At 38.0% G+C, this 141,818-nt stretch overlaps 1 protein-coding gene and 2 pseudogenes across 4 annotated transcripts; 2 read left to right on the top strand and 1 right to left on the bottom strand.

Moving 5' to 3' along the window:
* Positions 1 to 51,769: 51,769 nt before the first annotated feature.
* Positions 51,770 to 123,266, bottom strand: ENPP3 (ectonucleotide pyrophosphatase/phosphodiesterase 3). Of its 4 annotated transcripts, none has more exons than XM_069489149.1 (25): positions 123,105 to 123,266; positions 119,061 to 119,136; positions 109,509 to 109,631; positions 107,623 to 107,748; positions 102,777 to 102,837; positions 99,053 to 99,150; positions 93,667 to 93,746; positions 91,123 to 91,242; positions 90,496 to 90,605; positions 88,889 to 88,954; positions 88,097 to 88,169; positions 85,564 to 85,672; positions 83,705 to 83,833; positions 83,297 to 83,328; positions 79,142 to 79,269; positions 73,682 to 73,748; positions 71,945 to 72,032; positions 70,320 to 70,498; positions 68,132 to 68,183; positions 66,472 to 66,626; positions 59,508 to 59,643; positions 56,915 to 56,992; positions 56,172 to 56,304; positions 54,426 to 54,582; positions 51,770 to 52,393 (listed from the first exon to the last, which is right to left on the bottom strand). In XM_069489149.1, the coding sequence occupies exons 1-25, from the start codon at positions 123,180 to 123,182 to the stop codon at positions 52,223 to 52,225; spliced, it is 2,625 nt and encodes an 874-aa protein (XP_069345250.1). In that variant the 5' UTR covers positions 123,183 to 123,266; the 3' UTR covers positions 51,770 to 52,222. The 4 variants fall into 4 exon arrangements, 3 of the variants coding, with proteins under 3 accessions (XP_069345250.1, XP_069345251.1, XP_069345252.1); XM_069489150.1 differs by having other exon boundaries at positions 52,145 to 52,393; positions 88,889 to 88,951; XR_011235563.1 differs by lacking the exon at positions 59,508 to 59,643.
* Positions 100,190 to 101,190, top strand: LOC138395644 (eukaryotic translation initiation factor 4E-like; annotated as a pseudogene).
* LOC138395309 (phosphatidylinositol N-acetylglucosaminyltransferase subunit Y-like) lies at positions 115,124 to 115,321 on the top strand (annotated as a pseudogene).
* Positions 123,267 to 141,818: the final 18,552 nt, after the last annotated feature.

Raw genomic sequence — 141,818 nt, 5'->3', positions numbered from 1 at the left:
TATATGCATAATAGAGTCACACATAGGATATTATGAGAACTTAGTACAATAGAAAGAGCAGTTGACATCTGGAAGAAGTAAAAGCCTTTCCTCAAAGCATTATTGAACTTTTGTTTTTAAAGTTACCTTTGAGTCAGCTTATAAGCCACCCAAGAGAAACAGGTTTTCAATGTTTCATAGTCACATATTTTTTACCCCAAACTTGGCTCCAAACTTTCCTTTGACTGTTTCCAAAAATCAGATTCAAGGGCAAAGATTTGCACCACTGCGACTGGTCAAATGAGTGTCAAAACTTCTGAAAACAACTCAGCAGAGACATTCCAAAGTGGCTTTGAACCTGACAAAACAAGTGGAAGAAGTATACTCCCTGCATCTCAAGGCAAGGAGCCACTTTAAGACTTCACCATCTGGAAAAGTCAATGTAGTCTTCAGAGTCACAAACATCTCAAACATTAAGGGACTGTCAGGAACCCAAAATGAGGGAGGCAGCCCCCTGTAGACATGGCCAAAGACAAACCATGTGCCTGCCCTGTTAAAGGGTGCAGCATTTACTTGACAGGATTGTGTGCCTCATGTGGATAGATGGTCAGATTTTTCAAAAGAAGCAGGAAATTTAGATGTTTATGTGACTTCTCCAGATTGCAAAATGTTGTCTACAAAATTCAGAAAAACAATTTCTTTAAACACTTTAAAAGCCAAACAAAATGTAACACATCTGCAGGGTGGACCTGGCACACAGGCCACCAGGATGTGGCCTCTGCCTTAAGTTCAGGCCTCACCTGTGCCAGCTGGGACTTTTATGGGTAATTACAAAACCCTAGTTGGAAGTCTAAAATCAGAGGAATAAAAATGGGGTCAAGTATGCCACTCATATGGTTTAGCTACGGACATTGCAATGCTTGTAATGAAGTCTTGCCTCAGTCTTCTTTATTCTAAAATGTCCTAGGGACAGCTTCACACTCCAAAGTACAATAAGGTCATGAGACTTAAAATTGCAACACAACTTCTCCAGTTAGTGCAAAGGTGAACAATGGATATTTTATCCTTAGTTCTAAATCACTCTGCTTTAGTGATTGAGAACTTTAATCTAGTACAGCAGTAAAGATGATAGTTTAAGACTTTGTAAGATTCCTTGAGTTTTACTAGAACACATAAATATTTAAACGTTTCTCCCTTGGTGCCTGAAACTTTAGATGTAGATAAGGCCAAAACATAAAACAAAACCAATTGATCTATGTTTAAACTGTGACTTCTCCAAGTTGAGAAACAAATCTTCTTAGCTTGTAAAAAAATGAAGTCTGCTGTAGGGTAATTATTTTAGCAGCTGCTCCAGGGCTTCTCCGGCTCTATTCAATTTGCCAGTAAAACATGAAAGACATCTAGCCAAGTCTAAAAAGAAAAAGAACCACAGTCTCTTTAATCTTTATGAGGCCTAGAAAAAACATTTTTTCATGGCATTAATTTATTTTGAAGATTTTGTATGACATCCTGATTTTTCTTTGTTTTATATGAAAGCACAAAAATATGCCCTCTGGAGCAAGAAGCTTGGATAACTATGTGACCTTGAACAAATTATAAGACGTCTCTGAGCCTTAGTTTCCTCATTTATAAAATGGCCTTACAAATGATATCATAAAATCGCACTATCTCTAAATGCCAACAAAATGTTTTCTATTTACCAACTTTACATAAAAATTCAAATCTATCCTTTCCATTTTTGTATCACTCAATCACTACCCCTAAGAAAGAATGACTATTTAATTTTTACATGAATTATGCATGATGTATTTATAATCTCTGGGAAAGTATTAGAGTTACTGTTGAACATGCATCTACAAAAAGGTTCAAGAAGGGGAAAGGGTACTTGCTGCTCTGGGACAGAAGAGAGATGTCTGCAGGAATCGGGTAACAAAATGAATGAAGTGATCCCAGAAGCATAAGATACAATAAAGAGTAACAGAAACTGGAAACTGGAAAATGCACGCCCCATCTAAAGGGAGGAGCCATCCAGTTCTTCACTTCTTGGTTGCCCACGTTCTCTGCCACTCCTACACTATTTCTTACACTTCTATTTCAAACAAAATGTAGGGTTGCCAGGTAATCTGAATTTTAACATCTTTATTAAAGTATAATTTACATATTATAAAATGTATTCATTGTAAGCATACAATTCAATGGTTTTTAGTAATTTATGCAGTTGTGCAACTGTTAACACAATCCAGTTTTAGAATAATTGCACCACCTCAAAAAGTTTGCTTCTGCACATTTGCAGTCAAAAACTGCTCTCACTCCAGTCCTGAGCAAAGACGGCTCTGCTTTCTGTCTATAGCTTTGCCTTTTCCAGGAAATTCATATAAATAGTATGGTACTAAGTTGCCTTTTGTGTCTAGCTTCTTTCATGTAGCATAATGTTTTGAAGTTCATTCATGCTGATGCATGTATCAGTAGTTCCTTTTTATACACAGTAATAATCCATTGTGTAGATGTACCACATTTTATTTATCTTTTCACTGATTGCTGGACATTTGGATTGTTTCTAGCTTGAGCTATTATGAATAGTGCTACTATGAACATTCATGTGCATGTCTTTGTGTGAGCCTATATTTTCATTTCTCTTGGGTAGATAACTGGGAATGGAACTGCTAGGTTGTATGAAAATTGTTTATTTAACTTTGTGAGAAATTGGGAAACTGTTTACCAAAGAGACTGGTACCGTTGTACACTCCTACAACAAAGTGTAATGAGTCCATACTGTTATGCTTTCCAGCACTTGCTATTCTCAGCATTACCAGTGACTTGCCAACACTTGCTATTCTCAGTCTCTTTGACTGAGCTGGAGGTGTTTCAAAGTGGTTTTTCTTTGCATTTTCCTAATGACTAATTATGGTGAGCATTTTTTCATGTGACTATCTGCCACCTATATGTCCTCTTTGGTGAAATGTCTACTCAAATCTCCTACCCATTTTTATTGGATTTGTTTGTCATCTAATTATTAAGTTATAAGAGATCTTTATATATTCTAGATACAAGTCTTTTATCATATTTATTATTTTCACATATTTAATGTTAACAATCTTTCAATAAAAGAGCAAAATTTTTTATTTTGACAAAATTCAATTTATCAATATTTTCTCTTATGGAACATGATTTTGGAATCATATCTAGGAAATCTCTGACTCACCCAAAGCTACAAAAGCTTCTCTTATGTTTTCTTCTAGAATTTTGTAATTTTACCCCTTATATTTAGGTCTAGGATCTATTCTGAGTTAATTTTTGTGTATTGTGAGATAAGAGTCTAAATCTATTCTTTTACACATGGATATACAATTGTTCCAGCACCAGTTGTTGAAGACCACAGACACCTCTGAGTATAATCACATCCTCCATCCAACCATGGTCTAAGCTCTTCATATTTGGCTCTCGGAGCTAAGGTCACCTCATTTAACTATGAGGTCCACGGTGTTACTCCACTGGTTCTCAACTCAGGTACCTTTCACAGCCCCAAAAGATATGTGGAAGCTTCTGGACTGCCCTCTTCCTACAGGAGAGTCAATAGAACTTCAGAGGGCTACCTCAAATTCTGCCTAGCCACACTGTGCAGCTATTTTTTCTTGGCAGTAGCACTCCCATATTGATGAGGGGAACATTCGGCCAGTAGTCTCCTGCAGGAGGCCCAATCAGGAAGCAGGATAAAGACATCTCTGTTTCAGGCTTTCTATTCACCTCACCTAACACTTACCCCACACCCAGGATTTCAGCTCAGAACAGGGAAAGCCATGATAACAGAGTGCAACTGAGGGCTTCCCCAAATTCTTCTCACTCTTCCTTTCCATACTCCACAGAGTCAACTTTTTCTTACTCCAGGATGGCACAACATCTCCTGACTTCTATATTCCTATGGTTTACAGTAAACTTAAATATTGAAGGCTTTCAGGCCTCATTCTTAATATGTTTGCAGGAACTTAAGATATTTAGAAATCATCTTCTGGCCGGGCGCGGTGGCTCACGCCTGTAATCCTAGCACCCTGGGAGGCCGAGGCAGGATGATCACTTGAGGTCAGGAGTTTGAGACCAGCATGAGCAAGAGCAAGAGCCTGTCTCTACTAAAATTAGAAAGAAATTAGCTGGACAACTATAAATATATAGAAAAAGTTAGCCGGGCATGGTGGCGCATGCCTGTAGTCCCAGCTACTCGGGAGGCTGAGGCAGAAGGATTGCTTAAGCCCAGGAGTGTGAGGTTGCTGTGAGCTAGGCTGATGCCATGGCACTCTAGCCCGGGCAACAGAGCAAGACTCTATCTCAAAAAAAATAAGACAAAGAAATCATCTTCTCTCTTAACACCTGGCTTTGAAGATTATTGCTTTGCTAGGTAATTAAAAATTCTGTTTTTGTAGCTAAAAGCTAACAATAACATTTTCTTTGTCTTTGTCTATTGGTCATAATAAAACCAAGCCTCCCTACTTTATCTTCCTCCCCCTGCTCTGAGGCAGGCAGATAATTCTGGTTGGTCAGGTACCAGATTACTAAAAGTCATTATTCTTTTCAAAAATTATTACCCACTTATGTCCCTGCAATGATATAATTACATACAATATGTATTTATAAAAGATTCTAACATTTTTAAATTCACTAATATGGGACATCTATTTTTTTCTACTGATGGAGTCATCAAAGCTGGGTAGGTATGACCATGGGAAGCAGAGGGCCCAGTCATGGGTAAGCACATAGCCTTTCTTCTCACCCATCCAAGAGAACATTTGCTACAAAGATGCCGTAGTTGTAGAATACGCTGAAACCTTGGGAGTTACGGAAGAACATTCTAGCTACGGGCCCCAAGGAATGTGTTCTTACTCACAGTGCTGGTGACATCATCCAGGGCATCACACCTTGAGCCCTGGCCCAGTGTAGGACAGATTTGTTATTTCTCATAAAATGAGTATGGGGGAAAAAAGCTCTCTACATGTCTGTACCGAACCCACCAAAAACAAAAATACTGGCAAAATAGAATTTAAAAAAAGATAGCTCTCTCACATTTTATTCTAAAATAAACTTCTAGCAGACAAAAATGTAAACACATACACGAAAAAAATGTATTAAGAAAATATGAGTGATTATCAAAAATTACCTTGTAGCTCCTAATCCATTCAAACTAATATTTGTTGACAAAAGGAATGAACATAAGACATAAAGTACTATCTTTCTTAATATCTAAAGAACATTATAATCATTTAAAGTTAATGACTTTTTTTTAAAACTTAAACTTTTACTGGATGTGGTGGTACATTCCTATAATCCCAGCTTTTCGGGAAGCTCAGGCAAGATGATCACATGAACCCAGGAGTTCAAGACCCGCCTGAGTGACGCAGTGAGAGCTCATCTCAAAAAAAAGAAAAAACAAAACAAAAAAAGAAAAAAGTTTCAATTTTCTAAATTGCCTCTTAGCAGAAATAGAAAAGCACATAGCCAAAAAACATAAAGAAATTCCCTCATGAATAATGAAAGAATTGACAATCTAAGAAAACAGTCCCAGAAATGACAGGGATGGTGGAACTGCAGATAAGGTTTTAAAATAGATATTATAAATATTCTCCAAGTATTAAGGAAGTTAGAGGAAAACATCAGCATAATGAAGAGAGAAATAGAAGATGCAAGATAGACCCAAATGTACTTTCTAGAGATAAAAAATACAATATCTGAAAAGAAAAACTCACTGGGTAGGTTTAATACCATATTAGAAATAGCAGATGAAAATAGCAGTAAAATTGAAGACACAGCAATAGAAATAAAATTCAAAACAAGCACACAGAGAAAATTACTGAAAAGCAATTAGCAAAACATTAGGTAGCTGAGGGACATGTAATTAGCATACACATATTCAAATCTCAGGAAAAGGGGGAGAAAGAAAAATATTTGAAGAAATAGTGGAACCAAATTTCCCAATTTTGAAGAAAACTTTAAACCCACAGATTCCAGAATTTTAACAAATGCCAAGCAGGATACCAGAAAACATCAAGGCACTTCATAATCAAATTACTGAAAATTAGTATTTAAAAAAAATCTTAAAAATAGCCAGAGAAAAAAGATACATTGCATTCAGAGGGGAAAAAACATAATACTACAGACTTCTTGTCAGAATGCATATGAGCCAGAAGACAACAGAGAGATATCTTTAAAGTACAGAGAGAGAGAAAACATTTGTTAATCTAAAATTCTTTACCCAGTGAAAATGTCTTTGAAAAATAAAGGCAAAACAAAGGCATATCCGGACAAACAAAGCTGAGAGAATAAACCCCTAGCAGAATTGCACTACAAAAAATATTAAAAGAGGTTCTTTGTGCAGAAAGAAAATGATATCAGGCCGAAATTTAGATCTACAGAAAAGAATAATGAGTAAGGAAATTGTGAATGTTTGCATAAATATAATTTTTCTCATTTTTTTCTCTTTAAAATGTAATTCAGTTGAGAAAAACGAATGACAATTTATCACGGGGTTTATAGCATATGTAGGAGTTAAAAACATGACAGTAGCACACAGGATGAGAGGGTGAAATGGAAATGTACCGTTTTGAGGCTCAAACCCTATATGTGAAGTGGTATAAAACTATTGGAAGATAGGCTTTGACATGTTAAAAGATGTATGGTGTAAATCTTAGATCAACCACTATGAAAATAAAACCAAGAGCTAATATGACAATAATGGAGATAAAATGGAATCATAATTAACTATCCAAATTAATCCAAATGAAGGAGAAAAACAGGAGAAAAGAAACAAACAAACAAACCCCCCCAAAAACAAAAACCACCAGATGGGGCAAATAAGACAAAATAGCAACATCATAGATTTAGTCCAATTATATTGATAATCACCTTTAAAACAAATGGATTAAAATCACCCTAATTAAAAGGAGAGATTTTTCTGATTGTATAAACACGTAAGACCCAACTATATGCTGTAAACAAGATACTGCTTTAAATGTAAAGACAGGTAGGATAAAACAAAAGAAGGAAAAAGTTATACCATGAAAACACTAATCAAAGGAAATCTAATGTGGCTGTAATAACATCAGACAAAATAATTTTTAGAACAAAACAATTTGCTAATGGTAAAGGACATTTTATTATAATAAAGGGACCAGTTCATCAAGAAAATGTAATTCTAAATGGGAATGCACCTAATAACAGAGTACTTGAAGCAAAACTTCATAGAACTGAAAGGAGAAATAAACAAATCTATAGTAATACTTGGAGATTTCAATATTTTTCTTTCAGTAACTGATAGAACAAATAGATGGAAAATCAGCAAGGATATAGAAGAATTAAATGGCAATATCAACCAAACTGACATATTTGGCATGTATTGAAAACTCCACCACCCAATAACAACATGCACATGGCACATAAACAAACATAGATGCTAAAATAAGGCTTAATAAATTTAAGAGTATTGAAATCATACAAAGTGTGCTCTCAGAATATAACAGATTTAAGCTAAGAATGAAAACAAATCCTACATATTTAGAAATTAAATAGCATACTTCTAAATAACCTTGGGTCGAAGAAAGTCTCTCAAGAAAAAATGGAAAATATTTTTAACCTAATAAAAATGAAAACACACATATCAAAATTTGTACTATGAGCTAAACCAATTTTACAGGAAAATTTATAGCATTAACACATTAGTAAAGAAAGAAGTCTCAAATGAACCATATAGAAACAGATGAACAAATTAAATTCAGATAAACAGAGGGAAGAAAATAATAAAGAGGAGAAACTAACAAAATTAAAAACAGAAAAAAGTGTAGAAATCAATAATAGCAAAAGATGTTTCTTTGAAAACTTAATAAAATTGATAAAGCTCTAATCACATTTAGGAAAAAAAAGAAAGAAGCCGCAGATTCCCAATATTGTGAATGAAATCAGTGACACAAACACTACAGATCCTACAAATAGTGCAAAGATAAGGAAATATTACAAACAATTTTATGTGAAATTCTAGAAAGGTGAAACTATAGTTATAGAAAGCAGGTAAGTGTTGGCCAGATCATCGTGGGAGAAGGGGATTGACTATAAATGGGCACAAGGGGACTTTTTGGAGTAGTGGAAATGCTCTTCGTCTGGTGAATCTTAGCAATCCTTGGTGTTCCTTAGTTTGCAGCTGCATAACCCCAACCTCCATGTTTACATGGCATTTTCCCTCTGTGTCTTCACATTGCCTTCACTTGTGTGTCCAAATTTTCATCTTTTCTAAGGACATAAGTCTTTGCATTAGAGCCCATCCTAATACAGCATGCCTTAATTAATTTTAATCATTTCTGCAAAAACCCAATTTCCAAATAAAGTCACATTCAAATGTGCCTAAGGTTGGGACTTCAACATATCTTTTTAGGGGACACAATTCAAACCACAACTACTACATAGGTCATGAAGTTGAGACATGATGTGACTGGGAAAAAAGAAAAGGACTCATGATAATGTCAGATAACAGTGGAAATGAAGGTAGTTGAAAGAATAATTTGAATAGTATACGTAAAATTTAAAAAAAAACTTATTGTATATAGAACATGCCTCACTAAAGGTGACTTTTAAAAATAAAAATGAAATAATGCAAACAGGAACTTCTGGAGAAAAAATCATGGACCAACATATACATTTACTTTCACTTTCTTGCAAAACCACATTAAAACAGCAGAATGACTTTTTAAAAGGCACAAATTCACAAAGACAGAGAATCAAAGAAGTAATTACTGTAATATTAGATGGACAAACAAATGAACACTTGGTAATTGTGGTAGATCCAAGAAAACTTAACCCTAAAACAGAAGTGAAGAAAGGATGCAACCAGATTTATAGGCAGAATGGGCTGCACGAGGTACTTCTCTTAGAGGAGGGTGAAAGTAGGCTAAAAAAAGGAAAATTGATTGAAAGTCTGTTTAAGAAGTTTATTCTATGGAGAAAATAAGGCAGAACCTTTGAACTCTAGGACTCCACAACAGAGGTGAGAGATTACCATATTAATATAATTAATTACCATATAATTACCATAACAATATGGAAGAAAGATAGCAAGTGTTCACACTGAATGTTAATATATTTGCCCTTTGAACACACAATTCTTGATTACTTACTGTATATTAGAAACACTAGGGATAAAGAAAAAAAATTAAAACGGCCTACCCTCACAGGAAACTTCTAGCCCAGTGGGAAGACAGATACATATATTAAGAGTTAATTGCAATACAGTGTGTTAAGAGTTATCAAAGGGAAGTACAATGTGGTGGGAGCCCATAGGAAAGGTACCAATCCCAAATTGAGAGTCATTGTTTCACCTCCTGTCGTCCAATTTGGAAAACCTATTCCCCTGGCAGCCACTAGAAGGGGCAGCCCACAGACTCTGGGACACAGCTCTGCCCCTGTGGTCATGATTGATTGGGACAGAGAGGGAGGCCTCAGAAATCCGGCAACTCAGCTGTGACTGAGGTTTTCTTGGCTTGGCTTGAGGTTTTCTGTCACTTGAGAATTTTGCACCAGACACATAGCAGGAAGGTCATGATGTAGACAAGGGGCCGAGAGAGATCATGCTGGGTTGTGTGCAAGGTGAGTCAGCGAAGGAATCTGGTATTAGTATAAACAGAAAGGGAAGCATGCCGCAGGCACTTGGAGAGAAGCGGAGACAGGAGGGAATATGAAGTGACCTGCTTTTCAGTGCCCGAGCCCAGGACCTGTGTGGCTGAACTCTACCTTGCTTACTGTCTTGGGGTTTTACCTGTTACTTTATTCTTTACCTGTTACTTTATTCTAAAAAAAAAAAAAAAAAAAGTCCCTTCTTTTTGCCAGGGACCAATTGTAGTCGGTTTCTTTCCTTACGTACGAAAAATCTTGACTAGGATAAGGGGCATGGAAGACTTCCGGAAGAAAATGATGCCTGAGCGAATCTTGAAGGACCAGCAAGAGTGAGGCAAAGCATGAGAGGACGGACAGTACTCCGGACGGAAGGAACCGTACCCACAGACCCACAGGCATGAGACGCTGTCGCTCCCCCGGAACCTGCGAAGCACGAGGCTGGGAGCAGCGGAAGCTCATTACAGCGGGACAGAGCGAGGCCAGGGCTGGGCAGCCGGCCTCCAGGCACTGAATGAAAGAGGTGATTCTGTGAGCTCTCGGCCCATCCGTATCTTGAAAAATTCCCTTCTACAGCTGGAAGAAAATATAAGTAAGATTACTGATAAGTTTGAAAAGCCAATCAAAAGACAAGTTGTGATATTCTGGTTCCAAGAGAAAGATTTACCGGAGTATTGCTATGTGTAAATATTCTATTTACAAAATTATTCCAGTGGGTGAAAAAAAGCTCTCAAAATATCATCATTGTTCATGAACTGTACATGAATTCATTTTAAGAAATTAAATGCAAGATGAATGGAATGGTAATTATTCACAAGTCACAAACTTTCTGTGGGGATCTATAATCGAGCAATTCTTAGTCCTTGTGATGGACAAAATTAAAATTAACAAAGGATCAAAATTAAAATTAACTTTATCATAACAGAAAATCATGAAGTATCCAGAAATCTCCCATATTATTTGGATTATCATAGTTTTCCTAAAGAAAGCGTCTTAAAACTATAAAAATTGTATTAAAATATTCAAATTAAAATAAAAGTTGAAGAAGTATGAATAATTAACTTTGTTTCCTCTAGCAATATATTAATATTTTATACATGATTACTAGAGAAAATTTATGAAAATTATTTCATATATTTTTCAAATCTAAATTCTCCTGCCATATGCTTTATTAATACACATTCCCACATACATACAACATATGTTGTCTTTCTTTCTTTGTGTGTATATCTTTCATACAACCATAGGAAACAATTCAACTATTAGAAACAATATATTTGAAGGAATACATAACTTTCAGTTTCTGCAGTCATAATCAGGTCTTCAGCAAACTGAAATACTCAGCAAATTGATCTGGAGTCGGAACTGACAATCATGTTAGCTATCACTTTACTGAGTGCCAGCATGCGCTGGAGACTTAGCCATTTATTCATTTTTCACTTCATTGTTCATTGATTTTTAAATTCAGTTATTCACCAAATATTTATTGAGCTCTTATTATGAGCCAAGCATTATTCTAGGATCAGAATACAAGAGTAAGAGAACATTAGCCTCCTCATGGAGTTTAGTCTAGTGAAGACAGATAAATATTAATCAAATTAAGTGCAGAGAAATATAATTTTAAAAATTGTAATAAACACTCTGGTGAAAAAGTATAAGGGTCTAGGGGAATATATAAGTGAAGTCTCTGCACCGGTCTGTGGCTGGGCTAGGATGTGGTCAAAGAAGGATTCCCTGAGGAAGTGATGCTTGAACCAAGATTTGAGGTATAAGTAGAGCTTCCAACTAGAGGAAGTGGAAATAAGACCACAGACCCAGATGATTTTGAAACATGGTTTTTGTTGGTTGTGTAAGATCTGTATATAGGAAGAAATGAGACAGATTGACCATGAGTCATGAACTGAGACCATTCACACATCGGTTCTTAAACCACCAATTTTATGGGTTCCCTTTTATAGATGAGAACAAGTCAAGATACCCCCCAACATTGCCAGATATAGTTTTAGAAATCAGAGGGAAGGGAGACATTTGAACTCATAAGGAAACAAACTCCAAAGGGCTGATAATGATAATGTACATTTGAAATATGATTTGGGTACATGCATTTGGAAAATAGGGAGAGAAATAGTAAAGGGAGTCACAGTAAATACAAAATGTTATACATTTGAAAGGAGATTGGAAAAGAAAGCAAGTCACAGAATGATATACAGGAAGGAAATCTGTAAAGATTTTTTTTTGTAACTAGCAAGTGTTCTATCATAGGTTATAATGGGGAATTGAATGTCTTGTGTTTTCTCTTCCCAATCCTAAAAAGTTGGACTTTTAAAGACATTTTATAAGAATGAGTGTTTAACAAACTGACAAATGCAACATAAAGATTCATTTTGGTAATTTTTTTACTTTCTTCAGAATGGAGACATTTGAATCTTAGAGATCACAAATTGAAAAAGGCAGCAAAATTTTATTTTGGTAAATTATTAAAACGGGGATGTGGACTCTGTAGGTCACAATGACAGGACATTTTCAGTCTGTCCCCAAGCAAGCAGTTGGCTCCCCAAGTTAGAGCCGAGGCTGCCACAAGAGATGAATGGGCAGCTCCACTCTCTAGCAGTTGCTGTATTATAAACACAGAGAAGTAATGATAAGCAGAGACAAAAAGGACTTTAAGGATTTAAGTGAATCCTCAAAGTATGCTCTTCGGCAGTAAGCCATGACTGGGGCCGGCTGGGAAACAGCTGCTGGTAACAGACCATTCTAGCCAGCAGCTGGGAGAGATGGAGTTGCTTTTTTTTTTTTTTTTTTTTTTTTGAGACACAGTCTCGCTCTGTTGCCCAGGTTAGAGTGCCGTGGCATCAGCCTAGCTCACAGCAACCTCAAACTCCTGGGCTCAAGCAATCCTTCTTCTTCAACCTCCCAAGTAGCTGGGACTACAGGCATGTGCTACCATGCCTGGCTAATTTTTTCTATATATATTTTTAGTTTCCAGATAATTTCTTTCTATTTTTAGTAGAGACAGGGGTCTCGCTCTTGCTTAGACTGGTCTCGAACTCCTGACCTCGAGCGATCCTCCCGCCTCGGCCTCTCAGAGTGCTAGGATTACAGGCATGAGCCACCGTGCCCAGCCGGAGTTGCTTTTTTGAAGCAAAGGCTTTAAGCCAATGATGACTTGAATAGGCACTGATACAAACAACTCAGAGAGCCTTGTTGTGATATGAATCCATTATATTGAGAAAATAAATGATGATAAATAATAAAATCATAACAGCTACCACTTATTGAGCATTTACAATAGGCTGACACTGAGCTATGTGACTGCAGATTGTCTCTACTTGGGACTTCTTCACTTGTGTTTACAAAACAGAAACAGCTAGAGAGCTGTGCCTCTGTCATCCCTCTGTACGAAGCAGTGATCATCATCTCTACTCATGAGCAGCCTTAATATTTTCAATAGTTTCACAATATTCCATTGCACTGATGAACCACATTTCAAACCAACCTCCTTTAGATGGAGCCAGATATTAGGTTGCTTCTAATCTTGCTAGGACAATGGTACAAAGAATACCTTTGCACATGCTGTATTTCCCACATGTGTGACCACATTTGTAGGGTCCATACTTACAAATGAAAATGCTAGATCATCACTTTTTTAGTTTCTGAAGATCCTTGCAAATAGTCCTCTATTTAGGGTAAGCAGATTTACTCTTCCACAAGTGATGCATTTGAGTTCCTATCCCAGCCCCAACTTCTCAATATACAGTAATAATAATACCAGCAATCACATGTTGATGTCTGCTACATTCTAGGTGATATTGTAAATGGCTTACGTGAATAACGTCATTTAATCTTCATAAAACTCTAAGAGATAAGTACTATTATTACATTACCATTTTGTAGATGAGGAAGCTGAGGGAAAATAGAGGTTAACAAATTTGCCAACAGTGACACAACTAGTCACACAGGCAAGTTTTGGATTCAGGGTCCATGCTTTTAAATTCCTCAGATCAAGTTTTATTTTTGCAATCTGATGGCTGAAAAAGGGTGTACTCATTGCAGTGCTTATGTATATTTCTCACATAATACAATTGACATTCTTTTCGTAAGAATTTGCTTTGTTTTCATTCTGTGAATTGGCTATTCCTTTTTTTTTTTTTTTCCTACTGGGCTGCTGTTCTTTTTATTATTGACTCATCATACAGTCAATATCTTTTGACTTTGCTTATGACTTTTCTTATAAGTGTTTTCTTGTATGCAATATATTAGTATTTTTATGTAGCCATATGTATTGGTTGTGTATGGTTTCAGGATTTTATATTACACTTAAAAAATCTTCCAAGTTGCTTTTCTTTTTTAATTATCCAATCTTATCCTAGTAACTTTTTTGTTTAAGCTTTAACATTTCACTTTTTGACCCATTGGGAATTTATTTTGGTATAAGATACAGGTTTTACCTTTCAAATGGCTACCTATTTTTTTCTAAAACCATTTATTGAATACTCTACCTTTTCCCCCCCATTCCAGTTATTGCTGCATACCAAACCACCACGAAATTAGTGGCATGATTGCAAAACCATTATATAGTCATGTGCTGCATAACAACATTTCAGTTGGTGGTGGACCACATAAACAACAGTGGTCCCAGAAGATTATAACACCATATTTTTACTGTACCTTTTCTATATTTAGATATGTTTAGACACGCAAATATCTACCATTATGTTATAATTGCTTACAGTAACATGCGGTACAGGCTTGTAGCCTAGGAGCATACCATGTAGCCTTGGTGTGTAGCAGGCTGTACCAGCTCTGTTTGTGCAAGTACATGCTATAATGTGTGCACAATGATGAAATCACCTAATGACATGTTTCTCAGAACGTATTCTGGTTGTAAGTGATGCATGATTATATTAGGCTAACAGGTTCTGTGGGTCAGGAATTTAGAAATGTCATATCAACAAAGGCTGCCTCTACTCCACAATGTCTAGGGCCTCGGCTGGGAAGATTTGAGGGCTGAGGTGATAGACTGATGGGAATTGGAATCATATGAAAACTAAAGACTTTCTCACTCATTAGTTGCTACTGGCTATTAGCTGGGATCTCATGGGGGCTATCAGCCAAAATGCCTATTTGTGGTCCCTCCATGTGTCTGCTTGGGCTTCCTCAGAACATGGTGGATGGGTTCACTTCCCACAAGAGCCAAGTGGTAGTTATTAATATTGCATTTTATGATCTAGCTTCTAAAGTCACGTAGCGTCACTTCCACATTAATTACAAAACCCATACAGATTCAAGAAGAGAAAAACACAAATCAGACCCATAGAAATGAGAAGTGTCAAAATCACATTGCAAGAGAGAATTTCAGACATCTTTGAAAAATACCATGTATTTCTTTTATAATAACCAAATTTTTAAATGTATTTAAGACTATTATTTACTGAGTGACATATTCACATAACTATACCATGTTCTTTAATTATTAAAGCTTTATAATATATTTAATGTATGTTATAGTTAGTCTTCCTTTATTATAATTCTTTTCCAGAAGTTTTCCTGCCAAGCTTTGTTTTTTCATTTTTCCATACAAACTTAGAATAGACTGATGTAATTAAAATATGAGGTCAGTATTTTAATTTGCCGGCATCCATTCTCTGAGTTTTAAGGCTCAGCAGCCTAGATAAAGGGTCTAGGCTGTTGTACCAGTTTCCTAGGGCTGCCGTAACAAAGTGCCACAGACTGGGTAGCTTAAACTGACAGAAGTCTATTCTCTCACAGTTTTGGGATGTTGGAAGTCCAAAATCAAGCTGTCAGCAGGGCCATGCTCTGAAGGCTCTAGGGGAGGATCCTCCCTTGCCAGTTTCTAGCTCCCGGCAATCCTTGGCGTCCTTGGCTTGCAGCTGTGTAGTCCCAACATCTGTCTTCACATGGAGTTCTTCCCTCTGTGTCTTCACATCACTTCCCCTCTTTCCATGTTCCACCTGTGTGCATCCAAATTTCCCCTCCTTTATAAGGACACCAGTCATTGTGTTAGAGCCCGATCTAATATAGCAAGACCTCATTAACTTAACTAATCACATCTACAAAGACTCAATTTTCAAATGTATCTGGAGTTATGATTTCAACATATCTTTTTGGGGGACACATTTCAAACCACAACTACTGCATAGGTCATGGAGTTAAGACATGATGGAGCTGGGCACAGTGGCCCATGCCTGTAGTCGCAGCTCCTTGGGAGGCTGAAGTAGAAGGATTGCTTGAGCACAGGAGTTCAAAGTCAGCCTGGTCAACATAGTGAGATCCATCTCAAAAAAAAAAAAAAAAAAAAAAAAGTCATGATGGATGTGATATGATAGACTGGGAGAAAAGAAAACAGGTCACAATAAATTCAATGAACAAGAGTAGTGGAAGTGAGGGTGTTTAAAGAATAAAAGGCTCTGGTCAGAAACTAGAATATTGAAGTTTACATTTGCAGAGGGTTGGCTGTTCCGGTTGGATATTAGATCCAGAGTACAGCTATGACCTGCTGAGTAGGGTGAGGATAAAGATTGTCAGATTTAAGAGGTAAAGACACATCACCCCTGTGAACATTGGCATTGCCTGTGATCATGGCAAGAGTGGGAAGAAATCTGTGACCAAGATACCGGTGATATCTGTGAATGATGGGGAGTGACCAGGACACAAGAGAATAATCATGAACAAGGATAAAGTATGGTGTAGCCAGGGAGTTTGCATGATTATGAAAAAGTGGTAATCAACAAAGGTCTTAATGACTTGATACACATCCATTTTAAAGTCACATATCAGGTTTTTACCTAATGATTGTAACAGCCACGGATGATCAGTGCCTAGATATGTTATTCCATTAGGGGTTGCAAACAGATAATATTCTATCAGTCCTCCTTTATTTATTAGCTGGCATTTTTCTACAAAGAATATTCTCTCATCAAGTACTTGGTTATCCTGAGGTACTATTCAAATAAGAATAGGATAAATAGGCCGGGCGTGGTGGCTCACGCCTGTAATCCTAGCACTCTGGGAGGCCGAGGCGGGTGGGTTGTTTGAGCTCAGGAGTTCGAGACCAGCCTGAGCAAGAGCAAGACCCTGTCTCTACTAAAAATAGAACGAAATTAGCTGGACAACTAAAAATATATAGAAAAAATTAGCCAGGCATGGTGGCACATGCCTGTAGTCCCAGCTACTTGGGAGTTGGGAGGCTGAGGCAGAAGTATTGCTTGAGCCCAGGAGTTTGAGGTTGCTGTGAGCTAGGCTGACACCACGGCACTCTAGCCAGGGTGACAGAGCAAAACCCTGTTTCAGAAAAAAAAAAAAAAAAGTAGAGAATGGATGCCACCATAAACTCATGGTCTTCAACTTTGGCTGGATCCTTAATATAATCAATTGTATCTGAAGATACCTCTGGTCTCTTCAGTCTCCGTTTTTCAATAATAGCTGTGCTGATCTTTCTCAACTCTCTGCAAGGCACCTAAAGAAGCTACCACCACACACTCCCACATAAAAATAGCTGCTGGGCCGGGCGCGGTGGCTCACGCCTGTAATCCTAGCACTCTGGGAGGCCGAGGCGGGTGGATCACTCAAGGTCAGGAGTTCGAGACCAGCCTGAGCAAGAGTGAGACCCCGTCTCTACTAAAAAAATAGAAAGAAATTATCTGGCCAACTAAAATATATATAGAAAAAATTAGCCGGGCATGGTGGCGCATGCCTGTAGTCCCAGCTACTCGGGAGGCTGAGGCAGTAGGATCGCTGAAGCCCAGGAGTTTGAGGTTGCTGTGAGCTAGGCTGACGCCACGGCACTCACTCTAGCCTGGGCAACAAAGCGAGACTCTGTCTCAAAAAAAAAAAAAAAAAAAAAAAAAATAGCTGCTGTAATTGGGTCTATCCTCTGCCAGGGTCTGTCTGTACATTCCACTTGCCGGTAAATGAAAGGACCTGAAAGGGACCACCACCCAGGCATCCTTTGGGTCTTTAAGGGTGGCACTAACTTCTGCAGTTTCCCTTAGTGTGTGAAATTGTTTCAGGTGTACTGTAATGTATTGCTGGGGGAAGGCGTTTTAGAGGCTTCCACTTGGCCCTTCCACTATGTGATGACTTTAATTGCACAGACCAACGAACCCAAATGAGTGCTCTGACAACTACCAAGTGTGTCCACTCCAATCATACATTCAGGGCCTGGGGCACCGAACACTTCGGTGATCCATGGATCCCATGTCAGCTGGACATGAGCCACGACTCCATTTAGTGCATGGCACTCACATGCCCCCACTCTGCTAGAGAGGTCGTGATGAGGTGATGAGGCTTCAGGTCTCTGGCTGTGAATAACAAGTCAGACCTTAGGTTCAGCAGTTCTCAAGATGTCTGAGTCTATCCCTTTCCCCAGGGTATGGTTACCTGAGTAAATGGCTGTAGATCCCTTTGGAAAAGAACGAGGAAGAATCATTAATTTATCTACTTGCTGTGGTGTTGTGGACCCAGCCACTCCACAAGCCAATGGAAATTGGCTTAGGTCTGAATACTACACTAGGGACTGTGACTTTATATTTTTTTTAATCTCTGCATTCACCCTCCTGATTAGCTATCCTTGATTTCTTTTGTAGTTTAGCTTGAACAATACCCTTGTTGTCTGCCCAGCTATCTTGCCCTAGGAACAGCATGTTCCATTAACCATGCACATTAGCTCTTGGTGGCTCAGGCTTTTATGGTTGCCACTCCTATAATGCTGTTCATTATGATAATTGCACCCACCTTGCTTCTGAAGGTTAAATGCCACCACCTGCCTTACATTATCTAGGAGACCATTTCTGTAAAGCTGCTCCTGTCCTCAGCCCTGTCCTCCAAAGAGAACATCGCTGGGCTCCACAACAGCACTGGCATCCCCTCACCAGTACATTCCTTATGGGTTTGGTAAACTGTGTTCTGAACTTCTCTGTGGATTATAGCCAGTTAATGAGCTTTCAGGCCTTACGAAATATATCCATCCACTCCAGCATGCCCACATCTTGATCCCTTGCTCAACTGTTGACCATGGAGTTCTGGAATTTCGTCTGAAGTGAGTGTGACTCATCGTTTCCCCAAAGTTTTCGAAGCCAGCCTAGCAATGCATTAGCATCATCTTCAGTGGACCCTGCCAATGGTAAATCTGCTGTCAAGGGAGAGGGGCTCCCATATCGAAAAACACTTTATTATGATATTATAATATATAGAATATTGTATATTATATTCCATCCCCTTTGATTTGGTACACTCACAATCCTGCCCCATAATTTCCCTCCTAGAGACTCTGGTATATGAGCTAGATCCTGCATCTCATTTGGTGTAAGTCCTTTTCTTCTGCTAACAGGCCCAGCACTTCCCCAACCGGGCTACGCTGTGACTTGTCCCTAGTTATTGGTCTAACAGGCAGGTGACAGGGGAGCTACATCCTGAGATGGGCATGTGTTTCCTTGCAATGCCTCAGCTCATCTGCAGGGTACTGGCCTTCAAAAAGGAAGAATGGGTCCATTCTGCAGGTTTGGAAGCCCCATCTTCCAGCAGGGAACAGGTAGCTTTTAAGGAGTAGTGTGATCAGTTCTTCTAAGATACAGGGCATGGACCCAAGGCAGAATGAGACATTGTGTGGTACATGATATTAAAAATTGTTGCGTGATTCTTCTGGTCATTTCTGGGAAGGCCGTGCAACTATATTTTTGACCTTTTGAAGCAACAGCAGGGAAGGTTATCACTTATATTACTGCTTCAATATTTCACATCATTTTTCATTGTTCTCATTATATCATTTCCTATGATGTGCCAAAGATATCCTAAGTACTTACGTGTCCATCTGTTTATGTGAAATCCCAGAGTAGTCATAAGATGTATTTAAAAATAGTTGTTTTTCAAACTCCAGCATATTTAGAGATCTGCTTCTTAAGGATATTTACTAACACAACTTCCTCTAGGGTGGCAGATATTTTATTAGGAGATTTGTGTTTGAGGAGTGAGTGAAAAGAAGGGGAGTGGGTGGCAGGAAGGAAGGGAAGTACATGGGTGGGTTGTGCCCAGCATCCATGAATGCTAACTGGGCTGCACCCAAAAAGAATTATTTCTTGGGCTTCTGCAGCTGTTTGTAAATACAGGTAAAGAAATGTCATGATGTGGTAAGAAAAGTCCTTGGAATCAGAACACCTTTCTTGAAGTCCTAGTTTCTCTATTTAATAGTGGGATGACATGAGCCAAGTCATTTGACTTCTTTCTGCCTTTGGTTTCCATATTTTAAAAAATGAGCATAATGATACTACCTGCCTTGCCAACCTCAAAAAGGGCTCTTTGAAATATTAATTAACATTCTGGACATGAAAGAACTTGTAAGTTTTAAGGAACCATTTGGGTTGGTGATGATGTTCCTGTTGCAATTACTATTGAATAGTTGCAAATTAAAGGCAAACTATTGCTAAAGGGTGGACTGGCCACTTTGGGGTGGTGGTTTGTTTCCTCTAAAATTTCTAGGATTTTATTTTGTAATGTTTCAAACTAAATAAATAGTGGCAAATGAAATGTGTAAGTATTTCATGTTTTACGTTAATATTCATTTCTAATTTCATACCCTGATATTGGGGGAAAAAAAGGTTCCTTAAAAAAAATTACAGGTTATAACCACAGAGAAGGCAAACTGGTTTTTCTTGGGTGTTCCAAAGCACGTTCTACCCTGAGGTGATAGTTGTTGTAAATTTGTACACATGCCTGAGGATCCACAGTAAATTTCTAAATATACAGAACTCTATGCAAGAAAATGATCCTTTATTTTAAAGTAAAATTTGGGATTAAAAATAAAAGTCACTGTGTTTTTTGGTAAGATCTGTGCTGAGATAAACAGACCTGCCCTCTCTCCCCACTCTCTCCACCATAATTATCTTCATTCCTAAAGAAATCACATAAGATTTGTTTGCTGCTTAACATTACTTTTTTCTGTCCCCATCCTTGTCTCTTCTCACTTCCTTTGAGTCTGTCGTTCCAAGGTGACGTGCAGAACTTTCAAAAAATAAGCAACATTCAGATATCCTTTCCTAAGATTCTGGATATTCCTTGAGTTTCCTTCCATGCCATCAATATCTCCTGTATCTCCTTTTTCTTTCTTTCCAAAGATGTAATATTATTATATAATATACACAATATAATTAGACATAATAATGCAAAGATTTATTATTATTATGAATAACTAAAGATGTTGCTGATTTTAAAATTACTCTTTGACTAATAATGGAAAGAAGTCCTTGAAAAATATCCTGCCAAGGAAACAGCACTTTGAAATGATTCTCTTGCATAGATAAGCTTGCAATGAAAAATAAGCTCATAAGAAAATAATCCCTTGGCTTGCATAGCATCCTCTGTTTCTAAAATTTCCACCATTATTAGAACCAATCAATGCACAAGTTTTAGATTCAAGAATCATCTGCTTTATGCAATACACAGGAGGCAAACTAGAAGGAAAGAAAAAAATATGTTTATCAAATCACATTGTTCCAATTGGTTGTTCCCCTTAATCTAATCACTAATATAACTTTCAGATACATTTCCTTGGGGGGCATGCCACACACTCCTAATAGAACCAAAATACCAGGAGTGATAATAAAGGTAGTAAAGATAAACCAACCCGAGGCAGAGTAGGGAACTGGACAAGTCCAGTGTTCCTCACCCCCCCTGCAAGCCCAGGGTGGCCAGGGATCCCGCTGAGATCACCCACATTCCAGATCAACGATCCTCTGTGGGGCATGTTAGACTTTCAGGGAGGCATGTGTGATTTGAAAATAAAACATATTCAATACTAAAATACAAATTTACACTCTTGTACCAAGAGTCTGGATACAAGGAGAGTCGCCAGCCCAGGACTAAGCGAGTTTCTTCTACACCAACCTCCCTAGAGGAAGAAGGAAAGAGAGGGAAGATGGGGAAGGGAAACTTGGCAACATTTATCAGTATGGGCTTACTTAAGACTTTTGCTAAGTAACCATAAAAAAAAAATACATTGAAACCAGACTTCATTACTCTATCCAGAAAGTATCCTGCAGGATTAACTGCTCTTTAGTCTCCAAATCCTGGAAGCTCTGCAGAATGCACTAACAGTTCTCAGAAAACCCATAGGAAAGTTACAATCACGTATGCCAGTAGTAACAGAAACATTAATGTATACATGTTGTAATGTTGTCCTCACAGTGAAATAAAGAGGGAAGTCTTCACTACCTTTATCAAACAAAGTAAGCAATTGAAATTGACAAAAAGGGTAATGAATCAGCTAGCTTTCTAGACCTAAGATTTGCTGAATATTTAAATTCATTCTTGATCAATAGTGATTCCACAAGAGTGAAGTCTAAGTATTTTGTGTCTGTACATTCTCTAATAAAAAATGAAGCACCACGTATGGAAGTAAAAGTCAACGAAATCAGATAGATGGGAGGGAAATGGAGGGGATGGGTAAACTCACACCTGACGGTCCAATGCACCCTCTCTGGGTGAAGGGCACACTTACAACTTTGACTCAAACTGCACAAAAGCAAATTTTGTAACCAAAATGCATGTACTCCCATAATATTCTTAAATTTAAAAAATGGAACACCTACTGTACATAGATTAGTCTTCCAAGGACCCCAAGTATCCCCAACTCAGAAAGTACAGATCTGAGGGTGGCCGGCTCCCTAGCCAAGGCCAGCCTCATCTCACCTACTCACACACTGGCCTAGACTCTGATTTCAGAAACAAGTTTCCAGGTTCTGCTATCCCACCATTAACCAGCAGATGCTGAAATTACATTCTTGCTATATTAGGGATGCCTTTGATTAGCTTAACTCTATAAAATGCAAATATTCTTTTTTTTTCTTTCTTTTTATTTTGGAGACAGAGTCTCACTCTGTTGCCTGGGCTAGAGTGCTGTGGCGTCAGCCTAGCTCACAGCAACCTCAAACTCCTGGGCTCAAGCAATCCTACTGCCTCAGCCTCCCAAGCAGCTGGGACTGCAGGCATGCTGCGCCACTATGCCCGGCTAAATTTTTCTATATATTTTTAGTTGTCCAGTTAATTTCTTTCTATTTTTTAGTACAGACAGGGGTCTCGCTCTTGCTCAGGCTGGTTTCGAACTCCTGACCTTGAGCGATCCTCCTGCCTTGGCCTCCCAGAGTGCTAGGATTACAGGCGTGAGCCATTGCACTGGCCAAAATGCAAATATTCTTAAAGGGATAACAGAACATATTTTATTATTTAGAATTTGTATCTTAATGGAGAAAAGTTCATGACAACTCTGGATCTAGTTCTGATAAGTGAAGGAGGAGAGAGAGGATGAGGGCCCCGAGCATCTGAAGTGACGGTGACAAATGAGGGCACACACAGAAGGCACTGTGGACTCTGATGTCAGTCTGTTTGTTTATTTCCCTGCCTTGTTTTATTGAACCTGACTCCTGGCAGCACTCCCCCTGCAGGATAGCGTAGGTTATCTGGATATCCCCATCTGATGATGCAAGTGGAACAAGGTGAAACACCCCTTGCTCAACAGGGGATGAAGGAAGCCCACAGTGAGTGGCCGGGTAACCCTGGAGAAAGGGGATGCAGAAAGCACGCGTGGAACAGCTCTGAGAACACACATGGCCTCTGTAGGCAATGATGTTCCACATTCCCAATGTATTCAGGTAGCCCTGGTTCCTGCTGCATCCTGGCATTCTCTGCCCCCTACCATCCTAAGGCTGCCTCGCTCTGACAACCCAGAGTGTCCTCTACCCCAATGGTCCTTGAGTTCTTGTGCTGTCCCCCTCACAGCACTGTTTTCAGAAACCTATTCTCTGATTCAGTATCAGTGACAGGGTTACCCAGAAGGCCTCATGAGAGCTCCAGTCTACTTCCAATTTAGAGCTGGTGGGTCAGAGAGAGACATAATCTCATTAGGCCCCTCAAGTCTTTTCATCCTTCAATCTTCCCACCCTGTGTCCATTTCTCGTGGTCATCCATCTATGTATCAGGCAGATATTGGGAACCTACCACATGGCTGGCACTGGGATTGTAACGGGGACCAAAAGAGACATAAACCCCTGCCTTCCTGGCATTGGGGTTTAGTGGGAGGGTTTAGACAGTAAGTAAAATAAATAAATAAAATGTGTTATATTAGCAAGTAGTAAGTTCTATGGAGGAAAATTAAGCAGGGAAGGGTAGAAGGCATGTTAGAAAAAGATGGTTGCAATCTTAATACTGTGGTCAGGGGAGGCCTCACTGAGAAGGTGACGTGCTAGTAAAGACCTGCCCGAGGTGAGGGAAGGTATCTGAGGGAGAGTTTTGCAGATAAACGGATTCAGCGAGTGCACAGCTCTGAGGCCAGAGCCTGTCTGGCCTGAGGAATGCCGGGAGACCCATATGGCTGGAGTGAAGTTGGGAGGCGGAGATGAAGTGGGTCCCTGTGAGTGAAGTGAGCAACAATTCTGACCATCCCCTCTCCACTGTCCAAATCCCACCAAGGCTGAGGCTCCCTAGAGTGTCCCACTCCCCTAGGGAGCCACTAGGACTTCATGTCCTTTACTTCTGAGAGCAGTCACGGGATTCAGTATCTGCATCTAGACTTCTGCCCTGTTTGGAGTCTGCCAATTTAAAGCAAGACCCTATGTATTTCTTGATCTCCTCAATGGCAGTTACACTGATAGGTTTTTTAATCAGGAATTGTGTTTGCTCTCAGTTGCTACAGAGATACGAGTTTATAGGAATTTGTTTGCTGTTGACTTTTTGGCCAATTATTAATAATCCAAGGGTAGAGGAAGTATATGGGAAAATTGTCAATCGGAGATATAGGCATTTTTCTACCATGTCATTAAGAATGTGAAGATAAGCTAATGACCTGTGGGAGGAGGGAGATGTGGTTATGAATTGGAAGGGATTACAATTTGCCTGCACCTGTTACAGAGTTTCCTGGTGGCTGGATCAGCTGTGTTCATCCCCACGCTGAGGAAATGTGGGCTTCTCCACATGGTAGTAATGCTTTGATAGTTGAGACTTACTACCTTTCAAACTATTTTAATCTGTTATATTATATATTTCTATTATATTTCACAGTATCTAGATGTTATTATAATATTTTAATGAGGAGAATCCTTTTAGGAATAGTTCCAGGTCACACAGATTGAATCCAAGAGTAGGAAACATTCAGCAGAGAATGATGACTCAACTCCAGATTCTAACCACACCCTATTCATTTCATAATCACAACGATGTTTCTTATAATTCCTCTGCATTAAACGTTTCTATTTAGCATATCTATTCAGGGCCAGATACTGTACTAAATATGCATTAACTCTTTACAGGTATTAACCCACTAAAACTATCTCTGAAGTTTTCTATTATTACATCATTTTATAAATGAAAATAAATTGATGCTTAGAGAGTTTAAGATATTTGCCCAGTGCTCCCAACCACTGCACTGTGCTGCTATGTGCAGAAGTCGAAGGCACATATTTTCACCTACTTTGCAGGGAAAGCCATGGAGAACACTTAAAAAAAAAAAAAAAGTTCAAATCTTAAGAAGCAATAAGCAGATGAATATCATTAGATCTGTCTTGTGCTTTGTAATCTGTCTTATTCCCAGAATGATTTCTCTGAAGGATGGGAAATATGCTCTATTCAGAGAGGCGGGGGTAGGTCAGGCAAGCTGCAGGAAATCTTGGCTTGTTCAGATTTTACAGGCCTGCCCATTGGCCTGACAGCCTTGTAAAAATAGATATAGACACATGATTTCACTTTTTCCGTATCTGAGTCCAGTTTCTACCAAGGAGTTCAGAATTGTGTGCTTAGGCAAAAATCATGGAAATAAGCTAAGGAACTGAATTACTCCCAGGTTACCCTTTCGGTCCTACTGGAGTTTGTGCAGCACTGCTCCTCTGAGATTTAGTTGTCTTCCTTATCTCAGGATGGGAAATACAGAAAAATCTCCATAGGAATGAAGTAAGTAGGATATACAATAAAGATCTTGGCCATTCCTTTCATTTGATACAAATCAAATAATAACACCAATAAACACAATTATAAGCTAAAAAACACAATGATGGAAAGATATCCAAGGCTCACCGATAATTCAAACCATTTAAATGTAAATAATTAGTATCAATAATCTCTATTAGGATGCATATAATTGGTTGGAGAGAATCCAACCTGTTACTCAACAACTTCATTTAGATGTCCAATCAACATCTAAACTTCATGTCAGAACTAAGCTCTTTATAGCCTTTTCTATTTTACTTAATGTAAACTTTATCCTTTCGGTTGCTTAGGACAAAACCTTGGTGTCATCTTGACTTCAGTTTTTCTCCTTCAATCCTTTTAGCCAATCTTTCAGCAAATCTGTGGCTCTCCCTTCAAAATACATGCAGTATCTGACCCTTTCTCACTCTCCACTGACCCTTTCTTCTCCGTCTCCACTGATACTATTGAGGTCTGGATTATCAGAACAGTATATGCTATTAAATCCTGCCTGGATTCTTGTATGAAACCTCCTAAATGGTCTACCTTCTTCTACATTTCCCTGTTAACCATCCATTCTTGACATGGTTGATGTAATGAGCCTGCTAAAAGCCAAGTTAAGAGTGTGTCATTCTTCTGCGCTGAATGTTCCAGATTACCCCCTCTGTGAAATTCAGTGACCTGTACATCCCTACCCGGGGCCCTATTTGCCCTCTGACTTCACCTCCTGCTGCTCTGCCCCTCACTCCCTCTATGCTACCATCCCAGCCTCCTTGATGGTCTTGGACTTGCCAGGCTCATTCTGGCTTCAGAGTCTTTCCTCCCACTGTTCTGCCTACCTGGAATATCCAGAGATTTGCTTGGCTTTCTCCCTCCCTCACCTCTTCAAGTCTTTGCTCAAATGACACCTTTCTAATGATGCTCACCCTCCCCCTAGTAGGATGACCTGTTCCCACCCTCACTGCCCAGCATCCTGATTCTTCCTATTCTGCTCTCTGTTTTCTTTTTCCCTTGGCACTTGGCACCTGTGAACATGCACATAATTTTATGTAAAATTATGTTTTTTCTTTGTCTCTCTCTCTCCCACTAGAATCTAAACTTTATAAGGCAGGAAGCTTTGTCTATATTCACTGATATATCCTAGACACTTAGAACAGTGTTTGGCATATATTATGTACTCGTAAATACTTTTCAAATAGATAAATGAAAGTCAGTAGGCAGGGTAATAGAGTGGGAGAGTGCAGGCTTTGAGTAGGCAAATCTGAGTTCAAATATTATACATGCTCTGTACTCTCCAGTTGGAGGAGTTTGGGTGAGTCACTACATACTCTGAAGTCTCAGTTTCCTCAATTGTAAAAATGGGAACATTAGTGTCACTGTGAGAATTATAGGTGATGCACCCAGTGTGGCACACGTTTCACAGGTGTAGTTATTACAGATATCATAATATTTCATATGAAATAGTTAAAAAATAATGCTCTACTTTTTCAAACAACATTCTATAAACCATATATAGTTTCAATACTTAAAAATTATTGCTCACTTTGGCACCCTAGGTACTACGCAAAATGTTAAAGCTTATCAACAGCATAAGTTCTTCTGATTCCTCCATGAGAACTTCAGCAGGTCAGTTAGTTACTAGAAGGCATCACAGCTGAAAAATGTAATTCTCTAATTATAGGGTTCCTTAAATCATGAATGCCTAAGGACAACAAAATGGCCTTATTAATAATATTCAAAGTTATAATAGAAGAATAGAAAAGACTGGCCCATTTCTTGGAACAAATAGTATACTACAGGCAGATGACAGAGAAAACAGGAATAAAAACTTATTCCATTTGCTTTTCAGTTTTCTTTCAAGAAGAGTGGCCTTTAGACCAAGAGTGGTAGAACAAACATCAGTGAGAGCATATAGAAGCGTAAGATATGCGAAACTGTAGAGAGAAAGGGATGCTGCTCTGAATCAGGTCACCCCCACAAATTAAAGTGGCAGCTGCCCAGGGAAACTTAGAAATCTTGAGATTTCTAAGCCACCTCCAATGACTTTTGAGAAGTGGGCTGCAATATATTTGCCGAGGGACAGATGGTAGTGGAGCTGCTGCCATTATAATTTCCTAAAATAAATGGCACGAGCCATAGCTTGGCTGTAAAACACATGTTAAAATGACTCAAGAGGGAGTAACAAGGGCCCAAGTAATTCATGAAGTACAAATTCATTCATTCATTCAAAGGTCACTTACTGTCTACCATGTGCCAGGCACTCACTAGATGTCTTTTGAATGAAAATGAAAAAAATCCCATCTTCATGGGAAATAACTGTACTCTTTTTTTGGTAGCCAGTAAACAGAGGCTTTGCCATAACCAGAACACGGTTGGGTCTCCCTAAGCATTTGACAAAGCCTCTCGTGGGATAGTAATAAAGTAGGAATCTTCACAACCGACTGAATGGCAGGTCCCTGACTAAGGCATGGTGAAACTTGTAGGAGACTCTTCTGGCTTAATGTGGATCAACAGTACATGGAGTGAGGTAAGAAGTTCACTTTAATCTGACACTCCATTCTGCAGAGGTCTCCTGACCTGGAGTATTCAATTCAGTTCCACAAGCCACGACTGAGATGAAAACGAGTGTCGTTAAATTGAGGACAGTAACAAAGATGCTGAGGGGGTACAGAGACTGTCCTATGAAGAGCAACTGCAAAGAAAACCCTAAGCGCTTGCCCTGAGAGAAAAGAAGCTCCGGGGAGTGCGCGCTAGCTGCCTCCATTACAGACAGTGTCCCGCAGGGTGGGGCGCAGTGGGAGGAAGGGGCTGGGCATTTACTGAACATCCCTAAGTCAGGAACTCCTTGGGTGCATTCTCTCATTTCATCCTTACATTTAGCTTTAAGTGTGTGGTCACTGAGGCTTGACATGGGTCACACGACATCTCTCCTCAAGGCACGCCAAGAACACTGACTGACAGCTCTTCCGTGCGGCCAGTCTCATCTTCCCAGGGCTCAGATTACCACTCTTGTGTTAATTGATTCTCCTTGCTTGAAAAGTTGTGAGCAGTTAAGGTCAGTGATGATTCAAAAGAGAAAAAAAATAAGTATCCTAAGTATCCTTAAGGGCAAAAGTTTAAGAGGTGGAGGTAGAGAAAACGCTCTTGGACATCACAAGTGACTTTGTCATCTGAAAGGACACATAGAGTGTGGCCTAAAATGTCACTTGGAGCAGCCCAATCTCATATAAAAGCACACTGCCCACATAGCACAGGCCTGGGCAAAGGATGCAGGAGCCGGTCACTGCTTTCATAAATGGGACTTTAGGGCTTTAAAACATTTTGTTCACTTTAGAAATGAAAAACTCGGTATGCCTGTATGGGAAAGTCAGTTCAATTACTCCACTTCAATAAACATTTCTGAATCGGACTTCTATTCCTTTAAAAATCAAATTAGTCTTGTGTTAGTCAGGCCCTTCACTTAATAGCAATGTTCCAGAAGAAAGGAATCCTTTCAGAGAAACCTCAGAAAATATATTAAAAGATTCTTTGAAAGTTATCACATTTTGAAGCTGACTTTTAATGAGCTGCTGCCAGCTGCAGGGATCAGTTTAAGTAGATTCAGTGACTTTTCTCTAATTTTAGTATTTAAGAATTCACGTTTTCTTACTATTCTCAAATAAGTCGAACATTCTAGCTTTCTGGTGTTCTCTTTACAAAGAAACTGTCAGTGTAAGAGGCAGCCTGCTTTTTCCCAGCAGATTCTACACATCTGAAATTGTGTGGTTAAAAAGACCCATAGGCATAAATTTAAAAACTATTCAAGAAAACAGACATCTAAAGCATCACCTTCATTAAATAGAAGAGCTGTTTTAAATACTGTGGTTTGGGGTTATGGAATAAAAAGGCATTGTGTTTACTGACGAAATAACTGCTTAGATTAATGGCTTGGGTGGGGCTGGAGTCGGGGAGAAGTGGTCGGGGTGGGAAATCACTTTCCCCAACGCCATGGATTGCAGTTGTAGACTCCATCCAAACAGTCCTTCCACCAGCTCCCAACCCGGAATCAGATCAATCCTCAACTCTCCCAAGGCTGTTCTTCACTAATGTTGACTTTTATTAAATGTACATTATATGCCAGGCATTGTACTAAACATCTTACGTTCAGGATCGAATTTAATCTTTACAGTAACTTTTTCAAGTGGGTACTATTTTTATTCCCATTTTACAAAGGCAGAGACTAAGGCTTAGAAATTCTGCTTAAACAATTGCCAAGATGTGGAAACAACCCAAGTGTCCATCAATACATGAGTGGATTAATAAAATGTGGTATATGTATACCATGGAGTACCATGGAGCCATTAAAAAACATAGTGAACCACCTCTCATATTATCCTGGATGGAGCTGATGTCCATTCTTCTAAGTGAAATATCGCAAGAATGGAAAAACAAACACCACATGTACTCACCACTAAATTGGTACTAATCTATCAAAACTTATGCGCACATATGGGAAGTAACATTCATCCGGTGTCTGGCAGGTTGCGGAAGAGGGAATAGGTAAACTCACACCTAATGGGTGCGGTGCGCACTGTCTGGGGGATGGGCAGGCTTGCAGCTCTGACTCAGGTGGTGCAAAGGCAATATATGTAATCAAAGCATCTGTACCCCTATAATACTCTCAATTTAAAAAAAAATTGGATGGTAAGTGGTGACTCAAATCCAAAGCCCTAGCATTGCCCTGTTACACTGACATGCTTCTCTTGGCGGAGGTCCCTCCAACGAGGATAGATACCTGAGCTCAATCAGTCGTATTCTAACAAAAAGAAAAACAGCAGGTAGGAAATGAGTTAATGGGACCTAGAATGTCTGGCCTCTAGAAACCAAAGGAAACCCCTGCCAGGGGTACTATTAAACTGCAGGTGTGAGATCAGGTCTTCAGGCTGATCTGCCCACAGCGCTGGCCACAGCCTCAGCCTGGAGGAAGCACTGGGAGAAGAATCTCATTTTCTGCTGTTAGTTTTTTTGGTTTTTTTGTTCGTTTGTTTTTCTCCCCCACTCCTTCCCCAGCCCGATTTCTGGGCTTTGGAAATCTGCTGGAAGAGCCTGAGAACAGCCTTAGATGACCTTTTGGCAGCACCCGGAGGAGTTGTTAGCCAAAAGCTCCAAACTCCAATCCTGATCATTGAGACTCGTCTGTTGGGAGTAGCTCAAAGATATTCTTTCAATCAAGATAATTAGTTTAGCAAAAGAGAGCCATTGTGGTTTAGGGAGCTCAGCATTGATTACTAGGTCAAGATAAGGATTGTTCTCTCCTTTTTCCCCTCTTGAGACCTTAGATTGTAGAGTACTTTCGACCTTGTGCAATAGATATCCTCTTTCCCATTGAGAATAATGTGGGCAGGGAGGGGAGGGAGACAGGAAGAAGGTCATTTCCATTGCGCCACTTTGCAGCACTCACATTTACACCATCAGCCATCACTTAAGCCACAGGCATTTGCCCTTCACTATAGAGTCAGGAGAAAACTGTGATGTTCCCGAGGCAAGCCATGGCCCTCTCGGAATGGAATACGTGGACACTTGCTTCCTCAAATAATTTCATGACAAAAATTAGCCAAACAGATGCAATTCCTCTTTCAAATATTTTTACTCCTTGCTTGCCCTTATACATTCCATTCATGATGACTGCAGAAAATTTAGAAAATACAGATAAATAAAAAGAATATAGGTAAATTAAAACTACTCAATATACCACTACCCAGGGATAATTATCATCACTAATTCTGTGCAGATTCTTTCAAACCTTTTCTATTCAAAATAAATATATTAAAGCTACATCTTGAAAAAAACTGTACCAAATTCTACACATGGCTTTGTAAGTTGCTTTTTACCTAACAATGTATCATAAACAATTTTGCATATAAAAAAATAGAAATTTCTCTTGTTTCACTGCTCTATAGACTGTCACATATGAGCACACCCTCATGCATTAGTCAGCTTCATATTGTTGCACATTTAGGTAGGGCCTCACTTTTCACTAGAACTTTAAGCAACTTTTCAAGAAGCATCATTCATGCATTTTTGAGCACTTGCCAATTATTACCACAAGATAAATTGCTAAAGCTCAAACCGACTCTTTTATTAAGGCTTCTGAAACACTGTCCCCAAGAAAGATGATAGATATCCAATAACAATTTCACTAGCAATGCTGCAAATGCCATCAAGCTCTTCTAGAAGAGCAGAGCAAACCAGTGAGCCTGAAAACAATGCCAGGAGAAGGAAGAGGCAATCTCACTGCTTTTCCTGGAGTTCCCTCCACTGGGACTCTTACACTTTGCCTAAGATAATATAAACGATTATTACTCTGTTGCCTTCATCCCAAACTTGTAAAATGAGATGGTGGCAGAGTTAGATTACTATCCCAGAACAACGGAGAGTCCTGGAGGGGCGGGAGCCTTCTGAGAAGTCATTGCTGCAGTGTGAGATGATGTTAAGAAAGCAGAACAAAAGCCTGTGTTTGCTGCAGAAGCTCATCTTCAGGAGCTGGTAAACCTGGTGCTTCAGAGGTACAGAATTTACTTATTAATCTAACACATATAGCTTTTATTATGTGCCGCCCAATCTCCTAAGTACCTTATAAATCTCAAATTACTTAATTCTCATCATAATTCTATGATAAGGCAGAAAGCATTTTAATCCTCATTTTTACAAGAAGAGGTTAAATATAATTACTTGTTAGAGTTAGGTCCAGAGTCCATTATCTAACCACAAAGCAGCACTGCCCATCAGAGGATGTCCCTGATCCATCTAAGAGCACCCTCAACTACTCCTATTATATAAAGATGGGGTAGCAAATACTCAATTTTCCAATTAAGGAGGAAGCATCAACTACTGGTATTACCACAGTAAACACAATAAAAACAAAATTTTGCATATAAAAAGCTACTTAACACCTAAAATAACTAGAATAATTCTAGATAACAAGAGGTTCCCTCTACCTGGTTTAGCCTGAGTTTCACTTGTCATTTATTAATTTTAACTATTTCTTTTCCTAAATCCAATTTTTTTCTTCAGTAAATCATAATTGGACTATTTAAGACTTTGTACTTTCCAAAGCCCTTTGACATCTCATTTAATCCCCCCAAAACAACCAGTTTGGAAGGTTCTGAGGTTTAGAAGACTCAGTGACTTGTTTGTGGTCACTTGGCTAGATAAATAACAGAGGCAGGATGTGAACACACGTCTTCTAAGGCCCACTTCCTGCTCCGTCACATCTATTACACTCACCTGCGTAGGCTTGTGACAGGCATTGACGGCAAGCAGAAATGTGAGGGAGTGTGCTGGTGTGTTGAAAGACACAGGTGGGTGGGTAGACACATAGGTAGATAGAGAGACAGATACACACATGCATATATACGTGCTATCACATTACAAGTATTTGGAATCCATCAACTGATGACCTCACCATCTAGAACTCAAGACCGTCCGATCTTTTTATTTGCTCTTTAGTCAGCTTTCTTGTCCATGCTCCGTAAAACTTATTTTTAATTTTTACCACATCCCAAGCCCTCTGGCTTCTTTTCTCTCTGTAGCTGGTGGAGAAGGTAAAGGCCATCTTTCATTTGTTTATTCATATGTTCACTCATATGAGTGAAACTGCTCTGGCTCTTTCTATAGAACTCACCAAAACACCCTCAGTCTTTCTCAGTATGTACACACACACACACACACACACACAAACACGCAGATCAGTGCACATCTGCCTGTGCACATGATGCACACTCGGCAATCTTGCATTTCCCTCTGGCTTCTATAGCTTACAGATCATGTCTCCATTTCTTTCTCCCAGAGATTTATCATCTCAAGGTTCTGGAGGCTAAATGTCAAATTTCAAGGTGCCGGCCTGAGCTGTTCCCGGTGAGGGCTCTCTCCCTGGCTTATAAACGGCTGACTTCTCCCTGCGTCCTCACATGGCAGGGAGCAAGAGAGTATCTCTTCTTATAAGGCCACTGTTCCCATCACAGGGTCCCCACCCTTGTCACTTCATGTACACCTGATTATCTCCCATAGGCCTCATCTCTAAGTACCGTCACACTGAGGGTTAGAGCTACAGCATGTGAATTGGGGTGGGTACAATTCAGTCCATACGTACCCTAAGTGTAGTCCTCCCATTCCTTCTGTGTGCTCAAGAATCCCCATCTCCAGAAGTAGTTTCCAGTGACGTGAACCGTTTCTTCCTCTGAACCTCACTAGCATTCTATGTACCAGCAGTACTTTACTGTAACTAGTTTCTGACATGACTGTCTCCTTCTCTGAGACTGTAAGCTCTCTCAGGGCTGCACCAACACCTCATCGTGCCACATCTGGTACAATGTCTGCTATGTAGAGAGGATTCAACAAATATTCAATATTGAATAAATATTCCAAATATTGAATAAATAATTGGCTGAATGAATACTAGCATCTAAGAAGGCAGCATAAAATGACTGGGGGTAGCCAGTATTCATGTCATGAAGCTCATAGGAGTACCTCATAGGAGATTCATTCTTGGACTCTCCCACAAAGTCTGTTTATACTTGGTTTTCACAGTGTTCATTTTTATGTGTTACATGATTTCCAAATCAACCTGTCTTGGTTTGCTAGGGCTATTGTAGCAAAGTGTCACAGACTGAGTGGCTTAAACAACAGAATTCTATTTTAGCACAGTTCTGGAGGCTGGAAGTCTGAGATAAGATATCAGCAGGGTTGGTTCCTTCTGAGGACTGTGAGGGAAAGATCTGTTCCAGGCCTCTCTCTTTGGCTTATAAATGGCCATCTTCTCCCTGTGTCTTCACGTGGTCTTCTCCCTGTAATTGTTTGTGTCCAGATTCTCTCTTCTTATAAGGACACCCATCATGTTGGATTAGAGCTCAGACTAATGACCTTTATAAGGACCCTATCTTCAAATACAGAGGCATTCTGGGTTACTGTGGATTAGCACTTCAACATATGAATGGGAGGGCAGGGGGTGGGAGGATACAATTCAGCCCATGACATGAGCTCTGTTAGGCAAGTGAGAAAAGTGACATGCAGGGCTGATATAAGCAGTCACACAACAGTGGAGATAGAAGTGACATCGAACAACCCAAAACCAAGGGAGAGAACACAGTGACAGTTGTGTGTGTTGGGGGACAGGGGTGAGAACACAATAAAAAGCAAGCACAAAATCTAAAAAAAAAAAAAAGAGGAAAGAGACTAAAGAAAGGGCAGAATACACTGATGTGCATGACAATGAGCAGGGTCTTCAGGGACATAATTGGTTATGTTTACAACATCCTATTTAAAAAAGCAGAAAAGGCATTTTATAAAGTGGTCCTTCAAGCATATTATGTGTTTTTAATTATTGCTTCTTAAAAGGTAAGCCTCCAGGCATGAGAAAAAAATTATCTACTTAAAAGGACTTAACCCAGTGGTTCTTGATAACTTGCATCTCAAAGTGAATTACCACAAATCATAGAGAATGAAAAAGCAAAATAGCAGGTAGTTCAACAAAATAGGCAAAAATGGCTGGAATATACATTCAAGTGAGAAACATCTGTGTGTAAAATAAGACACATCCTTACTGTTTCTTCTTTGCCACCCACCTCCTAGGAGGTCCGCGTAACCATCCTGGAAGAGTGAATCACCACCAGTAAGGAAACCCAGGAGTCCTGGTTTCTTGGAAGGCTCGAAGGTGACTCATAGATTTTGCCTTTAACAATTTCATTTGGAAAAACGCTTTCACATTTCCCAAATATGCAGTGTTTCTGTTCAGAACATTTCGATTTAATTAAGAAATTGAAACATGGTGAAATAGTACATAGCTTGTTAAAGCTGGGAAATGTTATACTGAGTGCTTTCTGTAGCAAAAGATATTTTTACTTCATCATGTTGTCTTCTACCTTTATTTTTTAACTGTAACTATCGTCAATAATTGTAGCAACCAGGGTAATGCTAACTGCTTTGACAAATATACCCAAAACAGGTAAGGTTCAAGCACAACGGCCTTGAGTTTTTTCCTGGGCCCTGCTCAGCTCTTGCCTTGGCAATCCTAACACTTCCAGATTTAAACATGGGCCAGGTATGAAGATACAGTCTATATATTCAGAGAACTCTTTTTATGTTGGATACTCTTGAATTCTTTCCTCAGCACATCAGGAGGTTTGAGTTTGGTGCAGATTTCTTGATATTCCTGAAACCTCCTCATGGGATTTCCCAGCTTCAGCCCAGGGTCCAGGCAGCTCGAGTTCTGGTCGGTGCTGTAACATGAGTGACCATGGAGCTTACCTGTGTAATGTGCCATAGGCCTTAAGTTAGTAAGACTTGTCCCTGGGGAACGCCCAAAGGGGTTCATTTCTACACCTTTGAACAGCCAAGTGTTTCCACATCTGTAAAATAGCATTTTCCTCATAGTATAAAAAGAAGATTAAATGAAATAATGTATGTAGAGCACTTAGTACAGTGCTTGGGTACAAGCACAGATAATAAATACACAAAATATGGCCTTATACAAGCAGAACTAGAAGGATATGCATTCTGATATTAGCAGTGATTTGTTCTGCTTGGTGATATTACAGTGTTTATTTCTTTTGCCTATCAGTATTTCTCTGTTTAAAGTAAACATTAATATAATGGCTTTATAACAAGTAAAATTAATAAATGAGTTTTAGTGTTTAAGATAATATTTTAAATTCGGTACAAGTGTTTAATTCATCTCTTTTTACACTTGAGATTGCCCTGATAACTGGATAGTCCCAAATATCCATTTGTAAAATGTCCTATTTCTCCATTAGGAGTTTAACCTGTGTTTAAATTTTTGTTAGTGACATACCGATATAATTATAAAGCACATGTGGAAGAACATACTCACCTAGGCATGTAGTCATCTTTTTGTTTCAACACTCTGATTTAGAGGGAAAGTATTAACAACAGGTAGCCTGATAATCATAACAGCATTTTCAATTAAGAAGAAATGGATCATTGCCTGAAAGGCTATGTAACCCAGATATGCCTGAAAGTCTGTGATAGTTTGTCTTCTCACCCTGTGGCCACTCTGAAACCAAACTCAGCAATTTTTCTACGTCCCCCCAAACAAATCCAACACACTATAAGTAATACCAATTTTACTGAAGATTTCTAGGGGCATTGAAGATGAGAAATCATTTCTCACACAGCACCCAGCAAAACTTAATCAAAATTAAACTTCATTATTTTCCCCCAAACTCCTTTCTTTCTTCTGCCAATCAAAAAGTCCTCTCAATTGTCCTAACATTCAAATTTAGGCTTTGGCTTGAATGTCTCAGTTACCAACAAGAAAACCAGGCAGGTAGCCAACAATGCCCTCCACAAAGAGCATCCAACACCACTGCAACCCAAACATACACAAATAAAAACGAAAAACAGATCAATAGCTATTTAGTGGTAGTCAAATCTGGCCCTTGGGTATTTTACTCTCTAGCTCTGAGCAGTTTATCACAATATTCACACAACAAGACAGGGTGTATGTGTGTGTGTGTGTGTGTGTGTGTGTGTGTGTAAGGGTTAGGGGAGTGCAGTGGTGGAAAATTCTGCAGCTTAAGAGAACATTATTTTCACCAGATGGATAGATATACCATATGGTTATATATCCATAAACACATAGGGAGAAGTATACAATATGCAAGTGACAAGTACTCTCTCAATTCTGCCCTCAGCTTGTCCTTTTCTGATGACAATGACCTGGGAATCCCTGGAGACTCAAGTGATGGGATTGAGTTTTTTGACTTAAGTTCTCTCTGTGTGGGAGCCTTCTCCTGTATGGCCTCTCAAAATTCAGGATTTTTACTAAAAGAATAGATCTTAGGTACTATAGCCATCAGAAAAAAAAGGGTAATTATGTGAGATGGCAGAAATGTTAATGTGCTTGACTATGGTAGCCATTTCACTGTGTGTGTGTATGTGTCTGTGTGTGTGTGTGTGTGTGTGTGTATATATATATATATATGTTCATCTCAAAACATCATGTCGTATACCTTAAATATATACAATACAATAAAATAAAAATTCTAAAAATCCGCTGTAGTAGTTTCTGTAAACATGTGGAGCCTCCAGTGCAAGTATTTTTTAAGATTTTTTTAAAAACACCAAAAAACCCTTTCCTCTATATACTATTATGTAACACATTTGACCTATCAAGATCAATTTTAATAGAAAATACAAAGGCTTCTACTTTCTTTCCATAGTCAAGTGTCCTAGTAGCATATAAAACTATCTAGAACATGAGAGAAAGACTTACCTTGATAGCTGTCATGAATCCAAATTCAAGCTTTTTTCCAACTATTTACACTATCACTCAGCAACCATTCAGTAATTACCCAGTTACTGTTTCCAAGTATGTGGGCTCTGGCTTGCAAAGTCAGAGTGGGGAAAGAGGAAAAGCCGGCCTACAAAGTTTCCATCAAATAAGCCTAAACTCCAGACAAGTTTTGAGTCACTCTGACTCTACTTGGTTATTGAAGTTATATGGAAACTTTTCTCTGCTCACTGGCTCTGCTAAAACCTCCAGACAACTGGTTTCCAGTCTTATGGTGCCATGTGCTGTTTTTCCCTAATTGCTTTTTGAAACACAGATAGTTTTATTCCTTGATGTTTTGGGGTTTCAAAATTTATGTTTGCATATTATCTAGGTTATTCTTATTTTAAAATAGAGACAATTAAATTTCAGATTTTAGTGCTTGATCTCTTCATTAGCCATTGCTTCTCAAACCCTGAGTCAGCCACCCTGTCTCAGGTGGCCACATTCCGCAGTTGTCTCAGACATCCCTAATGAATATACCACCGACGGCAAATCTGTGAGAAAGGAGAGAGTGTTTGCCCTGGAGAGCCCCAGACCCCCCCTTTCCCAATCCTTCCTTCATTACCACTATGTTATCCTCAAAGTTTTACCCACAGCTCTCAGGCAACCATTGCCTCTGTCCAGAGCCCAGAAAAAAACAAAATTAAAAATTGAATGAGTTCATCCCTTAGGGATATATGCAGTTCAAAAAAGGCACAAAGAATTAGAATAAATTTATCAAATTTCTGATGGAATACTTAAGGCCCAGAAAGAAAAGTTTTCAGGGCAAGGCCCTTAAATCCAGTTGGTTTCACCCTGTTGGCCACCCCATACTGTGCACAGAAGTGGATGGCACACTGTACTAGGGACAGTCATCTAAATTCTCTGAACCTCACTTGCTGTGTCTGGTATCTACTGTCAGGGTTGTTTAAAAAATTAGATTGTGTAAATAGAAAAAAGCAGTGTCTTATGAATGCGTGGAAAAACTGGTGAAATCTGATTAAGGCCTATAGATGAGTTAAGAATATTATTCCAATGACATTTCCTGGTTTTGATATTTTAGTATAGTCATGTAAGATGTTACCATTGGGGGGAACAACTACCTGTGGGTCTGTAGTGATTTCAAAAATAATTTTTTAAAAAAATCCAAACCAAAAACAGGATTTTAGTCTTCCCAGAAAGAACATTAAAGAAATAATATTAAAACCTTACCTGCCTCATTTCCACTATCTTTTATGTCCCTAAGTGCTATGTGTATTATATTAAAGCAACTAATAAGTACTCCCCTAATACAATTCGACAAGAAGCATTTCCAGCTCTCAAAAAAATTTTTTTAAGTAGCATTAACATGATTTTTCTCTTTTGCCTATTTTGAGCAAATCCTGACTTGCCCAAATGTGGATTGGAGTGAGGTGGGGAAATTAATATATTTTGCATTTTTTAAATTAAATACCAAAAGAGAGACTGGTGTTCTGATATTCAAAAATAGGACTTTGCGTAATGACACTAGGCTTCTACCACAGATTATTGTCTGGAGAAATGATTATCTAAGTTCCTTGACCTCCCCTTCAATATATCTTGATTGCCAGATCATAGAGTTTTACTTGGGGGAGGTCCAGAAAGAAAGAAGAGTGGGAGAAGGCTCTTTTTGGCCTCAGCACACTTTGGGAAGAAGAAGAAAAAAAGAAGAAAGTAGCAGAAACAATCAGATATGTGTATCAGTTTTCACATCTTTGAGCTACAACCCCCAATGTGTTAGATTCTTGAAGATATCATTCATGGGGGAGTACGGGGGGAGGTGGTCTTGCATTTCAAACCTGGGGAGGAAGCTGCCCTGAACCAATGTTGGGCACAGTCACAGCGAGGCGGACAGAGTGGTAGCAGAAGTTTCCCTGCGGCATGGCTCCCGAGTTAGGGGTCAGCCATGACTTGTGTGAGTGAAGACATCCCACAGTCGGGGATGGGATCTGATCTCCGGGCCAGCTGGAGACAGAGAAGATGCGGAGAGAGACTCACCAATGAGGTACCTAAAGCAAATAGATGGACCTCGAGTTCACCACTGGTAGGTTTCAACACTGGAGACCAATAGGACGATTCCATGACAAGGCAGAAAGGAGTGTTACTTCTGAGTCTGAAGAGACCACCCAGAGCACACTCATGGGCAATGAGAGGCTAGGGGTCTCTTCCCTTTAGCACCACAAGCTCACAAAGACCCAAACACTATTCAAGAGATAAAATGAAGGGAGAAGCCACATAGGTACTGAGTATTTTAATTATAGAGTGACTGAACACTACCCCCAAAGTGTTTATATTATAAGGTCACACTATGCTTTAAATAGGACTACACATTTGGTTAATTGTTTTCCCTGCCAACCAGCATGTGAGGACTCCTCTGCACATCTGACTTACAATATATTAGGTCATTAAACACGAAATGTCTGATTTCTAGTCAAAAGTGTAGTTTATTATATCTCAAACAAGAAGTACAATTAATCAAAGTGTGCATCTAAACTATCAACATAGTTCTGCCACCTTGATGGTAGCTTGTTTATGCCAGCAGCAAAGAAGCCTGGAGAGTGAGTGGCTACGAAATCGTGAAAGGTGTTTTCCACAGCTTGTTGAGAATTGAATATTTTTCCTTGCAAGAAGTGGTCCAAAGCCTGGCAGAGGTGGTAGTCAGTTGGTGCAAGGTCTGGTGGATGACAGAGAGTTTCCAAGTCCAACTTCTGTAGTTTAAGCAGTGTTGTTTGTGTGACACATTGTCGAACATTGTCTTGCAAAAGGATTGGCCTGTCTCTGTTGACCAGTCTTGCTTGATTAATCCCAAGCATCCTCATCATTTCATCCAATTGGTTGCAGTAGACATCTGCTGTAATCAATTGACTGGGTTTCATGAAGCTGTAGTGAATAATACCAGCGCTGGACCACCAAACAGACACCATTCGCTTTTTTTTTTTTTTTTTTAGGAACATTCAGTTTTGGACTGTGTTTTGGCACTTCATCTTTATTCAACTGTTGTGCTGAATGCTTGAAATTGTCAAAAAGAATCCATTTTTCATCACATCGAACAACACAGTATAGAAATGGTTGTGACAGCAAAGAAAGACAAGCTTCAATACAATTTCTATTCTGACACTCATCCATACAGAAGCCATCTATCCAGCTTCTTTACCTTGCCCATTTGTTTCAAATGGTTTAATATTGTTGGAATAGTAACAACAAACCTTGCTGCTAATTCATGCATAGGTTAAGATGAATTTGCTTCCACTACAGCTTTTAGCTCATCATTATCCACTTTGGTCTCAGGTCACCCAAATGGCTCATTTTCAAGACTAAAATCATCGTAATAGAACTTCTCAAACCATCATCATACTGTGTGTTCATTAGCTACACCCTTCCCAAACACTTCACTGATATTTTGAGCTGGCTGCACTACATTGATTCCACGACAGAACTCATATTAAAAAATAACATGAATGTTTTACTTATCCATGGTTTCACAAAAAATTTGCTCTAAAATATCTGAAAGATAATCACAAGCCAAAATGTGTGTTTCAAAGAATGAGGATGTGCCTTCACAGTAAAACAAACAAAACAAAACAAAAAACCAAGTGTCAAAGTGAAATGTTAGAGATATCAACTGTCAGTACTTAAGGAAATTGGACATTCCATACTTAATAATCTAAATAGTTAGTTATGAGCTTGAGTGAGCTTTTTTTTTTTTTTTTAGTCTGCTGTCTATGTGTTTTATAAACTACAGACACACTACAGGGTATGTGTGCAGCTAAAGGAAAGAAGAAAGATTAAAATTGAGCAGAACTTGTAAATACTTAGATATAAATATATGGCAGGACAAATCATGCTATTGCATAATTACATCCAAATCCTCTCTAAGCATAATTTAGCATAGCCTAAGCTCTTGGCACTTCTAACACAAACTTAAATGGGCCCAGATAAGTTTATTTAGCATTTACTGTGCACTTTTTCAATCAGACACACTGAAAGTTACTGGTACAAAGATGAACAAGATAAGGTTCCTACTCTCAAACTGCTCATAGGCATCTAAATAATTCATTGTGATACACATATGCACTAAAATTACTTTTAAGAGCAATGGTGTCATCAGAAGTTCTGAGATTAAGGTACAAAACAAAAATCCACCAGCTAGCCTTTCACTAAGATTCTAACCAATGATGAATTAATAATATGTCTAATAACAGTACCATCAATAATGGTTCAAATAATTACATTTAAAAATATGTGCATTGTTTTATATTTCCAATAAAATGCATTTTTTCCCTGCAATCTTATTTTTTAAGACTAGTTTAAGTTCTTTCACATTGAGATTTATAGGCCCATGGTAACTTTCGGTGCAAGTAACAAATTATAATAGCAGCACTTTTTTTTCACATTCCTAAGCATGTTTCGTGGGTTATCTCACTTAATTCTTACAACAGATATTAGCATTAACCCATTTTACTGATGATGAACATGAACCACAGAGAGGCCATGTGGTTGGATACAAAACCACACCCCTTAGTGCTGCACTTCCTGTGCTTTCCCCGAAGCACTTGGTGGGTCCTTCCTTGCAGCACTAGTTCATACAAATCAACTCCACTGGGCCACATTTGCAAAGTGTATTTTTTAGAACACTAGAACTATATGCACGGGTTGTTGGTTGCCTTTTGTTCTTAATTATAGTCAAAGATTTTTTTTCATTTTTTTAGCTAAAAAGAATCATTAGAGCCTTTGATGTATTAATGTGCACTGTATATATTTCCAAAGGACAAAATAGAGATTGAGTATGCCTTATTGAGTATGTTTGAGACTTGGGACCAAAAGTGTTCTGGATTTTGGATTTTTTCTAATTTTGAAATATTTATCCAAAATCTGAAATGCTCCCATGAGCTCTTTTTTTCCTTTTTTTTTTTTTCATATGTCAAAGAATGGCTTGAAGACCATTTTCCTTTTTTTTTTTTTTTTTTGAGCATCATGTTATTGCTCAAAACTTTGGGATTTTAGAGTATTTCAGATTTCAGATGTTTGAATTTGGGATGCTTGGATTTAGGATGCGCAACCTGTAGTACTTAGTATTGCCAAAACATATAGATTCTTTTGTAATAGAGCATCCCAGGCATATTGGCCAGTGTTCTCCAGAGAAACAAAACCAGTAAGATGTATAAAATATATATATATGTATATATATATGTATGTACACACACACACATATACATATATGTAGAGAGAGAGAGAGATTTATTTTAAGAAATTGGCTAATGAAATTATTGAAACTGGCAAATCCAAAATCTGCCGGGTGGGCCAGCAGGCTGAAGACCCAGGCAGGAGCCAATGGGCAGTACAAGTCCAAAGATTCTATGCTGCAGATGAAGTCTGAAGACTGCTGGAGAATTCCCTCTTGCTCAGGGAGTGATCTGTTGTTCACCTGTTGTAGTTAGGCCTTCACTGATTGGATTAGGCCACCCCCATTATAGAGGGCAATCTGTTTTTCTCAAAGTCCACTGATTTAAATGTGAATATCATCCAAAAACACCTTCATAGAAATGTCCAGAATAGGCCTAGCCAAATTGGCATGTAAAATTAACCATCATACCAGGAGATTAGTATTCCACACAATTCACATTAGAAAACATTGCCCTAGATGGATTACAGACTTCTTTTTTTTTTTTTAATTTCAGAATATTACGGAGGTACAAATATTCTGGTTACGTGGATTCCTTTTGTACTGCTTGAAACAAAGTTATAAGTGTGCCCGTCAGCCAGATAGTGTAGATTGTACCCGTTAGGTATGATTTCACCCATTCCCTTCCTCTCCCCTCCCACCTGTTTGATTTCCCTTGAGTTTTACTTCCTATTGTGCATGTGAGTGTGTGAGGTTAGTTCCAATTTAATAGTGAATACCTGTGGTAGGATTACAAACTTATTGAAGGCAAGACTTGGGATTTGAAATTCCATATCTTTAAATATCTTCATTAATTGATAGTTATAAACTGTAATTGTGTTAAGATGGAATAAGCACTGGATTTGGAATCAAAACACATGGAGTCCAATCCTAGCTCAGCATTCTAGTAGCTCTATGGGCTTGAATGAATAATTCAAACTCTATTCTTATCAGGTTTGTTATATGTGCACTGTGGATAATAATACCTGTATCCAAGAGTTGGGGAATTATATGAGGAGATACATGAAAGTGTTTGGTACTGAGTATGGACTGAAAATATGGTTCGTAAAAGCAAACAAGTATAACTCCATTGAAAAAGATCATGTCAAATTATGACAATGCAAAGGTATGTCTCTGACAAATGATACACTTCATGCTATTTAAACATTAACAAGGTGGAGTGTAGGTTAAACAGTATGCGATTGATAATATTCAACAGTTTTTGATGTACAAGAATGACAATTTCATACAGCTTAACCTAATACTATAATATAAATAGGGTGTAAAATACAGAGTTATACTTAACGTTGTTGCTAACAGACTTGTTTTTGCTAACTAGAACTTGATATAGTCCATTCATTATTATCTCTGCCTATAAGATTTTATTCTATAACTGGGTGACTTGGAATACCTGTTAAACACAGCAAAAAAAATATAAAAATATGAACACTTTTTTGAGTTGATTGTAGCTTTAAAAAATAAATTCTCCTTTTTCTAGTTTCTTATTCTTGAGGTGGATCCCAGGAAGTGATTATGAGAGGTCTGAGAGGACAAGAAATTTTTCCTAAGAGCCATGCTGGCTTTCTCTGCTCCTTGAACATGACAGGCACCAGGCTGCATTGGTCCCTTCCCATATCTGCCTGGCTCATGCCTCTCCTCCTTCAAGTCTTTGCTCAGATTTCACTTTCTCAAGGAGCCCTACCCTGACTGCCCTGTTTAATGTTTTTGCCACCTGCACTCCACATCCTGCACCCCATTTTCCTGATCCTTTTTCTTTTCTTTTCTGTCGTACTTATCACTTTCTAACACATATAATTTTATTTTCTTATTTGTTGTATCTACCATTTACCATGTGTTTTCTTTGCTACAATAGAAGCCTCTCAAGAGTAAGGGATCTTTGTCAAGTTTGTTCACTAATTATCCAAAGCCTCTAGAATAGGGCCTGGAACACAGTAGGAACTCAGTAAACATTCATTGCTTAAATACATTTAATGAGATCTTAAATAAGTAACATATGGAGCTGAATGACCAAGCAAGGCGGTTGGTTCCAGATTCAGAGGGAGAGCCAGAGAAGGCGGCATTGAGTCTTGTGATGGGCTGCCTTCTATCAAAGTAATCAATGGAAGATTTGATTCTAAATATCTGTTCTTATTTGGTGGAAAACTTTGCTTAAATGCTGTAAAACGCTGAAGTCAGAATCTGAATTGATAACTGATAATGAAATCTCTGCTGAATATACGCATTTTCTGAGGTGAGATCCAGACAGATTTGAAGGATAGATCTGAACCTATTGCCACAGCCAGTTGATCTGAGCCACTGTGGCCAATCCATTGCAGCTTTTTTTTTTTCAATTTCCCAAAGTAACAGGATTAACCATGGCATGCTTCCTTTTTTTTCTAATTGCTAATGTGGCCATAAGATAAAAATATCCTTGGACCTGACCAGTAAATGGGGATAGCACTAGAAGCAGGCCAAATTTAAAGATCGGGGCAACCACAAACCATGATGGAGGATGCTAATTAATATGACTAACTCATCCTGGCAGGAAATATGGAAGTCAAAACTCCAAATGACAGGGCAAAGATCAACCTAACACAATCCACAAATTTGAACCACTGAGACTGTGCCTAAACCCAAGTGAAGCAGAATTGTCTGGTTAATTCAAATAGAGGGCTTTATATATATAACTGAGAGAGGATAATGCTACCATGTTGTAGCCTGTGTTGTAAACAGTCCGTATCTAGTAAATTAGTGAATTCCTGCAACAACTCTGTGAGGTAGGTGTTAAATGGTCCCCTTATACAGAAGAGAAAACTAAGTTATAGAGTTTAAGAAATTGTCAGGATCACACAGCTGGGAAGGCAGAACTTAAACTCTGGGGTCTGTAACTTAGGAACCCATCCTCTTATCAAAACATTACTGCCTTGTAACACATGAGAATAGATGATTCCTTAGGAATCATTAAGTAGTTATATTGTAGTTACAACATTAAGTAGAAAAGACAGGAGGAAATCACTATGCTAATCATAACACAATTTTCTTAATTTCAAGAAATATGAAAAACTGTTGTAAAGGCTTTGTTGACTCCTTAGAGATTAACATTATTAACACATAAATGATAACAGAATATTACTTGTTCATGGAGTAAGCCTTAAGAGATAGGCTAGTTGACCTCTCCAGATTTCTCTTACACCTGTAAATCTTCACACATTAATAAGCATAGTATGTTAGGACAACAGAACCAGCCTGGCTCTGAGTCCCGTGTTGTACTTTACTAGTTGTTATCCAGCCGTGTTTATCCTGTGGGTTTGGGACAAGTCTGAATTGCCCAGATTCTCTGTCATTGGAAGGCTGAGGTTTGTTCCTGTCTGGAAGTTTGTTCAAGTGTGAGTCCACTGATTGAGGGAGTGATTGTGGTCTGCCGGGGATGCTGTGTAAGAAGGAAGTCGTTTCATCCAACAGCCTTGTTTGTGTTTTTGAAAATGGTTTCAGTGTATGTCCTGTTTCCATTCCCATGCCCAGCCCTCCCAAAGTAAACAAGTGACAAGTGGTGGTGGTGGGAGTAGTGGGGGTGCAGGGGTGGAGGTGGAGGAAGGAAAGAGATTTCCCTGGGGCAGGAGGATTTTCAAAGAACCCAATGTAATTTGGAAATAAACTTAAGCACCAAAACCAGATGGAGTTTACATCAAGATCAGCCCAATTTATAAGCATAAACACAGGCTCCTAGAAACTCCATTTACTGGTTCTAAAAAAAAATCAAACACTGATGGGAATTCTTCTTTGAAATTCCAGCTAAATTAGTAGCTAAAGAAGAAACCCTGGCATATCAAGAAGTACACCTCTTCATCCCATTCCTCCCTGCTCATCCACCAGCAGGGAAAGTAGGTTTCTGCAGGCCCAGAAAACTGACTTGTTTCTGATATTTTCTAGAAGAACAGACTGTGAGCCTTCTTAATTCCAACTACGGCACTAAATACCCCTGAAAGCTTAAAAAAATGTGTTAAGAAAACAAAATTTTAACTCAATCTGGAAAATAAGCCAATATTTAGAATTTCCCTTCTTTCCCAGTCGTCTCCCAAGACCTTAGCTGCCCTCACTTGGGTCAGAAATTCCCCTTTCTTCAAACAAAAATTAACTGTATTCCTTGATTCTGTTACATTGGAACTCACAAAAATATCCCCCCCATATGCCTGTCTCTCAAAATACACACAACTAAAAACAGGAGTAATATGTGGTCCCCTCTATTCAAAAGCAAGCAATTCTGTTGTATTACATACTCATCTATATGAAAAGCACTTGTCAAAAATTTGGTTGATTACATATTTCAATGTCAGCAGGCTAAAAAATAAAGGTAATTATATTGCCTTGGATAGTTCTATCATCTAAAAGTCAAAAAACAACTTGAGAAGACTGGGGTGATGATTAGTCATGGATACCAACATTATGGATTCTCATTACACCTGCATGATTCTACATTAATTCTCAGCTATACATGTCTTAGGTATGTCTTGGGTACCAATTTGTGAAAAAATCAAGGCATTTATTAAAATATTGAGCAGTCATTTCCTTTTGCTCCAGTAAGTTATACTTTCTGCTAGAAAAAAGTTTCTAAATCCCCCAAATACAAGTATTTTCCTGAAAACTTTGAAATTCCCCTGAGAAAAAAAATTTGAATCTGAGCCCAAGTGACATGAATTGACATTTCTCCAAATCCCATATTTAAACACTTCATTTCAAAGGAGAGATATGCCCAGGAAGCATGGGTTAATAAGGTTTAATTATTGTAATCATTGGTTATGGGATTATCTCTAATTTTAATGTTTGCATTTATGAGTATATGATATATTAATATGCTATATTCATATATTATATAATATATGGTTTACATAGTCTTATAATAAATATATGTTACTTGTATAATTAAGAACAAATAAATGATTTCCATTTTAGGTAGGGGAGAACTACATCTCACTGAAATCAGATTTTGAATACACCAATTTAAGAATTAATGTTGTAGCAATATAGTACTTTTATTGTCAAAGAATGAAACTACTATGTGTGTTTACCCACTTTTAGGAATCTGCTCAGAAAATACACTTCCAATAATACAAAATTGTATATGCATAACTTCATTCATTGCTGTGTATTTACAATTACAAAATGTTGGAAACAACCTAAAGGCCTTTACATAGGAGATTGATTTAATAAACTATGACACATCTACACAATAGGGTACCATGCAACAATAAAACAGGATGAGGAAGACCTATATATAGGGAGTGATTTTCAGGATACATTGCCAAGTTTTTTAAAAGGTGTAAAAGAAATATATAATATGCCTTTTTGTGTAGAAAATGAAAATAAAAGAAATAGATATATCTGCTTATTTTTGCAAATGTAAATACAGGAATGATAAATCAGAAACAAATGACATTGGTGATGACACAGGGTAGACAGGAAAGGACTGAAAGAGGGGAGGGAAGACTCTTCTGACTGTCCCTTTTCACCTAATTTTAGCTTTTGAACCCACGTTAATATTTTACATACTCAAAAAAATAAACTTGACTCAACAAGGATGAGAAACTCCTTAATGGAATATAAGCAGAAACAAATGAACAGTACTATATTTCAAATGAATAATTTATCTATATTGAACGGGGAAAAAACAAATCCTTTGGAGCAGTGTTCTGACTACTTAGTAGATTTGTTTTTCTAAGTGGTATTGGTTAGCAATTCCTTCTCTGTGTATTGTAGGACTGAACAAATGAGTAAATTTGATAATGTTGAGAACCAAATGTCTCACTATTAGAGAAGAGAGATACAATTATGAAATAGGAAAGGGTGAAAAAAAAACCCATGCAGTACTGGACAGTAATTAATTCATGATTTTTATTCATGTAGTTATAAATAGAGCTAGGGATAGGCATAGGCAAAGTGATGTGGATATAGATTCTACTTTTGATGGCTGAAAAGGACTAGATGCAATGATAACCCAGAAGCCACTAGGGTACCAGTGTCCACTAAATGGAACCAGGGCTCCTTGGAGAAATTGCTCATTCCAAAATTAGTGCAGGAAAGTACAAGATGATCCTGAACCACTTATTTTTGTACCAGAAAATAAGGAAGTGCTCAAAAAATGCTGAGAATATGTGAAAAGGACACAGGGGCCCCCTTAAAGAAGTCCTGCCAGCTGAATCCAAGGACAATTTGAGTACTAAAATAAATAACGATTATAATGTATTTTAATCCATTGGAATGAAAAAGAATCTATGAGTCTGTAAAGATAAACAAATAATAAATAAACAAACAAGAAGAGAACATTTATCCTTATAGTAGAACGCTAACAAATGTAAAATAATGGAGTTTTAAAAAAATCACCTCTTTTGTAACTGCCACAGTACAAATTGAATCAGGGAAGGATTATTAGTGGATATTAAAGCCAATGGGTGAAAACTTAATGAGAAACAGGATATGGTTAGGGTCTGAAGTGTCCTCTTACAAATGATTTATAAATTGCAACGGGAAAAATGCTATCTTTATAGAAGAGAAGCCTAGTGAACACCAACTTTACCAAGTGATTAAATCTGGTGTTAATAATAATGGCACAAAGGAATATCATGTGCTTCCAAACATGAAGCACCAAGGACAAATATCACTAATGTATTGTTCCTGCCAAAAATGCATTGCATGAATCCAATTATGAGGAAATGTCAAACAAATCCAAATAGAGGGACAGTCTACAAATTAAACGACCTACACTCTTCAAAAATGTCACCATTATTTTTTATAGGCTGAGAAATTGTTGCATATTATAAGAGATGAGAGATTGAAAAAAAAACTTAATGTAATGAATGCTTCTGCTTCAACTCCTAGACCAGAAATGAAAATATCATAAAGGACATTATTGAAAATGTAAGAAAAATTTGATAGGTCTGTAAATTAGATTATGTATAGTATTATATTAACATTAAATTTCCTGGCTGTCTTTGTGTGAGTTAACATCCTTGATCTTAGCAAATATACACTGGGCATGATGAGTACAATGAATTTTCAGAAAGTTCATGGGTGAAAAAAAGATACATGTAAATAAATATACACAGTGAGAATGTTAGCAATTGGTGAAGCTTAGTAAAGGTTATAAAGAGTATAATATTCTTGCAACCTTTCTGTATACATAAAATTCTTTCTAAAAAATATTTTTAAATTCTGTTGTTTACATTTTCAGATTTTTAAATAAAACAATATTATTGTAAAAGGTATACTACATACTGAAAGTTATAAAGTAGAAATTGCAAATCCCCTTTAATTCCATGACCCATTACATCATTGGTATTTATTCGTGCAGAATGATTTTATACATACATATTTCTTTTTAATAGAATAATGAGTATGCAAAGGGAAGTATAACATTGTAAAATCTCTGTGCAAAAAAAATGTAACTTTAATTTTTCTCAGACTGGCCTTTTTATTTCTATGTTGAGCACTCAATGATTGAACCACTTTCAGAGAAACTCAGAAGCAATGAGACGTCCAGAGTTATTAAACTTGGTTAAGGATTGTAACCATCCACGACTTGTCTCCCCAGAGTGGGATACAAATTCCAGGTGACCCTATCTAGTTGCCAGGCCATGGTGGGGGCAGGAGAACTTTGATTGGAGAAATTGTGTCTATATAAAAGATCTTAACTTTATTGCTAGATATCTGGAAATAATTTTCTATTTGGGTTTTGTCTTTCAGCCTCTGTGTATTGCACATTTAACCCTGAATAAATTTTTAAACTAAATCCTACAAGTGAAGAAACTATGTAAAACAAAGTCCAATGGCACTAAACTAACGTTTCATTTAGCTGTAATTAATGAGCATAATTCAACTGAAATCCTAATAGAAGGCAATTGAATTTGTTTTCCGTGATGCTCAGGTCACATGATTTTTCAACAGCAGCAAAGCCTCTGTCCCTGGGTGAACTCATCTTTATATCAGAGAAGAATCTAGAACATTGTCAGTCTGGCAATCCAAAAATCTGACCAATAGTATTGCCCCTGAAATAAGTCCTGGGATATCTTTGGTTCATAACCTTGTTTTGAAAAATTAAAGAAATACATATAGTTATTCTTTTTTTTTTAACTTTAGGCAGTAAAAAGAGCACAAAATAAAAATTTTATCTCCTTTTCTTACTATTAATTCCTGCCTCTCCTAACCCAGACTTTATTACGTAAATTAGGGGCTGACAAACTATAGCCCGGGGATCAAATCCAGCCCACTACCTTTTTTTGTAAATAAAGTTTTATTGGAACATAACCATTCCCATTCCTTTTCTATATTATCTATGACTTCTTCCTTTTTGCAACAGCAGAATGAGGAGTTGTAACAGAGACTGCATAGGCCTAAAAATTTACTATCTAGTCCTTTGTAGATGTTTGCTGACTTCTGAAAAATGACAGCATACTATGCACATTGATCTACCATGTGCTTTTTCATTTATCAATAGCCATACATTCAAGTATACATCTACTGCTTTCTCTATAGAGGTGGAATAGTATTCTACCGTTTGTTTAAACAAATTTCATAATTTGTTTAACCAGTCTTGTAGATTGTTTTCTGGTCTTTGCTACTATAATATATGATATTTTTATGAATTTGTGCAAAGTACATTTGTTGGGACAGTTTTTACAGCTGAAACAACTGAATGAAAGTTATGTGTATTTTTATTTTATTAAATATTGCCTCATTATTAAATTTAAAACATTTTTTGACAAAACTGATGTACAGTTGGTTCAATTCCCAAGTAACACCTACACTTCTCTTGTTCTCCCTTTGGTTTAAAGAATTCTGAACAGAAAAATACAGCTAAAGATTATGAATCTGATGATAAATATAATAAGGAAGGCATAATCTATCATGGGATTAGAGTTCAAAACACAAAAAAAGAAGAAAGGCGTAACATAATACCATACATAATTCATAATCTCTGTGCAAAAAAACCTTTGAAATAATACATATTCATAGAAATAAAAAAGAGAAAGGGAATCATGAACATCTGGCTTTTAGTGGACTTGAGGAAAAATAGAAAACTTTATTTTACAATTCTCCAGAAAAAATCATTTACATTTTACCCAAATTGTTTTATATATTAGGTATACATTATTAAGTTAAATAATGGTTTCAAATGTGGGCAAATATGTCTTGAGTTGCAAAATTTCAGAAACAGGCTGTACTTTTTCCTGGTAAAAGTCAAGCCCAGTAAGAAGTTCTACATCTCGGACCCGTGCAATGTGTGCTTTAAATCTTTCTTCAACCCACAGATCTTCTGTTTTATTTTCCTGTAAAAGAAAAACACAGACTATTTTTCACAGGGTTTTTTCATGAGCAGAAATATTTTTTATTACTTAGAAGTTAGGTACTGTGAATTTTTTGTTTGTTTTGTTTTTTATTCAGGATGGATGATTTGAAGTCTTCAGATGAAAGAGTATGACATGATGAAAACTAAATTTTAAGATGAATAGTTGATAGTAGTGCACACAGGTGAATGGGAAGAGAACAGGAGACAGCAAATCTACTTAAGATTCATTTCCAGAAGTCCTGATAGAAGGTCATGAAGGCCTAGACCAGGGATAGCAAATAGTTCCTTCTTCATAGTCCCATCATACTCATTCTATAATGGCTACTGATTTCATGGTATAAAGCACCACACTATCAGTTATCAATGTCTGCCACTGGAAGAGGAGGTGAAGAATGATGGCTTATCCTTGTAAATCAACTAAATTAAATGCTGAGAAGAAAACTAGAAAGTGATTCTTCAACTCAACATCTCCTGACAGGTTCCTGTTTGGAAACTTTTCTTCCTCATTTTTGGACCATGAGTGGCCCACTGTGCAACCTCTAACATTTGGCCCCCATCTTTAGTCATTGAAAGATCATAATTCACTCAAGTAAAAGCTTTTCTGTAAGACTCAGCTAAAATATCACCTTCTCTCCTTTGAAATCCTAGAATAATTTGTGTGACCCTCTCTTGTGCCAGGTATCTCTCCCTTCCCTTTCTCTAGGGTTCTAAATGCAAGTACCTCTTAGTACATACAGTATGGCAAAGGCAGTCATGCTGTTGAACACCTGAAACAATACAGAAGAATCCCAGTCTGGCCTAGAACCTAAGCTTTAATTTCTACTTTCTAATAGCCTATGAGACGTTCCATGTGAACACCGATTTCCACAAACTTGTCATGTCTACACTTAACTATCCTATCTACCTGCCAAAAAGCTCTCATTCCTAACTTTCTTCTTTCTGTCTTTTTCTTAATTATCTACATTTCAAAATTCTGATTCAGCTTTGAGTTTCCTTTTTCCTTTGGCTCTTGCCAAAAGGATCAGTCACCAAATCCTCTCCATGGAAGACTCTTCATAATCTTCTCAATCTATTCAAATTTTTCCCATCCTTTAAGGCCCAGCCCTACTCCCACCTCATTTTATGAAACCTTTCTTGAGCATTCCAGCTCAGTATATTTTTAATTTTAAACATTAAAGCCTTTTAACAGTGTTTGACAATTGATTGCAAACTTTGTGACATCTCTTCCTTATTAATTTTTAAAATAATTCTTATATTATTGACTGACCCTGTAATCTCATTTATATGTCCAAGTCATTTATAAACTCCTCAAGGGCAGCCACAGTGTATTTCTCCTTTGTGTAGTCTAAAGAGTATCTATCATGATACTGCGTACTTAACAGGCACCCAATACATTTTTTGAATGACTTCAATAAAAAACAATTTCCAGGATACATATTTTTTTCCTATAAAGAATATATATACAAGCTGAAGCGACTATAGATATATAATTTGCCTTGATCCAAAAAGATTTTAAAGTGGCCTAATACACACATCTTTAACAAAAAGAATGTTACTTGAATTCACTTATTCTGTATGTGTGTATGTGTGTGTAAAAATAATTTCACACCTCATGCTTCCAGTTGATGGAATTTTATATTTATATATTCATTCAGGAAACATTAATTTAGTGCCAACTTTGGGATGAAACCTTAATATTTGTGTCCACAATAAGAAGATGAGTAAGATATCTCACCCCTTCCCTTATTAGTGAGTGTGAATACAATGCATAAAAATAAAACAGACAAGGTATGCATATATAAACACATGTTCCTGTATGCAGATATATGTTTAAATGATATTAACTACATAGAAATAAATAGTCTAAGGAAAAGCTCAAAAATGGAGTCATTTTTATCACAACTGTACCCATGAAACACCTAAAAAGTATATTTTAGTCTGAATCTGAGCTACTTTCATGAAAGCCCAAATGAACTCTGAGATCTTCGTTTTCTCTCCCACAGCATACTCACAGCACAGCTCTCCACGTTGGTAGGTCGGTGAGGGATAATAAAGGGGAGGACGTCCAGCCACCCAGGGCAGTTGTCGGGTGTGTGGCTCCTGTTTTTACAACTTGTCAGCACCACAAAGTAGTGTGTTGGGATGGGAACACTGGTGTTGGCTACATGTCTAAAAACATAATTGAAAAGATTCGATGCTATTATATTTTTGCTTCGAAAGACTATAAATGTCTTTACATAGTTTTAAAGGAATGCCAAGGTAAAAATCTAGTAAAAGAAAGTAATGAATAGAAAGCACCGAGTCCTATCGTGTATTTTTTTTTTAACTTCAATCAACCAGAACAGAGATTTGTAGTAGAAGTCCAAGCTTAGTCATTCTAGCATTATGGGAAAATATTAGAAGACAAAGAAAAGCACAACTTGATGTTCTGCTTCCTTTGTTTCCTACTTTTGTTGACTTTATACTTCATAGCGGTGTTTTCTAATAGAGTCCATGCTGAGAATGTAGGAGCCCAGATCCCAGCACTAGCTATGTACTTCCATTAGATGTTCGGACTTGCGCTCATTCTCTAACATTCTATGACTTACTAAGTTCCCTCAACTTTAACAAAGAGGTGATCCTGTACTAGCAACTTCACAGTGCAGACATGGGGATAAATCCATGCAGCTGATATGACAGTGCTTTGGTTTCAGATAATGAACGTAAAAGTGTTTTTAACAGTTTTAAATATAAATTCATAAAGGTACGATGTTAGTATGAGTCCACTAAAAAAAAAAAAATACAAGCAGGTACGAATAGAAACATATTACTGTGATTTAGAACATGGACTCAGAGCCAGACTGTCTGGGTTTATATTTCTGGCTTTACCACTTATTAATTAAAGCATTTAGATAAATTATTTAACTTCTTTGTGCCTGTTTCTTCATCTCTAACTAGGGGCTAATGGAACTTAACATAGGAAATCTTCCTGGATTAAATGACGTATATGTGAGTGGCTTAGAAAGTACCCAAAATACAGTAAAGTGTATCAAATTGTTTGTTAGAATTATTAAATGGTGAAAGGTAGAATCAATAAACACTGAAATAAGGACAAGAACAAAATAGGAAAAGGCCACAACTTAGTAGTCATAAAGGTATAGTTAAAAATCACTGCTTTATATAATCTAGGCTTAGAAAGTACAATTGTTTAGTTTCTTCCTTCCTTTATTTTGATAATAAAGATAAAAGATGGATGAAACTTTTGTCTAAAACTCTATTAATGTTTGGTGCATTCAAAACTAATTTTTAGCAACCTCCTATGACCAGGCTTAGTACTAAGAAGTACAGTTTAGCAAAACTACTTTTCTGCACCTTCACCAGGAAATGCTTTTATGAATCATCCACTATTCTTTTGAAATTTACCGTAGTCTTTACTTGATTTTTTCCACTTATTGATGGACTGGTTTTATGTTTATTGATAGTGCATGGACTCTTCCCTATCCTCTTAGGCTTTACAAAATCTTCATCTTCGCCCATTAGTTTAGAAATTTTCCAAATAAAGTTTTTGCTAAACTTTTCCTGGAAATGTTTTGTTTGATGTTTAGTTTAAGTTTTTGCCATATAAAATTTGTGCTAAATATTTGGATGGACTAGATTGAAAATAGCCAACAATAACATCTGCCTGTGTATATATTATGTAATACTTAAAATACTGAGCTTTTATTTAAAATATTGAGATTTCCCCTCATGATACCCTATTGCTAAGTCAAATTACTTACTCTGTAATTTCATCTGGAGCATCAAAATGGCCATCATAATTATAATCGAAAATCGGTCCACTAACCACATTTACTCCATTTCTTTCTGTGGCCTGCTTTATAAGAAGAACACTGTGGAAGTAGTCCCACATTTCTAAAAATAAGAGAATAAAGTGCTAAAAATATCTATCTCTATTGAACATGAAAAGATATTCTATTATAGACAAGTACATTTAAATAGCATGAAATTCTGCTTCAATGTCAGTGGTGATTGAGTAATTCTACACAATAGTCCAAACAACAAAAATATGCAGCCACTTTGATGATAGCTTTTTGTTGCTATAGTTGTAGTTTTAAAATTACTATTAAATATGTCTCCAAATTTCTCCCTTGGGGTGAGTTGCTTATCAGACAGTAAGAGTTAAAAATTGTCAGAACACACATGTTGCCTTATTAATTATTATTCTGGGGACAAACATTTATCTTTCACTTATTTACTTTTGGTGTCAATAAAATTTAGTTTTGTGAATAGCTCTGTACAGTTAAATGAAGGGTTACAAACAAATTATCAGAATTTTAGCAAGAAGTCACTCAAAGTTGAAGCAAGTTGAAAAGAAACCATGTCAGTGATCCTTCCTTGTACCTACATTTAAAACATTAGAAAAAAAACATTTCGAACAAATTACAATAAAAGATATGTTGAGTTTGGAAGTTCAGGGAGTCACTTAGGTATTTTAAAATTGATAATCTAAATACATACTTACTTTTGAATTCTTCATACATAGGGACCAAATTAGTTGTGATTAATGCATCATATTGACTATCAGAAGTTCTATTGTTTGCTGCAAAACACATGGATCTTATTAAATCTAGCTATAAAAGAAAATATGACATACTACATAATAGGGCTATTACTATTACATATTAATGTAAATTTAACAACAATCAAAACACAGAAAGACTGAGTCCTTTCTAGTAGAAGTCATCAATAAAGCAGACATTTTTGTGCATTTGACACCTGCAGTGGGTTGATTTGTGATCTGCAAAAAGATACGTTCAAGTCCCAACTCCCTCACACCTGCAAATGTAAACTTCTTTGGAAACAGGGTCTTTGCAGATGTAGCTAAGGGTCTCTAAATGAGATTCTCCTGGATTTAGGGTGGGCTCTAAATCCATTCACTGGTGTCCTTATAAGAGTGAGATTTGAGAAGGGGAGAGACGCCTGGGAGAAGGCCATGTGACGACACAGGCAGAGATTAGAATGATAGATACAGCAATGTTCCAGGCAATGCCTGGAGCCAACAGAAGCCGGAAAAGAGAATGAAGGATCGTCCCCTAGAGCCTTCAAAGGGAGCATGACCCTGTCAACACCCTGATTTTAGACTTCCGGCCTCAGGAACACATTTCTGTTGTTTTAAGTCAACAGTTTGTGGTGACTTGTTACAGCAGCCCTTGGAAACAGATAGAATGCCAGATATGTATGCATAGTTATTGTGTGTGCACAAAATAATGATGCTATTATAAGTGAATCTCTTCCAAAATAAAATTTACTTAAGAAAATGAGTTTTTACTCAATGAGGACTACAGATGGGAACATCACAAATGGTGGGCTCTGGGGACTCGTGGACGTGCCGTGTAGCACAGGAGTGTTCAGGGAGTGCTCTGGAAGCAGACAGCCCACGTGGGAACCCCGGCCCCACTGCACGCCAGCTGCACCCTTTGGGTAAAGTGCTGTGTCCCTGTGTGTTTCATTTGTCTCATGGCATCCACCATAGAATTATTGTCAGGTCAAAAGCTATAAATGTTTATCATAATACTTTTTTCATTTTATTTTATTTTGGGAAGAACACTTAACATGAGATGTACCCTTTTAATAAATTTTTAAGGGCACGACTCGGTATGGTTGATTCTAAGCAAAATGTCGTACAGCAGATCTCTAGAGCTTATTCATCCTGCTTGACTGAAACTTTATGCCCATTAATGAGGAATTCCCCATTTCCCTCTCCCTCAGCCCTGGCAGCCACCATTTCACTCTGATCTCTTGAATTTGACTATTTTAGATAATTTGACAACATGGATGAACCAACTTGAGGCCACCATGTTAAGGGAGATAAGCCAGTTACAAAAAGACAAATATTTACATGATTCCACTTATATGAGATTTATATTTAAACTAAACTTGAGTATCTTAACTAATTCTTAGACGAGAGAACACTAGGTGGGCATCAAAAGGCAAGGAGAATCAAGTACAGTTTTTCTTAACATTTCACCTGGTGTTCATGGTCTTCACACCTGAATAAGGCTTTTCTCCTTTCTAAACTAAGCCCAAAAGGTGGAAGGGCAATAAACATAACATTACCTTTGTTTCAGAGAAAAATAAGAATAAGTTTATAGTAGAATTTCTATTTCTAACAAATAGCTAGAATTTATAGTGGAAAGTTAGAAGAGAGTTTCATTTTATTCTTAATTTTGTGAGACAAGTTGTTTAGTTATTAATTTCATTTCATTGTCAAGGCAACCATTTATTTATTAACTAATATCTTATGGTACCCCTAATTGTATCTGGGTACTTAAAAAGATGTCAGTTTATTTATCCTAATTCTGTTAGGGGTTTGAAATTGATATGCTACTTGCTTTCATGAAGACTTTTTGTCAAATATAAATCCAAGAATCTCTAAATTACAAATCTCTGAATTGACCATCTTTGTCCATGGCTTGAAGAAAAATGAGGACAAATATCAGGAGTTTCCCAGAAACTGAAATTGTTGAAAATCTCAAGGGCAAATTAATGAAAATGACATTTCTTGCTGCACAGGGAAGAGGCTTGAGTTTTAGAAAAGTCACACTGGCTTTTGCATGTTCCCAAGAGAGATTCTTCTTTAGAAAATAAAATAAAACTTAAAGTTCATTTGGCTGCTTAATCTGCAGCTGAACACTGTTGGACACACAGCATGAGTGATAGGCCAGAATTCCAGCCTGATTTCTTTTCACAGGCACAGCTGCAGCTGCCTTCTCCGTGCAGACCTTAGCTTGGGCAGGAGCCAGAAGAAATGGTTTTTTAGATGCTTATGTCCCTCTGCAAAGAATCTTCAGTTTTAAAATTAAACTTAAACCTGCCGAACTCTCTAAACATCTGGGCCAGATGAGAGCTGATGTGTGGGTCCCACTGCAAAATTTCTTATTCTTTATTATAGATGCCATGCTGCTCTGGTCAGCCCACAACCACTGCAAGCCTCTCGGGCAGCTAGCTTAGCCCAAGCAGGTAGTTTTGATGGGGAGTATATGTTTAAGGCACATGCCCACATCCAGCTGATGAGGGCTTTCTAAGCTACTACTCTATAAAAGAGTTCTACCAACCAGGAGGGTAGAGGAAGCCGTGGGTGATATTCTTGTCTGCTAAATAGAAGGAACATTTTTGGCTCTCAGAAGGAGTAACCCTGACATCAGCCCGCAGACAGTCTGGAACAGTGGGAGGAAGAGGCGATGTGTCTCCCTGTTGAAAGAGAGAAAAGAAAAAAAAATTACGCCCACAGCTGTGGCTCACCCACTGCCTTATATGGTTCGTCACTTCCCTAGAATGTTTTTCATTTAAGCTTCTCCTATTTTCTCAGTGAATCAAGTCTACGCAAGCAATGGGAATGGACGTTTTCAGCAATGTTTTCTTCTGTGGTTCCTTTCTGGTTAGGGACATCGGGAGGGCAAATCAAATACACCTTGGAAAAAAAATATTTGCAGAGTAAAATGTGAATTGAGAGCAGAGGAATGATGGGAGCTATTGCTAAAAACCAAAATCCTTTTTCGGGATCTAACTTTTAGATGATGATATATATTGTACTTGTAAATAAAAATTGAAAGTCAAATATAAATAATTTATTTTTAAAATGCAGATATAAACTAAGTATCTTATTCTTCAGCTGGGCAAGAACTTCTAATCAACCTAAGATTAATTCAAAGAAGGTGTAGTTGTCTAAATATACTTATTTTTGGATTTAAATAAATTTACAGCTATGTGTCACTGATTATGAAATATAGAGATATATTTTTTATAATTTCTTTGTAATTCTATTTATTTATCTATCTATTTATTTATTTAGACAGAGTTTCGCTCTGTTGCCTGTGTGGGAGTGCCATGGTGTCAGTCTACCTCCCAACAATCTTAAACTCCTAGGCTCAAGTAATCCTCCTGCCTCAGCCTCCCAAGTAGCTGGGACTACAGGCATGCGCCACCATGCCTGGCTAATTTTTTTTTCTATTTTTAATAGAGGTGAGGTCTCGCTTATGCTCAGGCTGGTCTCGAACTCCTGAGCTCAAGCAAGCCTCTGCCTTGGCCTCCCAGAGTGCTAGGATTACAGGCGTGAGCCACTGCACCTGGCCTGTAACTCTCTTTAAAGACTAGTATGATAATTTATTCATGAGATGGTATTCTATAAATGTGCTGCCTAACTCAAGTATTTAAGGTAATACTATATTACATGATCATCATATTTTGATTATTATATAATCACGGGTACATTTTGCTATTGGTTTAGTTTTTTCAAAGATTTTGATTTTTATACGCCCTCTACTGCCCACAATGGATATCTTTCTTAACAAAACTTGACATAATTTATATTTTTTAAAAGTGAAGTTAGATTAGGATGTCCTTCCTTTATTCACTGCATTGTGCTGAAAGCATAGATTAGCTATGGTGTCTAAAATGCATGAGTTCAATTCACAAAGGAAAAGGCAACATGCACTGTATGCTATATTCATAGGCAAGAGAGTACCATGCTGTGGTATAGTACAGGTAGGAGCTAAAGATTAGAGGGAAAACCAAAAGAGTCTTTAAACCATGACATACTGCAATGCTCTATCCAGAGACCATTATACAGAAGTTGAGTAAACTTCTCAATTTGATTGAATACATACATTTATCCTGCTCCCTTCTAAAATTCCATCAAAAGGATGATAATAATGAAGACACATAATAGATGACAAGAAATGGCCAGACACTGGAAATTAGATAAACACATAGTAACCTGACTTGGTAGATCAGTACACACTGACTATCAAGAGCCTATGTTTGGGGAGAGCACCAAGAAACAGATTCGTACTGTAGAACCCCAAAGGGGAAGAACCTAGAGTCTCCTAAAGACTGTGTGTGCACAAGGCTAGAAACAGAGGATAGATTGAAAGTCTACAAAAAATTCCAAACAGTATGTTGACTCTCTGGGGAGTCTGAACTAGAGGGATGACCAGACTAAAGGACACAGGCACAGTGAAGAGCAGGGTCACCACACTGAAAGCAATGGGATTAAATAAAACTACATACTGAATGACAAGACTCTCCCAGCCTCACTGCCTGAGGCAGACTGCATATCATATACACTGGGTCAAATGAGAAGTGTCTTCTCTTTGCAAAACAAACCAGCCTGAAAGGAAAACTAGATATTTTCAGTTGGTAGTCCCAAACAAAATAGCTGATTCCCTTCCAGATCAACCTATAGTGGAGCCTACCAGCTGGAAAGCCCCAGCCACGTAGTTTAGTGTCTCACCCTTAAAATACAAACTGATAGCCAAGGTCTACTAGATATTGGGGCAGAGGGAGAAGAAAAAGAGTCAATGCAGAGAACAGAAGAAAACTTTCCTCTCAGAGAGTATATATGGCACCCATAAAGAACAGAAAACAATAAAAAAAGATAACAGAAAGAGTTTTGAGATTTAAAAATATAATAGCAGAAAGAAAATATTTAATAGGATCTAGAAGTTGAAGTCACAGATATGTCTCAAAAGTGGTATTAAAGATAAATGGATGAAAGTTAGGAAAACATAAACACATTAGAGGATCAGTCCAGGAAAGTCTAATTAATGTCCCATTAATTTTGAAAAAAATTTATTTCTAAAACTCCAAAGCCAGTTAAAACATCAATTAAGCATATAGACTGAAGGAAAACATTTTGAGACACACAAAGTCTCAAAAATGTATCTTCCCTTCTTTCTTTCTCAGGAAGCTCCTGAGTGATATAGCCCACCAAAATAAGAAAGAAACCATACAATATGAAAATATTTGTATTAAATACATTAGATTAGCTCCACCATTTATTTCACTCTTTTTCAGGTGGCAGAGTCTGGAAAGCTAAAAACACTTGTTTACATTCTTTCAAAAATGTACCATAGTAAATAGTTCAGAATGACCAGGTTTCTCCACTTGGTATAAAGGGCACATAAGTTTGTTGTAAAATGGGGAAATGAGGAATATTGACTGCTGAGTCAGCCTTACAGACACCTGGTGTATTGTGAGTGTGATATTTCCTAACACGCACCTTTATCATTTTATTCTAATGTTCCACATTAGTTTTACTTGAAGAAATATCAGTACATAAGTGTAGCTGTACATGCATTTTCCACAATGTAAGGAAACTGAGATGCCTACATTCGATATTTAAAATTATGAAAATGTTAAGAAGGGAAGTTTATTGTAATTTTTTAATGAGACTGTGGCTATAAAAGTTGTACTCAAACAACTTAGTTGGGCAAAATGTTTACAATTTTCTCAAAATAACATAGACTTTGGGTTTTGGGAAATGGGATGGGAAAGCTTCAACCAGAAAGCACTAAAAAAAAGTTACACATTTTCTGCTAACTGAAAATTTTGAGATTTATTTCAAACTTGAACCCTCAAATAGAAGTGCATCAAGACCAGGAAAGAGGATGTGGCCTCCTTTATAAAAACAAGATTATGCAATACACAGCCCTCCAGAAGGATGGAGGGGAGATAGGGGCACATCATTTCTGAGCCTTGCTCTCATGAGAGAAAGCAATAGTGAACCATTACCACCACCACCATCACCACCACCACCACCATCATCATCACTACCACCATAACCACTACTACCACTACCATCACCACTACAGCCACCACCATCCCCACCACCACCATCACCATCACCATTACCATCATCACCACCACCACCACCACTACCACTACCACCACCACCACCATTACCAGTGCCATCATCACCACCGCCATCACCATTATCACCACCACCACCACCACCGCCGCCACCACCATTACCAGTGCCATCATCACCACCACCATCACCACTACCACTACCACCATGACCACCACCACCACCACTACTACCACTACCATCATCACCACCACCATCACCACGACCACCACCATCATCACCATCACCATCATGACCACCACCACCACCACCACGATTACCACTACGACCAGCATTGCCACCACCATTGCCACCACTACCATCACCACCATCACCACCACCCTGACACACATACACAGCTTCAATCCTGACATCTTTTCAGAGTTCCCTGGAATTTTTGAAGCCAGTGGATAGAAAGTCAGGAAAACAATAAATAGAACTCAGACACTCAGATGAAACCTGACCTCCCTAGCTCACAAAATCCTTCCAGAGAAGTAGTTGATGAGCACAGACAGAAACATGAGGTGCTGTTACTTCTATACTGGCATGGGAACAAAACAGAATTTGAGCAGAGGATAAAATTATTTTTATTGAAGTTATAGATGCATCCTACCTGTAGGTTTAATGTAAAAGCTAAAACTTATTTATCTGAAGATTAGATATTTATGATCTTGCCTATAAATATAACTAAACATATATATATGGTTGTATGATTTTTTCTATAGGGAGAATGATTTCTCATAGTTCAAAAAAAAAGTTTGCAACACACAATGATGTCCCTAGTTTTTAAAGACTCACAAAACATGATTAGGTCATAATTTATGATATCAGAGGTAAGTTTTAGAAACAAAAAAAGGCTGTTTAAAAATTCAGTAATGTATGCTATATACGTAAATGGAGAGAGAGAGAAAGAGAAAGAGAGAGGCATTTTTCAAAGTATGCTAGATTTTTCTCCTCTGAAAAAGTTCTTTGATTTCATATTAAATTCAGAAGTGTCCATTCTATATAATAATCATAATTCTTGCTCTTATTTTTAATATTTTACCTAGTAACAGAAAAACTACTTCACACCTTCCTACTGAGCAGGTCCTGAAGCAAAATCCACACACAGCCTGACCAACCTTAATGGTTTTGAAGCAGTTGTAGGACCATGATTTCAAATCAACGGCTTCCCCAGAACTCTTCTGAGATAACAACAACAAAAGTTAGAAAACCCACCAAAACCACAGAAAAACAAAAGCTCCATAAAACTTAAGGGCACAGGCCAATCGGGTCCATGGTCTAAACAGTGCTTATTTAAAGTCTGATTTTTCAGACACAGAGCTGATTTACAACATTTTTATGTGAATCCCAAAACATCCTTGTATGTAATTTTCTTGAACCACAACACACTAACAGAGTAATTTCTGAATTAGAAAGCAGAAAATTGCTAGAATTCCATCCTGTCACATGGAGGGAGAAATACACAAGTAGTTCTGTGGGATCAGTGAAAGGACAGGAACTTTTGGTAACAAAGCAGCTAGTTTTTAAACAATAACAAAGAAGAATTGTACAAAACTAGTCTGAGCCTACTTAGAATCCCTCTGCCTTTGGTTTCCGTCGAAGCTCATATAAATTCAGGAATGCAAGGCAGCAGGGGAAAGTATTAAAAATATAAACATCTCCTTTAACGCCACATAAATCCTAGTACCTGGATTTTTCAAAATAGAGAATCGAATAATAAGACTGACCTTGAATATGCTGCCCCCCTCAAAAACTAAAATACAAATTATTTTAAGGACTGTTGTATGTTGAAGAAAATCAAAAACAACTGAACTTTGTGCATATTAAGAAAGTAATGTTGCCACCAACCATGCCTATGAACTCAGGTAACGGTTGCTAAAATATTTGCCCACACTGGGAAGCAAACAACATTAGTGCTCTGTTACCACTGACCGCAATTGAACCACTGGCAGCAACAGAGCTGGCTTTCAGGACACACACAGCCTTAATTAGTCATAGGAAAATATGCTTATTTTTCTCCAAAAATCTTGAATTAGAGCAAGAAGAATAGACAAACCAGATACAAGCAATTACTTCCTTTCTATACAAGAGGTAGTACTCTTAACAAGATCAGTAATTGCTAGAGGTCATTGGTCTCTGGATCTAAAATACTAAGATTTTTCCTACAAAAAAAGCTTCCTGATTATTTATTTACACTTCTGGTTGACAACTGCATAGCTTTGTTATTAAAAGTCTTTTAAAATAATGATTGGGATTAATTCATCCAATGCACCATTTAATTCAATGAGCATTTACTGGGCAACTTTATTGTGCTGGGGACACATTAAATAAAACCATCCCTACCCTGCAGAAGTGTTTGGACTGATTTTTGGCAGACTTTAAGCTTTATTCTAATTTATAATACATTTTCCTTATTGCCAATGAGGTTCAATGCTTAGTTCATACCCTTTGTCCATTTAGTAAGTAAATGCTTGTCATTCTCTTATTTATTGGTGGAAATTTATTAGCTATTCTGGATCCTAATTACTATTCTGGACACTCATCATTTGTTACTTATATGCAATACAAATATATTGCACCATCCATAACTTTGTTATTTTGTCACATGTTAATGTTCATATAATCAAATTAATCAATGTCCTCTGTATTTTTGTTGTTGTTATTCTTCTGTCCTAAGAAATCCTTCTCTATCCCAAGGTCATAAGGATACGCACAAAGGCAAACATGGATTTGTTATTAATATTTAGGTCTATTAATCAACCAGTAATTTAATTTTGTGTGTGGTACAAGGTAGGGATCTAATATTCTCTTCCTGTTGGGCAGTCAATTGTAGCACCATTTAGTGAAAGGGTATTTGCCAGATAGTCAAGAGGGAAGAGGGTTTAGATAAATGGATTCCCAAGCTCAGTCTAGAAAGATCTGTGACATAACACATCTGTCCATGTAAGTCTAGCCTGACTTATTAGAGTGCTAGATCCTTCAGAAAAGGATTACATTTTATTCACATTGTGTTCCTGGAGCCAACCACAGCACATAGCAGATAGTAAAGTATGTGCTACAGAATCAAATATATACAAATATAACCTAGTTACCTTTACCTTCTAGGTGCACCCACCATAGACTTGGGGAATACCAAATGAATAACATGCCTCTGTACTTCCTGTTGCTTCCATTTGAAAAGTTCTTTTCTATCTGCCTTACCAATTGGCCAATTGGTCTGTAAATATTTTCTACTTTCTCTAGACCTAACCCACACAGCATCTAGAAAAACCTTTATGTAATACCTGAGACATTGTCTTTCAAGCTACAGGAGGCCAGTGAGCTCCCTTTGGGATTACAGGATTATGAATTTCTCCAGCCTGCGGGGCTCAGCAGACTCTGCAACTCACCAGCGCGGGTAGTGTATACGAGCTCCACATGGGCATCTTCATAGCTCTGCCAAATCCACTGACATATTCCTTATGGTAAAGGAGACAGTGGTTCACGTTCTTCTGAATAACCCTGGGCCTCCCAAATGGCAAATTTACTTTCACTGTTGCTGTTACTAAAATTAAAATAACATAAAATAAAGAGATTTGTGAAATCAGCAAATGCTTCTATGCATATAACAGCTACCACTCTCCTATGGCTTATTACAGGGTCAGGTACTCTAACAAATGCTTATCATCTTTAACATCTTTTAATTCTTACAGTAACCCTATGAGGTAGGTGTTATTTTTCCATTTTTCAGATTACAAAATGAAGGCTTAGATAAGTACCTTGGCCAAGCAAGAGGCTATAAGCAAGGATCTGAAGCCTGCTCTCTCTGGCTCCAGATGTTTTATAGCTCACAGGACATATTTGAAGAGATAAAACCTCAACATCAAAAGCACATACTTGATAACTAAGATGACCTACTTTAGTAATTGTCACAGGAAAGATACTGGAATTTTATAAAAGTATGCCTGCTATGGTCTGAATGGTTATATCTCCCCCAAATTCATATGTTTAAATCCTAACCCCCAAGGTGATGGTGTTAGGAGGTGGGGCCTTTGAGAGGTGATTAGGTCATGAGGAATGGGATTAGTGCTTTTATAAAAGACAGCCCATAGAAACCCTCACCCCTTCTGCCATGTGAACTTAGAGTGAGAAGAAGGCCGTTTATGAGAAAGCAGGCCCTCGCCAGAAACCGATACCGCTGGAGCCTTGACCTTGGACTTCTTAGCCTCCTGAACTATGAGAAATAAATTTCTGTTGTTTATAAACCACCCAGACTATGGTATTTTGTTATAGCAGCCAGCATGGACTAAAACAATATCCTAATGTATCTATTTTTATTTGTATGCTTTAATAACTTAGAAATCTATCAATTATTGATAGTTTAAAAACCTGCAGGCTATTCATGCCACCAATAATATCGGTAGATTATAAGAAGATTATCAAGACAACTAACACATTCCCTGAACACTTAACTGTAGACCAGGCACATATATTGATTCATTTAATCTTCACAGTGTCTCTACAAAGTATGGGTCCTCATTTTATACACGATGAAGCTGAGACATAGTTTAATACAAGAATATGTAAAAGATAACAGTTAATAATATTGCTACAGGACAGGCACTTCTGCAAATTCTTTCCATGTATTAACTTTTTAAATGTTTATAACTACACAGGGTGAGTACAGTTATAGATGAGAACAGTGAGGCACAGAGAGGTTAAGTGATTTGCCCCAGGTTACACAGCCAGGAAGCAGCAGAGGTAGGACTCAGACCCACGCAGCTGAGTCTGTTTACATCTAAAAAAGGAAACAGGGAACTGCGGATGAGGCAAAACCATTTCAAGGAAGTTGTTATGTTCCTGGAACCATTGTAACTAGCCCCGCTTCCCCCTTGCTTACTACTGTTGTTATTAGATCTGTTGTGAGGTTTTTTTGCCCTCCTGTGTATTGGCAATAAAATCTTTATGATCAAAAGCCTCTGTGAGCTTAGGTTGGAAAATCCCAAATTGCCAATGTTGTGTTTTCTTAGGTCTAAACATCAAAGACTTACATGTTTTCTATTGACTTACTTTCTTCTTGGATGAGATTTAGCATTTGATTCACTTGTTCTAGACGAGCACTCTGCAAGATTTTAAGGGGTGGAAGGGGAGGAAGTGAGTCAAAGGAATAACACATGTTTTGAAAGGTGATCAAGATTATTTCTGCTATAATCACATTAAGTGTTTTATTACTGAACAAAGAAGCCAGACTCAGTTGAGTTTAAGTTCTGATTCTGTCCCATTCAGAAATACAGAGACAATGATGCCCCTGCATCCTTTTGTTATGTTTGTGGGAGTATGCAAAGATATTCTTGATAATGGGGCAAAGCTCTGACCACAGCTGGAAGCAACGCCTGAGTTGGGGTGATAACACCACAGTGATTCCCAAGATTGAACGTGCATCAATTCACTTGAGGGTTTTGTTAAGACATGGATTCTTATTCAGTAAACCTGGGTTGGGGCCTGAGATTCTGAATCTCTAGCCAACTCGCCAGTCATCCAGATGCTGGTCCTGGGGCCACACTTTGAGTAGCAAGGGGCATTCTTTACAGAGAAGAACCCAGGGTTTGGAGTCAGAGAGACCAAGCTTCTGTGACCTTGGACAGTTTACCTGACTTCTCTGAGCTCTCTTTATCTCTAAAATTGGGAATATCCACTTTTTACTGTTATTATGATTATTTTTTAATGGCTGCTTCATTGTGGTTATCAAGAGTAGCAGGTAGGAAAACCACACCCTTGCTGATATTTGCTATGGATTTGACTTTTATTGAGTAGTTTCACTGGACTGTTGTGTCTTTTTTTTTTATTATTATTTTTTATTTATTTATTTTTTTTTTGAGACAGAGTCTCACTCTGTTGCCCAGGCTAGAGTGAGTGCCGTAGCATCAGCCTAGCTCACAGCAACCTCAAACTCCTGAGCTCAAGCGATCCTCCTGTCTCAGCCTCCCGAGTAGCTGGGACTACAGGCACGCGCCACCATGCCCGGCTAATTTTTTCTATATATATTTTTAGCTGTCCATATAATTTCTTTCTATTTTTAGTAGAGGTGGGGTCTCGCTCTTGCTCAGGCTGGTCTCGAACTCCTGAGCTCAAACGATCCGCCCACCTCGGCCTCCCAGAGTGCTAGGATTACAGGCGTGAGCCACCGCGCCCGGCCCATGATTATTTTTTAATGGCTGCTTCATTGTGGTTATCAAGAGTAGCAGGTAGGAAAACCACACCCTTGCTGATATTTGCTATGGATTTGACTTTTATTGAGTAGTTTCACTGGACTGTTGTGTCTTTTTTTTTATTTTTTTTTACAGATCGACTGTTGTGTCTTAAAGCCTCTTTTGGTTGATTATTTATTTCTGTGATATAATGTTATTTTAAGGATTAGAGAATGTAAAGTCTTTACCTGTCCCTGATTATAAGGAAAAATTCTTACTTGAGGCAGCAGGTGTTTGTTTAGCTCCACAACCACATTTTGAACTTGACATCAAACATACCTTGACATTAGTTTTAGTTTGATGGACTCCTGATAACTGGGCTTCAAGTTCATTCTGAAATCCCAACCCCACCCAGGTGTTCTGATTTTCACAGGTGGACATGGTTCCTATATTTTGAGCTCCTATTCTGACCCCTTGCCCTGTGGATCCTCCTAGCACTAGAACTAGAACTAGAACTAGAACTTCACTTTGTTGAGTCTCCTGGGATCTGAAGTCCTACTTGTGAACTCAGTCCAGGGGCTGATCTACTAAAAAGGCCTTCCCAGTGTCACGTATCTGTCAGCCAGATTCTCCACTGCTACCGAAAGGAATACCCCACAGCACCTGCACTAGTGGGGTGTGTCAAAGAGCAGGTTACAACAGCCTCCCAGTTCTTTGTGCTCTAAATAACCAAGCATGACCACCTGATTCTTCAACTGTAAGAAGAATAGTTCATGAGGGAAATCAAAGAGAGCTCCAAGATCACTATTTTGAATGGTTAAGGACAGTTAGCTCACAATGCAATTAACAATTACTTTCCAAATAATGCCTCCCAGTTTACAAAGCACATTCACATACTTAATCTTATAATGTTTGCATTATAATCTCTCCTTTCCAGATAGGGTTCAGAGAAACCACATACATTTACTAGGTAAATATTCAAGCCAGAACACAAAACTGGTTTTCGGCCACCCTGGTTTAGACTAGCATGTCCCCTTACCTTCTCATGCACGCATCAAGTTATCACTTACGTCTTGTAGCTGAGGGCATGAACAGTCTAGAGGATCTGTGGGCAAAGGAGCAGTAAAGTCACAAACAGAAGACCTTGACACTTCCTCTGCATGGGACGGCTCGTAAAAAGGCACCTTCAGAAGATGGTTTAAACTACCATGGGTTCCATTGTTTGGCGCTGGTTGAATGCGTAGGAGATCTGTTTTTTAAAAATATAAGTTCAAAGTAGCTTTAAATTAGAAGGCAACAACTCCTATATGGGAGATGGGAAAAAACAAACATGTACTATCTCACTTCCTTTAATAAATTCTGCTGTAATGAGGTCATGTCCTACAGATGCCATTTGTTTTACTAACTTTCTTCCCCATAGTTTCCAGCATCTAGTCTTTCTAAAGAATAGGAGCTAGCTGGGCCCAGCTACTTGGGAGGGTAAGGCAAGAGAATTGTTTGAGTCCAGGAGTTCGAGGCCAGCCTGGGCAACATAGCAAGGCCCTGCCTCTAAAAAAAAAAAAATAGGAACAATCACTGAAGATGAACCACAGGAACTTTCATGAAGAGTTTCTGTTCCTTCAGGGTAAAGCTTCATTGTTGCATAAATGACCGCTTTGTCCTTGAGCATATCATGGTTTTCCAATATAAAAAGCTATACTCTTGATAAAAATAAGTTTAAAGAAGTCAAATCATTTACAATCTTACTTGTAGTATATTTACTTAATTATATCAAAATTCTGTAAGGATAGATACTTTTTAAAATTAAAATTTTGCTCAATATTTAGAGAACTTTTTCTAATTTTTTTCTATGAAAACAAAACATACAAATATTTTACAAACATAGCCTTTTAAGTGGCTCCAGCTGACTTCCACGTACTAGACCTCTCCCAGGACTGGAGGCCTAGCTAGTTCCTTCTAATCAACCCCGCAAAGGGCCAGCAGTCCTGATGGCAAATCCAGCCACGGGAACTAAGAATGTAAGGGCTTAAGGATACAACATACCATTTTTAGATGGATATGTTTTGGTCTCTAAGTCACATTCAATTAGCAAGATTAAGAGAAACAATTGTGAGCAGGTTCATGCCCAAATTCCTAAAGCTAACAGTGCAATTACAGCTTACTCATTGCCTTGCCTGCGTAAATGATTTGTTAATATGACGGTCCAAGGAAAGCATGTAGGTACAGAGGTAGGTTAGGCTCCCAAAACCCTGAGGTTTAAAAAGCCTTTAAAGTTTTTAACATTGAGTGTAATAACATGTCTATCCAAATAAGACTTTCTTACCATCCTTTTATGCCAGATGCCTTCTCTCTGTAATTATAAGAAGATACTTGTGTTTATAGTGTGCTTATCCTGCTTTGAAATGTTGGAAGTGTTATTTTATTTATCTAAGTTTTATTAAATTGTCATCTGGTAAGCAATTAATAGAAAAGCTTGGTCTCCTGAGTTCTAAAGTTTATCATTACTAGTAAGACAGAAAGAATTCACTCCCATAGCTGAGTAATTCTGAATAATAAATATTTCTTCCTTGTCTTTTTTTACTTTCTATCTTCTTACTGCAGAGCATCTAGCCAATGGGATTCAATTTATCACCAATTTCAAATTATATTTAAAGCTATGCACACTTTGTTGGAGAGTTGATGTAAATATACTTACCACACATTAGGTTATACACTTCAATATTTTCAAATGGTTCAATTTCAGTCTTCTCTTTAAAACTGGGTCCGTGTGCCAAAAAGAGAGCCTGGATTGTAATTATTACTAGATGTCAATGAAACTCAAAAAGTGACACATCTTCCTTCTGTAACAACTCTCCTGTTTGTATGAGGCCTCTGTGAGGATTTGTTTTCAGATTTGCAAATGACTTGCATATTATTTCCATCCCTGATGTTTACCAATCAAACATAATCCATGCTGTGTTTATTCTCCTGTCTCTACCTGCTTCCACAGCAGGTCATACGCCAATAAAGAAAGAGAGTATAAGCAACAGTGGACAACCAGTATCGGTATAGTATCTGGACAACATATATTAGAAATTAATCATATAACATCATGTGTTCTTTTCACATTCCTTTCATATCATTGCTCTAATATGTTAATATATGATGAAAAATGTTGACATTTCTAAGCATTAAATTTTTGTGAAACTTCCTAACCTGCTTATTTCTCCTCTTTCCTTTTGGGATGAAGAGATATAAATATTTTGATTTATATTTAATTAATTAATGTTAACCTAATTATATTATTTATAACAGATCTAATTGGTTTAGATTATAAACAACTAGAAGAAAAGTATCAAACATAGGTAAGCAGTTCTTTTTTGGTAATGGGGGTATGTATAAATATATAATTCTTTTTTTGAGACAGAGTCTCACTTTGTCACCCTGGGTAGAGTGTAGTGGCATCATCATAGCTCACTGCAACCTCAAACTCCAGGGTTCAAGGGATCCTCCTGCCTCAGCCTCCCAAGTAGCTGAGACTACAGGCCCACACCACAACTCCTGGCTAATTTTTCTATTTTTAGTAGATATGGAGTCTCACTCTTGCTCAGGCTGGTCTCAAACTCCTGAGCTCAAGAAATTCGCCTGCCTTGGCCTCCCAGACTGCTAGGATTACAGGTGTGAGCCATATGTATATTTTTTTCCTAAGATAATCATCAAAGAATTGGAGACATAGGTTTTTCTTGCAGTAATTAATTTAATTATCAAAGAGCACCCTAATTAATAGAAAAGCTCTCTCTCCAGAGATTTTTCAAATATTTACAAAGAGATATAGCTCACCATGACAATGCTAAGAAACAGTATAGTCACAAAGACCCTAACACATGTTTTTTATATTTGGAAAATAGTGTGTGTGTGTGTGTGTGTGTGTGTGTTACGAATGAAATTAGATAAGACAATCAGGTTGCAAAAATCATAAAGTTTTACCTATGGGAGAATATCAGCTGCATTTTACTCATAGACTCAGATACACTCCCAACTTAGAGCCTTTGCACTGGCTGTTTCTTCTGCCTGGGACACTTGTCCCTTGAAAATTTAAAGCCTAATTCCTTTACTTTCTTCGACTCTATGCTCCAGTGTCATCTCAGAGACTCCTACTCTTTCCACCCTATTTGAAGTTGCATGTTGCTGCCAGGGTGCCCCCAAATAACCCTAATTTCCCCTTTACCTTGCTCTACTTTTTATTTATTTCCTATAGCAGTTATCAGCTAACATATCAAATAATATATTCTTTCGTTACACCTACTGTCTGTATGCCCCTTTTAGAAAGAAAGCTTCATGAGGGCAGGGATCTTAATCTGTGTTGTTCACAGATGTATTCAAGAGACTTGAACACTGCCTGTCATAAAGTAAGTGCTCAATAATTACCTGTTTATAAAAAGCAATACATTACCTCCATGCTCTTAAACTCATTGTTATAACCATGGTTGCCTCCTCCACAGTATGAACTTGTTCTACTCCTATAAAGAAAAATATTATTACACACTGATCAATATACTGATGTGAGACCTTATTATAATAGCTTTAATGGATTTTGATGTAGCCTTTGCTTTTATATAGGAAAATTTTTCTGCCAACAGCAGCTTAAATATATTTATTTTCATGCTCAAATTCATAAGCATAAAGGAAAAAGCAGAATAGTAAGAGAGAAGAAAGGAAAATTCCAGGGTCTATAAATAGAATTCAAAAGTCTTTGCCTCTCAGATATTGAAAAAAAGGATAGTAACAAAGACACAGATTAAAAGAAAAGAATTTGTTTTCAAGCTCACCTGTACCTTTCGTCAGGGCGAGTTAATGATAACACAGTCATGTGTCACTTCATGGTTGGACTATGTTCTGAGAAATGGGTCATTAGGCGATGTCATTGTGCAAACATCACAGAGTGTGTTTATGCAAACCGAGCTGGTCCAGCTTACCACACACCAAGGCTACACGACATAGCCTATTGCCCCTAGGCTACAACCTAAACAGCATGTTACTGCACTGAATACTGTGGACAACTGGAACACAATTGTGTGTCTAAATGTATCTAAACATAGAAAAGGTACAGTAAAAATATGATATTATAATCTGATGGGACCACCGTTTTTATAAATGCACCATTGTTAAGCAAAATGTCCCTATGCAGCACATGACTGTACTTGGCAAGGAGCAGTTTGAGAATCTGAGTTTCAGATTCAGAGTTTATTTTTAGCTTTTGGGATTTTCTACCATAGGCTGTTATTGCATTATTTGAATAGCGTTTCAAATTTAATTAATTTGATTTTTTTGCCTACCTTTTCATATTTTAATCTTTGAATTGAGCAGTGTTTGCAATTTTATACATAGTTGGTTTTCATACGTGTAAAAAAATTGGGGTAAATGAACCTAGATCTTTTAAAGCAGCAATGTTTTATTGGGTCAAATTTGGTCTCTGAAGGAAACAAAAGACTCCTATTTCCAAAAGTCAGCCTTAAAAGGTTTCTCTCATTTGCTTCCCCAACCCTCACCTTCTACCCCTGGGGCAAATATACACACACAAACACACACAGGGTTTCTGTTTGTTTTTACATGGATGGCTCAATTAAGAGCAGGACAGTAATTTAGTGTCTTAAAAAGTCAACATTAAAAAAATTCATAACTGACTCTCAGTTTAAATAGAAAATAAAAATAAATCACAAATCAAAAAATAAATCACAACTTTGACCAGGCCACACTCAACTCTACCCAACGGAGGGAAGAAAAGAGAAGCTAAGTAAGTACCTGGAATGGGCAAAGCAAGAGGAGTCCTATTTTATAAGGGGTTTAAACTCAATTCCCCTAAGGAAATTTTTTGTCCTTGGTTAATTCCATTAAAATTGTTAATATAGGGTTGAACTTGTTTTAAAAAATATTTTTAGGCCAGGCACAGTGGCTCATACCTGTAATCCTAGCACTCTGGGAGGCTGAGGGAGGAGGATTGCTTGAGACCAGCCTGAGCAAGAGTGAGACCCTGTCTCTACAAAAAATAGAAAAATTAGCCAGGCATGGTGGTGCACGCCTGTAGTCCCAGCTACTAGGGAGGAAGAGGCAGGAGGATTGATTGAGCCCAGGAATTTGAGGTTGCAGTGAGCTGTGATAACATCACTGCACTCTAGCCAGGATGACAAAAGGAGACTCTGTCTCAAAAAAAATTTTATTTTTGTTCTTATTGCATGGATATTTTTGGTTTCCCAAGATGACCGAAATTATTTGATTAGAGATAATGAAGTTTTAAATTCTATGTGGAAAGCTACAGTGTTCATTAATGAAAAAAAGAACAAGGTTTTTTGAACCAAGTCTTTAGTCTTTCTAAAATTTTTTGATATTTCCATCTCCTAACCCAGGTTAATTAAAAAACAGTGGTAAACATTGCAAAATTTCACTCAGAAGCAACAGATTTAAATATTTTTTGTACAGCTTTATTTTCTATTGTTTTCCAAGTGAAACTTTTGGAAATTGGCTCACGTTCCTGCCTTTCCAACTATTAATTTGGCTCCGGAAATTACATATGGAAATATGGTAGCTGGTATTTGGAAAAGATGAGTTGATTTTTATCTGTCGTAATTGAGCTCAATTTCCAAGTCCCATATGAAATCTTTTGGAACAAGTTCTCTATTATCTTCTCCATGTCTAATTACTACAGTTGAAATCAAGGCTTGGTTTCTCTGCCACAGTAACGGCACAGGTGGGAGATGAATGAGACTTCTCTCCTGATGCCCTGTCACGTGCCAAGTCCTAGCTTCCTCTGCAGTACATTTCTTATTTGTCTTTTCCTTCCTTTCCTCTTCTATCGCCACTGTTCTAAACTGGATCCTCATTACCTCTGACCTGATTAATCATCCTGCCTTTAGAACTTTTTGAATCTTCCCTCATAACACACACACACACACACACACACCCCTAATCTTATTTAACACTATTTTTCACTGCTGGAAATAGAAAAACACATGTTCTAATGAGAATGAATGTGGGTCAGAATATAATGAACCAGGACTTAGCACTACCCTGGAAAATCTAGGTCATAAGTTAACCATAATACTTTCCTGGAGATGCACTATGTAGTGATTTTCACCAACCCCATTGCTCCACAGGCTCCAGGGCTGTCGTAAGGCTGAGGAATGGGTCACTACCTAGCTTTCTAACAGGCCTTCTGCTTCTCCCCAGATCCTCCTCCATGTAGCAGCTAGACGGAACTCTCCAAAATGCAAATCTCACTATCGTCACTCAAGCCACCTTTTGACTACCAATGGCCTCCTACTTTCTTCAAGATCAAAGTCACACTCCTTAGTCATAACATACCAGGTCCTTCATCCACTCAGTGCTCCAGCAATACAGAACCTCTAGCAGTTGCTAGACTCTAGTTCTTCTCTCTGGAAACCTGCCTCCTTCTCTCTACCCTTCCTTGCTCCAGAGATGCTGCTGGTTTAGAAAAAGGTGCCCAGCTGCTCTGGGCAGATTATTTAGAGAAAGAAGCACCTCTTGAAGGACATAGCCTGGCAGAGCTCAGGGCTTGGCAGGCAGATGTCACTTTTGGCAAAGAAAAGGGGTCCCTTTCCTCCTGCCAACACAGCCCCCATCAGGGCTTGGGGAACTGGCAGGGATTGGATTTCCACTCCCACTCTCCTTCTTGGCTGCCTCCGAACAATGCACAGACTGCACCGGGCAGACCCACTGCCGGTGACATATAGCCTGCCCCATCCCAAGTCTTCAAAACCCACATCAGGATTCACCCCTACTGGGAAGCATTCTCTGATGTTCCTGGACATCCACACCTGGGTGTGTAATCTTCCTTTTACTTCTTTGAAACTTGTACTTGGTTAGAATGCAGCAGTAAGCATGTGATTATAACTCTTTTCTTCCTTCCCACTGGGCAAAAATCCCTAGGGTATGGTCTTTTTTATCTCTAGTTCTTAGAGAAGTGCCTGGGATGTATTTGTCAGTTGTTTATTCCAAAATAAAAAGCTAATATTCGTGTTCTTTAAAAATCCAGTTTAACTATACTTTGACTATGCTTTTGAAACATTGGATTTCCCCAAATTAGTAAAATCCAACAACATTTAGGGAAAATAAGGATGATGATGAATATAGATTATACGAACTATTGAGATTTGCTACAATTGTGAAAAATGGGTCTAATCTAGTTACCAAATAATGCACATTATTACTAATGATAATATACTTTCACTTAGAAAATAGGTAGCCCGAGACTCATGGTTTAAGTGTTGGAAAAAAGAGCAAACCCAGATTCCTTACTTGTTAAGGCTGTATTCAAAATTTCCTTTGATGTAGGTTATTTTATTTTGTATATTAATGGCAAGAGAATGATAAAACTAAGCTAATCTTGTGCTACAGAGGAGAAAAATGAAGCCCTAAGTTATTAATTTTTGCATGTTCCCATGACTAACTGGGTAGGGAGCCGGGCCGTGAACTCTCAGCCTGCAGCTTTTTTACATCTCACTGCTGGTTGTTTAAAAGGATACAAAGCTCGTCACTTGAGTATTAGTGCCTGATACCCACAGGTATTCTGGTGGCCAGACTCTCACTTTATAACCCTTTCTTATTCTGCATGAGTGGTCTGACTTCTTGCATCCCATACTTCTAACAGTGAATATTTGGAGAACATAACCCCCATTTGGGAAAATATTTATTTATATATTACATACCTAAATTACCAACAATCTTATGTATTTAATATCAGTAAAGCTTAATTTTAGTCACATATTTGAGAGAAATACTTTTAGAGAATGTCCTGAGCCACAGGGCAGCCACTGATCTATATACAAAGGGCTAAGAAACTTGGATCCCGAGGAGACAGGCCAGTGCCATCTAGTGACCCAGTGTGGAACTGCACACTCTCTGGCCCATTGGGGGTTCCCAGTTATCTTGTAGAATAGGCCAATTCCTTATCCTGCACATGTGTGTATTGGAGCTGAGCCCAACTCCCTTGTCTTCTTTCATCTCCTCTTTCTTTGTCAAACATATCTTTCAGCCACTGTATTGCCATTGTCATTGTATCTCCTGGCATTATGTTCATACATATAACGTAGGACAGAAAATACCATATGATCTGGATACTGTTCATATCCACTTATGCATGTGGAAAAATACTGGAATGAAATACAAAAATAGGAATCATTAGTTTAGCTACTAGAAAGTGTATATTTATTTGTTTGCTGACTTATTATCCTTTGTCTCCACTACAGTATATGCCCCATGAGGGCAGGAATCAGGTTTGTATCCCAAATGCTTGGAACAGGGCCTGGCACACACATAGCAAGCATTCAATAAAATTTTGTTGAATCAATGAATTAATTGGTTATTTGGGATGGAATGATTTGGAATGGCTTTTGTTTTCTCTACTTTACATTTTGCAAATACTCAATGGTCAACATGAATTACAATTATAAATAGAAATAAGAAATAAATGTTACAACAAATACATTAGCTCAGCTGTACAACCATAAAAGTGCTCTTTTGTAAAAATCTTGAAGCTGACAAAGATCTTAAAGAGCTGTCTAATTAATCACTCACTACCAGCCTAGACAACTGCCCTCTGCTGGACATTACAGTAGGGGGTAATGTATTGATGCTAACAATCTCTAGGACAGTGGCTGGAACAATCTCAGCCTTCTTCCTTATTCTCATCTGTATTGCGAAGACTAGGATGCTACGATCAGCAATCTAATAACAATAACTTGCAATACAGAAGTGCTAAAAAGCATTTAAAAGATCAATAAAATGTCAATGCTCCGGAAAATATACAATGATCATAATAGCAGGGTAAGGTTAAGTCAATTTATAATCAAAGACAGTCATTCAAAGTATTATGAGATAAATAAATAGACACACAAACCTCACAGCCAGCCATTGTCGATCCACCATAAGAATAACTTTGTCAATTCTGACATTCTTGGCATAGTGTAGTCGTTTTGGCAAATCAGGAGACAAATAGGGTTTGAAATGCTGATCAGGTTTTTGGCACTAAGAAATGAGTAAATACGTCATGACATATAAAATATGCAAACTAATTCAAAAATTTCAACTTTCTAAGACAATTTATGAAGCACCTTTTAAAAGTAAGGGGATTTAAGCTTGGCTAATCAAATTAAACCTATTATTAACATGGTCAAATTACCTAATTATGATTTTTATTGTTGCAACAATAATCAGGTTACTATTAAAAATCTGGTTTAAATTTGGTGTTTGATGTTTTAAGTTTTTATTCCACCACAAATCACCTTCTTTTTTTGACAGAAAATAGATATGAGTCTAGATTCAGAGTGGCAATTACAACTTTCAAGTCTAATTTATATATTAAAAGTATGGGTAAAAAAGTCTAAAAATCAGTTTAATTGCACTGAAAGTCCCATTCCCACTGATTCAATTTACCTTTTAAATAGCCTACATTTGCTTAGTTTTCAAATCAAGTCAACAGCTTTTGAAACCTACTATGATCTTCCTACTTGAGAGACTAACAAACTGGAATAAAATTTTGTTTCCTTAATAATTACTACTGTAACTATATGGCATATTTTAAGACTAGAAAAACACCAACCACATTGCCATCCATATAAAAGAAAAATGAGGAAATGAGAAATAGAACTACAAAGGAACTTTCTCTCCCTCATGACCTTTTTTGAGAAAGAAGAGGGGAAAAACAGAAAAAAACATAACGGAAATGAATTTTTTTCTATTTCTTCATTTCCTCATATCTCTTAAACCACAGTATCTCATGTATATTAACAAGTCTGTGCCACTAGTATCTCATGCTCAATTTATATAATAACAGTAAGAGAAACTATGAAACAATTTACAAAAACAAAATTTAAAAAATATATAGCAAATGGGAGAGCAAGGAGAGTTGACAGAATGAAAGAGGAAAGAGATACCTATTTATTGCAAATATATTTTTGTCAGTTTTTTTCTTGCCTATTTTGGCATCTTTTCCAGGAATATTATTTTTCTCCTTTTCATTACTTCTTTCATAAGCCAATATTTTTGTAACTTCCAGGCAAACACATGCTGGCAGCTGATGAGTGTGCAGCTTCCCCCAAGACGCAAGGGATTAGAACAAAGTTCTGATGTCTCTCACGCAGCCAGAATGTTTCAGAATGTGAAGAATTGCCAGTTCATGTTTGGTTGTATTTGTCTATTATGAGCTCAATATAGGCCACCAGAACTGCATATGAGGAATATTGTACACCATCTTCACCAGCAGTAGATTCAATCTCAAGAAACCAATTTCTAGCCGGGCACGGTGGCTCACGCCTGTAATCCTAGCACTCTGGGAAGCTGAGGCAGGTGGATGGCTTGAGGTCAGGAGTTTGAGACCAGCCTGAGCAACAGTGAGACCCCGTCTCTACTAAAAATAGAAAGAAATTATATGGACAGCTAAAAATATATATAGAAAAAATTAGCCGGGCATGGTGGTGCATGCCTGTAGTCCCAGCTACTCGGGAGGCTGAGACAGGAGGATTGCTTGAGCCCAGGAGTTTGAGGTTGTTGTGAGCTAGGCTGACGCCATGGCACTCACTCTAGTCCAGGCAACAGAGCGAGACTCTGTCTCAAAAAAAAAAAAAAAAAGAAAAAAAAGAAACCAATTTCTTTGCTCATCCCTAACAAGTAACTCCTCATGCATTAAAGTTTTATTATGAGATTGCAGCAATTCAGTCCCATCAGGCTCCACTTCTAATTCTAGTTCGCTTGCTATTTCCACCACATCTGCAGTTACTGCCTCCACCAGAGTCTTAAATCCCTCAAAGTCATCCATGAGGGTTGGAATCAACTTCCTCCAAGTTGCTCTTAATGTTGATATTTTGACCTCCTCCCATGAATCACAAATGTCCTTGATGGTATTTAGAATGGTGAATCCTTTCCAGAAAGTTTTCAATTTACTTTGCCAGATCCATTATAGGAATCACTATGGCAGCTAGAGCCTTACAAAATGTATCTCTTAACTGATAAGACTGGAAAATCAAATTTACTTCTTGATTTATAGGCTGCAGAATGGATGTTGTATTAGCAGGAATGAAAACAACATTAATCTCCTTATAATCTTACCTTAATCACTCCTTATAGGTCTCCATAGGAGCTCATTGACCAGTTTCATTGTCAATGAGAAGTTATATTTTGAAAAGAATCTTTTTTTCTGAGCAGTAAATCTCAACAGTGGGCTTAAAATACACAGTGAACCATGATATCAACAGATGTGCTGTCATCCAGGCTTTGTTGTTCCATTTATAGAGCACAGGCAGAGTAGATTTAGCATAATTCTTAAGGGCTCTCGGATTTTCAGAATGGTAAATGAGCATTGACTTTGGCTCCTAACAAGAGAGTCAGCCTGTCTTTTGAAATATTGAAGGCAGACATTGACTTCTCCTCTGTAGCAATGAAAAGTCCTAGATAGCACCTTCTTCCAGTAGAAGGCTGTTTCTCTACATTGAAAATCTGTTATTTAGTGTAGCCGCCTTCATCAATGATCTTAGCTAGATCTTTTGGATAACTTGCTGCAGCTTCTATTAACATCAGCACTTACTGCTTCACCTTGCACTTTTGTTATGGAGACGGCTTCTTTCCTGAAATCTCATGAACCAACAGATTCCAACTTTTCTGAAGCTTCCTCATGTCTCTAAGCCTTCACAGAACTGAAGAAAGTTACGGCCTTGCTCTGAATTAGGCTTTGGCTTAAGGGAATGTCGTGATGGGTTTAATCTTCTATACAGACCACTGAAACTCCCTTCATATCAACAATAAGGCTGCTTCATTTTCTTATCATTCGTGCGATCACTGGAGTAACAATTTTAATTTCCTTCAAGAATTTTTTCCTTGCATTCACAACTTGGCTATTTGGCACAGAGACCTAGCTCTTGACCTATCTTGGCTTTTAATATGCCTTCCTCACTAAGCTTAATTATTTGTAGCTTTGGATTTAAAGTGAGAGACCTGCAACTCTTCCTTTTACTTGTAGGGTAATTAATTGGCCTAATTTCAATACTGTTGTGTCTCCTGGAAACAGGGATGCCCGAGGAGAGGCAGAGAGACAAGAACAGCCAGTCAGTGGAGCAATGAGAACACATACAACATTTGTTGATTAAGTTCACCATCTTATATGAGCATGGTTTGTGGCACCTCAAAACAATTATAAGAGTAACCTCAAAGATCACTGATCACAGACCATCAGAACAGATAAAATAATTTAAAAGTTTGAAATGTTGTGAGAATGACTAAAATGTGACACACAGACATGCTGTTGGAAAAATGGTCCCATAGTCTTTCTTGACACGGGGTTGCCACAAACCTTCAGTTTGTAACATGTGTAAAATGCAATACAATGAAGTGCAATAAAACAAGGTATACCTGAAACTAAAAACCCCGTGTACTTAAATATTTAGTTGCATTCCAACAGTAATGAATTTATGGATTCCTTTTAATAAATATATATTTATAGAATATATAACTATTAAAACTACTACACAAGAGCATTCCAGGTCTCTTTAGGGGTAGTGAGAATTACCTTGAAAAATATTGCATTAAGCTATCTGAAATTTTCCCTGCTCATTTACCTACAACCTGAGATGTGAGAACCAATCAAAACCAGTTGCAATTATGCTTAGGAGATTATTTTTCTGACCTGTACAAAAAGATCTATAACAGTTTGTAATTCACCATTTTCTGATATCAAGTCACACAAGAAATGAAAAAAAAATCATGGTACCCGACGCTCACCAGTTCAACCCTTCTGGATGGGATCAGCCCTTGCAATGAAAATCAGGAGTTCGTGCTGTGACCCCACTGTCACCCCAAACTACTTTCCTACAAGTGTCGACTCCAAAATGAAAACAACTAAGATAAAAGCAACTAATGTGCCTATAAAATAATGTTGATAGAGGGTTTAAAAAATAAATTACAATGGCTTAGAATCAGAAATATGAAATACAAATTTCTCAGAACCCAGATTAAAGTCATTAAATTCATGTAGATATATGTATTAAGGAGACTGGATACTTACACTGAGGTTCCTAATAATTTCTTCAGAATTAACTGTTTCAAAAGAAAAAAAATAAATGGCATTACAATCGATACTTGACAACTGCAAAAAATGTAATCAACTCAGGTGCATTTGACACATATACTTATTAATAACTATGATGTAATAAAATTAAATTGAAAATTATTTCAAGCAAATATTTTGTCACTTAAGAATGGAGTAAAATATATTTTAACTTAACAATATTAGATATTACTATAGACTTTATAAACTGTAGTTAAACGTGGGAATTTATCCTTTGCTTCTGTGTGGTTTTCCCAAGAAGTCAGTAGAGGGTGTGATAATCCCAGCATCCTCTCAGAATCAAGAAGCTACGGTTATTCATTTTCAGTTTTACCTTTTTTTTCATATGCATGCCTTCATACTTACAACTAAAAAAGTCATGAGGTATGTTACGAGTCCTGATGCGGGGGGCAGGTCCTTCATACATGTAGAAGTTTATTTGGGGAAAATAATCAGTCATATATTCCATCTTGTCACAATAAGTCTGGTCCATTCCTAAATGAAAAAAAAAAAAAATCCACTGAATGTGTATAGATGGTAACAATTGGTTGTCAAAAAGAAGACATTCTATGTTACAAATCTCAAATCAAGTTGCACAATTTACTATATGACTTTACTTTAAATGGCAGAAAATCATGGCAGTGGAGAAGGGCCATGTTTATGAGGGAAGAATAGACGGGAATTACAAACAGATCATTTGTTCAAAGTAGATCAATGAAAGTAATTTTAAAGAAGAAAGTCCTCTGTAGGAGGCTAATTAAATCTTTATAATATCTGATTTGTATGTAAGACAGCATTATACATTTTTAATCAAAAAAGCAATATGCATTTTTATAAAACAATACATTAAGATAGTACGGATTAGAAAATATTTACTTTAAGATGTATATTATTTAAATTTATATGAGCAGCATGTTCTCTAAAAAGATTTGATAGTTAAACATTTTGTATTTGAAGACTCTTCAGACTACATGTAATTTTTTTCTTTTTCTAAATTGACAAGGTCTCACTCTGTCACCCAGGCTGGAGTGCAGTGGTGCAAGCATATCTCACTGCAACCTCCACCTCCTGGGCTCAAGCGATCCTCCTGCCTCAGCCTCCAGAGTAGCTGGGACTACAGGCGCTCGCCACCATGCCTGGCTAATTTTTTTTTTTTTTTTAACTTTTTGTAGAGACGCAGTCTCCCTATGTTGCCCAGGCTGCTCTTAAACTTCTGGCCTCAAGTGATCCTCCTGCCATGACCTCCAAAGTGCTGGAAATACAGGTGTGAGCCACCCGTAATGCCCATCTCTACATGTAAATTTTTACTTTTATCAATTTCTGTTAACAAAATGTGCATTAAAATGTTTCCCTTTAATTTTAAAACAATAAGGCAAAGTGTTAGGGAGCTCTTTTAGAAATTTAAAAAATATACTACTATGTTTCTCATTATCTTGATTCTAAAATATAAAAAAAAATTCTACAGACACACTCTTTTTTCTCCTCATGTGTTGGAGCTTAGCTTTGAATGTCCTCCTCAAGAGGACAGTCTGACCACCCCAGCTAGGACCGGTCCACATCTGCTTTATGTACTTCTGAACACTCCATAGCTAGTAAGGAACCTGGCACTGAGTAGGCACTTAGAAAATACATGGAATAAATGAGCACCTACTTTAAAACCGTGCAAATGCATTCTGTGTGAGGTGGAGGAACGTGAGGCTGCTGGTTCACTTCCTTTACCATTTGGTTATCCAAAATCGAGAGTTAACCTCAAGTAGAGAAATGTAAGGTGATGGGGACTTTAAAGAAGAGGAGCTATGATTAAACACATATCTATTCACATAACTAAAAAAAATGCACATGGCATGGCAAAACTTGCCGATATATAATCAAAAATTGTAGCCAATCTATGTGAAGGAATCACTGGCTGAAAGAAGGCCCCCAAAGCACTTTCTAGACTGAGTAACAACCACATCACATCCCTGTTAAATACTATTAGCTCCATTTTTACAGAAAATAAAGTATATATTAATAGATAGATTTTCTAGGATGTTAGAATAATTCAACTAGACATTTTAATTTAGTCCTCTTTTCATCACAATCTACCACAAAATTCATTCTTTGCTTCTTCAAGAGCTTCTAGGCCTGGAAATGCAGACTTTAAAGTATCACCACTATTTTTTGTATCATTTCTGAAGTGATAAAATATACACAATGATAAAATGATTTTTTTATAAAAAGCATACCATGGTCGGCCAAAAGGATTATATTGGCACAATTGTGTAAATTCCGCTGCTTGAGGCCTTCCATCAACATTCCAACTGCATCATCTACTAACTGTAAGGCTTTAATTACCTAAAAAAAAAAAAATGGCATTAAGATTGTCCCCATGAATTGTTTCAATTAACCAAATCATTATCTAATGAAATAAAAATTAAACACATTTCCTTCTCTGAAATAGCTGGGTTTTAAAATAGAGCATCAGAGCCCAGCACCCATGCTACCTCGTTTACCAAATACCAATTCCCTACATTTCTATAAACAAAAAGTAAACCATGTTCCTACCAAGGAAGATGGACTATTGGCCAATAAATACATGAAACAATGTTGAATGTCAACAAACACTATTCAACTGGAAAGGTTTTCATAATGATGACAACGCTTCTGAGACAGCCTAAATGGGTACACACATTTGGGAGGGGCATGAGACAGTGGGTCGGTCACCCAAGAGTTAAAAAGGGGTAGACTCTGTAACCTAACAATTCTACCTCTGGGCATTTGTCCTAAGTAAACACATAGAATATAAACGGAGATTTACATACAAACATATTCATCACATTATTGATTTATAATTTAAATTCAAGAAAAAATAAATTATGGCACATCCTTAAGAAGGCATACTCTACAGCCATTAAGAATCACTTTTTAAAGAACAGTGGCATAGGAAAATGCTTGTGGTAAATACAATGTTAAACATAAAAAAATGAAAACCAAGCTGTATACACACCCATGCATACGGCATAATCCTGATTTTATTTTGAAATATATTTAGCATTTCTTAGTAAACATGCATGCACTAAAAACTAAAAGAAAATAAATCAAAGGAAATAAATCAAAGTACTATTAACAGTGGTTGTCTCTGAATAGTGGAATGGAGTTTATTTTTATTTTATTGTTTACTCTTTATTATTTTTAAATGTTTCCACACTTTATCAACATAGTACATTGAACTGACTTGAGGTTTAAGTAGATTTTCCTGGCATAACTTTTCCATATTTTTTTTCCAGTGAATAGGAAAGCAATGGATTGGGAAAAGATGTTTTATCTCTCATAGTACTATTATAATAATGATCACCTTTTTTTTTCTTTTTTGAGAAAGAATTTTGTAAGCCAAGTAGTGTTCAGAGCTTTAGTCCTCATGAAATCCTCACATCAAACATTCATGGATGGTGGGTACTATTGGAACTGCCAGTTGTAAAGGCCAGAAAACTTGAGGTTCTACAGGGACTTGAACTCAAGCCACACTCTGTCTACTGCTTAATCCATCATCAACTTCAAGATGCTTTCTTGACCATAAAAACAATATTTAAGGATTATATTTGTAGTAAAATCATAACAGAATGGTCTGGATAATGAAGAAACTTATATTAGAGAGTCCACTTCAAAGATACTAGGAACCTAGAAGGGGAATAACTCTGCCTAAGGCAATAACGTGGTAAGTCCAATCAAAAGGAACTTATGAATGAAACTTCGCAGGAACAGACAGCTGGAGACACCACTTGCAGGTGACTTAGCCTGAAACACACCACATGAACAAGGTGAATTGGCTTATGCATTATCTGGCCTTGATGTCTTCATTACAGGAAATAACAGTGCCACATCTAAGTAGTCAATAAATGTTTATCAAATGAATCAAGATGTGGTTAATAAAGCAGTTGTCCCTTCCAGAATTTTTTAACTATTTTGTTTAATAAGGCAGATTAACCATAGCATTCTTTTTAGACCTTTAACTATTTTGATTTTGTCATGTATATATCAAATACATTTGTGTTCAGTAGACATCAAAGAATACCCTTTTATTCTGTGGATTTGGGCCAGATGATTTTGAGACAGTACAGGGATAGGACTTGGGCCTCACTTCTGACCAAGAAAGGCAACATGGGGTAGCATGACCGAGCTTAATTAACTATAGAAGAGCAAAAAAGAAATGACTCCCTAGCCACTGGAATCCAGCCCATACCACACAGGGAGGGGGTCAACTTGTCTGTCTCTTGAGTAATGTCTTCCAGGACCACTGAAGCAAGATGCTGTCACCAGCTGATAAGGAACCTGGCTGCAAAGAAACCAGACCTATCTGGATTTAACCACCTCAAGCCAGAAAAGACCCCCATGCTGGCTTTACCCTGACTTTTCCCTCATTATAATCTCATTTTAATGCTAACAGTCACACCCAGGGGTGGAGATTTAAAATGCATGAAGCATGACCACTAAGTTCACAGACACCAACAGAACCCTGCCTGTGTGTGTAATGGCTTCAAAGCTGACACTTGCCCCCATCTTTACAACCCTCAAAAGTTCCCCAGTCCTTGTTTTAAGTAGCTAGTCTAGTTGCCCACTTAACCAGCACTGTCTCCCTTTTTGTTTGAACAAAATCCCCAGTAAAAGCCTTGCCTGCCTAAATCTTTCTGGTCTCATGCCAATAATCTATTGACTCGGGGACTGAGAATCTGAGGTTCAGTATCAGTTTTGCATTTGTTTAAAAAAAAAAAAAATACTTACTGTGGCACTGACCGGTCCACTTTCATGTCCTGAAGAATCAGGCTCTTCCAAATACATGGTATAAAAACTGGGTCTGGGGGTAAAATTGAAACAAAGAAAGACATTATCAATTTGGAATGAACCTACAGGCTGGATTTGGGGATTTGGCAGCTCTTGAATTGCTGGCTATTGCCTTTTCTTTCTGGCCTCCTTCCCTTCATCCAGGCCTAGGGGTTCCGCTTGCCCGGCAGGGCTGGTTTTCCTCCTAATAGGAAGTAAATAAGACCTTCCCAGATGTAAGCAGTGGTATGTCCCCGTTTTGTTCTTGCACTTGAGCCCACTCTTGGTTTGCCCCAGTCCTTTATATTTCCTGGTTTCTGACTTTTTGCTGACTCTTGGTTCTGCCACACTGAGTTCTTTCTTTCAATGTCTGATTTCCAATGCACTGTTGACCTGGTGCTGCCGGCCACAATGCCCTCACTCCGGCCTGTCACCCTGGCCTTGCCGGAGCACCTCTGGCTCCTGGAGTCACTACCAGATCTCTCCTTGTTCTTCCCCACTCCATCTCTGGCTCTGTGATGTTGGCCTCTGCTCCCTGGTACTGGCTCTATTTCTATTGTTCAATAGTGTCAACCACGTTCTCAAGAGCAGAAAGTAACCAGTTCTCGGGAATAATTCTTGAAAAGTGCCCATAAAAGGCAATGCCAAGTTTAAAAAAATAGCCAAAAGTAGTCATTTAACTTAAAGAAATAATTTCATTTTTTACCCACATATATCCCACTATACCAGCACTTCTCTGACACTAGATATTACCTTTCAGCTTCGGGCAAGTCCAGCCATTTTAACAGTGTAGAGATCCTCATTGCATATGAGACACTACTAAAAAAAATAGTAAATAGAAAAATACTCAAATAAAGAACTCCATTACATTCCTACTCAGAAAGATTAATATCATCAACTATCCATTTTATGTTCCTGTATGATCAAAATACAGAAAGGAATTCAGTAATATTCAAAGGGATTTCTGTTTTCAATATTTACATATAGATACGCTTGCAGTGCTATAAATTAAATGTATATTGTTTTGTTTTCCCCTCCCTCTTCTCTTCTTCAATTTTCCCCTAACTAAAATAAAAGGTCATGGATTTTTATGTATTAATTCCATTTCTTTCATTTATGCATTCACATATATTAAGCATCTATTACAGATACCCATTTGCTCATCTGAAACAGAAGTTAACAGTGAGCAAAGACTACATTCCAGTGCAGGAAGACAAGCAACAAACAACAGACCTAATACATAAATAAATTATATAGTGTATTGAAAAGTGACAAATGCTGGCCGGGCGCGGTGGCTCACGCCTGTAATCCTAGCACTCTGGGAGGCCGAGGTGGGCGGATCGTTTGGGCTCAGGAGTTCGAGACCAGCCTGAGCAAGAGCGAGACCCCATCTCTACTAAAAATAGAAAGAAATTATATGGACAGCTAAAAATATATATAGAAAAAATTAGCCGGGCATGGTGGTGCATGCCTGTAGTCCCAGCTACTCGGGAGGCTGAGACAGGAGGATCGCTTAAGCCCAGGAGTTTGAGGTTGCTGTGAGCTAGGCTGACGCCACGGCACTCACTCTAGCCTGGGCAACAAAGTGAGACTCTGTCTCAAAAAAAAAAAAAAAGAAAAGTGACAAATGCTATGGACAAAAGAAAAACTAGAGCAGAGTAAGGGACCCTGAGAAACTAGGGTGGGGGTGGTTTGGAATTTTAAATCTTAGTATGATCAGGGTAAGACAATATCAAGAAGGTAATTTTTGAAAAAAGGCCTGAAGGAGGTGAAGGAGTGGGCATTCGGGTCGGTAAAATGAGTCACTTCGGGCAGGAGGAACAGTTGCGGAGTGTGTTGAGACCCACCGAGGTCAGAGTGAGCGCCTGAGGGAGCAGTAGGTGACAAGATCCAAGAGGTAGGGGGACGGCTGGGGTTATGCCACGTAGAGCCTTGAGGGCCTTTACACTCTGAGTGACACAGGGGGCCGTGGAAGTTTTTGGTGCAAAAGAGTGCCACAACTGGACTTGCATTTTAAAGGAATCATTCTGGCAGGTGAAGTGAGAATAGATTATATAGGACAAGCAGCAGGGAGATGTGTGAAGAGGCAACTGCAGTAATACAGGCAAGAGTTGATAGCTCAGAGTGGTAATGCTGAGGTGATAAAAAGTTCTCAGACTGCATAGATTTTGAATTAGAGCCAAAAGCATTTACTGACACACTGGATGAGGGATATAAGGGAGAAGAATCAATGATGACTCCAAGAGTTTTGGCCCAAACAGACGAAATAATAGAATCACCAACAAGATTAAGACAAAAAAAAAAAAAGAATCCTGATCATTTCCGCCTCGATGGGAACATATCTGAAAGTGCTTCACTACCTGTTATAAGCCACGTATATGGAAGGAAAGGAGCCATTTATAGCCACCTCTGATCCTGGCCAAAAGTAGGTCCCAGCTTTTAAGCCTTGATACATTGCTGTCAGCCACATCTGTAAGGAGAGAAATTTTCGGATAAGTGAAATTTGATAATCAGTTTAGGGAGAAAGGGTGCACCTTACTAGAAACAATGTTAACAGTTGCAAAGTTTATTAAAATTTGTTTAAATTATTTAAAACATGTCTTTGTAGCAGTTAAAAGATGTAGGTATCCAGGGATCTACCTTGAAAATCAAAAACATAGTAAGATAGTAAAAAGCAAGGTTGTTTTCTTCAAATTGGTAAAATTGTATAGTTCCTCTTACCCTTTAAAAGAATTAAAAAAGCAGAATGAGGAAAAACATTAACAAATAATCTTTCTATATAAATTCCAGATTGATACATTTATAATACAACACCCAAGTTTTAACATAAGCTATTCGAGTTAACAATCACAGAAATACTTTCCCCACCCTCAGCCCTTAGAAGCTAGAAGGATAACGTTAAACTCAGAATGGAGCAAAAAGACTGATCCACTGTCACAATGGGAAATAGAAGTTATTCTGGATGCCACGTGTAGAATGCTACATACTGGTTGCCCAAACCACCAGGCTGGATTATTTTGTTCCGTTGAAGACAGTGAAAAATTCTTGTTGAGATTTACATCATACATATTATTGTCAATGATGCCATGTGATTCTGGATACAAGCCCTAAAATGATAATTTCAAAAAAGATATAAGATAAAATAATATATTAATAAAATATTTATATTAAAATAGCATAATATCTATTACTCATATTTAAGAAGGATTTTATATGCCTTTCAATATAAAATACCAGGATCTGAACCCAAATATCTGGAGTTATACAGTCATCCTTGGTATCCATGGGGGATTGGACCCATAACTTCCCTCAGGTACCCAAATCTAAGGATCCTCAAGTCCTTGACATAAAATAGCATGGGATTTGCATATAACCTATGCACGTTCTCCTGTATACTTTAAATCATCTCTAGGTTACTCATAATACCTAATACAATATAAATGATACACAAATAGTTGTTATACTGTATTGTTTAGGGAATAATGACCAAAAGAAAGTCTGTACATGTTCAGTACAGATGCAATTGTTTTTTAATATTTTCAATCCACAATTGCTTGAATCCACAGATGTAGAACCCATAGATATGGAGGCTGACTGTGTGTATGTATATACACATACTTTTTTTTCTAGTTCTACCATAGTCTATAGCAGCAAGTGAAAGACACACAAATGAAAGCAGATGATTTGTGTTGACAGTGTTAATATAACTCTTGTGTGCTTAATATTAATAACTGTTAATTAAAGTTTCCTACATTACAATAACGATTAGCCATTGGTTATATTATCAATAATAGCAAGCTTTACATATCAAATATCCTGGCAATATTGGATTAAAGTATTTTACCAGCACTTTAAAAGGGAGCCTGCCCAGTCCCTATCCATCTTCCCTTCCACCCATCCATCCATCCATTAGTCCAGTCATCTATTAAGTCCAATCATACATATTCATTCCATCATTCTACACATTTTCATTGAAAGCCTATTATATCCCCTGTCATTGTAACTACTTTTAGATAGATTTTAGGGTCATTGTTTCAGAACATTACTATATAATATACACACACACACATATATACACACGTATACAATATATAAATTAAATAGGAAATTAATCACACTATAATCCCTTATTTGTATACATACATACATTATATATGTGTGTTATATATATTATGTTTGTATATTTATGTGTATATGTATACCTATACTGTCAAGTCTTGTTATTTGAGGTAGTTATATTCTATAAAGTTGCCATGAATGCTAAATTAGTGAAGACTGAAACATCCTCCTAGAGAAAATACAGGGTTAGGTTCCTAAGAGGCTCTGATATAACATTTTTGCCTGCCAATCCATACATAACCTTGTTTTCTGTGTGTTTCTGTTTAAAGACACCTTATTTACTGCATATTGTTGGTTTAATATAACTCATTTAGCTAACTCACATATTTTCTCTGTAAGGCAATTCAGAGCCTTCTTGCTCTTAGGAACACCAGACAGTGCTTCAGCACTATGCTTGGGGCCCATTTTTAAAAGTGAAATAACCAACAAAAAGCACAAATATATAAAAAGCATGACACTGAATAGACAAGAGACTGTGAGAGTGACACCTGTTTATAGTGTGAGAGCTAAAACAAGAAGGCAGAATGTCACCTTGTTAGACCTCAGCTAGGAATATATGCATCAGGCAACTCAAATTTTTTGCTTCTCTGTAATGTACACAAATGACCACAAATGCACTACACTTATTTATTTGGAGGTTACATATTAATTTTAGTGAGTAGGCAAATCCACAAATATGGAATCTGCAAATAATGAGAATACATAATGCATAAATACAATTGCTTCAGAATTAAAATTTCAATGTTATAGTTACTGTTACATAGTAATAAAAGACTAAAATGCAAAGTAGTAAAAACATGAATATGCTTTGGTAATAAAGGCTGAGGCAGAGGACTCCTTAAGGTGTGTTCTAAATCTGTAAAGTTTTAAATAATTTTTCATTGAGTTAATTTTAATCATTTCACCTGTATCTTATTATACATTGAGGAGAATTCACTTGTTTTAGTTCCTTTATCTAAAGAGATGTAGCCAATATGGATTCATTTATGAAATCAACATCATTTTCAAGTCAACTATAATGAAAAGACTAGGAAAGAACAAAATTTCCCACATCAAAGTAGTTGTCCTCATAAATAGCCTATCAATCCCGGAAGACCTTCAGATAAGTGAAGGGCAATCAAAAGACCAGAGGAAAATAATATTTCTCACATCAAAGAAGCTATCCTGGGCTCTACGGGGGTGAATTAACTTAATGCTTGGGACACTCATTCATAGTTAATGCCTCATCACGCCAGATTGGCCCCATGTTGAGCCATGACTTCCCAGCCTGAATTAAGCCATGAACTATCACCACACGTACTTGTGAAGTGTGTGTCCTGGGGCGTGGCCAGTTCCTGCCCAAGCAAGTCTGTCTGGTGTGGTCAGTTTCCTATCTGTGGCCTTTCAATCTTGCCACTGGGTCAAGCACTTACCGTGACAATGGTGTAATGATTTGGGAAGGTTTTGGTAGGATACATAGCTCTCATATATTCTGGATGAACTCCACATGTCTCTGCAACAAAATATAGTGAGAAATTAGAAAGTTGTTTTGTACTCAGAGTTTTTTGGATAACTAAAACTCTGAACATGAAAGCTTCTTGGAAAAATAGAAAACTAACGAAAAAGTGGATAGAAAATGGAAGGAGGTCACAATTCCGACCCCTAAACTTCCTCCATGCCAAGGAATGTCAGCTGTTTGGAGCAAAATGAGCTAAATCAAGGTATATAAAATTATTCTGTAAAGAGCCAGATAATACATATGTCAGGCTTTGCAAGTCCATCTGATCTCTGTTGCAACAGCTTGACTCTGCCGCTGTGGTCCCCAAGCATTGATAGACTATCCTTAAAGAAATGAGCATGGCTGGGTTCCAATAAAACTTTATTTACGGACATTGAAATTTGAATTTCATATAACTTTTGCATGTCACAAAATATTTTCCTTTTTTTCCAACCACTTAAAAATGTAAAACAATTCTTAGTATATATGGCAGGCCATACAAAAACAAGCAGAGTGAACCAGATTTGGCCTGTGGGCCACAGCTTACTGACCCCTGAGCTAAACGTACTCTAAATTATACACTGCCAGATTGCTTTGCTCTGGCTGCTCCCCTCTTTCTGTCTCTGGCAATTACAATAAGACTTTCTACAATAGCACTTGCATCTAGCTGACAGTTCTTATATGTAAAGTACCTAACATAACAAAAGTCAATAAAAAGGGATTTGGGATTTGACTTGTATAATTTCATATGGTATTGTTTATAAAATGAGCTAATTTTACTGCTTATTACTTCCAGTACAGTTTCCATTTAATCAGTGAAGTTTCCTGTAATTTGTTTCTCACAAAGTATGACAATAATTTTGCTTCATTGTTTTGCTCTTTTTAATCTGTGCAATAACCCTATTTAAGGAGGTCAGAACCAGAGGGTGCATTGCTATTTCCTCCACAACAGTGAAGGAGCAAGGAGTTTTCCAAATCAAAATCTTGTAGCCTCTAGTTCTAAAAGAAAATATCACCATGATAGGTTTTCTTTAGGCTAAAACAAAAAGTGAAATTGATGGTTGTCCAAAGAGTAACGATCTTCGCATCTGGACACAATGGGTGCTTTTCTCAAATAGGTATGAGATTGGTCTCCTTATCAGCCTTTGATCCAGGAATTTCCTTCTTCAGAATATTCTAGGGCTCCTTCAAGTCCACTAGATAGGACTCTCTGATAAGGGCTGGACAGTGGGAGAAGAAAGAAAGAGAGTTCAAAAAAAAATTCTATATTTTTAACAAGCACGCCAGGTGATTCCGATATACTTAAGTTTGAGAACTGCTCTAGGACTTGATTTATAAAATATAATTTAAGATTAAATTAACTTTTATTTTTCTTATTTAGTCAATATCACCAAAAAATAAATCTTGACCTCAATTAGTGAAAGACACATTTGATACTGCTAAGAAGTCATATGAGAAGAAAATAAACTGAGATCTAATCCACTTACATAATTAAAAGAATTTAAATGGGGAAAAAAAGTTGTACAATGAACAGAGATATAGAGTCAGTCTCTGAATTTATTTCTTTGAAACATGAGTTGCAAATTCAAATTTTTAAATGCCTAAAGTCACAGGCTATAAAATACAATTGCAAACTAAGCTACCAGTGTTGTAAAAACATGGTACCACCCTAGTCATTATGTCCTAAACGGGACACATCTGCTGTCTACAGACTCAGGCTACCATTTTCTAACACCTGCCTTTGAACCAGGGATACTGGAGAAAAGCCCACAGAAAGCATGAACTTATACCACTGTTTCTTCCAGATCTGAATAATCTAAATTATCATTGAACAGAATACTTCTGGAAGTACACACAATAACCCAATAAGAGTAGTTGTTTTTGCAAAGGAAAAGTAGAAAGGTCAGGAATGAGGTTTTGTTTGTTTGTTTTTTACTATATACCTTTTAGCGTGGTTTAAAAATGTTTATCATGTGCATATTTTACTTCTAAAAAATTTTATTCTTAAGAAAGAACGTACCAAACAAAAATAATTTGCAAATATAAATGGGATAAGCCTGTGTAACATGGCCTGTAGTAACTATAAACTATAAGAAGGGACAAAAGACTAAATAGATGAGTAAGTAAAGCAACAACGGAATGTACAGATCAAAATTACATTGTATTATTTATGAAATTCTTATAAGGATTGGCATAATTAAATATTAATTAAGGTATTCTTACAAACTAAAAACATAGCATACTGCTCCCCAATATTCAGCTCAAAATAGGTACTTGATATTTTGTATCAAGTAATTTAGTAGAGAAACCTAAAAAGATTCACCATACGGTTGGCCAGTGTCATTTCCAGTGCTCAAGGAAATCAAGAATAATAAGCTCTGTGGGGCTTCTGAGTAGTTGCAAGATAGTAAGATCTTCTCAACAATTACAAGGATGCATCCAAGCCCTTGGCACATAGAGAAGAAAAGGCAAAAGAAGGCAGAGAACAAAGGGGAGTTTTGAACTAGCATGGAAGAACTCATCACAGCTCCTCCCCCAGCGCAGCATAGAGAAAACAGGCAAAAAAACCAACCAACCAACCACAACAACAACAAAAAACACCCAGATCCCAACTTATCCCTAGAAAGAGAAAGAATTTTACAGGGCATCTTATGATCCAAATTCTCTGGTGACTGCCTGCGGAACTGATTTCAGTCTTGCTTATCTTGAAGCACTGATGGGACCTGGCATACTCTAGATACCTGGGGCCCCTAAGAGCAAAGAAAGAAGGATGGACTAGTATGAAGGTTTGTGGGACCTCCAGAATCTCTCATCAGGCTGATTGGTGAGGGTTTCTTCATACAAAGCCAGTCCATAAATACTGAGAGAAGCAGCTGATTTGTCTGATGTGCAGATACCAACACAGAAGAGTAAAGGAAAAGGAAGAAACAGTGAAATATGTTCAAATCAAAGGAACATAAATAAATTGATTCTAATGAAGCAGAGATATATGATTTATCTAATTGAGAATTCAAAATAACCATCAAAAAGATGTTCATTGAGGTCAGGAAAACAATGCATGAACAAAGTAAAAATTTGAACAAAAAGAGAGACAATAGAAAAAAAAAATACCAAAATGAAATCATCGAGCAGAAGAATATAATAACTGAACTGAAAAATTCACTAAAGGAGTTCAATAGCACAATAGATCAAGCAGAAGAAATGACCAACAAACTCAAAGATAGGTTGTTGAAAAGTATTAAGGCAGAGGAGCAAAAAGAAAAAAAAGAATGAAAAAAAGATTAAGATGTTAATGGGACACCATCAACTGGGCTAATAGATGAATTGTAGGGTTTTCGGAAGGAAAAGAGAGACAGAAAGGACCAAAAAGCTTAGTCAAAGAAACAATGGCTCAAAATTCCCAAATTGAAGAAGAAAATGGGCATTTAGGTCTAGGAAATTCAAAGAATCCCAAATAAGATGAACATCAATAAATCTGCACCAAGACATACTATAATCAAATGTCAAAAGACAGAGACAAAGAATTTTGAAAACAAGGGAAAAGCAGATTCTCACCTCAACTAGAGTGTGATTCTAAGAGCTACTTCCTCATGCACTTAGTACTCATTAATATAACTCACTGCTCTGTGGTATTAGTTCATGCTCAGTTTGTACTACCATTGTTGCTAAACCCAGGCAGCTTCATGTGACACTAGAGATGGGAACCTGGACTTCCTAATGGTGGTACCTGCTGTCACATAACTCACCTCAAGGCTACCATAATCGTAAACTTATTTCACCACATCTGTTCTTAATCAGGCCTCCTAGAAACTAACAGCCCCATTTTGCCTTGGTAGACCTACTTAGTAAGATATTGAGGATAAAGATGTTGTCTGTATGATTAAAAAAAAATATTTTAAACACTAGAAAACAGAAAACTCTCAATGGTTGACCATTTCACTGGTATCATTTCCAATTCTCAATGGGATGAGCAATTCAAAGAATTCCATTTCAAAGGGGGTTCAGTTTGGGCCTGGCTAGTTAAATCCCCTTTTGGACATGGGATTTCATATCCAGATATTCAAGAGAAATTCAGACAAGGAAATAGGAAGTGAGAAGTGTTAATTAACTTTCTAGGGCAAAATAACTCAATAGTAAGAGACTGGTCCTGGATTTGGAAAACTATTAATCTCTGTGCTAAAGGTCTGCCTCAGGGAGTGAGAAAAAAGCTGAAAAAAAACAACATACTTTGCTTTGCAGGAGGAAGTAGTTTATCTTTCTACAACCATGATATCTAAGAGCTAGAATTAATGGTAGATATCATTAGGTCTAGTCTTTTGATTTTACAAAGGAGGAAACTGAGGCCCAGAAAAGTCAATCATATTACCCAGATTGAAACAGCTATTCTCTCATAATTTGGAGGAAAATAAAAGCAAGAAGCCAGTAAAATTGACATCAAGTTTCAACTTTGGAGACAAAAGAGGGCCCAGGAGAAGGGAAAGGAAAGAGAGGAATTGCAGACAGTGACGAGTGTGGGCCCTGGAGTTAGCCCTCTGGTCCTAACTGTGCCACTTCTTTGAGCTGTGTCCTTGGATACTCAACTTCTCTTCATTATTACCTTTATTAAGTGGTGTGAAGGACAAATGCCCTAATGCAGAAGTGCAACATCATAATCAAGATGATAATAAAAACAATTGTAATAATAACTTAAAACCATTCAACATTCATTACATGTCAAACATCTATTTTTTTATTTGTGACACTACAAGTACATTCTTACAATAATCCTATCAGGTAGGAGGTGGTCATTGCACAGATGAAGAGACTGTGGCACCCAGGGATGAGGTAAAGTTGTCTGAGATCTCACAGCTAGTAAGTGGTGGAGCCAGGTCCTAGGAACTGTAACTAGATCCTGGACTTTTCATTTTCTGGAGTATTGCTGGATGCTGGATCTTGCAGCCTACTCAGGTTCCTTCAGGATCCTATCCTTGCTGGCTAATCTACTTGGCTAAGACCTAGAACCCAGTTCTGACAAATAGAACTTTCAAGACACTATATATGAACAGATTTCCATAGGAAAGAAGGTATATTTAAATACAAAGCAAATCAAAATAAACAAATTAAAAGATGAATATGCTACCAAAGAAAGGTAGGAGGAGACAGCAAGTATGAAAATACACTCCCTACTGAAAATGGGTACCTTGTGGTAAAGTCATCAGGGTCTTGAGAGGACCTGTGCTAAGATAAACTTCCCACATTAACAGAAAGAAAATTGCACCATCCGGAGATTGACTAACTGGATGTTTTTAACATTTGCATGCCACTAGTTGCAGAAGACTTACTCAGCTTATTGATATTTGGCATTAAAGTACCCCATGTGTGTAAATATTCAGCTCTAAATCCATCCAGTGAAAACAGGATAACTGGTGGTGGGTCAAACCTGAAAATGAGAAACAAAAAAAAAAATTGTCTATTATATTGATTGGTTAAAAAATATGTATATATATACATATATATACTTTTTTGTACTACTTATAATTCTCTAAATTAGAAAATGCTCAGAAAGTACAGTAAGAACATAGTTCTGGGTCAAGTAATGATTATTAAATTCTACCATCTTTTGGATGTAATTATGATATGAAATTTAGAAACTCTATAGTTTATGATGTTTTACTATTCTAAAGTTCACATTTTTGTTCTTTATGATGACATCTCAGAATGTTAATATACACCTCAAAAGAATTATAAGCTCTTTTTAGACTAGTATTTAAGTTAAAGTGATAGAAGGTAACTTTTAGGCTATAGCCAGAGGCTGCCATTCTTTAATTTGGTATTTTTTTTCACTTCTTAAATTTGAATTGTATTATGCACACACTCATTTCCCAGATGTGCAATCTGATAAATTTTTACTAACTGGACTCTGTGGTATAGAAATCACCCAGATCAAGGAATAGAATATTATCAGCACCCTTGCACTTCCTTCCAATTTCTAAACCCCTCAAACCACACCCCCACCATGGATGATCAGCATCTTGACTTCTAACAGCAGAGATTCATTTTGTCTATTTTTGTATTTACATTTAGATGCAAATAGAATCATATAGTATGTGTCTTGTTGAGTCTGGCTTTTTTTAGTTGACATTATGTTTGAGACTTCACCATACTGTGGCAAGTAATTATAGATCATCCATTCTCATAGCTGTCTTGTATTCCAGTGAAGGAATAAACTACAGCTTACTCATTCTACTGTCGACGGGCACTTGGGTACTTTCCAATTTGGGGCTACTAAGAACAGCAGCTATGAACACAGTAAACTTGTTTTAAATTCCAAACATTGTGCGTGAAAGTGAGTATGCAAAAGAAATTATTTTCAACTCTGTGCCTAAGGAGCTTCACATCTACATTTTTGAGCAAAAACATATCCAAGAAATTTGGTAAGAATACATCTTTAAAAATTCAGACAATAAGATCAATCTAAGATGGCGACTGTGGCACCGGCACCGGAAATCACCCCTACTCCTAATCCCCCGCCTACAGCAGAGGAGAAAACAGGACCTAATCGGGAGGTTGCTAACCCAGAGCACTGTATTAAACATCCACTACAGAAGAGATGGGCGCTCTGGTTTTTAAAAAATGATAAAAGCAAAACTTGGCAATCAAACCTTCTGCTGATTTCTAAGTTTGACTGTTTTAAGACTTTTGGGCTCTGTACAACCATATCCGGTTGTGCAGTAACTTAATGCCTGGCTGTGACAATTCTCTTTTAAAGATGGTATTGAGCCTATGTGGGAAGATGAGAAAAACAAACGGGGAGGACGATGGCTAATCACACTGAACAAACAGCAGAGAAGAAGTGGGCTCCATCGCTTTTGGCTAGAGACCCTTCTGTGCCTTATTGGAGAATCTTTTGATGAGTACAGTGATGATGTATGTGGAGCTATTGTTAATCTTAAAGCTAAAGGTGATAAAATAGCAATATGGACTGCTGAATGTGAAAACAGAGAAGCTGTTACACATATAGGGAGGGTATACAAGGAGAGGTTAGGACTTCCTCCGAAGATAGTGATTGGTTATCAGTTCCATGCCGACACAGCTACTAAGAGAGGTTCCAGGCCAGGCTCGGTGGCTCACGCCTGTAATCCTAGCACTCTGGGAGGCTGAGGCGGGAGGATTGCTTGAACACAGGAGTTCGACACCAGCCTGAGCAAGAGCAAGATCCCGTCTCTACTGAAAACAGAAAAAAATTAGCCGGGCATGGTGGTAGCTGGAACTACAGGTAATGCACCCAGCTACAGGTACACTACCTGTAGTCCCAGCTGCTTGGGAGGCTGAGGCAGGAGGATTCCTTGGAGCCCAGGAGTTTGAGGTTGCTGTGAGAGAGGCTGAAGCCACTGCACTTGACTTGCCTGGGCAAAAGAGCGAGACTCTGTCTCAACAAAAAAAAGGCAGTTCCACTACTAAAAATAGGTTTGTTGTTTAAGAAGACGCCTTCTGAGAATTCAAATAGGAGACTGCATCAAGCAATTGAGATTTGGAAGCTGAACCAAAGCCTCTTCAAAAGCAGAGTGTGGGCTGCATTTAAATTTGATTTCCATCTAAATGTTGCTAAGATACAAGAGAAGTCTCATTCGCCTTTGTCTTGTACTTCTGTGTTCTTTTTTTTTTTTTTTTTTTAATTTTGGCTAAAGTTCCACTCTCCCAGTCAAATTACAGTACATATCATCCCCAGAATCCATAAATGTGTTCCTGGCCCACTCTGTAATAATTTAGTAGAATTATCATTATAAACACATTTTACCCATCCACAATATTCAAAAAACAATTTGCATTTCTATACCTTACAGGAAAAAAGTTCTGTGTTTATGTTTCGTTGTATGCAGGAGCACATTTTGCTGGTTTGAAAGAGTACGATGCATATAGTTTTCTAGCAATTTTCTTTGTTTCTTTTTACAGCATTGTCTTCCTGTACTCTTGCTGATGGCTGCTAGATTTTAATTTATGTTTCCCTACTTGATAAGATTAATGATTCTGATTTCAGTTTTTCATTTGTTCCTTTCTCTTTTGTGCACCTCACCATCATCCTCCCAGTGCTTGGCCCAGAAAAGTGTTAAGGGCAGAGTTGGGGATGGAAGAAAGGGACTCCATGCTGGCTCTGAGGGGATGTGGGGCACATTTCTAGGTCTGGGCAAAGTCAAGTGAGCAGCTGTGATGACTGTGTGGAGGAGACCCATGGGAGGGTTGGGGTAGGGGTGTCACATCATGTGTGCATCTCCTGTGCCCCCTGACAAAGCCCTCTTCATTCACCCTTCAAGGTCCTCCTTTCATTGTGAGGCCTTCCATAGAAAAAAACCTCTTCCCTCCCTTCATAAGAAGAAATTGGAGGCACCAGGATGTTACTAGAAAAGTGTTCTGGCAGGAGTAATTTCAATCTAAATTCCAGTCCTGACCATAGAACATTGGAAGTGTTAGTTATCCAAGTATCCAATACCCCAACAAGTTTTTAAGTCATTGTTCTAAGACATGAATGTAATAAATTAATATAAAAGTGCTTTGTAGGCCGGGCGCGGTGGCTCACGCCTGTAATCCTAGCACTCTGGGAGGCCGAGGTGGGCGGATCCTTTGAGCTCAGGAGTTCGAGACCAGCCTGAGCAAGAGCGAGACCCCATCTCTACTAAAAATAGAAAGAAATTATACAGACAGCTAAATATATATATAGAAAAAAAAATTAGCCGGGCATGGTGGCGCATGCCTGTAGTCCCAGCTACTCGGGAGGCTGAGGCAGGAGGATTGCTTCAGCCCAGGAGTTTGAGGTTGCTGTGAGCTAAGCTGACGCCATGGCACTCACGCTAGCCTGGGCAACAGAGTGAGACTCTGTCTCAAAAAAAAAAAAAAAAAAAAATGCTTTGTAAAGAATAAAACAAACAAAAGTCCATTAGGACTTTGAAGCCACAGGAAATCTTCTTTTACGTGATATCAATAGAGTGAAGGAAGCCCCTTCCTCTCAACTACATTCCCGTGGGCCCCCTGTGAAAGGAGGATAAAAATCCCCGTATTATTTATTCTCACCCTTTTGGACACTGAGACTGCTGGGCTGCATCACAGTCTTCTTCCACCCATGGGGTTTCTCCTGAAAAGCATAAGAAGGAAACCTTTACACTGCTGCACCGCAGACAAGAAAAGAGAAGCAAGTGTTCATTGGACATGGTCTTCCCGAACTGCTGAATTCATGTTACTCTGATGACCAAATTCTTCCAGAGCACATTAAGTGCTATTTCACTTGTAGGCAACAGCAGTGCCTTGAGTGACTTGCAGACAACAGTAATCTACACTAACTGAATACAGGATGAAAATCTTTACCAAGAAAAACACAGAAGAGTTCTTTAGCTAAAAAGGGATATTATTATTTCTATTTCTTCTTCTTCTTTTTCTCCTTCTCCTTCTCCTCCTTCTTTTTCTTCTTGATGATGTTTTCTTTCCCCCTCAAGGATAATATTTTCCCAGGTGCTAGAATAAATGGGTTTAATAAATATAGATATACAGTTTAAAGAAGAGAGAAAGGAAAGCATCAAAAAAGAAATAACCAATAACTGATATAGAATGGGAGAAATTTAACAAATGTTTAAAATTGTAACAAAAAAATTCTTGCTTCATGGATGTTTCTCTTTATAGAACACTCCAGCTAATTAATGAAGTAGAAATGACAGAATATGAATGTCACTGTTTGTAACCCGTAATGGATCTAGGCAATGATTATCAATGGCTAACATCCAAAAAAAAAAAAAAAGACATCAGCAGACCTGATATGCCTCTTGATGAAAGTAACACCAACACCTACAAAGTATACTTGCAAAAAATAAATAACTAAATTACACCTGAATCTTAGCAGTCTTCTGGCCCTAACTACTAATTTGCAGAAAATATAAAGCATGACAAAATTCATAAATCACAGAGGTTGCATCATTAGCAAAACCCAGACTGGAAAACTCTATAGGACAAATAACCCCATTTCTCCAACAACAACAAAAAAATGGCAAAGGGGAAAAAAGAGGAAGGGAGAATGTACTTTTAAAGGACTTGAAATATATCAGGCAGTTGCAATACATGGAATCTATTTGGATCTTGCTTCAGTCTTTTAGAAAAGTTTGAACACTGACTGGATATTTGATAACTAAATAATTATTGATGATGTTTTTAGATGTATGAATAGTATTGTAATTTTTTTAAATTCTTTTCTTTTTTAGATGCATGCTGAAAATATTTACAGGTGAATGATACTAACTCTTGAATTTGCTTTGAAACAATCTAAAATTCGGGGAGAGATGTTGGGGGCAATGATGAGTATATTTTGCTAAGGGGGAAAAATGTCTAAAACTTGGAAATAGACAAAAGGAGGCCTGATCATTTCTTGGTCATGCTGGGAATTATATAAAAAGTTCACCTATGAATTATCTAATTACCAAAGGGTACGTATCTTTATCTAGCTCACTCTTTGTCATTCACTTGACAATTTAGCAAAATTAGTAATTAAAGTAACAATATAACCCATTCTTGTCAGATAGCAAATAAATCATCCTATAGAAATGCAAATCATTTCTGTCCCATCAAAAGTTACAGTTTTTGTGATTTTATTCCAACATTCTTTCAGTCCTATGTATGCTTAGTCTCTGATTCTCTTTGAACCAGCTTTCTGTTCTACTTGATTATTTCATTAATGAGTTAGTAAATCTTTGGCATGTTCACTTTACATTCAAAATTATACTGTCAATATGAGGCAAGCTTGGCTGTGAATAGATAACTGCCGAAGATAGGTGATGGGCTTATGGGGAAAACATCAAGTTACTCTCTCTACCTCTGTATATGGTAGAAATTTATCACAAAGTTCTTAAAAAGTCTAAACTTAAAATGTAACAGTAAAAATAGGTGGAAAACCATACCATGCTCATGGATCGGTAGAATCAACATTGTTAAAATGTCTATACTGCCCAAAGTTATCTACAGATTCAATGCAATCCCTATTAAACTACCAACATCTTTTTTCACAGACATAGAAAAAATAATTTTACGCTTTGTATGGAATCAGAGAAGACCCCGTTTAGCAAAAGCAATATTAAACAACAAAAACAAAATGGGAGGTATTAATTTGCCAGACTTCAAACTTTACTACAAGGCTGTGGTTCTAAAAACAGCCTGGTACTGGCACAAGTGCCGAGACACAGACCAGTGGAACAGAACAGAAAATCCAAATATAAAACCATCCTCATATAGCCATCTAATCTTTGACAAAGCAGAAAAAAACATACTCTGGGGAAAAGATTCCTTATTTAATAAATGGTGCTGGGAAAACTGGATATCCATATGTAGAAGACTAAAACAGGACACACAGCTCTCACCCCTCACAAAAATCAAATCACGGTGGTTAACAGACTTAAACCTTAGGTCAGAAACTATTAGAATTCTAGAAGAAAATGTAGGTAAGACTCTTACAGACATTGGCCTAGGCAAAGAATTTATGAGGAAGACCCCTAAGGCAATCACAGCAGCAACAAAAATAAATAAATGGGACCTGATCAAATTAAAAAGCTTCTGCACAGCCAAAGAAACAGTCACAAGAGTAAATAGACAACCTACAGAATGGGAAAAAATTTTCGCATACTACACATCAGATAAAGGACTGATAACAAGAATCTATTTAGAACTCAGGAAAATTAGTAAGAAAAAATCGAACAACCCTATCAAAAAGTGGGCAAAGGACATGAATAGAAATTTTTCAAAAGAAGATATAAAAATGGCTAACAAACATATGAAAAAGTGTTCAACATCTCTAATCATCAGGGAAATGCAAATCAAAACCACAATGAGATATCACTTAACTCCAGTGAGAACGGCCTTTATCAAAAAGTCCCAAAACTATACATGTTGGCGTGGGTGTGGAGAGACAGGTACTCTCATACACTGCTGGTGGGACTGTAAACTAGTGCAGCCCCTGTGGAAAGCAATGTGGAGATACCTTAAACAGATTCAAGTAGACCTACCATTCGATCCAGCAATCCCATTACTGGGCATCTACCCAGAAGAACAAAAGTCATTCTATAAAAAAGACACCTGCACCCGAATGTTTATAGCAGCACAATTCACAATCGCAAAAATGTGGAAACAACCCAAATGCCCATCGATTCATGAATGGATTAGCAAAATGTGGTATATGTATACCATGGAATATTACTCAGCTATTAGAAATGATGGCGATATGGCATCTCTTTGGTTCTCCTGGAGTGAGCTGGAACCCATTCTATTAAGTGAAGTATCCCAAGAATGGAAAAACAAGCACCACATGTACTCACCAGCAAACTGGTTTCCCTGAGAGCACATTTGGGATTCACACCAATAGGGTATTGGACAGAGGTCAGGGCTGGGTGGAAGGGATGGGTGTATACCTACTTGATGAGTGCGATGCGCACTGCCTGGGGAATGGACACGTTTGAAGTTCTCTCGGGGGGGGGGGGGGGGGGGGATGGGGTGGGGGGAGGGGAGGAGTGCACACCTACATGATGAGAGTGATGTGCACTGTCTAGGAAATGGACACAACTAAAGCTCAGACTCGGGGGGATGGGGAGGCATGGGCAATGTATATAGCCTGATCTTTTGTACCCCCTTGATGAGCTGAAAAACAAACAAAATAAAAAGAAAAAAAAAAAAAAAAAAAAAAAAAATGTAACAGTAACTAGCTGGTTTCTTGCATAAAAATAATGCAAATTCTCTCAAACTACTCCCTGAAGATACAATTCTGACAAAAATCATTTAACATTTTAAAATTTAAAGTGTTGAACCCTCAGAGTGAGAAAACATTTATATATTTTTAAAAACTACAATAAACTGAAATGATTAAATTTACTCCATCAGAATAAACAACACTTCAACACTGCTTATAACAACTACTTTTGTTTCTGTTAAATTTAACCACTACTATTTGATAAATACAGTAGAAAAATTTACTGTATGATCTAAGAATCAGTCTTAAGATCGTCAGGACCAAGGGAAAGCTTTCCCTTTGCCCTCTGAAGGTTTGCTCAAAAATCCACTCAAAAAATGCTGGTTAATTGGAGAAAAGGCACATAGATTTATTTGATCATAGTTTTATGTGAGTTGGGAGCCTTCAGAATAAAGATCAAATCCCTCGATGGACTGCTGAAGCGCATGTACCTTCTTGAGGTTACAGAAAGAATGGAGACATGGATCCTGGCAAAACAGGTTAGGGAAGGGAGGAGAACAGGAATTCTGTTGAGGGGCAATAAATGATTAGTAGGGAGAATTCAATGGGCTTGAAGAACATACAAAGGTCTGGGACAAAGTCTGCTGGGCCCACAGAGCAGGCATGGTTTGTGACAAAATTCTGTCCAAAATTCACATCACTTATAAAGGGGTTAGCAAGTGGAATAAGGCATCAAATCACCTGAATTCTAATCTTGATTCTGCATTAACTCCCTGAGGGACCCTAGCCATTTACCCTTTAAGAACACATTTCTTTTAAAAATAACAACATTGGCTTAACAGGCTAATATTTGAGCTTGATAACCTCTTTTGCCATGTTTTAGCTTTAGGATTGGCCTTTCAGGTTCTCACACCACAAGTACGTCTGGCATGGTCTCTGGGTTGGAAAAGACCTTGCCGTACAGACAAATATGGGACTTTAGGCTCTCTCTTCTTTTCTGTATTTACGCTATGAGCTTCCTTACTCTATAGTGTACAAACCACACTTCTTCCCACAGTAAACACATTTGATCTTTTTTTCTGTGTGGAGTAACTAAAGAGTTTCTGACTTGTTTTTAATTTTGCAGCCTAGGATTAGCTCTAGGAAACTTCCAGAGTTCCACTGAACTTGCAGGGGCAAATGAGTCAACATCCTTCTGCTTACCTTGGCAAACACTCTTATAGTTAGCACAGCAGTCTTTTCTCTGCAAACAGTCATCTGAACACGAGCAAAGGCTGGACTCTAATCTGGTCTCCCCACAACGAAATTTATTGCATGTCCATATTTGAGCTGTGAAATAACACAATTCATTGCTCAGCATTTATACATTCCCAATAGTAAGATAAGTATCCAACACATAACGTATGAATTTCATGCATTTCTTTTTATATTAACAGTCAAATTCATGGATTATTAATATTTGCATTAATAAATGAAAATGCATAATACCAAATGAGGGGTGACCTACCACTTTTCTGCATTAGCATAGGTGGCAGAGAAAAATGCAGTTTTGTAAGCTGCAACTTCAGTCTACTTAGCAGGTACACTGTGAGTTTGGAGAAGCGCTGAACACTGGCCCTTTCCCATCCAAGGGTAGGAGCTCCCCATGGGGCAGAATCACTAGCCCTGATTATTGCCACCCAAGAGCACCTTTACCCAGCCTTGTCTAAAGAAAGACAGCAAGGAAGAGACAGTGACAACAGACCTAATAAGAGCACAGTCATGTAGGCAGTGAGAATGTAGGCAGGTCAGGGTCCCTCCCAGTGGACAGTGACAGAAGTGGCAGAGCTGCTCCCACCCACGTCTCTGGGGTTCTCTCAGGCTTAGAATGAGATCAGTTTAAATAAATCCCATTGCTAAAAGCAGCAAGAGCCTAGAGGAAGGCCGTGCCCACCACCACCTGCTAGGAAACAGTGACTAAATAGTAAACATCAGCCCTGTGCTTAGGCAAACAAATGGGATAGGTGAGTGCAGTGTGCTTGAGCTGTGCACAGAGTTCTTCATTCCCAGCATTTATTGTTTACTTAGAAAGGCTTTTTGGAAATGAAGGAAAAGAAACCCAGATTTCTGTCTATATTGGATTATTCCCTCCCTCTTGCTCTTTTCAGAGAATAGAATGTAAGAAATTCTATTGTTCTACTCTTCACTCTCCTCCAACCACTAGAAAACCCCGCCTTCCCTGATTACTTAGAGAATTCAACATTGCAAGCTATCTCTTCCACCTAGAAAATGACGTTTCTGAGCTGTGCTCTGTGGAGAATGACCAAGAATCACCAGCTTTCCAAGGGAGTCTTATGCACTCTGAAGCTTAAGAACCACTGAAAATGCAATGTAATAAGATGTTTAACTTAAGCCATTGTAAAACTCCATTGAAACATATGTAATTATACAGCATTTCATTTAATGTAGTCTGTTATCCCTCAACCTCAGTTAAATAAAGTGTGAACTATGCATTTATCGCGGAAAAGGGGGAAATGATAATAAGATCCTGTATAAAAAGTGTTATGGGTTGAATTGTGTCCCCTAAAAAGACGTTGAAGCCCTAATCCTTGTTACCTGTGAATGTGAGCTTATTTGGAAATGGTCATATCCAAATTACTTGCAGATAATCAAGGAAAATGAGGTCATTGGGGTGAGCCTTAATCCAGTCTGACTGGTGTTCTTATAAAAAGGGGAAATTTGGACACAGATATACAGAGAAGACTACATGGAAACACACACAGATTATGTGAAGGTGAAGGCACAGTTTGGATTTGTGCTGCCACAAGGCAAAGATTGCCAGCCATCCTCTGGAAGCTAGGAGAGAGGTGCAGAATCAATTCTACCTCACAGCCTTCAGAAGGACACAACCCTGGCAATACCTAGATGTTGGACTTCTAGCCTCCAGAATTGTGAGACTGTGAATTTCTGTTGTTTAAGCCACCCAGTTTGTAGTACTTTGTTTTAACAGCCCTGGGATACTAAAGCACAAAGTGTGCAGGTGAAAATTTGGACATGCATTAATGATTGCACAACCAACATGCCAATAAACATATTCTCAGAATTCATACTTGATTGCACACAGGTGTCTTCAAAATCCCAGCAGCAATCGCCTCGATCTTTGCATCCCCCATCACACCGGCAGCCCTCTAGTCCGCTGTAAGATGAATCAAAGCATTTCTTCCTGCAGCTGCCTGTAGAGTAAAGGAGATAAGGATACCAACATTTAGGAATTATCCAATGTCTCATACCCAGATGGTGGGGGTATGCAGAAGTACTTAGCACAGACTAGGACAGGCAAATAGACGCTTCTTATGGTGCTGCATGATCCACCAGAGCAGTGTGATAAATAATGAGACACTGACTCAGGCAAGGAGGACAGGGGAGCATGTAGAGGCAGGACAAAAGCTAGCAAGGGGCTTCAAGGACCCTATTGAATCTTGGGAAGGGGATCAGAATTTTAAAAATCAGTGAAGCTTAGAAAGGCAAATTTGGAGAACAGCAGAGAGAGGTCATGATAACTAAGGGGTAGAGTTCAAAGGTAAAGATGGGCTGGTAAGAGAAATGGTGCATATGCCATTCTAAGAACCTTGAAGCCTAACCTTTGGTCATGGGAAGCCATTAATGAGTAAGCTGAGAGTAAGTAGATCTGTGTTTTAGAAACTCACTCTGGCTGATAGGTGAAGTGGAGCAGGGCAGGGATGGAAACTCTCAGGCCAAGCAGGAGATTCTAACCCAAACTTCTCTTCCCCAAAAAAGGGAAGTTCAGTTTTCTAGATATCTTAGCAAATATATATCTAGGCGGGAGTCTGAATATTTGGGTCAGAAGCTCAGGAAAGAGAGAGATAAACTAAAGAGTTGGAGTCATCAGCATATTAGTGATAATAAGCAATGGGAATATTGTAGTTCTCATTGTGCAAGGAGTGTGTGCCCAGCTAAGTGTAATTTCCCCTTACTATGTATTCTTACTGAATATTTTCTGTAATTCCCTTATGATACTTGTTTTCTCCTTTGCATTCTACAGGAGTCACTTGAAAGCAAGGAGTGCATAATGGTATGTCTGGGGAATTCAACTACACATACCTTGTCCCCATCCCTTGAAAACTATGCATGGTTTTAAATTAATTAATTTATTCCATGAATATTTATTTTAGCATCATTAAGTTTCAGGTACTGTGCTAGGTATTAAGTATAAAACTATAAATAATGTAGATATGTATATAGAGGCTTTATATTAATTAATGTTTTTTTAAAGTGGTAACTACAGAGCAGTAGTGAATATTACATGGTAATGAGACAAGTGGTTAGCTACATGAAGAGGAGGAGTCTCTTGGTATTCTTGCCTTACAACAAATACAAAAAGTTAATTTTAAGGGCTTAACAAAACATAAATGTCTCAGGAGTTAAGTGGTTAAGGAAAGTACTTTAGGATACTCATTTTCAAAATGTACAAAAAGATTAAAGGAGATAAGGACTGATATAAAAGGCACTGAAAGCAATAATACTCAAAGTAATAAATCTCCTGAACTCATCCTACTGTAGTTTGATCCCAAAGGACATAAAACAGAAGACTCAGATGATTTTCAAAGTACTATTACAAAAGATTAGTGAACACATAAAAAAATAGTGGTTTTTCACTAGCAATCAAATCAATAAGATTTACTGGTTTTGGTAGTATAAATTCACAAAATCTTTCAGGAAAGTTATTTGACAATATAAAATAAAATGTGAATTTAAAAAAAAGAAAGATAGAAAAGATATAGAAAGAAATAAAAGAAAAATGAGCTCATGAAAACACAAACATCACATTGCTCTTATATGCATAAAATCCCTAGAAGAATATACAATAATGTGGTGATAATCTTAGCTACCTCTAAGGAGGGAAACCTGGTGTCTATAGGGCAGTAATGAAAGAAATTCTTGAATGAATAATGGGATTTTATTACCTATTCAAGACCAATAGTAATTTGAAAAGTCTGTCTACAAAGTGGACGACATTTTCTTTAAAATATTTATATCCAATATTATGGTACACTTTTTAAAAACAGTCCTTATGTTTTAGAAATATACACTAAAATGCTTATGAAAATAAAATGATGTCAGGTATTTGCTTCAAAATAATATGGAGAGGAGTTAGTGGATAAAGGTATAAATAAAACAAGATTGGTCATGAATTGATACAGTCAGGTTATGAATACATGAACATTTATTCAATCAGTATTTTTACTTTTGTATATGTTTAAAAATTTTTATTAATAAAAAACATCTTCATACTCTTTGATCTCAGTTATTTTACTTCTAGACTCTATCCTAAAGAAACACACAAAGGTCTACATTCAGAAATGTTCTCCACATTATTATCTATAATTGCAAAATTATTTTTAAAAGTGAAACAATCTTAACTTACACTAAAGATAGGGTATATTAAATTATTGTATCTATATGAAATAACATCATAGGCATTTTTTGATGCCAGTAGAAGTTATTTTAAATGCTTATGGTTATTATTTCTAGAAAGCAAATTAGAAAATAGTATACAGTTTTCTCATTAAATGTAGCTGGTTGATTAATCTCATTTACCCACTCAGTCTCCCCAAATCCCACAAAGATGTCACAAAAAAAGAATAAGGGAAAACAGTTTTTAAAAAGATATAAACACTCTAAATCAAATAATAGAAGATGGAATTAGGAAAAAAAATTGAAAGACAGAAATAACAGAATGAAGAAAGCAAAAATTAATAGATGCCTAAGAGGAAGGAGTCCCTGGAAAGGTAAAAGCCAAGTGATTTTTCCCCAGAACCCTAGAGAGAGAGGTCCTGGATATGGAGACACCAGGTACCATTAGATGAAGGGGGAAGAGGGATAGACACAAAGCTAAATGTAGGAGAATTGGTTAAAGTCTGAATGTGAAGCAGTGTCTGCCCACCCTGCCTCCCATCCCAGACTAGGAGGCTCAGAATCTGCAGAAACTAGGAGTGGCTTTCATTACAGAGAAAACAGACTAGAGCAAGATAGCAATGATGCAAAAAGACCAACAAGTCTTACTCTCAAAAGGAACAGATGGTCACCAGACATTTGAGGATAGCAGGATAGCATCCAACGTGAAAGCCAAAAACCAAAACAAACCACATCAAAGAAAAACTTGATTGAAAAGGAAATAATGCCGGGAGAAGAAGAGTTAAAACACATAGACACACAGACATACACACTATTGAGATCCTCAAAAAAGAGAGAAGATACTATATCCATACAATAAGAAAGAAAGCTAAAATTAAAAAAAAAAAAGAAGCAACGTTCAGGGTGCTCTTGGAAATAAAAATATGAGAGAAGTAATGAAAAATTCAATAGAGGGGTGTGGTAGGCAGAATTATGGTCTGAAAGAAGATTTCATACCCTCTAGTCCCTGGGATTGTGAATTTGTCATCTTACACAACAAAGGGACTTTGCAGATGTAATTAAGGGTACTAATTAGTTGATCTTTTTTAAAAATATATAAATTTATTTTGGTTTAGCAATACTACATGTAAGATGACTCATCTGCAACAGTGTTGATCTTAAAACAGGGAGCTAGGGCTTAAAAGTGAAAAAAAAAAAAGAAAGAAAATGGAGATGATGTTATTAAAGAAATCATATTATACAAATTTTCCAGAACTGAAGTGCATAAATTATTACAAAGCTGCCTACCAAGTTTGCCAGGACAAAACTCTTGATAAGAAACCAATAGGGTTAAGAGGTCTTTTTTTTTTTTTGAGACAGAGTCTCACTCTGTTGCCCAGGCTAGAGTGAGTGCCGTGGCGTCAGCCTAGCTCACAGCAACCTCAAACTCCTGAGCTCAAGCGATCCTCCTGTCTCAGCCTCCCGAGTAGCTGGGACTACAGGTATGCGCCACCATGCCCGGCTAATTTTTTTTTCTATATATATTTTTAGCTGTCCATATAATTTCTTTCTATTTTTAGTAGAGGTGGGGTCTCGCTCTTGCTCAGGCTGGTCTCAAACTCCTGAGCTCAAACGATCCGCCCACCTCGGCCTCCCAGAGTGCTAGGATTACAGGCGTGAGCCACCGCGCCCGGCCAAGAGGTCTTGAAAATCTACAAAGAATCACCAATCAGAATGGTATCAAATTTCTTAAAAGCAACACTTGATGCTGTAAGATAGGGCAGTAATGGTTTCAAATTTCTAGAAAAAATTATTTTTATCTTAAAATTCACTATCTAGCCAAACTCTCAAGTGTTAGATTAGGAAAATAAAGATGTCTTTCGATAGGCAAGGACTCACGTTATATCTCTCATACATCCTATTTTAGGAAGCTACAAAGAATGTTCTTTAACAAAATGAGAAAGTGAAACAAGAAAAAAGAGATTTAAAAGAAACACAGGGGCCAGGTGTGGTATCTCATACTTGTAATCCTAGCACTCTGTGAAGCCGAAGTGGGAGGATGGCTTGAGCTCTGGAGTTTGAGACCAGCCTGAGCAAGAGAAGACCCATCTCTACTAAAAATAGAAAAAATTAGCTGGTCGTGGTGCAGCGCCTGTAATCTCAGCTAGTCGGGAGGCTGACGCAGGAGGATCCCTTGAGCCCAGGAGTTTGAGGTTGCTATGGGCAATAGAGCGAGAATCTATATCTCAAAAAAAAAAAAAGAAAAAAAGAAAAGAAAAGAAAAGAAAACCAAGAAACACAGGATCCAGCACAGCACAATACATAAGCTAATGGAAACAACCAGTCATACATCAAACCAAGAGAGCAACCAGCATAGATTGGACTGACAGGATAGAGAAAACAAAAATTAAAACAAAAGATACAATTCTATACCCAACTTTACACTGCCAAGAAGTAGGGAGCCAAAGGCTGGTGGGGAGGCTGGTGAAGGTAGCCTGCTCTGTGGCAGCCATCCTAGAAAGCAATCTGGGACCACTTACCCAACTTAAGAGGATGTAAGCCTTAAGATCCAGGAATCCCATTCCTGGGTATGTGACAAAGCAAGTCTCACACAGGTCCATAAGGGCACCTGCAGGATTTATGTGGTTGCAAGGAACCAAAGCCAATCTGGATATTTAGCACCAGAAGAGCCTAAGTCAGATGGCACGTTGGATACGTGTCAAAGAGTACCAGGTAGTAGAAGCATAAGACTAGATGCATACATGGCAGTTTAGGTGGATCTTAAAAGGAACTCAATGAAAAAATAGGCGCTTGAGGAGCGGGTAGCCGGGAGAGGGACGCTTGGCCCCTGCTGGTGAAGCAGTGTTGAGGCAGGGTCGGTCGCCAGACCATGCTGAGCGTAGCATGCAGCAAGCCGGCCTCAGCGCTGCGGAGGACAAGCGCGACGTTGTCTGCTGTCGCCCATAGGTGCCTGCACGCGTCGGGGTGGCGGCCCTGGGCAGGCAGACCCGCGCTAAAAGGCAGAGGAGCCGCCCCTCGCCTTCGACCCGTGGAGCTCCCGGTGTGCCTGCGCTCCAAGAAGCCGCTCAGGTGTGAAGCGTCAGCAAATGAATTGATTAAGGAAGAGCTGGGAACAGCCTATCCAATCACTGATGGGATTCCTAATACGATGCCACAGGCAGCTAGGATGACACATCAAAGAAAGAAGCAAGAAGAAATGGAGCAGCAGTAGGTCATAATTTTTTAAAAAAATGAATTTTCTTAATGCCATATAGCTTTTAAAGCAGGGTGGCAGGTAATAAGTGGAAGAATGTTTCTGTCTCTTCCTACGTTGACTGCTCCTTATTCCACTGGTCTCTTTAGCAGGACTGTTCTATGCATTGGGCTGCACTAAGCACAACCAGCCTTTGCTTTTACAGTCTGCTCTGGCTGGTTACCATACCAGTCAGTGTACCTGTTATTCCACCTTTCGACTTGGATGGGTCTTAAACTCTTCAGGCATAATTAATGCAACCAGAGCCAAGATGGTGTGTATATATATATATATAAATGATATGTCTTGGGCATCTATCTCTGAGAGCTCAACTAGGTGGAAATACTAGAGACCCATTTAGTTTGCAGGAAAGAAGTTTTGCCTTGTTGATGTCAGGCTTAGGACTACTGGAGGCTTAAGCTACACAAGCTTCTTTTATTATACTCTTGTTCTGCTCTTGTTTTTTTGAAAGTTCTGACTTATAACTGCCGTTATCTGAAGAAACATTTCAACAAAGTGTCTTGTTGGAGATTAACACCTCCAGCCATCGTCTGATGATTATTACTCATCCTTTCATTTAAAAGTTTGTCATTTGAAATTTTGTGTGTTTTTACAGCTTCAAGATATTTGGTGAGTCACACATTAGAGATGATTGAAATAATTCCAAAGGAGCTATGTTGGAATGGCTGTAGAGAAACGCATTTGCACTAGTGTGATATAAAACCACATAATAAAATGCAAATTTCATGTACTTACAAAAATTCTGAGTTTATAAAATTACCTTCATTTCTTTGGCATCAAATGCTTGTATTAATAATAAAGTAAGATGTTCAAACTTTCCCATAAAAAATAAACCAGTTTGCAGCAAAAAAAAAAAAAGAAAAGAAAAGAAAAATTATATAGATATATAATAATCCATTTGCATAAATGGCCTTTACATTTTTACATTCATTCTCATCCTGTGAAACTTTTCCACACTTGGTTTCCAGGACACAGCAATCATCTAGCTTTCTTCTCATATTCATGGCTACCACTGTCTAGTCTTCTGTGTTTTCCTCCCTCTTCTCCCCAGTTGTTTAAGGCAGGTGTACCCTAGTCACATGGCTTTAAGTCCCACATATCATGCTGATCACCACCACAATGCATGAGGCTGGACCTCACCTCTAAAGCCAGCCTCATATATTCAACTGCCTTCTTGACTTCTCCACTCGGACATCTAGTAGATATTTCAAATTTAACATCTCTAAAACTGAGCTCCTGATTTTCTATCCAAACTAGCTCTGTCTACAGTCTTCTCCATCTCAATTCTGGATCTTTCATATTTCTAGATATTCATGCCAAAAATTGAGGTCATTGTCAACTCCTCTCATTCTCACTCCATATCCAATCTGTCAATAAAATCTATCTACCACATTAAATACATCCAGAATCCAAATACTTTTTACCAGTTTCAATGCTGCCACCCTGGTTCAAGACATAAGACTTGTCCAGATTATTGAGATAATCTCCCAATTGGTCCCTCTACTTCTGCTCTCACTCTGCCATCTATTCATAACACAGCAGCCCTAGGCATGCAGTTGATAAGCAAATCAGGGCATATCATTCCTTTGCTCAAACTCTCAAATCACTGCCCATCCCTCTCAGAATGAAAGCCAAAGACCATGCTTTGACACACCAACCCCTATATGACCTGGCTCCTCTTCACCTGGTCAATCTCATTTTATGACTACTTTCCTCTAGTCCTCTTAGCTGTAGCTCACAGCCTCCTTGTTATTCATCACATGGAACAGCCAGGCAAGCTCCTGCCTTAGGCCTTTGCACTTGCTATTCCTTTACTCTTTACTTAAAAGTATTTCTCTCTCACATACGCTCACACACACACACACACACACACGCATACACTCACACACACACACTCACACACATCACCCTGATTCAATACTTCATATTCTGCTTTTTGGCTTTACTTCTCCTTTAGCACTTTCCCTATCATATGATATATATTTTTTTTATTTATGTTTTTGCTGTCTGTCTTCCATGCTAGAATGTAAACTCCCAGAAGGATTTTTGTCTGTTCTCTTCAACACTGTATCCCAGTAATTATAACAGTACCACACACAGAATCAGGTTCAATTTTGGAAGAATAAATAAAAAATATGTACACACAAGAGAGTAAATTTGTAAGAACATACACAAATTTTAAAATCACATGTTAGAAAAAATACATATTGCTGCTCATGCCTGTAATCTTAGCACTCTGAGAGGCCAAGGTGGGAGGATTGCTTGAGCTCAGGAGTTTGAGACCAGCCTAAGTAAAAGTGAAATCCCATCTCTACTAAAAATAGAAAAATTAGCCAGGCATGGTGGTATGTGCCTGTAGTCCTACCTACTTGGAAGGCTGAGGCAGGAGGATTGCTTAAGCCCAGGAGTTTGAGGTTGCAGTGAGCTACTATCATGCCACTGCACTCTATCCTGGTCAACAGAGTGAGACTCTGTCTAAAAAAAAAAAAAACAAAAAACAAAACACAAGAACAAAAACAAAAACATTATATATATGCTATAGAGGGTGGATTAACTGACGTGGAGAATGATGAGAATGGCCTAAGGTTGGGGTTTAGGGGAACAGAGGTGGATAACAATGAGTAATAAAAGGATGGAAATGATAGGTATGCTGGCATAAAAGGGCTGGAGCTAAATACCAACTTCTGGGTGGGAGAGAGAAGGAAGTGATGCCACATAGGACTAACTGAGGTGAAAGAAAGAGAATAAGAAAAATCCACTCAAGGAAGCCAGCCAGGAGGTGTACTAAAGAAAAAAAAAAAAAAAAAAAAGGAGTGAGTAGATGAGTTGAAACAATAGGGTTTTTGTGGGGTTTTTTTGTTTTTTGGAGATTAGGTATCCCTTTGCAATCATTTATGTGATTTGCGGCTTAAAATAGCCAAAACATGATGCCCATTTGTGCACACTAACATCAGAATGATACCACCAGCATGGCCCACCAACATTCACTGGATCTGGGACTGGCACCAAGGCTCAGAAACGTAACAGCCAAGTGACCAAGAGGAATTTTCCAGCTAATGTTCACCTTTTCAGTTCTACTGTGTTCCCAGGTTATGCCGGAGGAGCTGAGTGTTTCTTCTGTGAAAACATGACTGGAAAATTGCCAGTTGATCTCACCAAGAGTCTTCTTAATGAGGAAGGGATCAGACATTCCCCACTGGAGTCAAACTAGAAGTCATCAATCAAACTGAAAAGAGCCATGGATGATCTAGCATCTGGCCTCATACTTCACCTTAGCAAAAGCATCAAAACAATATACAAAAAGATTACAGGAAATTCTTTTTATATAATCACTTGTATATGGTATATTACTGTTCACACTATTCATATGGGATATGGCAAAAGGGATGTAGAGCAGCTTTTATGTTTTGGGGCATGTTTCTCCTATTTTTCTTTGCTTCTTATGACAAAAAACATTTTGAAGCTTTTATTGTGCACTACTTTTCAAGCTTTTGGCACTGCCTAACCAAGAAATAGTGAGATTTCAGAGATGGAACAATATAAGCATGGTATCAAGGTGCAGAGCAGTGGCAGAAGGTCATGGGAGTGATGCAACCAAGACTTTCAAGGCCTGGACACTTTGTCATCAGATGTTGATTATAGTAGGAGCTGAGACAGAAAGTCTGTGATCCAGCTGTCAAAGTCCTCTACAAAGGTGAGGAAGGGTAAGGGAAAATACTGGAAGGATAATGAATCTCAAAGGAGCAGAGGTGTTTGTATGAGGGTAAAAGAGGAAAGTCCAGAAATGACAGTGGAAAATGCCAACCACAGATGTGGGCCCCTGATAAGTGGGGTGTGGAAAAGGGAGATGCCCAGAAGGAGAGAGCTGCCTGCAGGAGAGAGGAGCCTTAGGGAGGGAGATAAGTTTTAATAGATTAAAACCAGGAGAAAGAAGAAATAAGAGAATGTTCTGAGAAAAGGCTGAGGGGTATACCTTGATTTTCTGGTTTCCTGAGTCCAAGTCCCAGACCTAATGCAAGCAACACAATCACCAACAAAGCAAGAAGAACCTATTGAAAAAAAGGAAAAGGAATCTTTACAATTTTTAAAAAACATGTACAAAGATACAAATAACCAGCCTCTCTTACTGCTTTCTCTAAGTATCTACAGCAAGCTAGTTATGTGAGATCCCAGATTCAACAATGATAGAGGTACGTTATTTTATTTAACGTCTGAAAATAAGAGAGAAGGTTTGGGAAGAATTTTAAAATATCGTTTATTACATATCTTCAAATTCAAATACATTCACTATTCAAATGCAATGAGCTTAACCCCAAATTGAGTTGAAGTAAGAATTAAAACCACAAAACCACTTTGTTTGCCCATTTTTTCTTTTTTAATGAGACACCTGTTTGGAGATCATTTATCAAAGAGCATTCCAGGACTATGAAATCCTTAATTGCCTCATTCCTAGGGAGCAGGGTTGGTTTTTTCCTCCTACTCTATCAGAGGATAATGAGAATATGTATTATAAGTAAAAATATAGTGTCCAAATAATTAACTTGCAAGCTATCTGCTTTGTATCTTCAGCTCATACAAATGATTTAGGGTAACTTGGAAACTGCCTGACCAAAGATTGTTCATATCATTCATTAGCACTGTGCTGATAAAGCTCTTTGGTGCAGTGAACTTTATGCTATGATTAGATTAAACTATGATATAATTGAAGGGAATTCTTGTCACTGCCCTCTTTCCCCATCCATGAAGTCCAAAGATAAGCATGCTGAATGATCAGTCTTGAATACTGTATATTGTCAGAAAGAATGGAAACAGACACAGAAATTACTTAGGAAAGTATTTTACAATAACTTTTGTTATAGTTTGAAGCATAAACAGGCTGGGCGCAGTGGCTCACATCTGTAATCCTCGCACTCTGGGAGGCTGAGGCAGGAGGATCACTTGAGCTCAGGAGTCTGAGACCAGCCTGAGCAAGAACGAGACCCAGTCTCTACTAAAAATAGAAAAATTAGCCAGGCAACTAAAAATAGAAACAAAAAATTAGCTGGGTGTGGTGGTGCGTGCCTATAATTCCAGCTACAGGGGAGACTGAGGCAGGAGAATCACTTGATCCCAGGAGTTTGAAGTTGCAGTGAGCTAGGCTGACACCACGGCACTCTAGCCCAAGTGACAGAATGAGACTCCATCTTAAAAAAAAAAAAGAAATGAAAACAACATAAACATACAGTAACTTTGACAAAAGAAAAAGCTGCAACATCAAAATTTGCTTAGCTAATTAAGAGCTACTACATAAACTACTGATTTTTTGAAGTTTGTTTTCATTCTGAGAGTCAACTGGAAAATTAACACATCTAACTTTTACAATGGAAGTGAATTCAGTGATTGGGAAAATGTGTTAAAATACTGGCCAAACAGTTGTCATATGAGCTCTCAAAGTTAGCCCAAGGGTCAGAGATTTCAGTATGGATTCAGTTGGTGGAAAGATTGGAGAGAGAAAGTGAACATAAACATTTATTAAATGACAGCAGGAGCAGCTAGTCCCTTGTCCTGGTGCTCACAAGCCACAGGCAACCAAAACTAGGATTACTACAAAACAGCCAAGCAACACTGGGAACTCCACACGGTAAACCTCGAGTATCATCGATTTACAAATTAATATATTTTGATTTGTATCTTATCTTGATACTTTCACTGTTCAAACTTGCTGGGAAAATCGACAGCATCTATCTGTCCTTGGGATGTTTTAAAACTTTGTAATATTTAAACTTAGGATCTATTTATTCATGATTTTGTATTTGTTCCACAAATTTATGGCTCGATCTTTGCATTATTCTGTAAGCTCCTTAAGAGTAAGAGGTGCATTTTTAATCTCTTATAATCATTTACTATAATCATTTACTCTAGATGTGTAATTCTGAAGAAGTTTCTGGATATTGGGGTGCACATGTATCTTAAACTATCTTGAGGTTGCACAAACTGGGAAGGTTACTCTGGACTCCAAAAATCACTGAGAACTCGACCTTTGACTTTAGCTTGGCTGAATAAAGATCACTTAAAACATAATAGATAAGGGCGAGGTGGGAGGATCACTGGAGGTCAGGAGTTCAAGACCAGCCTGAGCAAGACTGAGACCCCCGTCTCTACTAAAAAAACTAAAAATAAATTAGCTGGACAACTAAAAATATATAGAAAAAATTAGCCGGGCATGGTGGTGCATGCCTGTAGTCCCAGCTACTGAGGAGGCTGAGGCAGAAGGATTGCTTGACCCCAGGAGTTTGAGGTTGCTGTGAGCTAGGCTGATGCCACGGCACTCACTCTAGCCTGGGCAACAGAGCGAGACTCTGTCTCAAAAAAAAAAAAAAAAAACACAGTAGATACCTTTACATTTCTTAAATAAAACTTTAGCCCAAATTTGAAAACATTAGGGTACTTTTGAAACAATGATTTAAAAATATTGAACTTAATTATATGTACTTAAAAAAATCACTAGAAGGATACAGAGAAGGGAAATAAATCATGCACAAAATTGCTCCCAAGGATTTTATCATTTTCTGAATTGATAAGGTAGGATAAACATACTAAGCAGCATGAGAATGATCAAGAGCTCTCTAAAATTCCCAGAAGGATAAAGAGTAAATAGCAGACATTGAAAGTTTACTTTGTTACTGGGCTCAACTCTTGCATACATTTTTGTTTCATTTACGCCTTGAAACAACTGGAGAGACAGAATGGTAGAGACATTAACTACCATAGGCAATTTAGGAAAAAGATGAAACAAGATAGATGTGAAAAAATAATGCAATTGGTTTTGGCTTGAGGTACTGTGTGAGGAGCCGGGAAGCAGGCATTTGAAATTGTGTGGCAGGCGGGGCCCAGCGGCATGTGCCTGTAGTCCCACCCACTCAGAAGACTGAGGCAGGAGGATCTTATCGCCAGGAGTTTGACACTAGCCTGTTTCTAAAATAAAATAAAATAAATATCTAAAAAATAATTTTTTAAAAAAGAAATTGTATGACAGAGACTCAGCAAAATGTTAGAGCTAGGGCTTACTTGAAATTCTTAATTGAGGATATGATTCCTAAAGCCGCTAGAGAAGATGAACTTGCAAACGAAAAGAGCTTTAGATAAAATTTGGGTGAGCTTATGTTGTAATTTGCAATGAGAAGAAAGATTAACTGAGGAAGAATGCAGATAAGGAGAAACAAAAATTTCTAAACTGGCCAAGAATGCAGATAAGGAGAAAAGTCATACAAACAAGAATTTCAATGTCATTCGTGGTGGAAGCAAGGGAAGAGAATAATCCAAAGTGAGAAAACACTCAACAATATCCATGATTGTTCTTAGGGCTATTCAAGTGGAGGAAGGACAGAGAGAAAGATTAACTTTAATGGTGGTGGGAGTGGGGTGGGGTTGGATAGTTCAGTACAGTGGAAACAAAGTCAGAGCACAAATAATGGTTGGGCACTGAGAAAACCCAGGCAGTGGAGACCGCCTCCCTTTCACCCAAAATTTGATGGTGAAGGGAAAAGAGAAAGTAATAAAATAAAATTTGAAAATCTTTTCTGGGGGGAGCACAGGGTATAGCAGATCTTGCCGCATAAAACAACAAGAAAAAGAAAATAGGGAAAAGAGACTATCTCTAGGAGTGAAGTAAAATAGAATAAAATCAACAGTTCAGCAAAGAATATAAAATACAATGATTTTAATTTCTCGTGCTCTGGTTTTAAAATATTCATGTGATAAAAAAGTGAATTGGGGCCACGTGCGGTGGCTCATGCCTGTAATCATAGCACTCTGGGAGGCTGAGGCTAAAGTATCATTTGAGCTCAGGAGTTCAAGACCTGCCTGAGCAACAGCGAGACTCCGTCTCTACAAAAATAGAAAAATGTCATAAAGGATAAAACTCAATACAATTACTGAAAATTTTACATTTAGATAGCAATACAAACAAATATAAATGAGGAATCATACACTTTTAACATTTGTCACAAAGCTAGAAAGTCTAAAATTATGAACTTACAGTACAAATTATTTTGTATTTCCTAAGGGCGTTCTTTTTAACAGGTTCCTCTATTGACAAAGTCAGCATCGATTCCATTGTCCTGGCAGTTGCATAGAGCTGTTTAATCAGAATGGAGTAGTGCTCCTTCTTTTCTAGAGTCTGGCAAAGACAAACTGTGTGAGTTACATGGCCGTGCCTGACTTTTAAATGGCTGAGAAAATCACACAGCTCTTAGCGATTGGCCAATCTAGAGAGAGGAAAAGTGTCGTAATAACAATAGTGTCAAAAGATTAAAGTTCATTTCTAGCATATTGTAGATAACTGTTCTTTTATTCCCCTTAATTTATACTAAATGCTAATCAAGATATATGTAATGAGAATAATTCAATAATCAAATTTTAAGACAATCTGATCATTTATTGTCTTTAAAAATAACCCCAAACACAAAGCTTTGTTACAGAAATTCCAGGAAGTTTCTACTTGTTATGTAAACTTCAGATCAGAGTTGAAAACCAACATATTAAAAAATGTGCTTTGAAGCCGAGCACAGTGATTCATGCCTGTAATCCTAGCACTCTGGGAGGTCAAAGTGGGAGGATTGCTTGAGCTTAGGAGTTCTAGACCAGCCTGAGCAAGAGCGAGACACTGACTCTACTAAAAATAGAAAACTTAGCCGGGCATCATGGTGCTCACCTGTAATCCCAGCTACTTGGGAGGCTGAGGCAGGAGGATCACTTGAGGGCAGGAGTTGGAGGCTGCAGTGAGCTATGATCCATGATCACACCACTGCATTCTACCCTGGCAATAGAATGAGACTCTGCCTCAAAACAAACAACAAAAAAAAGTGCTTTGACTACAACAGGAGTTCTGAAACTCTACTGAACTAATATAAAGCACTTAATTCTGTGGCAATTATTATTTTTTCATTTTATATACATATCTATATGTACTTAAGTGAGGTTGAGTATTTCAAATCTGTGGTAATTATATCTTGCATTCTACAGTGTTCACAATTTAAGACGTTTGTTTTTATACATGTTATCTCATGTCCGACTTAACAATATCTTTTATAAACATTGTATTCTTGTTTTTAGGTGAATAAATTAAGGCCCCAATTATTTAAATTAAGTTATATGACTTACTTGTCCAATGTCACCCACTTATTAGATGCGAGAACTAGAACTGGAACCTAAGTCTTCTAACTCCCCAAATCCAAGGCAATTTCACTAATCAATTTAAATTCACTGTTTTCTTATTTATATGGACTGAAGCTTCCTAATATGTATACTTCCTGCTGAGAAGGGGCTACAGGATTATGATGAAAGAAGCTAAATTGATAATAGTGTGGCCAGAGAGAGTTATAGCAAATGATGGGCATTAAGTTATTCCAGTTTCAGTGACCCTAAGCCAGTGATTCTCAAAGTGTGGTTCCACGGAACATTAGTCCTAAGATAACCTGCTTGCTCAAATGTAGCTTGAGAACTCATCCAACTGTCATCAGTGCAGTCAGATTGGGTAGGATGACTTCTGCAATTTCAATCCTTCCTGCCCCTCCCTACCCGATAACTTGCTTTGCACCAAATAAGTAATAGGCACTAGTACACCCTCGTACCTTGACAACCTCAAAGGAGGTAAACAGGCCGATTATAACAAATACCCTGAGCCCAAATTACCTTCATGACCCAATACTCCTCAATCATTGAGCCAATTATAAGTAATAGTGAATGAACTTGAGCCAGTTCGCTATTAGTTCCAAGAAATAAAATAAAATAATGTGAAAAAAAAAGAATATAAAAATTCTGTAGGCTATGGTACATCCTTTGGCAAACACTCCTCTGACTAAACTCTTCCAACTCTAAAAGCAGTGGAAAAAAATATGAAAAGAATCTATCCTAATATACGATGACTCCTAAATGTTAAGATTATTTCTGAAAATCATGTCTAAATCTCTTTTTCTGTTACTGAAGTCCACTCCCTTGAGAAAAAGTCTGCAACATGAGGGCAACATTTCCTTTTATGGCCTTGAGGATTTGTGCCAGGCTTTTCCATCACCCGATTGGTCCAGTATTTGCCCACTGCATCAATTCCCCCATCGGCCTAATCAGTGGCAGCACTGGCTTTAGTGGCTGAGACAGAAAGAATTAGTTTTACAGCTGGAAGATGCCATGGAGATCATCAAATCTAGGGGCTTGCAGACATCTTTCTAGGAACTTCATGGACCTATAAGGTCTTTATAAACTAGAAACAAACAAAAACATTTTTGAATAATTTTAGCATGTGGTTTTCCACCCTGGATGAATGTAGAAGCACCCAGAGAAGTTTTTTTCTTGTTTTTTTTTTTTTTTGTTTGTTTGTTTGTTTGTTTTTTAATTCTGAAGCCCAGGCTCTACTTTATTTGAATTATCTTCTGCAGTTTGGCCTCAGGCAGCAGTGTTTTTTAAATATCCCTCCAAGTGATTTCATATGTAGTGAAGATCAGTCTAAATACTTTACTTCTAAATTCTTTTCTGAAAATATCCCCTAAGTATTCTAATCAAATTTTCAAATTTCAAAAGACCCACCCAAAGGGCTTGGTCACTTGCACAAAATTCCCTTGGTTACTGATATCTCAGAAGTGAGATGCTGCCAGGTCCCCGCTGCAGTGTTTTGTTGTTGTAGTATAACTGATTTTCTAAAAGAAAGATCAAGCCCACAATTTGTCTCAAAATTAGGGGATCCTTAAGATCTATGTTTTTTTTTTTTACCTAATCATTGTTATGTGCCTTCAATTTTTAGGGGTTTCTAATTGTTGATTTGCATTTACAAGTGGCATTCTACCTACTCTGCCTTAACGCTGGTTCCTCAGGCTGCTACTTTTTTCCCTCTGTGGTGGTTAGTTTCACGTGTCAGCTTGGCTAGTCTGCAGTATCCAGTTACTGAATCAAACACTAAGCCAGGGCATTGCTGTGGTGATATTTTGTAGATGTGGTTACAACTATAAGTGGCTGACTTTTAAAAAAGAACATTATCTTTGATGATGTGAATGGGCCTCATCCAGTCAGTTGAAGTCCTTAAGAGCAAAAACAGGTTTCCTAGAGGAGAAATTCTGCCTCAAGACAGCAGCACTAGCCTAAGTTTCCAGACTGCCAGCCTGCCCTGTGCTACAGATTTTGGACATGCCACGCCCCCACAATCAAATGAGCCAATTCCTTGATACAAACCTCTCTCTCCCTCTCACTCTCTTTCTCTCCCCCTTTCGCTCCCTCTCTCCTGATTCTATTTCTCTGGCAAACCCTACCTTATATACTCTTTGAACATCATTTCACATTCCTTGTTTTTAAGACTTTGCTTCGTATCTGATCTCTCACCTTATTTGGACTACCAGGATTTTATGCTTTTGGTTTCTGACTGCCTTCTTAAATTTTAAATCCTTGTCTTGATATTTGTAAAGGTAATTTATGCACCTGGACTCCAGGATCCTTACCTGGTTCTGACACCCCAGTTGCACTTTCAGATACTGCTTCCTGGTACTCTCCAGGATGTGACTTGGTTCCATACCAGTTTTGTATGCCAGGGTCCCACTGCCTCTGGGTCCGTATCTTCCTAAGTGAGTCATTTCCTCCCACACTGCTGGAACTTCTTTCCTCTCTTCTTTCACCCTCATCCCCCTTCCCCATTCAACCCTGAAAAATAGGGAGGTTGCGGGGGGAAACACTAGATGAGGAAGTCAGGAGGCCTCTGATAAAATCTTGGTTCTGTCACTTACAAGTTAATAACTTTGAACATTAAATTCTTCACTTTAAAGAATTATTAGAGATTATTAGATTATCTCTAAGTCGATAAATTTGGGATCTTATAATGGAGACATTTCTTAGTCCTTCAGGTCCTGAGATGAGTAAACTTCAGAGAATGTACCTGTGTAAAGTATAGTAGCTATAGTTAAGATGTTGGCATTGCCTAGCTGTTGGTCATATCTTCTGCGATAGCAACTGCCCTAACTGAACCCTAAACCCCAATCTCTTTGGAGTTTCTTGAGTTTTAGAAACTTCTTCCTAAGACTTTACCTGTGCATTGGACACCTACCAAATCTGCACCTTCTGTGCCACTTAGACTTTGGAATAGACTGCCTGTGTCACCTGGATCTGACCTTAAACTTTCTGAGTTTAACTCGAGCTTGGAAGCCTCCCTATTCTTTTCTCCTTCAACTTCAGAACAACCTGTACCTTCTTGGTTCTTAAAGATTCTCTCTGCATATTCTAATGCTTAATGGCCTAGAACACTTGCACTTTGAGAGGCAGCTGCCATTACATCCTTCACCAATCTAAATCATAAACATTGCTCACATTTTAGAAGGTCCTAGTGTCTGCAAAATTCTGAGAAATTTTCTAAAATCACAGAAAACCCACTTGTTGTCTCAGGAAAGCCCCAGAGGCCTGCCAGCATCAACTTCCTTAAGTCTCAGAAACCTGCCTGTCCTGATTCCAGTGCTAGAGCTTGGGTAGTAAGTGGACAAACCAGACTTGGAGAAATCAAAGAAACTAGACACTCAGAGGACGTGTGGGGGAGGTGAGGCAGATACTAGGCCCAGGTCCAACAGAAGGAGGAAGGAGGAATCCATCAAGGAAGAGAGACTTCAAATAATAACATAATAACAGACATAAATGGGCAGGTGATCAATTTCACGGAGGGCCAGCATGACAAAAAGGCAGAACAAATTACAGGGACATTGATAAGTATGCAAAGCAAGCAGGAAGCTACCCAGGTAGGCTTGTCCACAAACAGAAAAGGAATCTTCAAGGAAAATAAGAACTTGACATTCAATATTGGAGCAGAGTTTAGGACTAACTGTCTAGGTGAGAATGGTGTCAGCAATGCCAAACCAGGCCCAAGAGGCCATGGTACCCACAAGGAGATAGGGCAAAAACCTCAACATGGCATATAAAACCCCAGTTCCTGGAACTGAAATATAAGTAAAATGGCTGGGTTACTACACATCCAAACAATGACCGTGACAAAGTAGAATCAATGATTGTGCATCGATTTCAGTGTTTGGCAGTACTCAAGTGTGTGAAAAGATATTTTCAGAATGTAATAAGTAAAATCTCATTACTAATGCACACAGATGAACATTTATAAGCAATTAGAAGATGCGAAACCTGATGTGATGACTCCTGTAGCATTGCAACTGATTTCTACTGAACAGTCAGCATTTCTCAAGTTGTGTCTGGGTCCTGGAGGAGCACTTCTCCTGCTCTGCCTCAGGTGCAGAAATCTGCCCTCATGGTGCTGGATTTCTAGAAGCTCTCTCTTGTTCATTTCAAAACTCAGAAGTCATTTGGTTTCTAAAGCTTTTCCAGGGTTTTGTAGGCTCTTCTTGTTTTTAGTGTCCTCATGAGGACCTCATGTGTGGCTCACATTGTAGAGGTATTTCTAGAAGAGACATTCTAAAATCACCATGCTACTGGAGCCCCCCACGGCTGGGAGAGCAGCTCCACAGTGCCAGGCCATGAAACAGAAGGTGCAGTTCATGTACTATCCACTTCTCTGAAACCTGGCGTGAACTGAGTTATTTCTAAAACCTAGAACCCCTCTCTGGCATGTCAGCTCCATGGGGGCAGGGACTAGGTCAATTTGGGCTTGCCATCTTGTTTTGCTGTCTAGCACAATGGTTGGCACCTAGAAGACATTCAGTGAAGACTTGCTGAATACATTATTTAATGGTTTTAGAAAATAATATTGGCGATCTAAGCCCACACACATAAATGCCTAGTGAACCAAATTGTTATAAATTATGGTGACCTTACTAGATATAACTTAGCAGTGCTCCTCTATACCTAGCATTCCAGAAATAGCTATTACCTCAGAGGAAGCCTTGCCCATAAAATAAAGTCATTTTGGATGTTTTTATGCAATCCAGAATAACAAATAATAACTGAGCACCACCAAGCCCCAGACTTATGGCAGGTGTTAGGAAATGCAAGCATGTTCAGTTTCTGTATCTACTCTAAATAGCTTTAGTCTAGGAAAAGAAACAGATATTTGAAATGATAATATAGTGATTTAATATATAATATAGTGTGATATATGCAATTCCCCTGGTATTAATAAAGTACCAGGGGAATAGAGGAGGAAATAATAAATTTTTCTAAGGAAGGGAATTTAGAAAGACACCTGTGTTAGTTGCTCAGGCTACCATGAGTAACATACTATAAACAGCAGTAATGCAAGACTCACAATACTGAAAGCTGAGAACCCAGGCTTCTTGTGTCATTTGGCTCCCAGAAGTTTGGCAGTCAGCCAGAACTTTACCTACCTGTAAGAGATTGGAGGTGGCTTCTCCGGTGACACAGACCAGACTAACAGAAAAGACTTGAAGAGACCAACTTTAGGGATTCCCCAAGAAACAATGCCTCCAGGCCATCCTGTAATGATGTTCAAAGTTGACAAGCTCTGCCCACCTGCTTGGAGTTTCCAATTGGCTCTTTCATCCCCTACTCTAAATTATGATCAGTCAAGGAAGGATTCTCAGACTTCTCAAGAAAAATCTATAACAATGGCAAAAGAAACCAAAATAAATGACAAAAAGTTACTTGGAGATGACAGAGAATATGCAGAGGAAAAAACCCTTGAAAAACTGTCATTAATGTTGATAAAGATATAAGGAAAAACCTCACAAAACAAGCAAAAAAGGGAATCTTCAAGGAAAATAAGAACTTTTGAATATCAGATACATGGTAGCAGAAATTAAGAATGTAATATAAGCAGTTCAGTCTATCATATAATAAAAGCCCTAGAAAGACAGAATCCAGAAAATGGAGGGAAAAACCACCAATGAAATAATCCAAGAAATTTCTGTAGGACTGAAGGGTATGAAGTTCAAGATTAAAGGGCCACAGACTGCCTAAGGTAATGGATGGGGAATAGGCAGCCACCAAGATGCTTTGTAGTGCGATTTCAGAACCCTAAAGCAAAATAGAATTCCCAAGCTTCTGGCAAGAGAAAATAGGTTACATGCAATTATCTCAACAATCAAAAGGCCTTAAGGACTTCTCAATAGCTGCAATAAAAGCAATGGGACAGTGGAATAATACCTTCAAAGAAAATTATTTTCAACCTAGAATTTCATATACAGCCCATACTATTGCCCAAGTATGAGAGTAGAACAAGAACTTTGCAGACATGCAAAGCTTCACAATTTTTACTGTATACCCTTTCTCAAAAAGTTACTGATAGATGGTTTACACCAAAGCGAGAGAGTAAACTAGGAAGCAGGAAGACATGCTATACAGGAAACAGGCAATCCAATACTAGATCAAAGCAGCAACAACCCAGAATTAAAACAGAAGGAAGGCAAAGGCAAATGGGGAATGACAGATGTGGGCAGATGTAGAAGGCAACCAGTCCAGATTGGTGGAGAGGGACTCAGGAGACAGACACACGATCAAGATGTTCAGTGCCATTGCACTGGCTTTGCATCTATGGATGAAATGCCATTCATCTGACCATGTTCTGATGAAATGTTTCCTTGTCCTCTCTGGGTCCTGCTGCTTAGATCAGCTAAGGGCAGAACTTTCATTTGATCCTACAACAGAGCCCCTGGAACCTGGAGGCAGGCTGCCTTAGATTAGAAACAAGAAAACCCAAGGTAGCCCACCCCCAGTGACCATATTCCTGCTAACTATCCAGTATTTGGCTCCTACTAGAGCTGTGAGGGATGCCCAGAATGTGGTGAGCTCTGTGTTTTCCAGGAATACTGCCCCATGATCTTTCTCACTGACTTTCCCAGAAGGGACTCTTGTAAACCCTCCAGGAAGCTGAAGCCAGACCCTGATCCAGGGACTTTATTCAGCTTTTATCTCCATGATACCAATTGTTTTTAATATTTAGCACCCACCTATGATCAAGAACATGTGAGATTGGTCTTTCTGTGCTTGGCTTATTTCACTTAACACGATGTTGTCTAGTTCTATCCACAGTGTTGCAAATGGCAGGATTTTATTCCTTTTGTGGCTGTATAATATTCCACTGTGTATATGTACCACAATTTCTTTATCTATGACTAAATATCTGTTGATGGACATTTAGGTTTATTGCAAATTTTGGCTATTGTTATAGTGCTGCAATAAACATGGGAGTGTAGATATCTTGTCGATATACTGAATTCCCCTCCTTTGGATGTATGGGATTGCTAAGTCCCATACCAGTGGGATTTCTGGGTCATATGGTAGTTCTATTGTTAGTTTTTTGAGGAACCTCCATACACTTCTCCATAGTGGTTGCACTAATTTCCAGTCCCACCAACAGTGTATGAGGATTCCCCTTTCTCCGTATCCTTACCAGCATTTGTTATTGTCTTTGTGATAAAAGCCATTTTAGCTGGGGTGAGGTGACATCTCATTGTAGTTTTGATTTGCATGTCTCTGATGACTAATAATGTTGCCCTTCGCATGTCTTCTTTTGAGAAATGTCTATCCAGATCACTTGCCCATTTTTAATTAGATTACATAATTTCTTCCCATTGAGTTGTTGGAACTCTTATATATTCTAGTTATGAATTCCCTGTCAGATGAGCAGATTGCAAATATTGCAATGTTCCATTTCTGAACCTAGTGAAGGGACACAAATATTTGTCTTATTACAGTTTTTAAACTGTATAGATGCTTTACATACTTTTCCTTATGTAAGACTGATTTCATGATTAAAAATATAAAAATCTCAAAGACACTGTTTACCCCCTAAAACTGGGACCCAAATCTCACACCACTGAATTGTCCAAAATGCTTCCCAGGCAAAAGGCACATTCAGCTCTTAATTCTAAAAGAAGAGGCAGATTTCACTCCCTTAATTTTTTATGTCATGAAAGTGTCTGCCTAGAGAAAGGTAAGTGGAACAATTTTATGAGGAGTGAACCCTTGTGTTTTCTGCACAAGATTATTCTGGGAATGTGGGATGTTACAGCAGAATCTATACTTCACTTTTAGGAGACCAAATGGAAATAGTGAATAATAAGTATAGGCATATCACGCCTGTAATCCTAGCACTCTGGGAGGCCGAGGTGGGCGGATCGTTTGAGCTCAGGAGTTCGAGACCAGCCTGAGCAAGAGCGAGACCCCATCTCTACTAAAAATAGAAAGAAATTATATGGACAGCTAAAAATATATATATAGAAAAAATTAGCCGGGCATGGTGGTGCATGCCTGTAGTCCCAGCTACTCGGGAGGCTGAGACAGGAGGATCGCTTGAGCTCAGGAGTTTGAGGTTGCTGTGAGCTAGGCTAACGCCACGGCACTCACTCTAGCCTGGGCAACAGAGTGAGACTCTGTCTCAAAAAAAAAAAAAAGTATAGGCATAAATAAAACACTTGACAAGCTGTGAAGTTCTAAACAAAGTTGTCATTTTGTCATATTCATTATAATTAGAAAAAATGAGGACTTAAAGAGAATATAATTAGTTTATAAAATGGTAATATGTACATGGAACCATTCAACATATCTTGAATTATTTACCTAGAAAATGTTGTTTGAAAATTGAAGGATGCAAATTAAATGGAAACAATTTATCCATAGTATTATACATTCAACAAACCTGTGGAATTTTTACCATACAGGGCAATACAGGTTGAAAATGCATATTAGTGTTAGAACAGTCTCAATAAAGTTATGAACAGACCACTTAACACAGTGCATGGTAAGTGTTCAATATACATACCAATAGGCTAAGAATATAAATAACATTTTTTGTTGGTGTGTAGATTCTTATTTCATAGCCTCTGGTCCATTAAAAAACGTAGAAGTAAAGCCAATGAGTAACTCAAAATGATAGTTAATATATTCCTACCAGCCATTTGAAAGAATATTACACATATACTGGCCAACTTTCCCCCAAGTACATGTATCTAGATGAAAAATATGTACCTTTTAACACTTAAATGATTCTAAATTCAAATATAATACTACTAATCCAGCTAAAATTTGTGGGAATTCCTGAATTACTTTTATAGGCAGAGAAAATAGGAAGGAAGGAAGGAAGGAAGAAAGGAAGGAAGGAAGGAAGGAAGGAAGGAAAATACTGAACACAAACACTGGGGTATATAACTTTCCTGAGTAAGCTCTCAACCCCCAAGTTAATCTTTTCATGGAAGAAAAGTCTCTGTGGCCAATGCAAACAGAAAGTAGTTTTAAAACAAAAGGTGGAGGAGGGAGAGTATTTACCATCGCTGGGGGGATGAAGTGTACAGAACTATAATAGCTCCAAAATTTTGCCCTCTAGCCTCAGAGGTAGCCCCTGCTGAAAAAGGATGAAACAGATGAACAAGCTGAAAGCCTTATGCATGGCCCTGGAGAAAACAGGCAGGATATCTCTTTGGTTCTTTCCCTCTGGATTTTTCCCTGATATAAAGGAAAACAAATAAGAAAAGGAATGAGGAGATAAAGAACTTTAATGATTTCTTATACTTCTCTAGCTAATCCTCCACCACCTACGTGCTGGCCCAAGGTTACTCTTGGATTCAATTCTTATTTCATAGCCACTGCTGCTTGTAGAGGATTCATTGCAGGTGAAGGTTGGATATAAAGGAGTCTGGCACTCCCCTGAGATACTAACAGATATGTGATGTTCAAAAGTACAGGGCAAACTTTACCACTATCTCCCTCCTGCAAACCAATAGAGTGTTAAGTGAAAGAAAGAGGTTTTATTTAGAGAGTTAAGGGAACAGATGAAATAACACCATAGGCCCACACAAATGGGTGATAGGCCACCACTGGTCTTCCAGGTGTCTTGGACCCAATCTATTGTTTGTGGAAGACCTTGTAATGTTCTGGTATATAAAAAACCTGCGGGCAAATTTCTGCATAGGCATTTTTGAAGGGGCAGGTCAAAGTCTGAGGAATGGGTGGCATTATCTTGTTCATTATTCGATGAATATTTAGGAGAGCTTATTATGTGCCAAAGGAGAGAACAAAAAGACCCAAATTCCTGCCCTCATAGATCCTACATCGTAGTGGAGGAAAATAGAAAGTAAACAAAAAGTAAAAGTCATTCTTAGCTTGCTACCATACAAAAATAGATAGCAGGCCAGAATTGGCCTGCAGGCTGTAGTTTGCCAACGATCGGTCTAAGACACTGGAAGCATGGAGTTGTCACTTACTGAGATGGCTCAGCTTCTAGAAGGTGCAGGTTGTAGTGGGGGAGAGGAAGAGCCAGAGTTTGGCTAATCCACCTGGGTTGAGGTGAAGCAGGGTGAGGATGTAAGACAATTACCTGGGCTGATTTGCAGGTAGGTGAGGATGAAAAAGCAGCGCCTCACAGCAATGGGAAAGACAGTCTTCCATCCTGTCATGGATTCCTTTGTAAAGAAAATTATTAATTTGAATTCTTAATTTCATCTTAAACCTGAAAGTTTATTTTCCTGTGAGTTTAATAGCTATCTACAAATTTAAGCTTAATGATTCCATATTGAAGAAGAAATGAAGACCAAGCCTTAAAAGTTACAAATTTCTATACTTGACATTTCCTTCTTGGCACCAGACTTCACTGGCCATACCTTCCTCAATTCATTTGTCCGATTAAGCAAACCACCAAGCAATAGGGAAGTCAGCATATCTGCTCTGTGTGTGTGTGCACACAGGTATTTTTATATAAGAAAAGAAGCCATTGTTTAGAAAGAATGTGTTGGATTTTCTTCAAGCTTATCAGTGGGAGAGGTCAAACAGCTATTTCTGTGGGGCTTTGTTTTGTTTTTGTTTTTCAATGTACTATTCTGTTCTCACTGAAGCGATTATAATTCCCTTGGACATAATCTCACATTTCAAAATGCATAACTAATCTATTGCTTCATTTGTCAAAAGTATTCATGTCCATAACAAGTTTTAATAAAATCAGAATCCTAAGAGAAGTCTTCTAGAGGTCTTCAAATTACCAGTTATTAGGAACATTTAGTATGGTTATTTGGTTATGGCTATGTTTTTACTAAGAGTGATATTTACAAAATAATAAATATTAAATATATGGGATAGTATATATTATTCCTTCTTTTGAGACTTTCAGATACAAAATCACACAATCTGAAGTACTGTCAACACTTCATTAGCATAACCCATTCAATCTGCATAGAGTTGAAGGTATTTTGTGACAAAGGCAAGAAAGAAGGAAGGAAAGAAAGGAGGAAGGGAGGGAGGGATGGAGAAATGGAGCAAAGGAAAGAAGGAAGAAAGAGTGAGCAAGTGGCTTGAATGGAAGAAATGTAAATGTGAGTGTGTTGGAAATGAAAAGCAAAAGTAGGATTTAGAGCCAGACAGTAACATGATGAAAAAGGTGCTTTAGGGATATATTTTGGGTTCTGGAAAATGAAATGGACCAGAGTGGGGAAGATGGATAGGCCAAGTAGGTACAGCTGTCACGTCCCTGGTGAGATAAGCTAGATCAATGCAGTAGGAACGGAAAATAAGTGTTGAGTTTGAGAAACATTATGAAAGCAGCACTGCTGAGCTCAGAGAATGATTCTAAACCCAAGTAACTAGGAAAAGAGTCATGCCATCAGTAGAGAGAGGGGGCACCAGGAGGCGAGGCAAGATTTCTGGAAAGATAAGTTTAGGTTTTGAATCTAATCAGGTTGAGTTATTTGTAGAACATGCATTTGAACTCTTCAGCATCAAAAGTGAAGAGAATATCTTCTAGGAAAGAAGTTAATGTAAAACATTTCAATTTAAAGGAAAATATTACTGTATAATAAATGGCATAGCAAGTCAAACATCTCTTCTACTTTTCTCAGGCAACTAACGTTGATATGTTGGCATTGGATTCGTTTTCTGTGACTGCTGTAGCAAATTACCAAAAATTTAGTGGCTTAAAACAACACAAATTTATTATTTTACAGTTTTGTTGATTGCAAGTCCCATACAGATCTCACTGGGCTAAAATCAGGGCGACAGGGGGGCTGGATTCCTTTCTGGAGGCTCTAGGAGGGCAATCTGTTTCATTGCCTTTTCCAGCTTCTGGAAGCTCCCACATTCCTTAGCTGATAGCTTCCTTCCTCCACTTTCAGAGTCAGAAACCTCACATCTCTCTGACCATTCTCCTTGGTCACATCTCCTTCTGCCTCTGCCCAGAAGATGGATGGTCCAGTTCATACAGAGGAAATGAATTTGCCTTCATCTGTCTTTCCATTCTACACAAAAAAGACCGAGTACCTTCATTTCTCAGTCTATTGATTCAAATGCTAATCCCTTCCAGAATCTCCCTCACAGACATACCCAGAAATAATGTTTTACCAGCTATTTGTGCATTCCTTAGCCTTATCCAGTTGACACATAAAATTAACCACCACAGCAACTTGGGGAGTGAACCCTTGCTCTGGGATGGCAGGAGGTCATGGCGCATGGTAGTGGGATGTGGGACTGCGCTTCACCAGAGACCAGGAATGCTGGAAGCCAGTTCTTTCTGGCTTTTACAGTGGGAAGTACTGCGAACTAACAGAACACTCACTCATAGGTAAGGACCAGAGATGAGGACTCTAAATGAAATGCAGATGACACAAAGACCTGGAAGAGCCTCTTGAGCACCTGTGTCAAGGTTGCTGAGTGACCTGTCTATACAGATAGTTGTATTTACACACACACACACACACACACACACACACACGGGGACTCGTGAAAGCCTAGGTTCACATCCTGATGCTGCCATTTAACTGTGTGCCAGTCCCTTAATCTCTTAAGGCTTCAATTTTACTGGATGCAAAATAGCTGATTCCTGTGGGAAGCTAAAGCGAATATGCTTTAAGAATTCAGTCTAGTATCAGGCATAGAGTTAGGGATCTCTACTAGGGAACTCTGGCTAATTTAGGTACTTTTTATGCTTCCCTTACCCTCTAAGATGACTGGGCCCATCAACAGAGGTCTGGTTGTATAAAGGACTACAATACAAATTAAAAGGAGAGAGAAAATCCTTATCTAAGTGATAAGACCTTCAAAAGAGAAATTCAAGCTTTATTTAATGCATGGGAAGTTAAAGGGGAAGTTATCCTGAGACTGGGAAGAATATTTCTGGGAAAGGCATTCTGGGTAACCCTATAAAGGAACATCATCTCACCAGCTCAGCGTTTGTGCATACGGTGGAGAGGGGGAGTAGGTGCAGGGAAGTTTGTGCAGTAGTGAGTATTGTGTGACACTGTACAGTAAAGAACTTAACTGTGACCAAAAAGAGGTCAGGCCTTTGCCCTTGACTTCAAATGTCGTGCCTGATAGAAGTGTTTGGTTTGCCTGGGGGCCTTGGGTCACCCAGATAGTTCAACAGTGTGATTTGGTACTGGGATAGGTGTGGGGGGGCGAGGAGGGTTGGGTCATGAGCTTGACCTCTGGGCAGGCTAGAGACTGAGACCAGCCATGGGGCAGGGAGCCTTGCCTACATGATGGAGCCCCAGCAAAATCCCTGGGCACCAAGGCTTAGGTAAGCTTCCTTGACTGCCAGTATTTCAAATATTTCATATATATCCTCTTGGTCCTGTTTCTCTGGAGAAGCCTGCCTAATACAGTTGCCCCCCTTAAAACCTCTGAGCCCTGATCACTTGGCTAATGGGATTCTCATGATCTTAACTGCTGGAATTTTCATTTCAGAACCCAACTTACTCTCTATAGCTTCCTTTTCAATCCCAATATTATTTTATTTCATTCCACTTATTTATTTATTCATTCATTCTGAACATAGTAAGCTCCTACTGCGTGTCAGGCATTATACTAGAATTTGGAATAGAAAACATACAGACACAGAGGATGACCTTACATTGCACACCTGCTGGTGGCATATGCTGAGTTCTTCCCTGATCTCTGCTCACATCTTTGAAAGACCCTAAGCTGCTGCATCTCCACCTTCAGGTGCAGGGTATGCAGCTTCCCATAAGCGTTGCTGTACTCTATTCCTTAGGGAGGTAGGTACACCCCCTGACTCTCATATCTGGGCCAGCATTTCTTCTAAACTGAGTGTTATTTTATTTTTTTCTGTCTTTCTCATAGTTTACTTCACTATTTACAAGCCCAAGCAATCACCTTGTTAGCTTCCAACTCAAACTAGTCGTCCCAGCTTTCAGGGTCCTCCAGCTCTGAGTGGTGTGTACCCTGGCCGCACTTTACAGGGGGAGGCTGAACCAACTAGTTGTCATGCAAGCGGCTCTAACAAGGATCTGACTATATCAGCCTTTTTCACAGAGACATTCTGGGTGCTCCTATTTTGTTCCAGTCCTGCTTATAACCTCTACCTCCTTTCTGCCTCTGCTTGTTTCCTGAAACTTCTGACTGGGCTCCCGGTCCCAGCACCAAGCCTCTGCCTCAAACCAATATAATTGCACTGGTTTGACTCAGCATATGTCCTTAGATGGATTTTTTTTTTTTTTTTTTAACAGGATCTCTCTCTGTCATCCAGGCTAGAGTACAGTGGCATCATCACAGCTCACTGCAACCTCAAAGTCCTGGGCTCAAGCGATCCTCCTGCCTCAGCCTCCCTAGTAGCTGGGACTATAGGTGCCCACCCACTGCCAACTAAATTTTCTATTTTTTGTAGAGACAGGGTCTCGCTCTTGCTCAGGCTGGTCTGGAACTCCTGAGCTCAAGCGATCCTCCTGCCTTAGCCTCCCACAGTGCTAGGATTACAAGCATGAGCCAATGCACCCGGCCTAGATACAGTTTTATACTCACCCTTTTACTCAATCTGCTTTTAGCTGCTCCAAATAATTATTCTTCCTGATGAAGCCTCAGTCATTTTTGAAGAAAGCTTGGACAGTTGATACCTTACTCATTCAACCATATCTCTAACCAATCCTTTCCCTGTATGCTTTCTTCATTCTAGTGAACATTGTAGTGGTTTGATACTTTCTGCTGAGGAAATTATATGCCATTTTATAGAAATACCATGCTAAAAATTTATGGTAATATTTAAACTGAACTGGCTGACTCTTGGTTATGGCATAACAGAATTAACAGAGCCACCTTGTTCTTAGTGTATCACTAAGAATTGGTTTGGAGGAATTCACCTTTCATTCAGATGTTTGAAGGGACATGTCCGATTTCTTTATTCTTATTCTCATTATTTGCAAATATGGTTTGTTTCTTTATTTTGAAATAGTTACAAACTAACAGAAAAGTTGGAGGTCTCAAATGCAAAGAACAATTTTCTCCCTGAACTATTTTAGAGTAAGTTGCTAACCTGCTCTCACCTCTTCTGCAAGGACTTCAGTGTGTACATATTCTATAAATAAAGGCATTTTCCTATATAACCACAACATAATCATCAAAATCAGGGAATTAACATTGATACATACCTACCATCAAATTCTCAGATCCCATTCAAGTTTTGTCACTTACTTTTCCTCTAGAGTAAAAGGATTTTGTTCAGTGTTATGTTTTGCATTTAATTGTCATGAACAGTTCTTTCACTCTGGAAGAGTTTCTCAGTCAGTTCTTGACTTTTTAACTTTGATACTTTTGAATAGTACAGACCAGTTGTGTGTAGAATGTCCCTCAGTGTTTTGTTTTATGTTTCTTTATGATTAAATTCATATTATGCAACTTAGGCAGAAAAATAAGAGAAATGATGCAGTAGTCTTCTTATCGCATCATATCAGGGTGGTGCATGATTTCAGTTTTTCTCATTACTGATCATGTTCAATTTGATCACTTCATTAAAATTGTAGCTGCCAGATTTCTTTGCTATGAAGTTACTTTTTTGTTCTTTTGTCATTAACAAGTATTATCTATGGAGTTACATTGTAGCTGTGTAAATATATCATTTCTCATGAAAATTTTAATTTATCCATCTATAAATTTACAGCTTTGTGGACTCATGGCTTCCAGTTTTATTCAATGGGTCGTGATCCATCATTATCATTATTTTGATGTTCATATTGTCCCTGATATGGCCAGTGGAAATGCCTTCAAGTGCCTCATAATTCTTTCTTTCTTCTTTTTTTTTTTTGAAACAGGTTCTCGCTATGTCACCTGGGATAGAATGCAGTGGTGTCATTATAGCTCACTACAACCTCCAACTCCTGGGTTCAAATGATCTTCCTGCCTCAGCCTCCCAAGTAGCTGGGATTACAGATGTGCACCACCACTCCTGTGTAATTTTTCTATTTTTTGTAACAACGGTATTTCAACATGTTGCTCAAGCTGGTCTCAACCCCCCAGCCTCAAGTGATCCTCCCCTCTCCGTATCATCATTCTTTACAAATAGTCTTGCTTTCTAGTAAAACAAGATACTTCATGCTCATCTTGTATGTTCCCTGCCTCTTTATGCCAAAGATCCTGGCTCCCTGAAGTAAGAGAATGCTGTTTAGATCTGGACTCAAGGTATGATAATGGAGGTGCTGCTGCTCCTAAGCCCTGTCTGTTGTTAGAGCTAAGGAATGTATGTATGAGTGTGTGTGTATTCATATGTGTGTGTGTGAGTTTGTACACATTTATGTCTGCCATATATATTTGTGTCTAAAATTATCCATATACTGAAATCCATGGGTTCATAGCAAAACCTCCAATTCCAATCAAGTACCACTTCTCTCAGAGTGTGAGACCTGCCTCTCATGATCTTACTATTTTTGCTTCTTTGACCAACTTCTCCTGTGTAACCAGACTCCCAACTTCACCACTATGCCCTCTCATGCTTGGATGCCCACCTCCTCCCACTCAGACACCTACAGCTTCTGCTGGCTGCCCCCACATGGAAGCCCTCCATGCTCTGGCCACCATCCCAGTAGGACTGAAGGACAAGGAGGATGACACTCAAGCCTTAAACCTAATGGACTTTGCCCTGCTGGGTTTCACACTTGCCTGGGACCCATGACCCATTCTTTTTGATTTACCCCATTGGAATGGGAATGTCTACCCTATGCCTGTTTCACCATTGCGTTTTGGAAGCAGATACCTTGTTATCTAACGTCACAAGTTCACAGCTGAAAAGAAATTTTTCTCAAGATGAAACATAACTTGAGTCTCACCCATACCTGATTTAGAGGACATTTAGATAAAACTTTGAACTGGAGGGTTGATGCTAGTATGGTTTAGACTTTGGGGGATGTTGGGATGAGGGTGAATATGTTTTGCATTGTGAGAAGGACAGCAACTTAAGGGGCCAGAAAATGGAGTGTTTTGGCTGAGTTGTTCCCCTCCCCACAAATTTCTATGTTGAAGTCCTAACCCCCAATACATCATAATGTGACTCTATTTGGAGATAAAGTCTTTAATGAGCTAAATAAGTGAAAATGAAGTCATTAGTGTGGGGTCCTAATCCAATATGTCTGGTGACTTTGTATGAAGAAGAAATTAGGACACAGACATGCATAAAAGGAAGACCATATGAAAACACAAGGAGAAGATAGCCATCTACAAGCCAAGGAAAGAGGCCTCAAAATAAATTGACCCTACCAATATCTTGATCTCACACTTCTGGCCTCTGGAATTGTAAGAAAATAAATTTCTTCTGTTTAAGCTACCAAGTCTGTGGTATTTGATATAACACCCCTAGCAAACTAATAAATTTAATAAAAATAGGTAAGAACTCCACACTAAATGAATAAAGAGATCTACCCTGTAAACTGTGTCTAGGTATCAATTATATTCCAAATTACTTTACACATTTAATTCAATTCTAATAAAAATTCCAGTTATATTTTTGGTCTAAATTGACAAGCTGATTCTAAAATTATATGTGAATGCAAAGGACCTAGCATAGCAAAAATTAGCTTGAAAAAAATTAACTTGGAGAACTTAAACT

The sequence above is a fragment of the Eulemur rufifrons genome, chromosome 15 (assembly GCF_041146395.1).
Source record: "Eulemur rufifrons isolate Redbay chromosome 15, OSU_ERuf_1, whole genome shotgun sequence".
Classification (NCBI taxonomy): domain Eukaryota; kingdom Metazoa; phylum Chordata; class Mammalia; order Primates; family Lemuridae; genus Eulemur; species Eulemur rufifrons.
Note: the sequence above shows the minus strand (reverse complement) of the source record. Positions and strands in the feature narration are given on the sequence as shown.

What these genes read in the sequence shown, in the direction of transcription:
- ENPP3 (XM_069489149.1), bottom strand. Translation starts at nt 123,182, where the DNA reads ATGGAATCGATGCTGACTTTGTCAATAGAGGAACCTGTTAAAAAGAAC. An exon ending in CTATAAGAGTGTTTGCCAAG is followed by an intron (nt 102,838 to 107,622) that starts GTAAGCAGAAGG and finishes TATGCTTTTCAG; the next exon opens with GAGAAACCCCATGGGTGGAA. An exon ending in CCTGGTGGTTTGGGCAACCA is followed by an intron (nt 90,606 to 91,122) that starts GTATGTAGCATT and finishes CTCTCCTTACAG; the next exon opens with ATGTGGCTGACAGCAATGTA.